This window comes from Marmota monax, unplaced genomic scaffold, assembly GCF_021218885.2.
Source record: "Marmota monax isolate L192 unplaced genomic scaffold, Marmota_monax_Labrador192_F-V1.1 WCK01_AAM20220418_F8-fsc00028, whole genome shotgun sequence".
NCBI lineage: Eukaryota > Metazoa > Chordata > Mammalia > Rodentia > Sciuridae > Marmota > Marmota monax.
In genome coordinates, this window is record NW_026694779.1 from 9,174,543 (window position 1) to 9,305,703 (window position 131,161).

Below are 131,161 nucleotides of genomic sequence, written 5' to 3' on the forward strand. Positions count from 1 at the left end.
TTGAGGTCTATTCAAAATGAAATTACTATTAGAGAAAACAAGATCCTCTCCATGCATCAAAAGCAATGATTTTTCAGGGAAAAAAAAAGTTATAAAAAAGTATCTGTTTCTCAATTTCTATTCTGTTAAAATGGGGCAACTATGTACAAACTGAATAAATAGGGGTGTGTGTGTGTGTGTCTGCTTGCATATTCAACAAAAAAAAATTGTAGAGAAAATGAGAAAGGAATGTAAAACCTTGATTGTCACTAGAACAGGGACAATGGTAAGCCTTGGAATACTTGCAAAAGCACTTGTAGATATTTTTACAGATTGAATCTTTGTTTCGACCATTTCATGCATTATGTTTTCATACGCAGCCTATAATTTTTTTAAATGCTCTCATTTCCAGCCCAGTATTTCAATCTGTCAATCTGTCTTCTGAAGGGCTACAGGGATACAGCCGCGTGTCTGCCAAGATCCACTGGGGTGGTGACTCCGTGTAGCCTTCCCTGTGCTGACAGCTTTTCCAGGGGTGCCTGAGCAAAGGGGAGTCTTCCGAATCTCATCAGTGATCTCTGAGAATAGTCACAGTGTTGCAGCCCACTCTTGTGTCCCTGTGCCCAAAAGACCTGACAAGCACAGTTTTAGAAGAGGAGAAGTTTATTTGGCAACCACGGATTCAGAGGTCTCAGTCTATAGAGGGCTGACTCCATTGCTCTGGGCAGAACATCATGGCAAAAGGGCATGGGGGAGGAGGAAAGCAGCTCAGGACATGGCCACCAGGAAGCCAAGAGAGCTCCCATCACCAGTGACAAAATACGAACCCCAAAGGCACTCCACCAGCGAGTGACCCACCTCCTCCAGCCACACCCCACCTGACTACGGTTACTACCCGGTTAATCCACATCAGTGGCTTAATGCACTGATTAGCTTCATGCTCTCATAATGCAAAATCATTTCACCTCTGAAATTTCTTCCATGGTCTTATGCATGACCCTTTGTGGCGGGGGGCACCTCATATCTAAATCATAACAATACCACTTCTTAAAAATGCCTCAAACAAAGAAATCGAGAACCGGGGACAATAGATACAGGTTGCAAACTGTGAGTTCCATCTGAGATTGGTTGCTTTCAAGATGACAGACATCCGTGGAAGGAGATATCATTTCATCTCAGTCATTGGAGATGAGTATATGCTGCTCAGAAAAAAGAAAAAAAAAAGTCGGATTTGACCCCTCATTGTGGGGGAATTTCCAGAACATAGACACACTTGAAACCACAGGGAAGAATTGAATCTCATTGAAATCATAGAGAGTAGAAGAATCTCATAAAAACGGAAAAGAACACAGGATCGCAGCAGCCAAGAAGTGAAATAGCATTGACCTGATCCAGTTGCTCTTGAGGGACAAATGGAAAGATAGGGACAGATCCCTTAGGCTCGGCAACATGGAGGTGCTGATGCTCTTGGCAAGGGTCATTTCTGTGCAAGAGGTGAGTGGAGAGACCAGGTCAGAGTTGGCTGGGGGAAGAATGGAAGGAGGAAGTGTTGAGAGCCACAGCCAAAGGGGCCCCAGCAAACTTCCAGCTGCCAGCTGATTGGCTCCTCTATGGTGATGCTCATTGGGCTGTTTCCCCCGCCCTTTCAGGCAACGGAGCTGCTCATTGGGGGACTCTTTTGGCTCCGCCCATGTGACCCAGCCAATCGGCCTCAAGAGCAGAAGGAGTGGGGGTTGAGAGGCTTGTGGGAAGCCAGTGGGGGCAGTTGGGCTCTGAGGGAATTCCTGAAGAGCTCCTGTGGTGCAGCGTGTGTTCTAAAAATAAAGTTCCTTTCTGCTTGATAAGTGGCTCCTGAATTGTGCCCAGCCAGACTGCGCAAGGAAGAAGAGCCACTGGGAATAGAGAACTCTTACTAAGTCTGGGCACCAACAGGCATAGGGCAGTAGGAGCTGACAGAAGCCAGGGATCTGGGGAAGGTTTGGAAGATGGAAGACACTGGAGGCTGTTTACATAACGGTAGGAACTGGGAAAGCAGAGCAAGAGTGTTCTCGTGAACAGGGGCCCAACATCATGGGAAAAAAAGTCAAAATCCATGGAAAAATATTCCCCCAATTGGACACTGTGGTGTGGGGTAGGTCTTTTAACTTGCTTTGTCTTTCTTCACATGAGAAAGTGAGGATACCTACCTCACGTCGAGGATTTGTGTCACTCTCAAATAAAAATGGTGAATCCCTGGGCAAATGATCTTGATTTTACATTATAATAATAATAATAATAATAATTATTATTATTATTATTATTATTATTATTATTATTATTATTTGGTACTGGGGCTTGGACTCAAAGGCACTCAATCACTGAGCCCCATACCCAGCCTTATTTTGTATTTTATTTAGAGACAGGGTCTCACTGAGTTGCTTAGCACCTTGCTGTTGCTGAGGCTGGCTTTGAGCTCCTGATCCTCCTGCCTCAGCCTCCACGGCCTCTGGGATGACAGGTGCGCGCCACTGCACTCGGCTGGTTTCATACTCTTTCTGTGCGAAATGGAGATAGCACTTTTTCACCTGCACCACAGAATCATGCCGAAGAGTTTATAAGCTAATGGCAGGTAATGACAGGCTTCTTCCTGGCTTGCAGGAAGTTCTCGTAAAGGTTAGCTGCTTATTTCATTTTCTTGTTCATTTAGTTCATTCTGTTTGGCGTCAATATTTGTTATCCCTGTATTGATTTCTGTCCTGTGTGAGATGAAGCTGCCTGCCCTCAGCCGTAACAGATGTCACTCCAGCCTGGAAATGGAGGTCCTCATTGGCATGCGTGGGCCGTGTTCGCATATTCATACACTTTCCATCACCGGCCATCACAGAATTTCAGAGTGGAAGGGCATATACCAATCATCACATTCAAACTCTGCTCTTAAAAATGAACGAAGAAAGCTGGGCTTGGTTGCATATGGTTCTAATCCCAGTGAATCTGGAGGCTGAGGCAGGAGGATCACAAGATAGAGGCCAGCTTGGGTAACTTAGCAAGACCCTCAGCAACGTAGACCCTGTCTCAAATTACAAAATAAAAATGGCAGTGGATGTAGTTTAGTGGTAAAGTAACTCTGGGCTCAATCCCTACTACCCAATTTTTTTTTAATGAATAGGAAACCCATATCCCATATAAGAAAATCACATACACAGGGAGTAGATTTCTAGTCCAGTGCTCTTTCCACTCTCCCCAGACCCCTAGGACTGGTCACCCAGCCAGTCTGGGAAGCAGTCATTGAAAATGAGACTTGGACCCATGTGGAAGAGTTACGTGCATTTTCTTTGAAAAGAACAAAGCTGTTTAAGGTAAACAGCACAATAGCAAAGCGATATAAATAGCTCAGAAGAATTTGACAGAGGCAGGTGACATTTTAGGAAAGTTTTAATGAGCTCAGATGACTGCTCCCAGGGAACTAACTCGGGAGCTTACGGCGGCCTAGCAGTTAGGCAGCATTACCCACAACCAGCGTCTGAATTGCAGGTGGGTCAAATGCAATCACAGAACTAGGGCCCGGCTCTTGCCTCTTGGGGACTTTTGTGTCCTCCTATGGGTGTGAAACTAGACCATGAAAACCCCTACTGTTTATTGAGCAGTTATTCTGTTCATGTGCTATGAAGTGTTGGAAATATGTCCTCCCCTGGATCCTCAAAAGAACCCTCTGAGAGAGCTCTGTGGGGTCCCCCGTTTAGAGATAAGGACACTCATGCTCAGAGAGGGTTGCATAGGCAGTAAACAGCAGCACCGTGTTTGGGTGCGGGGCTCCCCGGGCATAAGGCACTGGCTATAAGGCATGGTGCTGTTCTACCTCCAATCCCTTAACTTTTTCCTGTTGGTTACTATCCATCTGCACCATGAGGATGTTGGTATCAGGTCTGCTCCCAGCTCTCCTTTCTGGGAGTCATCCAGGCGTCAAACAGGATGATAAATTGACAGACACAGCTTAGGGGCTGTGTGCAGAGAAAGTGTGTTAGCTTTCTTCTTGTCTATAACTCATCCGTCTTCCTTGTGAACTTCCTCTTCAGCGTTTGGTGTCACCACGACCTAATCTACCACAATGACTGAAAGGGTCCTTGAGATAAAGCAGGGTTCTGGGTCCACTCATTCTTTCTTTGCTTTGCCCATAAGCAGCCCCTGGGAGAGTCGCGGACGGGACTTACTTGGCCGGGAGGGTTTGTGGGTGAGAGGTTCTGTGCCCTGGCTGGTCTCTGTGGCCATGACTCCCGGCCATCTGGGTAGTACTTACTGGTGGCTAAAGCTGGCCAATGGTAAAGCAGTGCAGACCTTCAGACTGGACAGTGCCTAGTGGCCCTTCCTGTCTGACACCCCCCTCCCCACTTCCACAATCTGTGCAGGAATCCAATATGGAGGTTTTCATTTTTGCAGGTGATTTTTTTTTCTTTGAGTTCTCCAAAACGACTTTGTGTCTCATTTTTTACAACACTCAGAGGTTTTACATGTTTTACCACAAAAGCAGGAGTAGCATCATCAAGTCCTCAGTTAAACTGAGCTTTTGCAAGACAGAGCAACAGGAAATAGGAAGTTCTAACCACAACCACGCGGAGCTCTTTTGCAGATATCTGTGCTGGTACTCTGCTCACAAGAACAATTATGGTGAGGGTCTCTGGAGAAGCTTCATTGAGATGCATTGGCGGAGGGAGGGCACCACCACAAGACCTCTGTCTACTTCAGGGTCCCCTTGACAGGGACAGGGTGTGGCCAGGGAAAGCCCAACAGCCTGTCCCCTACTCCCAAACACACGACCTAGCAGGCTTCACTCCCACGTGGTCTCTCTCAGGTCAATGTGCCCTTCTAAGCTAGTTTGTTTCCTATGCACTTAAACCATTCTTATGCACCTAACAAATGTATCATATAACTGTGAATTTTCAGTTATCTTAAGTCTTCCAGTGCTGTGGAGCAAATGTATGAAGACTCAACTTGAAATCCCAGCATTTCTGTGTGTTTGTGGCACCAAGGATTAAACCCAGGGGTGCATTGTAGCTGAGCTACCTCCACTGTCCTTTTACTTCATTTTAAATTTTGAGACACAGTCTCACTCACTTATCCAGGCTGGCCTCAAACTTGTGATCCTCCTGCCTCACTCAAGTCTCCCTAAGTGCTGGGATTACAGGCATGGGCCATGGCACCCAGTGAAATCCCAACTCAGTCAATGACTCCATTACACATTTTATAGGGGAATTACGAAACGAACTTAATAAAGGCAAATTCTCTTAAACATCACATGTACATAGAAACACCAAATTCTACAAGAGACCCATTGCACGGGTCCCTTAACTCAAAATGTTCATTACTTGGTTCTAAAAAATAAATGACAGCGGAATGCATTACAATTCTTATTACACACATAGAGCACCATTTTTTCATATCTCTGGTTGTATATAAAGTATGTTGACACCAATTCGTGTCTTCATACATGTACTTTGGATAATGATGTCCATCACATTCCGCCATCTTTGCTAGTGCCCTCCTCCCTCCCTTTCCCTCCCACCCCTCTGCCCTATCTAGAATTCATCTATTCCTCCCATGCTCCCCCTCCCTACCCCACTATGAGTCAGCCTCCTTATATCAGGGAAAACATTCAGCATTTGTTTTTTTAGGATCGGCTAACTTCACTTAGCATCATCTTCTCCAATGCCATCCATTTACCTGCAAATGCCATGATTTGATTCTCTTTTATTGCTGAGTACTATTCCATTGTGCATCTATGCCACATTTTTTTTATCCATTCATCTATTGAAGGGCATCTAGGTTGGTTCCACAGTTTAGCTACTGTGAATTGTGCTGCTCTAAACATTGATGTGGCTGTGTCCCTGTAGTATGCTGTTTTTAAGTCCTTTGGGTATAATCCAAGGAGAGGGATGGCTGGGTCAAATGGTGGTTTCATTCTCAGATTCCCAAGGAATCTCCATACTGCCTTTACTTGGTTCTTATAAACATTTCTACACTTAACTCACGATGGTGCCGGGGTCTGTCATCCCACGACTTTGAGAAATTACTGGAGCTAGCATAATATTCAGAGGTTCCAGCTCCGTGTACTGACTGGGTTCTGTGGACCATCTTGGTGATTTTAAAAATAAGGAGGTGTCACATGAGCTCAAAAGTGGGTGGACAAGGCAAACCTTCACTTCTACCACAAGCAAGTGCCCTGTTTATATACCTAATGCAGTGCTGCCCTCTTCCCTGACTGGAGGACTCTGGGGTACAACCTATGTGATTGGCTAATTTTAAAATCAGGGCGGGCAAAGGGGAAGGGCTACAATTAAAAAGACTGAAGCTGGATCCAATGAAGGCTGAATACCACGTTTTGAAAATGGGCCACCAGATGTTCTATTTCTCACCATGCATGCACCTAACATTATCAATAATTTCCTTGTCAATGACTCTGTAAACCTGGAGCCCATCTGTGATGCTGGCCTCTAATGTGGATTTCCCTTACATTACTTGGTTAGTATTTCCAGGTAACTCAGTAGACTGCAGCAGAGAGAATAGTGCATGTTCTATTCTTAAGTCAATTCAACTATTTTGGAGATCATAATGCTGCCTAGATGATTTTGGCCATCATGCACGGCTACCCTGGACCATTTGGTTCTGACAACAAAGAGATCAAGGCTGGGGCTCTCTGCCCAGGGCCACGTATTCTGGCACTTGTCCCAAGTGCCGTTACACGTTCTTAAATTTATACCCTCCTCACTCCATTCCTACTTACCTTGGAAACCCCTGCCACTCTCTGATCGATAGTTAACAGAGAGATTTCAAGAGAAGCACTTGGGAAAAAATATAGATATTTAAAAATACAGATACTGATCTAGCATGTCTAGAATAACACACAAATTTGGTAAAAATTTTAGAGATCCATTATTGTTCTTTGCTGAATAAAGGTCTAAAAGGGCTGAATTCATACCCAATTTTCATGAGTAACAGAAAGTGTGGCACTAGCCAGTTGTGGTGGTGCCCACATGAAATTCCAGTGTCCTGGGAGGCTGAGGCAGGAGGATGGCAAGTTCAGAGCCAGCCTTAACAACTCAGTGAGGCCCTAAGCAACTCAGCAAACTCCTGTCTCAAAATAATAAGTAAAAAAAAGAACTAGGGATGTGGCTCAGTTGTTAAGCACCCCTGGGTTCAATCCCTGGTACCCAAAGAAAAGAGCCCTTGTCTAGGAATTCTGAGAGCTGATTTTTACTAGAAATTCTCTTAAATGATCAGCTGTGTGACCACAGATGGGTCACTTCACATTGATAGGTGTATCTTTCTGCATGAAGTTTTAATTGCATGTATGAACATATCTGCTGTGTGCTGAGTATGACATTAAGACACTGTCCCTATAGTCACTGCAGAAGCACTGCCAACACTCCCCCTTTTAATTCTGTGTTACGGATGAGAAAACTGCGGCTCAGACGATTTAAATAAATTTCTTTAAGTTAAGCTCCACAGATGATAAATCATCCAGTTTCAATTCAAACCTAGGTCTGCTGAAATTTTAGCCATCAATCTGCATGAGTGACCAACTGCTCCCTAGGAGTCTATGAAATATATTTACTGAACATTTTAGGAGAAACAACTATTCATAATGCACGTTGAGCCAGGAGGGGGGCCCATTGCAATGGGTCACTTCCTTTTAGAAACGGTCCACAGGTGGAAGACTGTGGGCATATTCTGTATTCTTGAAAGCGAATTGGATCATCTATCCTCTGAGGTCCCGCAGCTGATCATTTAGGAGAATTTCTACTTAAAAATGTATTCTTCTATTCGGCTCCAAAAGGCTCCCAAGATAAAGAAAATCGTCATTCCAGGCTTTTGAGCTCAGGAATGCAGAGGAAGCCCTCTGCCTTCACAGAGGGAGTCACACTACTGCATGTTAATCACATTTCTCTGTTTACTTGCTGTTCACTTTGCAGTGAAACGAGGTGTCCCTCTTCCCATCGAAAGGGAGGAGCTGTCTTGGTGAGGACAGAGATGTGCTTCAGTTTGCAGGAAATGGTGGCAGGCTTGGGAAATGGTTCAGCCTCATTTACGGACAAGGGTGAGAAATTCCACACGGTTTAGATTGGGGCTTCGGGGACTGTGTTTGCAGAGATAAAACACAAGACCATGTATTGCACCACAGCTCGGTAATTACCGCAGCGGTGCTCCTGGGATTTCTGGGTGTGAGATGAGGGCAGTCCACTGGGAACTACTGCAGTTTGACTCTTGATTTTCCACTTAGGATATAACTAAATTCATCAGCAGCCAGATGCTACTGTGCAAAAAGTCCTGGTTCAGAACGGTATAAGATTAACCCCGTGTTGTCTCTTGCAACAAGACCCCCTGCATGCTTGCTACCCTCCTGCTCATCACAGGAAATCTAAACTCCGGCTGTGTCTTGTTGCTAATTCCTAGGCAGGCAGAGGAGACCGTGCTTAGATCTAAAAAAGAAAGAGAGGATGCGAGCAAAACCATCCCCATAGAAACTTCCAGGGAGACTGTTATGGTTTGGATGTGAAGTGTCACCACAAAGCGCCTGTGAATGCAGGGATATTCCGAGGTGAAATGATTGGATGATGGAAGCGGTAACCTAGTCAGCCCATCCTGGTTTGAAAGGACCCGTTGGGTGGTAACTGTAGGCAGCTGGGAGATGCTTTGAGGAGGTGGGTCACTGGGGAAGGGTGCCTCCTCTCTGTGGCCCCATCTCCCCTTCCTCCATCTCTCTCTCTGCCTCCTGGCCCCACCAGGAATGAACAGCATTCATCCCCTGGGTGAAGACCTCCCTCACCTTGGGCTTGGAGCAATGGAGTCAGCCCCGTGTAGACAGAGACCCCTGAAACCGTGAGCCTCAGATCAACTTTCTGTCCTTAAGTTGCTCTTGTGGAGTGTTGTGGTCACAAGTGATGGAAAAGCTATCTGAAACATTGGCTCTGGAGTACGAAGCACACCATGAAAATATCTCAGAGGACCTGATCTTCCGGATCAGAATCATATTTCATGCAGGGGAATCTCTGAGGCATCCACTATTCTTTTCCATGTTTGTGTTGCCATATCAGGTTCTGAGCACCCACAAGCCCCTGTCTCATATGCAGAGGAAACAGGTTGTGAGAAGCAGCTGACCTTGGGAGGCAGGACCTCACTGCAGAGGCTCGATCAGCTCACACACACAGCTGTCCCAAGACTCCCATTTGCTCTTCCCTTCCTTTACCATCATTACACGATTGTCCGTCGGGTTTTACTCTTCAGATTTGCAAGACAAGGATCCAGAAGGAAATTGGCAAAGCATGGAATCGAGTCTCCTCTCAAAACTCTGGTTTCGTCATGGTTACTGTCCTTATTTCCTCTGTGATTTCATTTCCTTTCTCCATAGCCTGGGGTAGCTCTTCTTTCAAGCCTTCTCAGCACAACGTCTCCCCAGCCACATCCTCCCTTTGGATAAGGGCATCACCCACTTTTCTGAGTCTATTTGCCAGAGGGAGAGGGTCCTTGTCTTTATCTTGCTCTTTACCTTCCCAAAGGATACTGTTGCCGGTCACTCTGAGATGAACTTGATATCAGTGTCTTCCACAACTACTTCTGCTTCCTCCTTTTCTGACATAGAAAGGCAGGGGGAGGAAAAACCAAATACAATCAGTAGCAGGACCCCTCCATTAAACCAGGCTCTGTCCAGACTCCAGGTAACACATGGCAAAGGGACATGTAATGAGCCCTGATGTGCAAGATCTGAGCTCAGTTATGGCTCTCCATCTAATGTTCTGGGGAAGCTTGGACAAGCCACCTCATTTCTCTGGGTCCAGGTTTCCTCATCTATGAAACAAGATAAATATAATACTCCCCATCTGCTTAAAGCAATAATAGAAAACTAGAATATAATTAATTATCATATGGGTTCCTCTTCTCCCCACGTTCTCAAGATTCAGAATATAGTTTCCAGGGGAAAGAGGCAAATAAATTGGATTCAATTAAAGAAGGTCTTGGGTATCTGGACAGAATTTAGGGGGAAGACTGTCCTCACATGGGTGACCATTATTGAATCCCCAAATAACAATCTCCAAGTTAGTCTCTCAAAAGGAAGCATCGTCTGATAATAGTAACCGTACTACAGTATGGCTAGAGCCTTTGGTAAATTGATAGGAGTAATAATAATATTGGCAATATAATCATAGCAATAACTAGGCACTTAAGCTCTCATAATGGAAGAAGCTTGAAGATTGTTCTTAGACTTTAGCGACTTTATCACTGAATGCTTATATCTCAGGGAATAGGATAATATATTTTGTGCACTATTTTATTCACTTAGAAAGTTGTTATTATAGCCAACCTCCAAGTTATCCACCAGTAATTTCCACCTCGTAGTTTTTATGCCCATGAATAGCTTTCTCCCGTAGTATATCTGGATTGGCCTCTGTAATCAATAGACCTTGAGAAAATGATGGTGTGTGGCTCTACAGGCTAGGTTACAAGGGAAATTTCTTCCTTGCTGTTTCTTGCTCTGGCAGAAGCCAGCTACCCTGTCGTGAGACTTGTCAAGCAGCACTCTGGAAAGGTCCACATGATGATGAGCTGAGGCCTCTAGCCAACAGCCATGTGATCCATGCATCGGATTTTCCAGTCTGTCAGAGCAGGATTACGCTTCAATCAGCATTTCCCTTGTGGCCTCATTAGAAATGTTGAGCTAGAACCACCCAGCTAAGCTGTTCCAGAATTCCTGACTCCCGAAAAGCATGAAATAAGAGATGGTGGTTGTTTGAAGCCACGTTTGGGATGTTTTATTATTTGGCATTAAATAACTATTATAAAATATTGCACATGGAAATAGAAACTCAAGTAAAAAGTTGTTTAAAACCACAATTATAAGAAATGACAACTCAAAACACAGTCTCCGGGCTGTCTGCCTCTTGATCATACTCAAAATACACATCTGGAGCTTAAAAAAAAGTCACGAACAATATTGATAAATTGTTGCTGACTTTTTTATTGGTTTTGGTACCAGGTGTTGAACCTAGGTTCACTCAACCACTGGGTCACATCCCCAGCCTGTTTTTTTAATGCTTTATTTAGAGACAAGGTCTCACTGAGTTGCTTAGGTCCTCACCAAGTTGCTGAGGCTGGCTTTGAACTCCCCATCTGCAGCTCCTGAACCTGTCAGATTACGGGTATGTGCCACCATGCCCAGCTGTTGCTGACTTTTAGCAATTACCCAAACTGTTCTTACTGTCGATATATATATATTTCATTTATTGTGGTATTCTAAACTGTAACTGTTTTCAAAACGTAAAGGGACCATCCAAAGAGATCCTCTCTCACGTATTTCTCATCTTAAGGATGCACCATCTGTCCAAATACGTTGACAGCTGCTCTTCCAGGTTCCTCTACAATCCTTTCCCCTAAGGGATCACTCTGGTCTTAATATCTGATACAAACCTCTGGGTCTCGTAGAAATTCAGAAATAATGAATTCTCTCCATTTTTTTTTGTTTGTTTGTTTTCTCTAGGCTGCTTCTCCCTTCTCCTGTTTAGGGTCATTTCTTATCCTTTTATATGAATAATTTACACAGAAATGTCTCGGCTCTAGAGAACGGATGTATGCTAGCCAAAGGAATCAAATTAGTCTGTGAACTAAAGGACTAGTGTTTTGATTTACAGGGAAGAGCCAAGAAGCAGAATATGCTACGCTGTATCACCCACCTTTCCTTTTATGGACTTAGCTAGTAAACAAAGTTCATTTTCAGAAGGATTCATGGGACAAAGAAAAGAGTTTCTTTTTGTTTTGTTTTGTTTTGTTTCGTTTTAAGGATCTATAGTAATGTTTCTCTGGACCATATAAAACATTTCCAGTTATGTTAATCCTCTCATCTCTTACCCTTTGGCAGAGCTTGTTAAAATCTTACACATTTGAACTCTGTCTTTTAAGTTGCAGAGCATTTGCGCCTGACAGGGCATTCTGTGCACCATTCAGAAACCAGCCGGTACCACCCAGTGATTTGATTAGAGGGGGGGTGGGGTACCATGTCCTGTATTTGCAAGTGCCTGCCTGTTTCTATAGGTGGCTGATCTCATTCGTTGTATGTTTGATTTTTACTAGTTTCCATTGAACATAGTCTTTTCCCCAAACTCGGGAGTTAGGAGGGGAATCTTTGTGGCATCTCATTTTTCAACTGAGGGCAGGAAGGCCCATACCATCTGCTACCAGCTCATAGCAATATCAATTCAGAGAGAATCAATGGCATATTGACTTTGGTGGGAAACTCACAAGCTTGATGCAGAAGTTCAGATTTCACGTGGATGAGAAAGCCGCTACCTGAAGGACTCTTAGATCCGACTGTTCAAACCTACCTGTTTCCTGAAGTCCATATCATCCCACAGGGTGAGCATGCTCCAAAAGCTTAATATGTCTTTTATATCTGAAAAGATTTAAGGGTTTTGGATTTTTGAATTAGGTATGCTCCACTGATAAACATCTATGAAAATATTACCAAAAAAACTCCAAATTTGAACATTCCTGGATCCATGTGCTGCAGATAAGGAGTATTTAACCTACAACCACAATTTTTATTGAATGTCTTTGTACCAGGCACCATAATAGTTATTTTTACATACATAATTACATTTTATCTGCATAACCATTTTAGAATGAGAGTAGGAAAGCCCACATTTTTTATTTGAGAAAAGTGAGGCTCAGAAAGACATGTTTCCAAAGTAACCATGATAGAAAATAATTGACGGAGAAGGGTCTTTGTTGGTTTGATTTTAGGAACTTGGTTCTTTCTAGCACATCAACCATTCACCTACCTAAGTCTGTTGGGTGTTTCTGTAACAGAGTACCACAGGCTGGGCCAATTACAAACAACTGAAGTTTATTTAGCTCATGGTTCTGGAGGCTGGGGTGTCTAAGATCAAGGGGCTGTATTTGATGAGGACCTTATTGCTGTGTCATAATATGACAGAAGGCACCATATGGCAAGACAGCAAGGAAAGAGGAGGAGGAAGGGGGGAGGTAGAGGGGAAGAGTGAGCCAAACTCCCTTTTTTAAAATTAACCTGCCCCTGTGATTCAGAACCTAGTGCCTCACCCAAGTTTATGGACATTTAAGGACAAAACCAGGCTTTGAACCCAAGTTTCACTGATTCTAGAATGTGCATTCCCTCCACCACTCCCTTGGGGTGAGAGAAAAGCCTGAAACCTCACCAACTTCTCAGTCCCTCCACCGACGTCTCAGGGTAGAAATAGTTTTTCTCTCTGGTCAAAGTGAAAGTTTTTCCTTTTACCCTGTGAACATTCTCTCAGGAAGTTTTTTGAAAAGAAAGAAAGAAAAGTGACAAAAGTTTGTGGCAACAGCAGAGTTGCCACAGAGGTACCATTTCTTATTCTTTCAAAGGAAAACCAAGTATTTTGTCCGACACATTTGAAGCTACTTTTGTACATCAAGAGCGCCTTCAATTCTGTCTCCAACAGAGGAGAGACGATGTCTTTTTTTTTTTTTTTTCCTTTAGTAGAAACAGGTCTTATTCACAGTTCTTTGGCTGTTATTCACAGTTCTTTGGCTCCCACTTGCAAAATCATACACAAGCCGATTCTGCAATTCTGAAAGCGGTCCAAATAGAAAAGGTCACCGTTGTACCTACAAGATGTGTTCTCGTTCGCTTTTTGGTGGCTGTGACCAAAAGACCTGACAAGAACAATACAGAGGAGGAAAAGTGTCTTTGCAGCTCACAGATTCTGAGGGCTCAGTCTACAGATAGCCATTGGCCCAGGTCCATCATGGTGGAAGGACAGGCTGGTGAGAGACAGTGCAGCCACCAGGAAGCAGAGATAGTGCCACTCACCAGGGACAAAAGTAAAGCCCCAAAGGCACATTTCCAAAGACCCACCTCCTTCAGCCCCATCCTACCAGCCTGTAGTTACTGCCTGGTTGACCCATCAGTGAATTAATCCACTGATGAGGTTAAAGCTCTCATAACCCAATAATTTTACCTCTGAACATTCTTGCATTGTCTCACACATATGCGCCTTTGGGGGACACCTCATGTGTAAACCAAAAGAGGGTAGGAGAAGCAAATTTGAATTTTTTAAAATTTATATATGACATAGAATGCATCACAATTCTTATTACACATATAGAGCACAATTTTTCATATCTCTGGTTGTATTCATAGTATATTGACACCAATTCGTGTCATCATACCTGTACTTTGGATAATAATGTCCATCACATTCCACCATCATTAATAACTGCCTGCCCCCTCCCTTCCCCTCCCACCCCTCTGCCCTATCTAGAGTCCGTCTATTCCTCCCCTGCTCCCCCTCCCTACCCCAATATGAGTCAGCCTCCTTATATCAGAGAAAACATTCAGCATTTGTTTTTTGGGATTGGCTAACTTCACTTAGCATTATCTTCTCCAACACCATCCATTTACCTGCAAATGCCATGATTTTATTCTCTTTTAAATTTGAATTTTTATTCGATTACCCTATCAAAGTTAGGTAAGAATGGCCTCTTAAGTCTGTCTTATGCCTTGGTGACTGGCTATTCTCTCATCTACCAAATCTTGTCACAGCGGTCACATGACAGTAGGACTTAGCATTCACTATGATATACTCAAGATTTCATGATTCGTGCTGATACAGTGTATCGTGCTGCATTAATATAATGTGCCATTGAGTCCAACGTAAGCCGGTTTCTCCTCTTGACAACTATGGAAGTGGAAATATCTAGCCAACTTACTGTTGGAAGTTGCTGAAAAGAATTTTTTGAGTGAGTTTCATGTCTATTGTCACATTTTAGCCCTGAATGTATGACAGACCCATAGAAGATAGACGATGTCTTGAGCACATTCCATGTCTCAAACACCCCCCTTAGCAGTCCAGATTTTTTTGATTCAATGGGTGTGTTTATTGTGAGGCAGAGCCCTAGGGTGGAGCCCACGAGGAAGGCTCTATTTAAGAGAGACATTCCAGGTCATCTTTCCACTCAGGCTGTGAAATAAGGCATTTTTGTGTCATATCATTACTGCAATTTTCACAAATGTTACTGTCATTCCTAAAAGGTGTTTTTGAAGTGGCACTTTCAAAGGTATCATGACTCATCTTTTCATGATGCTTTTGGAAATAAAAAAAGGTAGATTCTAGCCTCTGTGAGGACTCCTATTGCATTTAAGGAGGAGGAAGCCTATTCACACTAAGTGTGCTGCTGTGTGTGGTTTGTGGAAAACTAGGCTGTCTGGTTCTTAATACAAGTGGGTAAAAATGATCATTTTCTTCAGCTCTTTTGTAGTAAGCTGATGGTTTCAAAATCATTTTGTCAAAAGTTAAGAAGCTCTTGTCAAGGATTCCGGTAGTATGGAGACAAGGGTCTGCCTATCATTATCATGAGTACTGGTATTAATTTAAACATAAAAACTACAAAAATAGATGTTCATTGATTGGAAACCCAATGTACACTAACAGCATGCTCTTTTTTTTAAATTTTTAAATTTGTTTTAATTAGTTATCCAGGATAGTAGAATGCATTTATGCACTTTGATGTATCATACAAAAATGGGTTATAATTTCTCATTTTTCTGAGTGTACGTGTTGCAGAATCATATTAGTCATGCAGTCACATAGATACATACAGTAATAATAATGTCTGTTTCATTCTACTATCTTTCCTATCCCCACATCCACTCCCCTTCCCTCCCATCAATTCCCTCTACCTAATCTAAGGTAACACTATTCTTCCCTAGTGCCCCCTACTTTATTGTGAATTAGCATCCACATATTGGAGGAAAACATTCAGCCTTAGGTTTTGGGGGGATCAGCTTATTTCACTTAGCATGATATTCTCCAACTCCATCCATTTTGTGGCGAATGCCATAATTTCACTCTCCTTTAAAGCTGAGTAATATTCCATTTTCCTTATGCATTCATCTATTGAGGGACACCTAGGTTGGTTCCATGGTCTAGCTATTGTGATTTGAGCTGCTATAAACATTGATGTGGCTGTATCACTGTAGAAGGCTGATTTTAAATCCTTTGGGTATAAGCCAAGGAGTGGGATAGCTAGGTCAAATGGGGGGTCCATTCCCTGTTTTCTAATGCTTTATCAGAGATTCATGTGGTTCCTGCAGGGGTTACCTCACTTATTCTTTTCAAAGGTTATTTAAAAGCTTCCAGAATGCACACCTGGAAAGCATTTTTAAAACATATAAAGGGACTCCTTCCCACAACTCTCTAAAGCCTCCAGACCCATGATTAGGAAAGATGACTGAAATAGAAGTAATTAACACCAAGGAAGACACCAAAGGTTCTCATCACCATGGGTCTTTTGTCAGGTCCTGGAGTGTTGAATGGTCAAGATTCAAGACACGTTCAAATTGAAACCAGTGGCAAGAGCAGGATTTGTTTCAAGGGTCAGATTCATCGCATGGTGATTAGAAGGTAATGTAAAAATGTTAAGCACAAATTAATCCAATCGGGCACCCTTTGTTTCTCCATGCATCTCCTCTCCCTGATCTGGCTCGCTCCTGAGACAGCTGCTCCGGAGTCTTTACGCCTGGTGAAGAGTCACTGGCAGCTAAGCCAATGGCAGAATAATGGCTTCATGGAAAAAACAGCTGAGCGCTGTAATTTACAGATGATGTGACCACATCAGAACCCCGGAAATCAGCTCCCTCCTTTTAACAGCATCCAGACGGCCATCTCTGGCAGTCCATCCTTCCGACTTTGCAATCAGCTCTGCTGCATCCATCTCTAGTCAGAAAGAAAGGAAGAGGGGACCGACTCTGGCACCCCACATGCCTCAGAGATGAGACATCTTCTTTTTTTTTTTTGAGAGAATTTTTAATATTTATTTTTTAGTTTTCAGCGGACACAACATCTCTGTTTGTATGTGGTGCTGAGGATCGAACCCGGGCCGCACGCATGCCAGGTGAGCGCGCTACCGCTTGAGCCACATCCCCAGCCCCGAGACATCTTCTTTTAGAAGGTCCACACATCACGGTGAGGGTTGAGTTGAAAGCTCGGCTTTGTCCCTGTGTCTCCATCCCCTGCAGGGACACTATGGCCACAACGTAATTTTTGTGTTTAAAACAAAGGAATTTCTTGTTACCTAGTGCTACTAGAAATAACAGAGCTGCCTCCCGTTAACCGTTTTCTTTCTGCTTAGCTTGAGAATACAAGGCTTTACCTCTGTCCCTGTGAGCAACTTCCAGTCCTGGGCAAGTCTTAATATTTCATGGCTGTGTCATTGTGACACTGGAAAGTACAGCTGACACCTCTGGGTGAGAGAACTAGTTATTGTGCATATGCTCGGGTTCTATTTTAAGCTTTGTCATAAAAAAGACACTGTTACTTTTCCCTCCCATGTTTTTGGAAACATTGTTAAGACAAAATTGTAAACTAGCAATGTGTAACCTCATTTAGTTGGATCTTCACAGAAGACTGAGGAAGGAAGGAAGCACAATTTTTATCTCCATCCTGAGTGGGACTCGTGTATTCCAGGGATATTCATATTTTAACACGGCTTGGACTTCTAAGCCATTGATTTCCCAAACAGCTTTGCATCTAAATGAACTTAGAGAGAGATGGCTAAGTTTGTTTGTGGTAGAAATGCCCCAGCCTCAACTCTTGGGAGTTTGCTGACTCAGGAAGCTAGAGAGGATTCTGGTTTTTTTTAGAGCCAGAAGTGATTCTGATGACCAGTCAGGGGAAGAAAAAAAAAAATCATTCATTTTAAAAGGATCAAGTTTTAGCGGTGGCCTAAGAGATAGCAAGCCTATAAGCAAAGGAGATTTGGAGAGGCTATCGATCCAGATCATCTCAATTCAATGTGAAGTACCAAAGTTATTGATTTTTTTTTTTACATCCGTTTGGAGGTACTTCATCTAAACAAAAGAATATTATTCAAGGATTCTCAATAATTGCAAAGCATCATGCCCTTAACAGATGTGCCAGATTTTGACGTGTTATTGCCTATATGCTAGCTGCTGTAATAAAATACCCTAGGCTGGGCAGCTTTAGGACAGAAAGAAATTGATCCCTCACAGTCCCCGTGGCTGGGAAGTCCAAAGTAGAGGCATCAGCAGATTTGATACCTGGGGAAGGTTCTGTCTCCCAGGTCATGGTGTCTCACTGCTGGGACTTTACATGGTAGAAGGGGTCAACAAACTTCCTCAAGGCTCTTTTATAAAGGCACTAATCCCATCCCTAAAGACTTTACTTCTTAATATTAGTATTAATACTAACACTGGACCTGCCTGGAGGGGGTCCCAGCTAATCTCTCCAATTTAAGTTTGGATAATTAGCAACCTTAATTTCATCTACAAACTTAATTTCCTCTTGCCATACAAGGGAACCCATTCTCGGGTTCCTGGGAACAGGATGTAGACATCTCAGGGACTGCATTCTTATTCTGCCTCCCATAGTAATATGTAGACTGAGGACGCAGAATACAACCCCCTAGGACATGGATATTGATAAGGAAGGAGAGCTGTCCAGGTCCTGAGGTTGGGGAGTTAAGGGGCCATGAGCAGAGCAGACTGAGAAACAGAAGATGGAGGAGAAGTAGGGAACAGAGGAAAGTGGTGTCCCGAGAGACAGATGAAGGTCTCTTGAGGAAGAAGGATGACCCTCCATAGCACTTCTGCTCAGAGGTAGAGTGAATGTGGGCTGAGATTGAACCATCAGGTTTAGCCATGTACTGGTTAATCCGAATTGTCAACTTGACAGGGTTAAGAGATGTGGAAGGGTAAGGGGCTTCTGGGTGGGTCCGTGAGGGTGTGTCTAGGAATGACTGGCAGGTGGGATGGCCAGCTGGAATGGAGACCCTCCCTAAAGCATGAGCAGACCATCCAATAGATTAGAGGCTTCCATGGAATAAAATTTGGAGGAACAAGGAAGCAGCCGCAGATGCAAGTTTGATTCTTCTTGAATGAGTTCTTCTTGATGGCTGCTGAGATCACCTGAGCATATAAGACTCTTGCTCCTTCACTTTTCCAAAGTGGACTCTGCCAGTGATCCTCCAGAAGCCTTTGCTCTTAGACTAGGGTAGCACCACTGACCCCTCTTGTTCTGGGGCTTCAGCCTCTTGGACTGCGCAGCTGCTGGTTCCTCCAGCTCTGCAGCCTGCAGATGGCCACTGGGGACTCTCCAGCTTCTGGTCACCTAAGCCAACCTAATAAGTCCCCTTTTATAATCATACCTCCTGTTGATTCTGTTCTTCTAGAGAACCCTGATTAATACAAGCAGTATGCAAGTCAAAGGTGACCTTGACAAAGGCTGTTTGGATGGAGAATTTTGTGCATATCTGTCTCATGTATATCACTCGTGTGTTTAGTTTCTTACGCACCTGAATGCAATAAGTCATCCACCTCTTATGCCCAGTGTGAAAATTCCTCATTTCTACCATTGAATTTTTCTCTTCCTCTTCCAGGGAAACCTTGGTTACCAGAATTGGCTTCCTGACTTCTTCGTCTCCCTTGCACCCATCTTAGTCAAGCCTTTTGTCCATCTCTGGCCAAAAACAGTGATCAAGAGTGGAAGATGGCTCAGTGTCAAGAGGGTGTGGTGAAGAAACACAAATCAAGGTAAGGCTGTGTCCAAAGTGGAAAAGCCAAGCTATAGAGAAAAGAAAGTGCTTTGTCTTGTGGGAAAGCAAAGCAGAAATGCTCTAGCCAAGTAGAAAGTTTTATCCTCATAGAGAAAGAAAATAAAACATCTTCATCTGGAGGCTTTTGCTTTTCTGAATGACATCTCCTTGCTTTGCCGCCTCTCTCCCTTGCTAGTCACAGCTGTGCAGAAGAAACAAAGCAGGTATTCTGGGGGCAGAGAAGTTAGAAAGACACAGCAACGACTTCTCTAAGATTAAGTCGGAATGAGTGAGGAAATTCTTACTGGAGTAGCTTGGGGTATTGACTGGTGAGAAATAAACAAGGGGGTGGGGGAAAGTCCTTGATGCCAAGAACCATGTACCAAACTCCAGGGAGTCTGAATTGCAGTGTGTATTGTGGTCTGTTTGGCTGAGTTCTGTGATATTTAAAATGTTCAGAAGAAAAAAAAAAATCACGGTGCAGTTCTTTCGGTAACATTGCCTCCTCAAATGATATTTACATTAAAGGCTTCACGTTGTACCCCCAAAATTTTGCAAAACCAAAGAGTAGAAAATTCACTTATTTATTAACCTCTCTGTAACTCATCTTTCTGTTACCATGACCAATGCCTGGGCTAATCAACTTATAATGATAAAAGAGTTATTTTAGCTCCCAGTTTTGGAACATCTAGTCCATGATCAATTGATCCCATTCCTTGGGGTCTATGACTGCACATCATGGCAAGAGTTCATGGTAGAGCAAATCGACTCATCTCATGGACAGAGGCACCAGGGTTCCAGCATGCCCTTTTATTTTTATTTATTTCTTTATTTGGGGGGGAGGGTGTACTGGGGATTGAACTTGGGACACTTAATATCTGAGCCACATCCCCAGCCCAATTTTTTATTTTATTTAGAGACAGGATCTCACTGAGTTACTCAGAGCCTCACTATTGCTGAGGCTGGCTTTCAGTTTGCCATCCTCCTTCCTCAGCCTCCTGAATCCCTGGAATTATAGGTGTGCACCAGAGTGCTGACTCCAGCCTACCCTTCAAGGTACACCCCAAATGGACCTAAGTGCTTTCTACTAGCTTCTACTTCTCCAAATTTCTACCACTTTAAGACCCCGGACCATGCCTTTAATACATACACCTTGGGGCTCATTTAAGTTTCAAACTGTAGCAACCCCCATTTAGAGAAAAGGCAAAGAGCATTTTGCTCAGGATTCTGTAGCTGTTCAATAACCATGTGGGACAGGTCTGCAGTGCTGCCCCACAGCTTGAAAGTAAAATTGATAATTGTCCAGTTTTCTAAATCAGCAGCATAATATTGAAGAATCAAGAGAAGATGATGCTCAACATGCCATTAGAGAAAATGACCACAAGTAATTTGTAGGGAAGAATAGGGCAGCTGTAGATGGCTATGGCACCAAAGAGCAGCTTCCTCTGACTGGCCAGGGTCTTCACCCAGGGTACTCTTACGTCTGCCTGCCATGCTTACATCGTGGGCATTTCAATATCTCCAAAGTCAGTAGACGTTGACCTTGACCTCAAACTGTATTTTTCAAAAGCTCAATTTGGATTATAAATGTAATAGAGAAGCTTTTCCGAGAACAAAATAGGAGGAGAAAGAGATCTTTGTAACTTTACCTAGGAAAACTATATTTTGGAGAAGACTTAAAGACTTGATAAAGAAGAATATATAAAACATGTCCTCTTAAAACATTGCCCTATTCTTCCAAATGAAAAGACATGGCACGGACTGGAAGAAATGTTTGTGAAACACATTATGTTATGGTTTATATGTGGTGTCCCCCAAAAGCTCACGTGTGAGACAACGTGTGAGAAGGTTTGGAGGAGGAATGACTGCATTATAGCCTTAACCCAATCAGTGAATTGATCCCTAATGGGATTAACTGAGTGGTAACTGGGGGTGGGATGTGGCTGGAGGAGGTGGTTCGTTGGGGGTGTGGCTTAGGGGAGAGTGAAGTCTCTGGAGAGTGGAGTCTCTCTCTGCTTTCTGATCATCATGTGAGCTGCTTCCGTCTGCCACACTCTTCGGCCATGATGTCCTTCCTCACCTGGAGCCCCAAGGAATGGAGCCAGACTTCTGTGGATGGAGACCTCTGAAACCATGAGCCCCCAAATAATCCTTTTGTCCTCTTAAATTGTTCTGGTTGAATCTTTTAGTCACAGCGGTGAAAAAGCTGACTAAAACAGCATACTTGATCAAGGACTTGTATCCAGAATATATAGAGAACTCTTGAGCTCCAGAAGAAGACAGAGAACTCAGTGTAGGAAAATATTTGATTGAATACTGTCCAAAATATAAGCACATGGACTGTAGATGAATCCATGAAAAGATCTCGATATCATTTGTCCTTAGGGAAATTCAAATTAAAACTTCAGTGGGACACCAATACATGATGAGTGGCTGGTGGGAGAGCAGAATGGCACAATCACTTTGGAAGAAAGGTTGACAGGTTCTGAAAAAGTGAGACATACACTTGACTGTGACCAACAATTTCCCTGCTGGGTATTTGCCCAGGAGAAATGAAAATATATGTTGAGAAGATAACAAGTACATGGATGTTTATAGCAACTTTATTGATAATAGCCAACATTTGTGAAAAATAATAAATGTCCATCACGAGTAAATAGCTTAATAGATTATTGTATACCTGTGCAATGAGATATTAGTCAACAAGGAAAACAAGGAAGCTATTAACACACGGAGCAACGTTTTGGAAAAGGCAAAACTCTGGTGATTAACATAATAGTCACATTTGCCAAAGACTGAGCAAATCTCTACAAAGAGGCACCATGGAATATTTTGGGGTGAGGAAAAAGCTTATTATTTTAATCATAGTGGTGGTTACACAACTATACACTTTTGCTAAAACTCTTCAAACTATATACTTTAAAAGGGCGAGTTTTGCTTCATGCATATTACACTTCGATAAACCTGACTTGAGTCAGAAGGAAAACTGAATTTCAAGTAGAGAAAGGTTAGGCCAGGAATATTAAAACAGGTAGAGTTCTAGCTAAGAGAAATGAAGAGTAGAAAGTCATTTTTAAAAGGAGTTTTCTAATTGGCTAGCCATGGACAGCAATGTAGCAATTTGTCTTTCTTTGTTTTTTTGTTTTTTTTTTTTTTTGGTCAGAGCAATGATGTTGCACACTCTACATGAGTAAATATTTTTAAATGATTTGCCAGGATTCAAAAAACACAGGAGAGTTCACATGAAAAAAAAAAAATTGACATTCTAGCTTTGTGTAAAAATGATCTGAGAATCTGTCCCATTGGAAGAGTTTTCCAATATGGTGGCACATGGCTGGGTTGAGCGGCTGTGCTCAACCTTGGCCTAGCTTGTTCCTGGAGACATTTTTGTTTACTGTGTTTTTATATCTTTTAAAAAGCCCAACCAATGCCAATCTCTGAAGTCACAATGTTGAATAACTGGAGATAGTAGAGGAAATCTATGGAAGCTAAAAAATCTTGAATGTAGGTTTTATTTTATTTTATTTTATTTACATTGGTTAGAAGCTATTCAGTTGTTCTTTGATAGTCATTATCTGAAACAATGGTTCAAATGTTCTTTCAATGGTAATGAGGCCTAATCGATGTTAATGCTGGTATTTTAAGAATTATTATGGGGAATTGTTAAAAAAAAAAAAAAAAAGATCCAGGAAGATCACTTATTAATGCCTGCAATAATTCTACCTTCAAGAAATAAGGAGCCATTGGCAAATCTGCTCTCTATAGGGTTCCTAGACCCATGGTTAAAGGTACTGATGCAGAGTTCTAACTGTACACCTTACATAAGCAATGGATTTCAACAATATTGAAGTCAGCTAGCATCACAATTCGAAGGGAACATATAATTAAAAACCAGAACTAAATAATAGCAGTTATAAGACTTGTGAGAAAGGTACAAAATTTTTGCTCAAGTTTTGCTTTTTTTCTTTTCTATGTCCTATAATAAAAAAAAATGATCATCTTGAGTGGCTAAAACTTTTGTTAGAATTCAGATGCTTGCATGAGGATTCATGATTATGAGATTAGTAACAATGGCACCTGGTAGTGAGATCAAATCATAAGAAATTTCTAACATAAACATATTATTGGCATTTTCAGAACAACTCCTTTCCTCTCTCTCATGTCACGATTTAGGATATTTTCCTGCAGGGATCAAATATTCAACTGTGAGCAAAGAGGAAATATATTATTAAAAACCAGAACTAAATAATAGCAAATTACTCAGTTACTCCTACTTTTCTTTACCTTGAACTTAAGCATGCCTGTAGCCACTGTCCCTTAGGCATCTGTGATAATCAGGTGCCCATATATTTAAAAAGAAAAGTGTTTGTGGAAAGGCATAGCAGCGTTGGACAAATTTGATTTTGAAATCCAAAGTTAAATGTTATGACTGTTTTGATAGGGAAAATGAATAAGAGGTGTATAAGCTCAACTTCATATCTTCTACTTGTAACCAAATTATCAAATATACACCATAGGTTTCATGTCAGGAAAAAGCCACCTAGTAATGCAAAAAAACTGTTTTGCAGTTGAAATCCTGCCTTTGGTCCACAGAGCCAGCATACCCTGCTGGTACCACAAGAAGTGTTATTTTCAATAACTGAGTTATTTTCAATAGATAAGCTTAGATGCTCATAATTCAGGCTCTCTGTGCTTTTTTTATTATCTTTCTGACATAGTACAGAGTCACTAGGCTTCATACAAAGATAAATGCATACATGAGGCTTGCAATTATTTCTCCATCTGCAACAGTTTATTTATGCCTGTGTACCAGGGCACGGTATAATTCTTATCTGTCAAACGTTGCCGGGAGTCGTTTTAAACCCACGAGGTAGATGAAAACGGGAGGAGACCAAGATTTGTTACTGAGACCCCGTCTGGTTCAAGAAGTCGTTGCCCTTCTTGGCCGAGATAGAGCCCGGAACGTGGAGAAAAATGACAAATAAGAAAGGTCAGATTCCAAAAGCTGCTCCCTTTGGAATCTGTTGAAGCAGTTTAATAAACTGCTCAAAATGAAAGTGTACACAGGACTTTCTTTCCGGGTATGAAAGATTTAGAGAATGGGAAATGCCATTTCAAAGACAGAAGATTCTAGCAAATGAGCACTATGTCCTCAGGGAATGTGTGTGTGTGTGTGTGGGGGGGGGTTCTGTGGAGGTGTCTTTCTGCACCACATCTGGATTCTCCCATCCCAATGAATGCAGCCTGAGTTGGCCCCTTCTCTTGACTGGTAGGTAGGAACGGGTTAAATTTACCAGTGTTTCCAAATAGCCAGATTTGCCAGTGTAGACCATCAAGAAGGAATAAATACAACAGGAGCCATTCCGGGAAGACAGCGCATAGGTTTTAAGTTTGTTTGTTGTTTTAATCCTTTGATCAAAGATCTGTCAAGTGGCAGAAAGTGGCAGCGCTTTTAGCAAAGTAATTATGCCTGTGTCATATGAGCATTCACGACTGTGCAGGTGTTCGCGGTGACATCCACATAGTCTGCCTACCTTCATGTTCCCCTTGGCAAAAAAAAATTACATTAAGACACAAATGGAAACAGTTGCAACCTGTTTGTTTTGATGTTTGAAAAGACATAGCATGTAACAGTTCCAAAGCCGTCCTTTTCTACCACGTTGAAAACATAATTATATTCCTGAATAGCAGATCAATAGTGCTAGGATAAAAGAAAAGGAGATGAAAAATGTTCTTTTGTCTTCATATTCTCGCCAACCAGTCCAACAACCCAAAGTACTACTGAGACTTGGAGAAGAAGGGAATTTGTGAGGCTTTGAAGCTTACTGCTGCCCAATTATTGAGGAGAGGGGTCCGCAGGAAGGTGGTTTTCTAATAATCTGCTGTAAGTCTCAACTCCTGGGACGAAAGAGCAACGCACCGTGGCGTGAAACTTTGTAGAAATTAAATGTGACCCTCAGTGAACCGCTCTCACAAATACCTTGTAGACAGTTTTATAGTATTCCACCAGCACCCACAAGCCCAATGACAGATGAGCAGGCAGAGGGAGATGAAGCAGGTGGGGTTGGTGGGGTGAATGACCCTGGGGGGAATCTGAATTAATGATTTGAGCAGATTCTGTGGCTCTCAGATAAAGACGTCAAAGAAGATCACCTTTAAAAGGTGGTAGCTCAGTGGAAGTGTGTTTGCCTAGCATAGGTGAGGCACTGGGTTTGATTCTCAGGACCACATAGGAATAAATAAAATAAAGGTCCATCAACAACTAAAAAATATTTTTTTTTTAAAAAAAAGGTCTTTCAGTTATAAAATTATAGAATGTTCTGGTTCTAAGTCAGCCATGCTAGTCAACAGGAAATGAGAATCGTGCATAACATTTCGATAATGTCTTACAAAGGGTTTTCAGATCCTTTTCCCAATGCAGTCGACTCTTAAGTTTGACTTCATAAAAGACCAAGAGATGCTGGTACTGTCCAGATGAGGGTCAGTGCCGCGTTGGCTCAGGCTAGATAGAAGAGGGCAGGAATGAAGTCATCAGACAAAGGCACATAGAAAACCGTGGCATCTGTGCTTTGTCAGAAATTTGACGAATCATCCAGGTGCTGTGGCGCACACCTGCAATCCTAGTGGCTCAGGAGGCTGAGGCAGGAGGATCACAAGTTCAAAGCCAGCCTCATCAACTTAGTGAAGCCCTAAGCATCTCGGAGAGACCCTGTCTCTAAATAAAATATAATAAAACGGGGCTGGGGATGTGGCTCAGTGGTTGAGCATCCCTGGGTTCAATCCCTGTTACCACCACCTCCCCAAAAAAAGAAAGAAATTCAATAAATCAAGTTCCTAAGCCCTCATGCTAAAGTATGTTTAACTTAAAATTTACCATCTTAACCTCTTTCTGCAGGAATTACTGAGAAAATCCTTTTTTTTTTTTTTTCTGGTACCAGGGATTTAATTCAGAGGCACCCGACCACTGAGCCACATCCCCAGCCCTATATTGCATTTATTTGTCTATTGTTGGCAGAGATCACATTTTCCTCCTCCATTCAGGCATGAATGGACATTTGACTTGTTTCCACATTTAAAAAAAAAAAATTGTGTGTTTACCCAGGGTGCTTAACTGCTGAGCCACATCCCTCAATTCTTTTTATTATTTTTTTAAGACAGGCTCTCACCAAGTTACTTAGGGCCTTCCTAAGTTGCTGAGGCTGGCCTCAAACTTGTGATCCTCCTGCCTCAGCCTCCTGAGATGCTGGTTTACAGGTGAGCACTACCACACCAGACTGTTTGCACATTTTTATTATTGTTAATAAAAATTCAACCAGCCTTGTTTTTAGCTTCTTGAATTGCACACAACTGTCAGGCTGCCAATAGATATTTGTTAAATACCTACGATGTGAAGCATTTTGATGTGTCTATTCAGATATATTATTCTACAGCAAATCAGAATTTCTGAATTTGGTACTGTCTCACCTGGTTTTGTTTACTTGTCTTCATCACGATCTTGGCAATGTTCTCGGAATTGATTTAGATAACGCTACTCGCCGAGTCGTTTTTCTGCATGACACTTAAATTCTGATTTCTTTGATATGCTTTTACAAAACAGCTAAAGTAATGCCAACATAATTTCTTAAAGTACAAACATATATGGTTGCGTATCCCATTTAAGGTGATTCATTCCCATATATCCACCCTCTTTTATAGAAAGTAAAGGTGGAAAGAATACGCATAACAAGCAAATTTTCTCTGAGCGAAATCATTCCATTACCCACAAATAAAATTTACTGCAAAATTATACATGAGAAATTGTCAGGCAAGTGTTCACAATTGAAACTTTTCTGTAGGTGTCGATTAGGGAGAAATGTTAGCTAGAAACCTAATTTCCTTATACAGTAACCACAAAGGCAACTCGCATTTCTAATAAGCAGTGTCACACAACTGCCACCAGCCCTATTTTGGTTCATGAATGCAAATCCAGGGTGTGTTTTCAAATGCAAGGAATGTTTTCAGGGCAGAAGGATCACTGTTTTTAGCAACTTAGTGCATGAGAGATTTTTATTTGTGAAAGGAGTATATAAACCCTGATAAAAGGCACAGAAAGATATTAAATAGCTGCAAAAACTCAAGAGAATTTTATTTGTCAGACATCCTTTGCTTTTTCTTCAAAATTGATATTCAACATATCTTCTGCTGAGGCACAACTTTATAGTAGAAAATCCATACTCCATTTCTTGTTAGAATGAGTGAGCAATTTATGATGGTATTTGTAGAAAAAAAAAAAGAACTATTTTCTATGTCAGCAAGTTGTTCCTCAGAATCCTGTGTTTAGTCCCAAGTCATGGGGTCCTGGATGCCAAACTCAGATGCAGGCAATGAACATCAACTCTGTGGCTTCATTTATTGGTGAAATCATCTAAGTGTTTTCTCTCTGCAAGGTCATAGATGCATTTGCTTGACCCTCTTAAATATTTATTCATGGTCTAATTGAAATAGCGTAATGTTCTGCTCTTCTGTCCTTGGGATTTCAACGTACTTCCCATCAAAGCATCGGCCGGTGAGGTCAGCTCTGTCAGATTGACCTTTGGTTTTTAACCTGCCCCTCAGAGAGGCAGCGAGATGCAGTCTCACCCTACAAAGCAATGAAAGCAAAAATCACTTCAGAGGGAGCACCCCAAGTAGAGAAAGACATACCTTAAAAAGTAAAATATAATGTAATAAAATAAAAATATTATTGCCAAGTGTGGTGGCGCACGCCTGTAATCCCAGCAGCTCGGGAGGCTGAGGCAGGAGGATCGCAAGTTCAAAACCAGTCTCAGCAACTTAGCGAGACCCTAAGGAACTCAGTGAGACCCTGTCTTTAAATGAAATATAAAAAGGGCTGGGGATGTGGCTCAGTGCTTAAGCACCCCTGGGTTCAATCCCTGTTAATAATAATAATAATAATAATAATAATAACATTGTTGGTTTTTCTCCACATCCTCTCCAGCATTTATTATTATATTGTTGATACCAGCATTAACCATTTGAATGATAAAAATTAATTCTGTAATGCTGAAAAGGCTATCAATATATAATATGGATTTAAGCTTACAGCTATCAGAACCCATCATCATGGAGAGGCTTGGAGGACAGGGAATTGTCCTCAGGGCATCTCAATTTCATCAGCCCATCATTGTTTTCTACCAAGAAGCTGTAAGTTGGGGCACACGCCTGCAGTGAGGTGTTGAATAGGTCCCTTGTTGCCCAGAGACAGGATCCCTAAGGACCACCACCATAATAGGGTAGCCCCTTGCCTTCTTTTTTATCCTCACTGAGTTGACCTGATTCTAAACAATAAAAATCATACCTCCTGGCAATCATAGAATAGGTCAGCAGCTTCCTGGGCTGGTGCAAATCAGGGTTTTGGCAATCTTCTTCCACTCCCTTCTCCCAGCTCTCCTACAAATCTCCCAGCATTCCTCCAAGTTCTGATCATTGATAAAAATGCTCCATCAACAGGCGAAGCTTCACACTTCTAGAGCATGGTGTGGGGGGAGTCCACTCCTGGGCAACAGGTGCACACCCAAAATACAAAGGAAGGGCAGGTTTCTAGGGTTACTTCTGATGCCTCATTTGCAGCTGAATAAAATCCTGCCTCCTTTCTCTGCTCACCCATTTATCTTTTTAAGTCACTCTGTTTACATTGGAACTTCTACTTTTTTTCCTTCCTCCTGTCTTCCTCTCCAGAGTCACCTGGCAAGATGGGCAGGATTGAATAACAAACAGCAGTCTTTTTGTATTTCACAGAATGTCACCAAAGTCACCTGACAGTTGATCCTCCTCGAGAGGTGGTAATGGGCAGGTATTCTGTGGAGAATGAGGGACCCAGGGCATCTTAATGAAGCACAGAGTGCCCATGGTCATCAGTGAATTAAAGGGCATTAATGTCTCCCATCAGATGGTCAGAAGTCACGCCATTCAATTTGTTCATATCTATTAAATAATTTGTGTCCATGTGATTGCCAGAATTGTAGACAAGGGACCACCTGGGGATTAGGAAGAAAATACCCTAAAAATATACATAGAGCATTAGCAAAAGACAACCGTAAGAGATTAAGAAGGACAAGCATAGGTGCAGAAGGTATTTGAAAAGCAAGTAGTGGGGTAGAGAGAGTGACTCACTGGCAATGAGTTCCAAGCCAGAATAAAGATTTCCTACAAATCCATAAGAAAGTCAGGCCGCACAACTAAAAGTGTAAAAAAGAGGCAATTGGACACTTAAAATAGAGGTTGCCAAATGGCAGTAAATGTATGACAAGGTGTTTAACTTCATTAGAGATCAAGGAAATGCAAATTCAAACCAGAGTGAGACACCACTATAGACAGACCAGCATGGTTTAAAAGAAAAGACCTCTGCCAGGTACTACGTACTGCTTTCAGAAGTGATACATTGTTGGAAAATAGCCTGTGAGCATCTGAAAGGCTGAACCTAAGTGTGTTCTATGATCCAGCAGTTCTAATATACACCTAACAGGATTGCTTGTAATAGTCGCCGACATACTTGCACAAGAATAATTAAAACAATGTTGTTACTTACAGCCCCAAACTAAGAATTGCCCAACTCTCTTTCAAAAATTGAATGGATAAATAAATTAGGATATACATTGGAATACTATAGAACAATTTAAAAGAAATCAGCTCCTGAGTCTTTTAGGAATAAATTCCATCACCATAATATTGAGTTCAAGGAGCCAGACACAATTAAGGCCAACTTGCATGACCCTGGTGACGTTAAGTGTTACTGGGAAAGAATGAAAGCCCAGAGCTCGGCATTCACTACTTATCTTCTTCCTCTGGGATCCATTGGTACCCAGAGCTTCACAATTTGCTTTTCTCCTTGCAGGACTCATCGGCCATGGGAAAGGGTGAAAGTCCAGGGCCCAGCGCTCAGTATCCACCTCCCATGGTGGATAATCAGGACTGGGAAGGAATGAATGTTTGCCTTCTTCCCCCGCTCTCTCCTCCTGGGGCACACTCTCCTCCTTTCTTCCTGGGGGCTGTCTGGGGTGATGTTATTTTTCATATCCTTCCATAAGCCGTAGAGACCATCCAGCCCAATGCACATCCTTGTCTGATTTTTATAATAGCATGATTGCATAGACTTGTGCCAATTTAAAAATCATTGTAGGACAATTCTTTCACTTCACAGCTTTCCGAGTTGAGACTCCCAGCTATCTGATCTCCTATGAAGTCGGTATTTGAATTGGGATTGGGGTTGGGATTCATTTTGGGTTAGCATAAACACTCTTTTGAATATAGGTAGTTGTGTGCCTGGAGGATCATGGCACAGAAGGAGACAATCTAGCTGAGGCTGTGCAGTTTCTCAGACCTCTGCCTGTCTACACCTTCCTCACCCAGAGCCCTCCTGTCTTCCATCTCTAGCCTGCCTCTTGCTGGCAGGACACAGGTGCAGCCTTGGTGGCCAAGTGCCTGTCCTTCACTTCAGCCCTAGACAGACTCCTGGCACAGTCCAGGGCCCATCTTCCTCCCTCTTCTCCTCTCCAAGGACCAAACCCTCTGGATGCTCAGGGAGGAAGCCACTTCCCTTCCAAGGTCATTAGGCATTTTCCAAACCTCTCAAACCTCTTCCTTCCTAATGGCTTCTAATTTGGGAACCAATCCCGTCGTTCCTTTGTCTCTGGCGCCTGGAAACTAACATATCCTTTAAGCCCATCTGTGAAGTAAGTGATTCAATTCAATTTTGAGCTAAGTGCACAGGCGGCATGATTGAGAAAAAGCAAAAAGAACTTGCCCTGAAGAAATGATCAGGAATTGCTGGGGACTCTAGGACCCCATGCATCGTGATTCTGAGCATTCCAGATGTGCCTGCTATTCATGAGTCCCTGGGTCTTATGCCAGTTTGTGCAAACGGTCCTCAGTGCTGCCAGACGGATTCCCCTGTATCTATGCAGGAACAACTAACTGTTCAGGGGAGTGAATGGGGGTCCCATGTGTTTGCTGGTTGCAGAAATGCTGAGGAGGACTTAAAGGGATTATCCTAAATGCAGCTATTAAAAATATTTAAATGGAGTCAGGAGTCTTGCACGATTCCAACAGGAGCCAACATTTGTTGTTCTTCCTGCAGCTTGCTAAAAATTTATTATGAAATGTTTTGCTAGAAATTTATTATGAAATGTTTCACTGATATTTAACTATTCCCTAAATCCAGATGCAGAATGTCAACATCTTGGGCTACCATGACAAGCTGTTAGGTCTTAAGAGTGGTTCTGCCCCAATGGGGCTTCCTAAATGAGTTGTGGTGTGTCTGCTTGAAGGAATTTTGAAGGTCCCACACCCCAGCTCTTGGCTAATGCATGAATTCCCTGTATAATAGAATCTCCCCCGGTAAATATCCAGGCATTCTTGGAAATGTGGAATGGCCAATTCTATTTGAGGTCTTATTGAAGACTAAGCACCTCTGGTCCGGGATGATTTGTGTTGATTAAAACGCAGTGGCTTTCTTCATTGAACAGTGGGGCCTGGCCCCAACACACCTGTTTCCAACATCACACACCCACTAGCAAAACTCCAGCCCCGACTTCTATACAAGCCTTAGACGCCTCTGAGCAGTAAGCCTTGGATGCTTTGTGTTCCTGCTCTTATGCCCCTGCATTCTGTCCTCTACCCCCATTTATGTGGAGGAATGAACAGAGTGGATGACATTGTGCCTGCCCTGTGTCCATCTTAGGGATATCGGCCGTATCACACCCAGCAGGTCAGCTGTCCAATCTCTGCCCACATGGATTCCACCACCTTGGGGCATCTGATTACATCTTCCAGACCCCTGGTGGTGAGATATTCTTTCCAACACTGAGCGGACAGCAGTACCTCTGCAATCCCAAAGAGCATGGCGATGAAGTACCAGGGTTCAGATACCAGGGTTCAGATGAGTTCAGACTTCTAAGTAACAGCCTTTTTTCTGTTTGAAGACAACTTACAAATCCCACCACAGAATTGTTGTGTTTCTGTCTTTTGGTTTTGGGTTTGTTTTTTATTTTTTGTTTTTCCAAGATGGTGAGTTCTACTCCTTTAACCATTTCTTTGGTGAAATGGATTTAATCCCTTCCCTGGGAACGAGAGGTTCAGGGCGTGTGGTGTCATTCCAGACAAGGGAGATTCCAAAGCAGCCTCTACTGACTAACTGCAGGAATTTAGGGAAATTGTTTACTCTCTCCTCCAAGGAAGAGAGTGATGAGGAGTTGAGGTTTCGGAGGTGATTAGCTCAGGCCAGGTCTCACCTTTGACTTATTGAAAACCCAGGTATTTTTTCACATATGCAATGTGTTTATTCAGTTAGTGCTTAATTTAGGGAAATGGGAAGGTGAAATGGGGGTGAGAGAAAGAAGGGGTAATCTTAGCCAGGGATCTCATAAGGGGTGCAGGAATCGGGAAAGGCAAGAGAATCAGGAGGAAAATTAACCCAAAAGATGGCCCCATGTCTGTCCCTGCATCAACTCCCCCACCCAAGGCTTGTCCCCAGGGCCAGTCTCTCACCTATACTTCCAAGATGGACATGCATGGGCACCAAGCAGATGCCCAGACGTCTCACCCTCAGGGAAAGGAAGAGACATTTTATTCTGGCTCATGGTTTCACAGATTCGGTCAGCAGGGTGCATGTTCTGGGCCCAAGGTAAAGCATCATGGTGGAAGGAAAGCATCTTAAGACATGGAAACCGGCAAGGAGAGCGAGCGAGAGATAACTCCACTTACCAGGGACAAAATATAAACCCCAAGGCACACCCCCGGTGACCCATTTCCTCCAGCCATCCCATACCCGCCTACACAAGCCAGTTTATCCATCCAAGTGGATTAATCCACTGACTGGGTCCCAGCTCTCAGAATCTACTCATCTGTCCTCCGAACATTCTTGCGTCGTCTTACATCTGAGCTTTTGGGGGGACCCCGCATGTCCAATCTACAACATAAGCTATCAGAATACTTACACCTTCTCCCAAAGTAGGTTCACGCATTGTCCAAGTCATAATCGACCCTTTGCCATCTGGTGACAAAGTTTAAGTGCCTGGGGAAGTTTCAACCAAAAAAAAAAAAAAAAAAAAAACAATACTGAACCAAGTCATCAGTGATTCTGCCTTTATGTGACACACAGCCTCTGTGTAATCTAATTCTTTTCTTAACGCTCTAGTTGGAGAAATAAAGATCCCCAGGTACCTATCAGACTGATAAGTACATTGAGAGATATTAATGTCTATTAAAAATCCCAGGACATTTCTATTACTTCTAGTTAACATGTAGAATCCATTTTGATATAATTTTACAAGCAGGGACTATATCGTATTCTACTTAGGACCCCATTCCTGTGGATGGACCCGATAGTGAGATTCACTGTGGTGTATGCGTGTATGTACATGGGAAAATTATATCCGATACATTCCAGTGTCATTCCTTTTCCTATTCCCCCTCCCTTCCCTTCATTCCTCTTAGTCTAATGTACTGAACTTCTATTCATTCATCCCCCCTGTTATTGAGAGTTATATTTGTCAACATGATTGTCTGAGTTCCACTGATGTATTCATGTAAGTAATTCTATTTCTTATCCTCTGGTGTGCTTTTTTAATACAAAAAAAATTAAAGGACTGATATATTATTTGGAGATCCAATTTATTGGAATTGGTCAAGCAACTCTGTACCAGGAAAAAAAAACAAAACACAGAAAGAATCTTATTCCGTATGCGTCGTAAACAACATGACTATTTTATAGGACTCTGTTTTCTTCCCTTAGCTCAAGTCAGCTCGAGTTAAAATATGGAGGAGAAGCATCTCCTTCCACAAACATTGTTTAAAAATGAAAGACCAAAATATCGCACACAAAATGAGATGCCATCTTTCTAGGTGATGGAAGGATTCATCGCCAGAAATGAGGAGGTGTCCGAGGTGGGGAGAGGAATGAAGTGAAGCAATACAAATGCGTTTTCCTACGTTTCTCTTGCCAATGGCAAATGTAAATCGACGCGGAACCCTTCCAGATTAATTTCCATATTCTACTGTCATTTCGTGAAGTTCTAGAAGAGCGGGACCGCATCCACTGGACGTGGCTCTGAATGGTGCCTGGCCATCCACAAAAATGTATGAATAAATCTTCTGGTGGCCACAGTCTGTGCAAAGACTGCTTGTCATTTGGTTATAGATCTATCAATATTCATTCCAATTATGCCCTTTTATGTGCGTAGTCTCATTCTTCACAATTATCTGGCCGTGCAGACAGGGAAATATGATCTTCGTTTTATGGGTGAATAATCTGAGGTGAGAAGAGATTGTGTTCAGCCATACATATGGGAATGCTGGGTGGGGATTTGGGAGAAAAAAATGGAAATTTTTACAGACCGTGTGCAAACGAATTCTGACAACTAAAGACTAAAGCAATGTAATGGCGTTTTTTTGTTATTGTTTTAGAAAATAGCATCATCACTGTGTAAGAGCTGTCAACCCACAGTGAGCCCCAGTGGGGTTGTGTATGAAGGAGTCATCTTAGAAACAGCATTGGTTAATAGAGCATGACCAAGATGGATCTCCTTAAGTGAAAGATACTTCTGACAGAGAGAACCTAAGAATCTTTTCATGAGGGGAAAAGAATCAAGAGAGTACAATCTGGTTTGTGAACACGACCTTACCCCTCAACTATCCCTGCTGGGTACAGATAAATGTTGAACAACTAGCACTCTGGGGGAAAAAAAAGTAATAATAATGATAAAGCTGCAACGTGAGCCTTTGCCACTTCTAGTGGTGTAACTATTCCCGCTGGGGCGGATTTCAAGCCACTACGAGTTTAATTACTGGCTCATACAACTCGGGGAAAATGTTGTACGTCTTGTCATTGGGTCTTTACAAGCTGATAAAAGGGGGCCCTCGCACCCCAGCGCTGAGCTGCCTATGAGCCCCCTGACATCTCTACCCCTTTTGCCTATGGTCTTTCTAGTCCTCTGGTGACAACAAGCTCATCCTTCTAATTATCTGGACCAAAATCGTGGACGTCATCTCTGATAGGCATTTTATCCCACCTCTTCTCAAATCTGTCAGGAAATTCGGTATGTGCTACCTTTAAAAGGTGAGCACGATCCGGTCCACTCTCATAATCCGGTAACCTCCAGATCCGGGTGCTCAGAATCTCAAGCCTGACTTGTGGAACTGACCTGTTGTCTTTATCAGAGAAAAGCTGTACGGAGCCATCACCGAAGCTGTAACAAGCATCCCCACCTCTCAGCAGCCCGGTGTAGTAAAGGCTTATTTCTCCTTCCTTGGGGGTGCTCCTGGGTAGCTCCCTTCCGATGATCTAGGGATCCATGTCCCTTGCACCACACGTCTCTACGATTCAACTCTTCTTGGCTTCCAGCTCTACAGGCAGAAGAGAGATTGGGCACAGAAAGATATGGAACCTTTCAGGAGCTAGGCCTGCAAACAGCCCACCTCTACCACTGAGACTCCATTGTCCAGATCTAGACATATGGTGCTCCCCGATTCAGAAGTCCTAGAAACTACAGTCTCACACAACAGAGGGCGGTTGGCAGAGGGGACCAAGCTGGTTTGTTACTATGTAGTACTGCCTGTCTCACCTCTTAACTGGAACCTCAGCGCCCACCCTTACCTCCTCCAATTTATTCTCAACACAATGCAGCTCACGCTCAATGAAACTGTGCATCCGACGGTGCACTCATCTGTGAGAACCACCCAGTGGCTTCCCATTCATGAAAAGTTACAAAACCAAGTTTCCTCAGTGGACTATGAAGACCTGGCTCCTGTTTTTACCTTGGATCTCATCCCTTCTAACCATATTGGACCCCCCGCTAGTCCACCAGTACCCCAGGCATATCGCTGCCTCTGGGACTCTGTGCTCTTCCATTTATTGGATCCCTTTGCCCAGATATCCATCTGGCTACTTCCCTCCCTTCCTCAAATATTCCTTAAAAGTCACCTTCCTTGTATACCTTATTTAAAATAATCCCCAACCCTCTTGGCCAGGCAGGCCCCTTTACCTCCACTATATTTCTAACTCTCTTCTCTGCTTTTGTTATGCGTTTATCACTACCTAATACAGACAGACATGCATATTTATTATTTCCCTACCGTCTTCTAACCCTACGAGAATTTATGGAAATTCAGCATAGTTTGTTACTTATGCCCAGAACCTCGAACAGTAACCTACAACTCAGAGTTATTCAACAAATACTTGGTTCATGAATGAATAAATGATAATTGAAACTAAGATTTTTAACTGATCTGTTTTTAAGATATTGCAGATTTAAGGATTTTGCCTGTGTCAACAGTATCACAAATGAAGATCGATGATGTCATTCAAACCTATAATGATAGAGTGCCAGGTGTTGTCTGATCCTCTGTCATTGGATCATATGATTTAGTCTTTATGAAGTCGAAATAAAATATATACTGTTTTCTCCCATTTAGTAGTTGAGACGGAAGTGCATTTCCCTAGAGTATAAGCCTAGTAACAAGAAGAGTGTCACTTGACCCCAGAATAAGGTAGATGTCAAGGTGGAGCATTGGAGTCTGTGTTTAGAGGACAGCAGAATCCTTCTAAGTTGACAGAGGCCGGTCACTAGTTAGCTGCATGACCTTGACCCTCTTTGGAGCCTGGTGTTATCATCTGCAGAGGGGACATTGATACTATATCACTTAGAAGTAGCTTCTAGCCTAAAAACTAATGAACAAATAAACTGGGGCTCTGCCATCAGTAAATAGCAAAGCCCCCACTCCCAGCCCCATCTTCTAAGCTCCCCGAGGGACTTTTCTTACCGTGTCCAACAGTGACACCCACGGGGCGCAGCTCAGATAGGCAGAGGCCCTGGATGGCTGAGTAGCACCCACAGCCAAGCCAAGGCTCAGAAGGAAACCAGACGGAGGGTGCTGTAGCTGGCTTGCGTCTGAAGTGTGCTTCCTTTGCTATGATTTGCATATTATAAATAGAGCAAATGTTAGAACAGAAGGAACTTTTCAAAACTTTACCATAATCTTCGATAGGAAAGCAGTTCTAGTGTAGGAGTTCTCCAAATACTGACCAGGCAACACAGGTTCAGACAACAGAACCCTTATGGACCAGGGGCACTTAACTACTGAGTCACATCCCCAGCCCTTTTCATTTTTTAAAAAATTTTGAGACAGGTCTCACTAAGTTGCTCAGGACCTCGCTAAATTGCTGAGGCTGGCCTCCAACTTGCGATCCTCATATCCTCAGCCTCCTGAGCCGCTGGGATTACAGATGTGCACCCAAGTTTCCAGCCTTTGACTCACCACCAAGATGGGCCAGCACTTATGTCCCTCAGATGATAGAGACAAGGGAGGGTGTCTTCTTTGGTCACTAAGCTAAACTCTCAGGACATGAGATGAGTGGGAAATCTCAAGTTCACTTAGGATTCACAGCCACATGGAACTTGGAACTTTCATCAAACCCATTTTTACAATTATGGAAATGGAGGCACAAAAACATGAAGGGTCTTGCTTGTTGTCACTGAGTGAAGAAGGTGTTGGTTGCAGTTTTGTGTGCCTCTTAGAGAGCAGTCTCTTGGTCATTTCCCTCTGTAGACATTCAATGTAAGTACTTCTGTGTACAGTTGCAAAGAAATAAAAGGGGACGAAGACATCTGTGCTCCTGAATGTGAACACTTGCCGTCTTGGCCCCCATAACAACACTTCCCTAATGCTTTTTTCATTCCATGATGTGAAACAGATCTAATTCCTGGGCTGGGGCTGTGGCTCAGCGGTAGAGCACTTGCTTAGCATGAGTGAGGCACAAGGTTCAATCCCCAGCACCACATCAAAAAACTAAATAAACAAAATAAAGGCATTGTGTCCATCTACACAATGTGTAAATATTCAAATACATGATAACTTTTTAAATGTGTAAATATTCAAATGCATGATAACTTAGTGAACTAAAAAAAATGAATAAAAATAAATGTTACTACTTCCATGATGACCTCTGACATCTTGCGGTCAGAGCTCATGTTTATTACTTGTTAGGGTTTCTCAACAACTGCCTTGTTCTGAAACGGAGCCGCTGATTTCAGAAAACCAAGAAAAAGGGAAATGTGAGTATTGGAACCTAAATGTAAAGAAAAGTGTTGCAGATTGAACTGTTTGTGACAGCTGACCACACACTCGGATTCAACTCTACTTATAAATATTTAAATACTCTGTTTATGTTTATTTAAATACTTATGTTTATTTAAATACTCTGTTTACTTATATATATTTAAATACTCTGAAATGATGAACCGAGTATTTGGATATTATGATATTGAGCTCTGGAGGGCAGGGATAGTTTCCAAGTTCAGCCATTTTAATAATCCTAATAACTATCCTTGAAAGGAGCTTCATAATTAGTAAATAAATTAGTAGTAGACAGAGGAACACTTGGATGGATGGATGGATGGATGGATGGATGTGTGAATGGGAAAGTAGAAGTTTGGATAAATGATTAGATTCTTGGATGGACAGATGGATAGACGAATGGATGGACAGATGGATAGATGGATGGATGTATGGATGGGAAGGTAGAAGTTTGGAAAAGTGATCATATTCTTGGATGGATGGGTGGATGGATGGATGGATGGGTGAGTGGGGAGGTAATTGAAAGTTTGGATAAATGTTTAAATTCTTGGGTAGATGGATAGATGGATGGATTAACAAGAGAATATATAGATGCACAGAAGGTGGTATGTAACAAACATTAGGCTAACAGAAAACCTGGGTTCTAACTCCAGATCTATACTTTGCTTACCTCTAATATGAGATAAGACCTTCTCATTTCTAGCCCTCGGTCTTCTTGATTGTAAAACACCTCTGTGCATTAGTCAGCTTTGTCTCGCTGTGACCAATATACCTGACAAGAACAAGGTAGAGGAAGAAAAGTTTATTTTAGCTCAGTTTCAGAGGTTCAACCCGTGGTTGGCTGACTCCATAGCTCTGGGTCCAAGGTGAGGTAGGACATCATGGTGGAAGGGTGTGGCAAAGGAAAGTGACTCAGGACATGGCAATCAGGAATCAGAGAGAGCTCAGCTTACCTGGAACAAAATATAAACCACCAAGGCTCACCCCTCCCAGTGACCCTCCTCCTCTAGCCACACCCTACCTGCCTACAGTTACCACCAGTTAATCCATACAAGTGGATTAATCCATTGAATAGATTCCAGTTCTTATAATCTAATAATTTCACCTCTAAATCTTGCTTTATCTCACACATGCACTCTTGGGGGACATCTCATCATGATTATGATTCCATTAGATTCAAGACATTCCAATAGATAACTCAACTCCCTCAAGATGGTTTTTCAACATGCCCTCACCTAGGAGAGAATAATTTTCCATTGTTCTGTCTCTGTCTCTTCCATCAGTAATAAGACCACTCAGTGACAGCGTTTGAGTTTTACATCATAAGATGGCAGAGGTTAGACCTGCTTACCAATGAGACTAATGGTTGACCTTTATACATTGATCATCTCAGGTATGTGTTACAGTCACGGAAAGCTGACTAATAGAACAAGGTAGGACATTTATACTCGGGCTATAACCTTGTTATCTATTTCTCCTACCATGTGTCTGCTCATGTCTCCTGACTCTGGAAAGATGTCCTATCAGTCTAGAAACTTCCAGTACCATTCAGAGTTAAAACTGGAAGCACATGTATCAGCTTACTACTCTGGGTGTCTCAGTTCCTATCTTTTCTACCCATGAGTTTTTTTTTTTGTTTGGTTGGTTTTGGTTTTAGAACAAAATACTTGGAATTAACCCTGAGATACCTTCCCACTGCCCAACTATGAAATAATCTTTTCTTCACTTCAAGTCTCTGGGAGTGTTCAGAGGAACTTGAATTTGAGTATTGTTGATCACATGTGAAAAAGAACAAGACTGCAAATCCTAAATACGCATTTTCAGCATGTTGACAAATGTGTGAAACTCCTACGGCAGGTGCAGGGGAAAGTGCCAATTAAAAATTAGCTGCCGTACACATTTATAGTTTGTGTTGTTGATTCCAGCATTTTTGCTCTTGCTTATTAAGGCAGGAGCTGACAGATAAATTTCCTCTGCAGGTCATAAAATATAATCTTACACAACTATTGGGATCAGTCCAAACTCTTTAATGAGTTCTTCCTTGGCTATCGATGCTATGACTCAACCCCTTGGGTTTGTTTAAAAAAAAAAATGTCATTAAAACTGTAAATATGATGTTTGATGATGGTCAAGAATCAAAAGCTTTCTACTGAAAGAGATATTCAAGGTCACCTGGTCACTCAAGGCACATTTGAAGCTATGTGCCTGCAACATCCCTGTCACGAGATGTGCAACAGAAGCTCATTTCTATAGTGATGGCCCTGACTATCAGAAATGTCTTTCTGTAAATCATTAGACTGCCTGAGATACATGTGATATGGCCGTGTAAATAGCAGGGTCATTTTGGGGGCATTTGAGCACCATTTTAAAGAATTCTGGTCTCACCTGATCCAGGTTCAAGAGAGTCACCAGTAAGTAATACATTACTTCTGAGGATGCAGGGGGGGTTGGTTGTAGAGTGGGATTTTTGCCTCTAGGGGGAGCCTCTTCCTCACACCCTCATAACACACTAACCAACCTGTCAACACAGCACCGAACCCCACACCAGATGGTGACTGCAGACCTTCAGGGAAGTGAGAAGCAACCTCTCCCCAAAAGGCTGCAGAATTTTTACTGCAATGATTCTCAAGTTCAAAAGTGCGCATCAGACACCTGGGATCTTGTTGAACTGCCCATCCCAGTTCCAAAGTTGGGGACAGAGATGCTACATTTCTAACATGCGCTCATGCTGTTAAATAAGTAGGGATGAGGATTAATGGAATAGAGCAGAGTTTTTGAGTTGCCTTCTGAGTAACAACAGAATTGTTACTCCTCTCCTGTGGCTGCTATAGTGGAAGACAACACTCTTACTGGCTTAAAACAATAGAAATGCATTCTGTGACAGGTCTAGTGGCTAAAAGTCTGAAGACAGTTTCAGTGGGTCAAAATCAAGGTGTTCTCAGACCTTGCTCCCTCCAGAGGTTCCAGGGAATAATTCATTCTCACCTCTCAGCCTCTGGTGGCCATCAGCCTTCCTTGGCTTGTGGTCCCCTCACTCCCATCTCTGTCCCATAGATCTATCTCCTTCTCTTCCGTGTGTCTGAAATCTCTTTTCTTCTCTCTGATGAGGATACTTGAGGTTACATTTAGGGCTCTCATGGGTTATCCAAAATAATCTCCCCATCTCAAGATGCTTAACTGAATCTCTCCTGCAAAGACCAATATCTACAAGCCACAGGGATTCGGGTCCTGTGTCTTTGGGGGGCATTATTTAGGCAGCTACAATATTCCTCTCACAAAATGCAAACTTGGTGGGTCCTAAGTACTGGTGGCAGAGCCTCAGGCTTATGCAAGCCCAAGTGAGTCCTAAAAAACCTGTTTCGTTGTAGGTAATTGAGGATATTTTCCTCATTATGATTGTGTGTGTGTGTGTGTGTGTGTGCGCAGAGTACTTTAAAAGCACCTTACTTGTAGATATTTTTTCCTTTCCTTTCTTCTTTTTTGTTTTGTTTTTATAGGGCATGAAGAGAAAAACCTCAAACCTCCCCCAGTCTGTCTTGTCTTGTTTTAATCCACATAATAATGTAAAAAGACAGTGCCAAAAAGATGAATCCTAAAATAGATAAATAAATAAATAAATAAATAAAAGAAAATGAATCCTGCCATGAAGCAAGGATTTAAACCTTCCAATAGTATTTTATGTTCTGATTGGCCTAAGTGATAACATAGGATTTTTAAAAAAAAAAAAAAATTTGTTTAAGTACCATGGATTTTACCCAGGGGCACTTAACCACTGAGCCACATCCTAGTTATTTTTATTTATTTATTTTTTTTTATTTTAAGACAGGTCCTCGCTAAGTTGCTCAGGTCCTTACAAAGTTACTAAGGCTGGTTTTGAGTTTCTGATCCTCCTACCTCAGCCTCCTGAGCCACTGGGATTGCAGGTGTGCGCCACCATGCCCGGCAGCAGAAGATTATTGGACAGAAAATTGGGGGGAGGAGAAAACTCATTTCTAGGGTTGACTCTAGAGACAGAACTCCTAAGAGATTAATATTATAGGATAATATTTCTTTACATTGAGTAATACCATTTAATTTACTTCATCACGTGATGCTCATTTGTTCATTTATTGATGCATATGTGAGTTGTAAATTCAGGTGATTATTTTCAACTAGTGGGAATCCAAAAGATATGACCCACTGATGATACTCCTCCTATTGTATAAAATATCTGTGTGTGATGAACGCCGTAGCTCAGAGCTTGGTCTTAATACTGAAAGGACCACCCAGGAATGGGTGCAAATCGTGAGTCTAGACCAAGGGCCATTATATGGTGGAAACTGAAAACATGAGCAATCTCTCTCTGATGATTGATTTAGCTTATTCTGATTTTTTTAGCAGAATAAAATTATGTTAAAGCACAGTGCAGCCAAAGACAAATGGGTTTAAGATCTTTAGTAGGATGACGAATGTGAATGTGATGTGCATTCATTCATTCCAGAGACGATAATGAGTTCAATGAATGATAATGAAGATAATTGGTAGACAGATAGTGGTAGCTAAGTGACAGATGATAGGTAATAAGATGGATAGGTTGATATATGGACTGATGGACTGACAGATATTGCTTCTCTTTCATGCATGCCAGCCACTGTGGTAAGCACTTTACATGAGCTTCTGTTATCATTTTATGCTTCCAAGGACATCATAAAGTAGATTATTTCCATTTTACAGATCAAAAGAAAAAAACAAAGTTTAGCAATTAGATTTCTCAAGAGGTCAAGAAATGAGATGCTACAACTGAAATATAAGCTACGGGACTCAGGAAGCCAACACCTTGTTCATTAATTCCACCAATATTTATGGAACACCTACTGCATGTCAGGAACTGTTAGCCAAAGAGCAAACACGGAGATAGGCAAGAGAAACAGATCATAATAGTGTCAGAAAGGGGGAAAAACAGTGCTGAGATGCAGAATGGACAGGGAATCTATCTGTGACCTCTGAATGATCAGAAAATGACTCTCTGCCCTGGTGTGGTAGCACATGCCTGCAATGATCCCCGCAGATCAGGAGGCTGAAATAGGAGGATCGCAAGTTGGAGGCCAGCCGTGGCAATTTAACCACGCCCCGTGCAACTCAGCAAGACCTTGTCTCAGAATAAAAAAATAAATTAAAAGGGCTGGGGATGGGGTCAATGGGTTCAATCCCTGATACCAAAAATAAAAAGCAAAAGCCTCTTAGGTGGTGACGTTAAAGTTGAGACTTGAAGAACATCCCAAGCAGAGGCAACAGCTTATACCAAACTCAAGGGCCTGTGTAGCTCCATGAAGGAGAAGAGGAAAGACATTGTCCAAGTGTGGAAAGATTTTTGCACTAAACGGGGAAGGTTTTCCAGGGAACTGAGCTACGACTCCAAGTGGTCGAAGGATGGGAGGACTTAGAGTATTTCCATCTGGGACCTGTGTCTGAGTCCTTCTCCTGAGTGCCCAGCTCAGATTGCAGAATATTTTAAAGGCTGTAAAGTCTCTTTTAATGTTCCCATGTCACAGTGATTTGGTGCTTTCCCCCATCTCTATGGTGGGGGTACAAAGAGAGTTTAACGTCCCTGAAGTCCAACTAAGGCGATGTCTCATTAAACCCCTGGACAGTCCCTTCTCCTGGCCTAGGCCAGGACAGCAGTGGGTAGAGCAGGTGAGGAGTGGTGTAGCCCAACGTGGGTGAAGCTCAACATCACCTCCGTCACATATGCTAGGCACCCCCAAAGTCTAAGATGGGAGGACCTTGAAGGAAGGTCCTATAGCCAGGTCCAACCTGGAGTCCCTTTTGGCAAAGTTTGTAACCAGAAAAATTCTTAAATGGACAGTATATTCAAAAATCAAAAGAAGATTAATATTTCATGATGCCCCCCAATGCTACGAAGTCGAAATTTCAGTGCTTACCCATAAAGATTCATTGGAACACAGCCACGCCCACCGCAGAGTCCAGCAGTGGTGACTGACACTGGAAGGCCAGCACAGCTGGAAATACTTACTCTCTGAGCGTTTGTAAAAGGAAAAAAGTTGACCCTGGTGTGGCCAGGTGGGTGGACCATCAGAGTATCCCAATGGGGCCTGTAGCTGAGATGCAAGGGGTCCTTCTGAAGCCGAAATCAGATCTGGCTCTTCAGTATGGGAAGTCAGCCCCATCAGAAAGAAGGGGAAGAACAGTCCAAGGTCAAGAGAGTCATTTTGATCCCTTGTTCATAAAACCATGATACCAATCTCATAGGCACAAAGACAGGTCATTCTAAGACTACCAGAAGTTATGGAAAAACACACATCTTATTTCTCACACCTGGAATCAGAATATACAGCTTGACCTTCAGAACCTTCCAGAATTATAAATAAATATCCTAAAGGGGGAAAAAATGTATGCAACTGTTTCTATTTTTGCAAGGGACAGACTTTGGAGTTTCATGCAGACCCTGGGTTGAGTTGCATCTCAGCTACAGGTTGTGAATTCTTCTTCTGCAAGATGAAGTCTACCAGAGGGTGAGGCAAGCAGGAGAGAAGTTCCTCTGCTTGTATACAAGGTCATCCGAGATGAAGGTGTGATGGTTTTACAAGACACAATGGAAGGACTTTAACAGGCACTGAATTACATCATGAAAAAGTTATTCCCGCTGGACGCGATGGTGCACGCCTGTATTCCCAGCTGCTTGGGAGGCTGAGGCAGGAGGATCTCAAGTTCAAAGCCAGCCTCAGCAACCGAGAGAGGCCCTAATCAACTCAGGGAGACCCTGTCTTTAAATAAAGTATAAAAAAGGGGCAGGGGATGTGCCCCAGTGGTGAAGTGCCCTGAGTTCAATCCCCAGTACCCCCGACCCCCACCAAAAAAAAAAAAGTTATTCCCTTCTATTCAACTATTTCTACGTAGCTTTGACATTAAGGACAAAGTTTCAGTATAATGCTGGAATATTCCTGACATTTTTAATCTCTTTTAAAAAAAAATAAAGAACAGTACAAAGCGTGCTTAGACGCGAATCTTCCTGCAAAGAGCTGCTACATTTAGGAAATTAAGATACACAAAGCCCCGTCTGATTTTAATTTTGGATAAACAACACATCATCTTTTTACGGCCTGTACCATGTAATATTTGGACATGCTCCTGTTGCAAAGTATTTGTTTCCTATCTGAAATTCAAATTCAAGCATTTCATATTTTATGCAGTCAGTGGTAGGTAACTAAAAATTTAAAATATTACTTTGTTTCCACGTGTTGATTGTTTCTTTTCCACGTGTGGTGGAGAACATGATTGTTCAGCAAATATTCCCTGCACTCTCCCCCATCTCCAGGATCAGTGTCTGGCCCTACCCCATTGATGCTGGGATTGCATGTGTTACTCACCTTGGCCAGTGAAATATGGGTGGACCAGAGGGTGTGCCTCTTCCAGGTCACAGAAAGCCTCCGTCCATTGATGCAAGGCCTCAGAATAAGTCATGTGGAGTGGACCTGCATCCTGGGGGATGTCCGGCTAAGCCCAGCTACATCAGCCAGATGTAGTCAACCTGTAGATCCCCGTATGTGCAAGAATACTCAGGTCCATGTAAGCCTCTGACTGTGGGTGTTTCATCAACAGGATTATTGAAAGATAGCTGAATAACAGACACTTCACAGAAGGAGGAATATAATCAATCAACAAATATAGAAAAAAAGATGTTCAACATCTCTAGCAATTAGAGAAATGTCAATCAAAACTGCTCAAAGATTTCATCTCATTCCAGTCAGAATGACAGTTTTCAGGAATACAGACAATAATAAATGTTGGTGAGGATGTGGGGGAAAAGGCACACTCATACATTGCTGGTGGGACTGCAAATAGGTGCAACCATTATGGACAGCAGTCTGGAGATTCCTCAGAAAACTTGGAATGGAACCACCCTTGGACCCAGCTATCCCACACCTTGGTTTATACCCAAAGGACTTAAAATCAGCATATTACAGTGTTGCAGCCACATCGATGTTTATAGCAGCTCAATTCACAATAGCCAAGCTATAGAACCAAAGTAGATGCTCTTTAACTGATGAATGGATAAAGAAAATATGGTCTGTATGCACAATGAAATATTACTCAGTGTTAAAGAAGAATGCAATTATGGCATTTGCCAGTAAATGGTTAGAGCTAGAGAATATTGTGCTAAGTGAAATAAGCCAATCCCCAAAACTCAAAAACCGAATGTTTTCTTTGATATGCGGACACCAATTCACAATAAGGGGGGAACTAGGGAAGAACAGAGGTACTTTAGATTGGCTAGAGGGGAGTCCAGGGAGGGGAGAAGGTGTAGGAGTAGAAAGGATAGAATGAATCAGACACTAATACTCTATGTACATATATAACTGTACGACCAGTGGGATTCTACATCATGTACAACCCAAAGAATGGGAAATTACACTCCATCTGTAGATGACGTGTCAAAGTGCATTCTACTGTCATGTAGAGCTAATTAGAACAAATAAAAAATAAATTTTAAAAAATAGCTGAAAAATGTAGTTCTTATTTATGTCACTTAGGGTAGCAATGAATTTTTTTTTTCAAAATCAGCATTTTACGCAAAAATTAAAATGGAATCCGTTTAAGTAAAAGTCAGACCAGTTTGTGTGTCACATGGAGGTATCAGAACTTCGGAAGGTAGAGCTGGGTGTGTTGGCAGTGCCTCCTTGTAATCCCAGTGACTCGGGAGGCTGAGGCAGGAGGATCTCAAGTTCAAGCCAGCCTCAGCAACTCAGTGATACTCTCTCTCTCAAAGAAACGGGGGGAGCTGTGGGATGTGGCTCCGTGGCAAAGCACCCAGGGATCAATCCCCAGTACCCAAACAAAACACAACAAGGCTTTTGGAGGTGGGATGTGAGTGACTCGTCCACGTTGGGGGCAGGCTTCACTTGTTGAACAACAAAGGCAGCCTCACATTTGAGGGTTTGTGGCCATGAGACTCGCAGTTCCATGGGGTGTCAGCTTTGACTCTGGCTCTGACACCCTCTGGGTGACCCCAGGGAGTCATCAAGTGATAATGGGCCCAGGAAAGTCACCTAACCTCGCCAGTTGCCTTCTTCCTAAAATTGGAAGCACAGTGTTGACTTCCCAGAGCCGGGTGTTAGGAGAAACTGTGGGGTTCTCTCGAAAACCTAAGACTACCATAGGGTCCAGCAATCCACCGCTGGGTAGACACCCAAAGGCGATGGAATTGGTAGGTTGAAGGACTTTCTGTGCCTCTGTGCATAGTTAAACAAAACTTTAGTGAAGTGCCTGGTGAACTTTTAGTGCCCAATAGGAGCTCCCGCCCCCTTTCCAGTGATTGGCGGGATAGGGATCCACACAGAGCAGCTGAATCCCTACCAGGTCCACTCAGGGTCGGCATATGAAGGAGAAAGAGGACAGCTGTGAACCATGTTTGCAGAGGACAGGATTCGAGAGAGAGAGAGGTCTTTACCATTCCTTGTAGTCCCCCAAAGGTCCTCTGGCGTGTATTTCAGGGACAGTGTTGGGAACCTTCTGCTTCCTTAGTATCCAGAAACTGGTTTGGCCAGGAGGGCTCTCCAGGCCAGGAGCATTGACCAGCCCCCCCGTATTTCTCTCTCCCCCTTTTTGCTCCTAAGCACACAGTGACTCACAATGGCTTAAATCTAGGATCCTAGACAAGTTTGGGGCTTGATGTCTAGGTTAGAAAACTCGGGGTCCTTCTGGCCTTCCCGGAAGGTGCATCTCTGACATCTGGGGGAGACTGGACTGGGGGCAAAAGTGGGTTGGTATCTGCCTGGCACTCGGCATGAGAAATGGGAGAGAGCTCACGCCCCCTGCCCCACCCCGGCAAGTTGGGAGCTCTGGGGGATGATGGAAATGTTCTGCCATTGGACTCTGATGGGGGTTGCCCGGCTCTGTAAATATCTAGAAATCACCGAATTTATGCTCCAAACAAGTGAATTTTATGGCACACAAACAACATCTCAATAAAACGACTAAGAAATCCAGAGCGCTTCAGAAAGAAGCCATCAGAAAGAATCATTCACTCTCCTCTCACAAGAGCCAGCGCCCAGCAAGAAGGTGAATGGTACCATGTCCTGGAGGACCCGCCATCGACTGCCCAAGCCCGTGAACTCGCCCTGGACACAACTCGATCGTGCAGCAAGATCCCAAGAAGTATGTCCTCCGTCTTTGGATCAGAAATCCCTCCTTGAGGGCCTCGTTCTTAGGAGCTCACTACTTCTCATCTTCGGGCTTTTTCTCTTTGACATAGGAAGCATTTCTGGGGAAGAACACGTGAAGAATTTAAAATCTTGTTTTAAAAAAAGTAAAACCTGTGACCCAGCGGTAGAGAACCAAGCGCTGAGCACTCAGGGGGGAGGAGTGCTGGCAAAGAGCCATCGTGGAGCAAGGGTCTCTGCCCTCCAGCCAACACTTGTCCCAGGGAGGATGACTGCATCCGGGGACAGTGACATCTTCACCTTAAGGAGAGCACCTCTGTTTTGAGAGTGACCGCCACACTGACCTCTCCATCTCGACTCCTCAAGCGAGTCTTGTTTTCTTTCTCAGCCTGGGCTGTCAGCAACCCAGCCATGAGAGGGGCCCATGGCACAGCCACCCCGTCTCAGCCGTGACTTCCTGACAGTGCAGAGGATCACTTGTCACGCAGGCGAGCAAGGTGGCAATTAAGAAGATCCGAGCCCAGCTTTGCGTACCCCGGGGAAGTTCTTCACTCTTGACAGTTTGTGAAATTGCTGTGTTAAGTCATCAACAGAATGTTCCTCACTTATTTGAAAACTCGTTAACTAGAAAATAATGAAGTAAATATATACACCTAAATGGTGTTTATAATTACGTGATGGGTCTGGAGGTTTTTCTCTGACTTCTTTTTTCCTTTCTTTCTGTCATCCTGTCTTAGTTTTGTTTTGTGGATGCCCTCTGACTTCCTCCAGGAGAAAAAAAAATTTTTTTTCACTGTGTTTTCTTTCTATCTCCGATTTTAAACAACACACGAGGTTTGGTGCCGCGTAAAATGAGGTTTACCTTCTAAAGAGCATGGAGTTCAAGTTTACGTGCAGTCTAAACCCTAGGGCTAGGATTTTCTGGGGAACTGCACCCTTAATATTCTCACAAGGAGCCTAAACATGGATGCTGAGGAACTTCCGGACTCAGGGGCTTAAACATGGACGTGCGCCTGAGGAACTTCCAGATGATGCACTAAACATGGAGGACTGAGGCACTTTGGGATCCAAGGGCCCAAAGATGGACGTGCACCTGAGTAACTTCCGGATCCGGGGGCCTAAACATGCACCTGAGGAACTTCCGGATGCTACGGCCTAAACATGGAAGATTGAGGAACTTCCGGATCCTAGAGACTAAACATGGACGTGCACCTGAGGCACTTCTGGATGCTACGGCCTAAACATGGATGTTTGCTGGAGGAACTTCCCGATCCGGGCACCTAAACATGGACGTGCACCTTTGGAACTTCCGGATCCGAGGGCCTAAACATGGACTTGTCCCTGGAACTTCTGGGTCCTGTGCCTATAAAGGGCAGGGCGTGGCTCTCAGAAGGGACGTGGTCCATGAAGAGGAGCGGGGCATGGGGCCTGTTGGGGGCCGACTGAGCTGTCACACCCTGAACTTGAATGTGACTGTGGCCTCACTTCCTGGCCTTCCCCTGGGTGTCACTTCCTCCCCTTCCAGTAGGTGCCATGGAGGAAGTGAGACCAGGTGCAGGGGCCAGGCCCTGAGGAGGGACGCTGTCTTTCTCCTCACTTAGCCAGGCGCCCGGCCTGGCTGGGGACAGGGACATCTTGTGACACTGGCTGCCTCCTGCATCCCTGCCCCAGGACCTCAGGGACCACAGGTGGGGACAGTCGTTGATTCTCCCCTGGCCGCTGACCCTCAGCCCCGGGGTCTGCCCAGAGTCTGTCTCCCAGAGGGTCAGGGGGCCCCTGTGACCTGCTGCTCCTTCCCCACCGTCATCCTGGGCGAGCACAGGTCAGGACACCAGACGCTACTGAGAGTGACATCTCCTAGATGGGCGGCTGGGGACTTTGCCTCTGTCCCCAGGCCTCGGACACCGAATGATCCCCCCCAGAGACAGAAAATAACCCCCACTGCCCGAGACTTATTTTTAATCTTTGGATCCTGAAATTTTCCTGCTGCCACCTTCTTTGTGAAGCCAGTTTTTCAACAGGGACAATTTTTCGGGGGGGCGGGGGACGACATCATGGAGTTAATCAAACCAAGTTGACACATCTGGTCCTCCAAGAGAAATCTGGATTGGGGGGAGAAGAACCATTCCCAACTGGCAAAATAGTGAAATTCCCTTGTCCTTATTTTGTGTAAGCAAAAAAAATAATCTGATGTTAACTCATCAAAAGAAAAAAAAATATTCTCACAAATGCCACTGATTTTGATGTGGGTAATGCCCTAGTCCTTCTAGTTTTTTTTTTTTTAATGTAAGATAATTAAAAATCTTTTTAAAAAACAAAAACAAGTGGTCTCTCTGCTCAAAAGTTGGAAGTTAATCTTTTCATAATTCCTGTGGCTGAAATACATATTTTTCAGTCTGATACATTAGTGGAAAAAAGGTGGTCTAGGAATCAGGAATGGAGCTTAACACAGCTCTCATATGAACTTGGTGGGTGGACTTTAGTCAGTACAGGCTAAGTGATGGTACAGTAACAAATGATCCCGGGCAAACAAGAATATAGGTAGCTTACCTCAACAAGGGCTTATTTCTTATTTACTAGCTAAGAGTTGGCCCTGGCCTGCTTCTGTTCATCTTTGATCTAGAACCCAGGCTGAAGGAACCGTGTCTCCTTGGGACACTTCTTGTGATAAAAAAAATAAATAAAAATAAGGAAACAGAACATAGCAGGACCACTTGATGGCCCTCAAAAGTCCCTGCTTAAAAGGGACACCCAGTATTTCTTTCTATGTCATTGGCCAAAAGGGAATAAAATGGCCCAATCTGGTGGGAGAAGAGTAAAGAAAAAAAGATCCTTTGACAAAGAGAGGCACACAAATGCCTCAAGGAGTACTGGTCTACCAAAGTCATTGTGGGAGAGGCAGCAGACCCAGGTTTCTCCTGTGTGAAAAGGGGAGACGAGGGCGGAGCATCTCCAAGCATCCTATGCTTCTGATAAAGTGACTGTGTCAGGTTTGAGAAGCTGGACAAGATACACTTTGGGGAATTCAGGCTGAGAGTGATTGTCCTCTGCTAGGTGACTCTACTACAGTGCCTGGATCCTAGAGCAAAGAAATAGCCAGAGTTGCTTGGCTTTGAAAGAAAATGTGACTTGGGGCCTGGGTATCCAGCCAAATGGCATGGTTCTAGGAACACCGAGGTCTTCTCTGACAGACCTGCCACAGGACCAGAGAGACCCTCAATTTAAGACATGCCTTTCTGTGCCTTTTACCCCATTATGACAGATATGGGGCGTATCTATGGGTGGCAGCGCTAATGTCACCACTACAATTACATTAAATCCATATTGCTATGGGTGAGAACCGAGGGGGAAAGGTCTTGGAGGCTGCAGGGGTGACCCAGCCCACAGACACAGTGGGACATTCTCTGGGCATTCAGCTCAGACACCTCAGGAACAGGGGCAATCGGGGGGCCCATGAGAGATGTTATCTGCATGGCAAATTGAAGTGTCTTTGTGACTTTTTCCTAAACCAGCTGATTTGGACAGTTGTGTTTTTTTTTTTTTAACCCCAATTTGACCTTTTCCTCTCATGATAAAAACGGAGGGTTCTGGCACTGTGAAATGTGACCATACGCTTAACAGAGATCCATCAGAGGTGGCCAGGATGAGCTATACAGGACCTAAAGCTGAGGGGAAGTTGGCTATTTTACTTTGGGTGTCCCGCAAAGTAGTCACCTTGCGCAAAAAAAAGACCAATTGTCCATAGGGCTACTTGAGGCATATAAATTTGCAATATTTGGTTATCGGAAGCAGGTGTTTGGGCACATTATTACAGTGATCTTGTGTTTCCGTCGACACGGTACATTTTTGCCACCTGGAAGTTGGCTCAGTAAATGTTTTCGATTTTAACAGCCAAGGTACTTCCAAACAGCCAAGGGTGTTTAGGTGGGAGAAAAGAGCCAGGTTCGATTTCCCAGCTGAGCATCCTCCTCTGGACCAGCTGTATCCGCCATGGTCCCTTCTCTGAGGCATTAAGCTGTCTGCTCCGGAGGTGGTGTCTTACAGCCAGTGGACAGGTGGCTGTGATATATGCCCCTGCACCAGAGAGTAGAGGGAGCCGGAGGAAAAATGAAGGGATTTGCCAAGCCCTTTGTGCAGAATAGAGACCTCAACCAAAGGCAGCGAGAGATGAGCCATTCATCTTGGAGCTATCACTGCTGTTCCTTCCCCCGGGCAGTCTCACGACCTGTTTTTTGAGCTCTGGGTCAGAGCAGTTCAAGCGTCAGAGGCAGCACTTAGAGCCAGGATTCCTCAACCTTGGTACTGTGAACGTAAGGCTGGGTGATCCCTTGCCATGGGACGGGGGTTGGCCGAGGGGCTCCTCCATGCGTGGTAAAATGCAGAGTTGCATCTCTGGCTGCTAACAGCACCTCCCACCCCCAGTTCAGACAACTCCCAATGTCTTCACTGATTTCCAGGGTTCCCCTGGGGATGCGTCACCCTCTGCTGAGAAACACTGATCTAGGAAATGTGATGTTTGAGACACCTGAGCCCATCCATGGTTGGCTGCAGGAAACAGGTGCAGGTGCGTGGCTTGCAGAGAACAGTGAGTTCCTGCACGCTTTGTGTTCAAAAAGCACACAAGAATGATCCAGAGGCTGGCTCTCCCAGGTTAGTAATTACCTCGGGTGTTATTAATTCTTCCAAAGCAACCCCGTCGAATGAGCCAGGGCTGTGTCAATCCCTCTGCCATGGCTGATTGATTTCGCTCCCCCATTGTTTGTAATTCCGTGTAATGTCTGATTACACGGAGAAGGACTCAATGCAGCGCTCGAGTAAGAGTCATTACAAATAGGTTTATTCCTGTAAGTAGGAATGGACGAAGGGTTTTATATTACTTTATTGAAATAAATGTTTCACCCAGGAGGAAAATGCTTGAACACTGCACACATAGATACCGTAAAGCAAAAAAAAAAAAAAACAAAATAAGTCAATTCAGGGACCTAATGATTTTTAAATATCCTAACGATGCTCATCGATGATACGCTTTATTTCCATCATGTAAATTACAGCATCAATTCAGTAAAGAATTTTTAAAAAATACCCTTAAGTGATAGGTATAATTCTTCTCACCAGGATTCTTGGGATGGGTCCGTTGGATGTATATGGTATTTGCTCCTCTCAAAAATCTATATCACAAGCTCCCTGCCCATATTGGGGACAAACCCTGACAGATATAAAATGGTATAAAACCAAGAGGCTTTCAGCCCAGTGAGTGTCTGAGTCCCTGGCAATAAATCAGGAACGTGGGTGGCCTATTCCTCTCTATGGGTTGCAACATTGTCTGAAAAGCACCTGGCCACGCTAATGTTGTCTGTTTTCTGTAATGCCACATTGTCATCAAGCACTACCACCATAAAATGTTGAGTATGAGCCCATCAGAGAGGGACGAGGAGACAATTTGGAGGAGATGAATGAGAGGCCCAGGAAGATAAGGAGCCAGCCAACTGCAGCCAGCTACCAGACAGCATCGTGACCCCAGGAGGGATATCTGGGGCTCACTTCAAGATGGGAGATGCTCTATCCAGGGATGGTGCTTTTGGTTTTAGGGATCGAGTCAGCAGTTTACACATCAGGATGCACTATTCTAAAGGGGCCCCGAGGAGATGACTTTTCTCAGTAGCTATGTGAAAACAGAACTTAGCTCTTGTGATGACGTAAGAGTCAGAAGCAGAGACTCTACAGCTCAGCATCCTGGGTTCAAATCCTGCCTATGCCTCAGGTCTGTTATTGAACCTCTCTGTGCCTCACAGTTACTTCCTTGGGGAAAAAGAAGATAAACTAATAATGTTTCTACATCATAAGTTTTCGTAATCGAGTCAAAGGATTAATCGAGTCAAAATACATAAAAGGCCCAGAACAGAACCTGGCATATAATAACTTTTATATGATATTGATAGGATCTTTTTAATGCTGGATAACTTCTTTTTTTTAAAGCAGGTTTAGACTTAGATCCTTTTGTGCAGAGTTTCCTAGCTTAGTAAGTGAAAGTAAGGAAAGTTCTGTTCAGTTAAATTTTAATTTCAGGTCAACCAAAAAATAATGTTGTTTTAGCATAAATATGCCCCATGCAGTGTTGAGGAGTATATTTACAGAGAGAGAGAGAGAGAGAGAGAGAGAGAGAGAGAAAGAGAGACTGACATATGCTACACAGTTTTTGTTGGACCTTGTTCCTTAAAAGAGATCATTTCACATGGTTGATATTTCAAATAGTGTCTAATGATGTGTCCTTCAGAAAGGCCATAAGATATTTTTCTGGCCTTTATAAACCAACCCCCTCCAACACCCATGAAAAAAAATGCAACTCTTCAAATATTCCCAAATGCATAACTTTCCCTACCTTCTCAAAAAATCTCACAGGAATGCTCATTTCTTCCAATAGTAAGCTTTGTTTTTTCATTAATCCTTTCTCTCACCTCGCAATTTTTATTCCATTTGTTGTGCTAATTAGCAGATACTTACACGTTTTGTTTTTTGAAAATGTGTTCTCTGTATGTCTCCCTTAGACTTCCAAATGAGTTATTTTATAACTTGATACAAAAAACTGGCTATTTTTCCTATTGCAGTTTCCATACCATCACCACAAAAGCTCATGGATGAGACACTTCAAGAAGGTTTAGAGGTGAAATGGTTGGGTTTTGAGAGCCTCAACCTGATCCGTGAATGAATCCACTGATACCGAGTCACTGGGTGGTAACGGTGGCTGGAGGAGGCAGGTCACTGGGGGTGTGGCTTTGGGGTTTACATGTTGTTCCTGATGTCCACACCCTGACATCATGATGTTCTGCCTCACCTTGGGCCAGAGCTAGGGACTCAGCCATCTGTGGACGGAGACCTCTGAAACTGTGAGCCCCAAATGAACTTTACCTCCTGCACATTGTTCTCGTCCGGTCTGTGGGTCACAGGAACAAAAAAGGGGACTAAAACGTTTTCCATAGAGTCTCCCTCTCTCAACGCCACACACACTGAGTGCTCTGAAGGGACCTATGTCATGTAAAAGATGACCTAAGTTCCCCATGAGTCTGTGGTTGTTGCTCATGGTTCAGTGACATGGGCCAGAATGGCTTTGAAAGGTGGCTGAATGAAGATGGTTCGTTGAATGGTATCCCATCGAGGTGGAAATAATCTAAATTGTTGTGGGTTTTGTTGTTTGTTTGTTTGGGCAGATGTGGGTCCCGTCATGTCATCTTTCTCCGAGTCAGGTTTGCTTTGGGAAAAATATGAAGACCTCTGGAATTCCCAGCTTAATTCTTAGACACATGATACTGGCTGGCTTGTGCCCACAGTTCGTGATAAAATGACAATGTTACTTCCTAGCATATATATTATGTTAGAGGTAAAATAAAGTAAATGGATCTTTAAAAAATATATATTTTAGCACATCATGTAATGCTTTTGAGTAAAAGATCTGTTAGAGATGCACAAGAGTGGCCTTCCTCCTTCCTCTTCTGAGTGACAGGAAGACCTTCTGACGTGACCCGGAATACATGTTCCCAGACCTTTATTGCAGACGGTTGTATTCAATACCAACATTTTGATTTCCCAAAACTCTGGAGTCACGATGCTAATTATTTCACATTCTGTCTCACGGTCTCATTGCATGTCAACTGCAACTCCTACCTCACCTCCTCTGCCTGTGTTCACACTTAAAACCAACACCCCACAGTGTAATCTGATTTCCCAGGATCACCTAGCTGGAGAATATCTGTCTTTGCTAGGTTTATTGGGCCTCCTTAGAAGGAAACGCCAGAGAATTGGAGGCCTTATTATTAATAACATGTGCTGTGCTGTCTTGGCAGGGATGTGTGGGCTCCGAATTCGCAGCCACTTTGGTGCTACATTGTGGGTGGTTCCAACCGCCTTTGAACAAAGTGTTGACAGAAAAATAGCACCAACCCAGCAGGACTCTTCACAGAGGAGTCTCACGAGGACACGTTGCTGTGTTCCTCAGCACCCCTTCCGTGACAAATGACAGAACCGAACTCACATTGGTCTAAGGACAAATGAGAAGTGACGTCTTCACCTGACTAGGGAATACAGGTGTTAGACCCAGGCACGCCCAATCCAGCGGTGGAAAGAAATGGCATTCAGACTCTGGATCAGGATTCAACTTTATTTTCAGATAGACTCTTTCCAACAGAGTGGCAAAGTGGCTCCCAGAGTCCCTCAGCATATGTCATTCTCATGATTCCAGAGAGAGGGAATGTTTCCTGGTAGCACCAGGAGAATAGCTTGGTGGGGGGGGGGACTCTTATTGGCCCGGGGGGATGCCCGTGAAATATACCTTGACCAACCACTAGTGAGAAGAATGCGGTCGTCTGATTGGCCATCCTGAGTCACATGCCCAGGGTGGAGCAGGGGGACAGGAACTCCCCACCAGGGCTGGACAGACAGAGCAGAAACGCCCGAGAATGTCCCACGCCCAGCTGCACGGTCTGTTGTGAATATAACTATCTACACACCCATGTGCAGGCTGCTGCATCTATTCCTGAGAACAGCCTGATTCAACCTGTTTTTTTTTTTTTTCTCAGTGAACAAAACACAGAGGAAAATCGGTTCTGTGGCTGACCTTGCTGGTGTATTAAAGTCCTAGAACTTTGTGTCTGTCTCAGCTTCCGGGGGCACTTGGTCTCACATGGTTGTTTCCTTGATGGCAGAGAAGGTTGTTGAGTACTCGGAACTGACCTCTGTCCCTCGGGGATTGGGAAAACAGAAGGGTCTGGGGTCTCGGTTAGGTTACTGACCTGCAAGAGTCTAGGAGGCTGAAGAAGGCTTTAGGGGACTCCTTCACTCAGGCATCAAATATCTATGGAGTCTGGTTATAGGGCAGACCTGGTTTTGTGCATGGTGCTCGGGAAGCAGGAAATGGCCCTGTTGTCCCAGGGATGGCATTCTGGCCATCTGGAGAGAAAACAGATGAGTAAAACCAACAAGGGAAGTAGGAATGGGGTCATCCCAGAGTCACTGAGAGGGCGACTCGGAAGGAAGTCAGGAAAGGAGTCTCTGGGGGAGACCAGTCTTGAGCTAGAGAAGGAGCCGGGAAAGCCATTCCCTGATGGTTATGGGGAAGGACCATTCCCAGACAGAGGGTGGGAGAGGGGTTCAGTGATGCTCAGTGATGCCCATGTCCCTAGGAGCCAGGAGGACGTGAGGTTAAGAGAGACGGGCAGGAATGTATGTCAGAAGGCACCTCAAAGTTCAGGCTGGGCAGTTGGGATTTTGTCATGAGTCAAAGTGGGAAGATATCAGAAACCTGTTTGCAAGGGAGTTGCTTAATCGGATTTGAGTCTGGGAGCGCTCCCTCAAGTTCCTAGGTGGGAAGGAGATCGGCTGGGCCAGCGGTCTTCAAAGTGTGTGCCCTGCGCCAGCAGCACCCCCTGAGAATCTGTCAAAATGGCGGACTCTCACGCCCTGCCCCAAAGCCACTCAGTCGGAGACTCTGGCCTAGAGCACAGCTGTGTGTTTTTAACAAGCCCTCGCTGGGAATTCTGACGTACACTCAGGTTGACAACCAGGGACCTTGAAGTGTGACAGGAAAAGGCCCCCCTTAGGAAGCCATAGGAGTCATGCAGGGATAAGGGTGGCATCTGTCGGTTGGAGATCAGAGAAGACACGTCCAGTAGGAAAGACTGAGAGGACCTGCTAGGGGAATGGAGGTGGAGATGGAGGACAGAGACGTTACTTCTGGTTTTGTGGCTTTGAGTTGCTGATGTCCTCTAACTTGGGCTTCCCACGTGCTACGAAAATAAAGGGGAAAGAGCCAACAATGAAGCCCAATGGGAAAGAGTAGAAGGAGCCAAATGAGTCGGTTATAGCTTAGTCTGTTCATAGTAGTTCACTTTCTTGGTAAAGTCACCTCTACTCTCTGAACCTCAGTCTTCTCTTCTAATTTTTTTTTTTAGTTGTAGATGGGCACAATACCTTTATTTTACCATTGATATGCGGTGCTGAGGATCGAATGCAGTGCCTCACACGTGCTAGGCAAGTGCTCTACCCCTGAGCTCCAACCCTAGTCCTGAGCCTCGGTTTTCTTGACTGTAAAATGCAGTTGCTGATCACCTACTTCAAAAGATAGACCTTAGGATGGAGCATTAACTGGGCAGGCAATGAACTGCGCTATAAATGGAAATTATCGTCCTTAACATTGCTCAAGTCGAAAGGCGTGGGTAGGGACAGGGGTCATTATGTTATTTTTGTAGAATTCCAGTGAACAATCATCCATGAGTGGTATCTGTTAATTCCTATGCTGCATTCCGGTTCGATAGCTGTAGTTCCAAAACAAAAAACAATTTTTTAAAAAAATCTTGATGAGTATGTCGGGTTTCTACACTGAGAAAAATAGTCTCCCCCAAAGAGGGAGAAAGGATCAATTTGGAAAGATCCTCATGCTAGGCACTGCATTGAGTTCAAAGATAAATAAAATCCACTCCCTACTCTTGAAGCATTTAAAATCCAATAAGAGATAAATTGGACAGGAAATATTAGGAAGGGCCTATTACATTCTAGACGAGTTCCGAAAAGGTAAAGATTTTCAGACTCACTCCCTATTCCTTCAAACCTGCTCGTAAGCTTGTAATGTACTCTAACCCTCTGGAACTCCTAGGGTCTTCCCCGCCCCTCAGGAACATCACAAGTCTCAAAAGAGAATAAGCAATGTAGAACCTTTGCAGAAGCCCAGAGCTGAGCAAGTCTGGTGCTGAATTTTAAAGAGAAGGAGAAAAGTGGATTTGTTGCACCACTGGCCAGCGGTATTAATATTCGTCTCAGTTGCACATGACATCAAAATAAACCCAAAGCTAGTCTCAGTTCGCTGGGCAGAAGGAGGGTTTTCCTAAGAAATGTACCTTGGGTTTGCCTAAATCTGGGTAGTAAACACCTAGGAATGTTCTAGGGTATTGACTACTAACTATTGCACCTGGTGAGCGGATGGCTCGTAGCCAAAATCTGATGGGCAGTTTGAAGACAAGAGGAATAAATATAAAGACCTTTGAGGATAAGGCGGCGAAGGCTTTTTAGCTTATTGAGGATTCAACAGTATATGGAGGGGGAAAACGAGTGGGTCTCCAAGGGAAATTTTGGGAGACCTGAGAGGGCAAGCATACTAATCATCTCCTGCTTCGAGTAGTCACCTCTAGGACAGAAAAAATTCCTTATCATTTCCAATTAAAGAGAGATTGCAGCTTTTCTCCTGGATCTCGCCTAGTGTCTCCATGAATCTCATATATGACTGAGCTGTTTAAAAAGGCAAGAATAATTGCAGGAACCGTGTACTGTGCCAGATCAACCTCGGTTTTCCTTTTTGAAAGGGTTTCCAGAACAAAGGTATTATGGCTTAGATATGAAGTGTCCCCCCCAAAGCTCATGTGTGTGACAATACAAGAAAGTTGAGAGGTGAAATGACTGGGTGATCAGAGCCTTACGCTAATCAGAGCATTAATCCACTTGAATGGATTATCTAGACAGATAGGGTGTGGCCGGAGGAGGTGGGTCCCTGTGGGTATGTCTTGGGGGCTGATATTTTGTCCCTGGTGAACAGAGCTCTCTTGGAGGTCTCTCTCTGTGTCTGATTGCCATGTCCTGAGCTCTTTCCTCCACCATGTCCTTCAGCCATGACCTTCTGCCTCACCCCAGGGCCAGAGATATGGACCTGGCCAATCGTGAACTGAGACCTCTGAAATCATAAGCCCCAAATAAACTTTTCCTCCTCTGAATTGTTCTCTTCAGATCTTTTGGTCACAGCAATATTTAAAAAGTCAGCTAGAATAAAAGGATAAATAGATACAGGAGAAACGGTCCACAGCCAACCTCTGTATCTGAGGGGTTCCGCATCCACAGGTATATCCAACCACGGGAAAAAAAATTTGGAAAAACAATTATACTGAGCATAGATAGACACATTTTATGTTGTTATCCCTTTAACAATATGATCTGAGTCTCCACATAGCATTGTGTTGGGTGTTATAAGGAATCTAGAGAGAAGTTAAAGTCTATGGGAGGAGATGCATAAGTCATATGCAAATACTGCACCATTTTATAGAAGGGACTCGAGTATCTGTGGATTGGGGTGTCTGCAGGAGTCTTGGAACCGATCCTCCATGTTCACCAGGGAATAACTGCATGCAAGGTCTGACAAGGCATGGACTAATTCATTCGTAATATGATTATAAACAGATACTGGATTAGCTTTCCATGACTGTGACAAAATACCTGAGATAATCATCTCATCAGGGAAGAAAGTTTTGTTTTGACTCATGGTTTGGGTCAGACAATATCCCCAGAGTTCTTGGTGCTCCAAAAGTATTTTATCGGACTGTCCCAGTGATAGTTATTCCCCGGCAGGGACATCTAAAGTTATTTTAATAGGGACAAGAATATCCTGAAGTCACAACCCCAACATGAGCAGGTTGAGGATCCATCTCAGTGTGTGCCTCAGACTAATATCCCCGGATCTGAGAGTTTCCCTTATTCAAACGAAGACAACTTCCTCACCTTATTAGTGAGGCCACTCAAAACCATGTCCCATGAGGACCTCGTAGAATTTTTTTCGTTCATCTGAAACGTAGTCATGATATTAAAAGCCATAATGAGCATCGACCCAGCACTTAATCCTTTGGCACATTGTGAAACACTTTGAATTCATGTCCTCATTTAATCTTCACAACCAAACTGTGCGAAGTAGGCACAATTATTTTTCCTCCATCTTTTACAAGTAGCAAATCGAGGCTCACGATGCCTAAATGATTGCCCAGTGGTACATCGGGGAAGTGGTCGAACCTGGGCATTTGGATTCCAAAACCTGCAATCTCGAAGCCCTTCAGATGACTTCAGGGGACCTGGGAGCAGCTTCAATACTCATTTTACAGGGATTGGGAGTATGGGCAGCCAGGGAGAGACAGGATTCTGAGTTGCTGAACTTTCTAGAACAGAATAAATTGTTCCAAAAAAGAGAGAGAGACATTTCCTGAAATTGGTAGAAATACTTCAAGAACTAAAAGCATTGCATAAGTGGCCTAATTTCTAAAATCCTTCCTAACAATAAAAGGCTTTTAGTTTATTACTCCAGCAAGCTAAAAAAAAAAAAATTAGGAAATGACTCCCCCATGCAGACTCACTTTTAAAAAAAAAAACAATAGAAAGGCAACTTAACTTTACAATAAAACGTAGGATTCATCAGACCTCCCCAAGCCTCTTTAATAAATGCCGATATTCCATATGCCCCTTCAGTTCTAGTGTGAGTATAAATCATTAAAAGAAATATATCCATAATCCAAAATGCTCTATGTGTTTTCACGATCACAGGAGGCCGCCTTGCCTTCCATTCATGATTAATTTTTTGTGATGGCTCCCTCTAGATCTTGGAAAATAATTAAAACTAATGAACAATCCGCAATGGCAGTAAAGCAAGGAACATATTGTCTCCTGTCTGGGCTCCGAGCTGGATCAAAGGGAGAACTCACTGAGAGGGCCATGACACTGATGTTTTGTACTTCGCTTCCTGACCACCCACCGAGACCAAATGACAGCTTCGGGGAAAATCATGAATTAAGATTTTTTTTTCTTTTATTTTTTAACAGTCTCTAAAACAGTGAGAGTCTGCAAAACATACAATTAGTCAGTGTAACTGCTGATTCCCCAACAGAGATGGAACCTAAGATGTGTACTTTTTATATTCCTCTTACTGCTTTCCGGTATCATCCATGGAAAAATATTTTCATTGAATCGGTTTTCTCCTCCTCACACAGATCACAGAAGGCAGCGGGACTTCTGTAGGCAGGAAAAGAAAAAAAAGTAAAAAGCATTCGGAAATTACCATTTTAGCATATTTTCCCAAGTTTAATGATATGTTTTCAACAAATCAAATAGAGGAAAAATATATATATATATAATTTTTTTTGTATCGGGGTTTGAACTCAGGGGTGCTTGACCACGGAGCCACCTCCCCAGCCCTGTTTTGTACTTTATTTAGAGACAGGGTCTCACTGAGTTGCTTAGAGCCTCCCACTTTGGCGGAGGCTGCCTTTGAATTCTCCATCCTCCTGCCTCAGCCTCCTGAGCCACTGGGATCACGGGCGTGCACGCCCGCGCCCGGCCAGAATATGTTATTTTCAGGCATCTCCCCGCAAAAGGGAAGAAAAAATTCTAGTAAAGTCCATTGTTTCAGAATAGGAAGGTTGAATTGCCAAGTCTTTCTGGAAAAGATGGTTGGAAGGTGGAAGGGAAGTAGGAACTAGGGAGAGGATTGATTTTTTTTTTTCATCCAATTTCTATTGTTTATCCCACAGAGAAGTGCTTGGGTTTTGTTATTGTTGTTGTTGTTGTTTGTTTTTGTGTTGTGTTTTCTTGTCAACTTGACACTAACTTGATCAGTCCCGCAATTCACAAATTGTAGTGAATAAAATAGAAGTTTTGTGGGGCACAATGGTGCCCACTGTAATCCCAGCGGCTCAGGAGGCTGAGGCAGGAGGATCCCAAGTTCAAAGCCAGCCTCAGCAAAAAGCGAGGCGCTAAGCAACTCAGTGAGACCCTGTCTCTAAATAAAATACAAAAATTAGGTCTGGGGATGTGGCTCAGTGGTCGAGTGCCCCTGAGTTCAATCCTTAGTAGCCTCCCCCCCAAAAAAAAGAAGCTTTGTATTTTTTGTGTATTTTTTTGTTGTAATTGGGCACAATACCTATTTTTTATTAATTTATTTTTATGTGGTGCTGGGGATTGAACCCAGGGCCTCACACATGCTAGGTGAGCGCTCTACCGCTGAGCCACCACCCCAGCCCAGAAGCTTTGTATTTTTAATTGGTTCTTTTTCAAAGGGTTTAAAATAAAGTCCCCACTCATGAAAGATACAGCCAAAGTGAATTAGCTTTTAACACTGGCCACAAAGGGGATTTAGATGATAATAATTTTTTTTTTAAGAATAGTAATTTCTTAATTGCTTTAAAGCTTATTATACGAGGGGCCTTCTTGAAATCTGAGTTTCTACTTTCTTCTTTTTTTAGTTGTAGATGGACACCATACCTTTATTTTATTTGTTTATTTTTATGTGGTCCCAGGGATCGAACCCAGCACCTCATGCATGCTAAGGCAAGCACTCTACCCCTGAGCTACAACCTCAGCCCCTTCTTCCATTTTAACTGTTTATGTTTAGGGTCTCCTTGTGGACAGGAAGAGACCAGAGACGTCCTAGAAGAACTTATAAAAAGACTTAGGTAGAGGATTTGCAGGCAGCTGTTGGACTCCATCACCTAAGCTTGCCCAATGGCTCACCATCACTGCAGAATAAAATTGGCGATTGTGACAAACACAGTCACCTGTCCAAACCCAAAGACTGGACTGAGACACAAAGGTATCCAGAAAGCAAGACTGGACTTTCATGATGGTCTTCCAAGATCAGGGGTCCCAGGGAGCAGATGCACCCTGAATGGTTACAATCAGCCCTTTATCCTCTAGTTCCTCATTGGCTGAGTACCATGGGGCGCACAGTCTTGCTAGGTTTTGCTGTCTCCTGTTGGGGTATTTAAAGAAGCATTCCTTTAGTGGTCCCCACCTGCCTCTGTTATCTTGGGTCAGTAAAGACTTTTTGTATTGAGTGCCTTTCAGCCCTTCCCCCTCACCTCCTACTGACAAGGGGCTGTGAGTTTTAGCAGCACGGTGTTAACTGATTGTAACTTTCCATTCTGCTCTCAACCTCAGCTGCCTTTCTTACATCCCAGTTTTATATTTAATACTGTATTCCAAAAATAAATCACAGGATTTTGTATTTCTCATGCAGTCCCACAACCCCAAGTTAGGAATTTCCTGTAGATTTGCATCCTAAATGGGCCCCAGACAAGGCAAGGAAGTTCTCAGGGTCTCTACCTTCTTCTGTCTCTAGGATGCAGTCATGAAACCTCAAGAATAAAAAAAGCTTAGCCCTTCCTTCCCTAGCCTTTGAGGTCAAAGTTGCTGTCTCAGAAAAGGATCTCACACCTATAGAATTTCAGAGGGGCTTCTAAAAATCTGTCTGTCATTACAGAATAAAAAGATAATGTGAATTACAAAGGTCACCAAATAACTCTCAGTTGGACGGAAAGAAAAGTCTTAGATGTTAGGGACATTCAGAGCTTGAAACCATCTCAAGGGCTGAAGTTATCTTTTGTTTATCACACACCAGCCTAGCCTGTATCTGAGATTGTCCCTTCTCCTTTTAGATCAATAAGGGCAGAGCTCCTTACTGAGATCCCTTGACAGATCTATCTGGGACTCAGCGAGCCACGATCCATAGGCCAAATCCAGTCACGTCCTTGTTTTGATATGACCTGGGAGCTAAGGATGTTTTCACGTTTTAAAATGACTAGAAAAAAAACAATTAAGAATGACATTTGGTGTCATTATGTGCGAATGGTCTGAAATCCAGATTTTAGGGTCCATAAATGGAGTTTGATTGGAACATGGCTCTGCACACTCATTTACCTAGTATCCACGGATGCTTTAGCACTGAGGTGGCAGAATCGAGCAGTTCCACAGCCCCTGGGAGCCTCAGATATCTAAAATATTTACGATTTGGCCCTTTAAGAAGCATTTGGTTGTGACCTCAGTCTTTGTCTTTAATGATGGGACATCTTCCACCAGAACGGTTCCGTCGTCACCTGTTCTGTCCTTTGGAAATCTGAGATGGAATCCGTAAAAGGTTTAAATCACTGTATTTGAAATCTTTTTATTTTTCCAAATTAAAATGCTTATGAGCAGGCCGTGGGCCTCCCAAGAAACAAGAACCTGCCGCCTCTCTTTCCAAGAGAGGAACCTACGGGGCAAGGTGTCAGACCCTGCAGGTGTGCAGCCTGGCTCTTGAACTGGCTCTAGGCTTTGGTTTCCTCTTGAATGATGGGGCCATCATAACTGTACCCGTTTCATGAGGTTGTGATGATGATACGTATCTGCATGTGTGTGTGTGTGTGTGTGTATATATATATATATAATTTATATATATTATATTTTTATATATTATATAATATATCATTATAATTTATATATATATATATATATAAATTATAGAGATAGAACATAATATATACCACTGGATAATATATTATACTATGTATCATTATTTATAATTATAAAAATATAATCATTATGTATAAGTATTATAATATGTAATTATTATAATTATAATTGCATAATTATAAAATGATCATCATCATTACGTATTTATAATATATATCTATGTACATATGTCTAAACATATATATTTTAGAACAATGCCTGGGCAGATGGTAGACATGATATAGGTATTTGTTCTTTTTTCTTTTTTTTTTAGTTGTAACTGGACACAATACCTTTATTTTATTTATCTATGTTTATGTGGTGCTGAGGATCAAACCCAGGACCTCCCACGTGCTAGGCGAGCGCCCTATGGCTGAGCCACCCCCCAGCCCGGTGCATGTTCTTTTTAAAACCTTATTGGTTCATTCAAGTCATGGAGGCCTTCTGGTCAACCTTGGACTTATCTCTTGTTGGCTATGGTCGTTGGTCAGTCGTCCAGCAGAGGGTGAGTGACAGGGTGTGGTGGATGGCATTACAGGCCCCACTTCTCTGCCCCTCCTTGTACCTGCTCACTTTTCAGTGTCATTTTGCGGTACCTTCTGATGTGGGTAGGACACATGGTGGGAGCCTTGGTGTTGGGTGGTGTGTCCGCGCTCTGGCCCGTGGACACATTGACACAGTGCAAACAGAGGCTTACGAAGTCCTGACACCGTTGGGCTCACACTTTTTATCATCTGCCATCCTCCTGAGAAGGTCACACCAAAGTGACCTACTGATTTCCCGAGGAGGATGAAAAATACGTGGAGAGGAGCTGCCCTTGGCCCGGCCACCCTAGACGAGCCACATCCCAGCCAACCCACAGGCCACCGAACAATAACACGATTGCTGTTTTTATGCCTTGATTTGGGAGTAATTTGTTACACAGCATAAATCATTTTAGGAAGAAATACCTGTGGTTGAACCCAGTCACCTAGCAACTTATTGAATAATAAAAAAAAATCATCTTAGTCAAGCACTTATATAAAACAATTTTCACTGAATTCATCGATTTATATCTATTTTTCAAACGGAGTTCCTAATTGCATAATTCCAATGTTTTTCCCCTCCTCCTATTGGCTCTCCTGATTGTAAAGTTTTTAAATGCATTTTTTCTGCAAACTCTATACATCTCTCTAAAAGGCTGAAACAAGACATTTTGCCTCACCTGTCCACATTCTCTTTGGGATTCCCTTGAAACTCATCGGTTGTCAAAGGGCCCTGCAGGTTGTTTGCATAGATGGGAAGGGTGAAATCCATCTCCAGACGTCCACCTCGGTGATATTCTCACGGGGCTTCAGGAGTTTAAGGGGAGGGAATATCAGGCCCATGTCTACAAGCTGGTGGAGAGATGTTTTCCTTCAACAGAAACAGAGCAAGAGAGAAAAACAGGAACATGGGTTCACTGTTCAACTTAATCCTTTGTAGAAATCTGTCTGTTGATGCTAGGATGAGCAAAATAGGGGCAGGTCAGTGTCCATAAATGGAAAATCAAGATTTTTTTTTAGTTTTCAAAACAGATGTGTTCATTCTCCAGGGTGGTCACGCAGTTTGAGTTGGGGATACAATTAAGAGTTAACTGAAGAGCATCAGGAGATGTCTCTCAAGATGAGGTCCTGGTCATCCTGTGTCCTTGTGCCCTGCATTCTGGGGTGGCCTCTGGGTTTTATTGCCTGAGTCACTGAAGAGTCTGTGCTAGGCAGTGGTCAACTGCCCTAATTCTAGAGCTCGATGGGTTTCCCTGCGTATTATCTGGGTGCTTGGTTTCTCCCCCAGATGTTTGTGTGCTAGAAGTGTCTTCCCCAATATGGCATTATTGAGGCAGTGGAACCTTTAAGAGGTGGGGCCTAATGGAAGGTGTTTAGGTCACAAGGATTACTATTGGCCTCTCACGATGGGCGGAGTCTCTCAGGAGTGAACTAGCTCTTGCAAGACTGGGTCTTCATAAGCCATGCCATGTGCATGGGCCCTTTATGTATACAGCCATTTCCTCTTCCCCTTCTCTGCCATGTTGTGATGCACCCTACAGGCCCCTCACCATGGTAGATCATGTTCTTTGGTTCGTCCAATCACTAGAATCATGATCCAGATAAACCTTTTTATCAAGTACCCAGCCTCAGGTATTTTGTCATAGCAACACCAAGGGGACTAAGGCACTGGGAAACTTTTGGCGAGTTACACAACCTCTGTCTTCTCATGAAGTTGAGATGAAGAGTGATTTAGTTAAATCATATCAAATAGTCCAAGGAGTTCTGGAACCTACTAATCACTCCATAAACATCTATTATCCCTGTTGTAACAGGTGTTACTACTATTTTGTTCATTAAACCCTGAGTTTTTCTTCTGGGGAACCACCATTTTGTTTGTTTGTACCTTTAGTGTAGCTCTTAGGCTAAAAATACCAATTCTTCCTTCCCATTCTGGCCAAGGAGAGCCACCATGATCTGGCTATAGTGGCAGGCTGGGGTTTGAACATGGGACACAGTCTAACCAATGAGGTACAACCTTTAAACTTGGTTGTGTGAGAAACACACACCTGTACTTCCAAGGAAAACTTGCCTCTCAGGCTAAGAGTGAACACCAACCCTTCCCAAATGCAAACTCAAGAGATGAAATAATGGGTCCTAATCATGACAGGACTTAAAAGCATATATTAAATCCTTCTTGATACACACAGATTTGTGTGTGTGACGTTAAATTTTCTCTTCAGCTTATGCTAGTTAAAACTGGATTGAGCAGGAAGAGAACTTGCACACCTTCTAGTTGGCTTTACAGGAAATTTTATTCCCTTTTTGAAAATTTTCATGGAGAGTCAGGCTGTTGGAGGTCAAGTGTGCATGAGCAACCATTCATTGATCCAAAAAATGCCATTGTCATTGAGTTTGAACAGCCAGAAGCTGTCCTCATGACAGGTTTTTACTTTTCCTTGGTGGGATCTGGGGACCACGGGAGCTTACACTGGGAAACCACCACCTCGCCGTTCCGTCCTGAGCTACGCGTTACACCAAGGCGAAGATGAGTATTTGTGGAATATAAATACAGCCAATAACAGAAAGCAGCTTTGATTTCTCCCCCATGAGATTTATTCTGACAGTCGGCAACTGGATGAAATAGATAATGCAAGTCCCTTGTCACAGTAACTCAGTTTAAACGCACTGTCAGATTAATAGACTCAGTTATCCACTTCACGAAGGACTGGAGGAGATGACTTTGGAAATCGTCCCTTCTCATAAACATCCGAAAGAATTACAAGGGGTTTCTAAAGCACAGGAAATTGGGAAGTAGTCAAATTTGGCCTCAGGGCCCCCCAACTTTCCCTTCCTGTGCATGGAATATCGGTGTTTATTCTCCTTCCTTCACTGCCCTTTCTGAAATGGCTTCTATCTCCCTCCCACATCCCCTCCTCTTGACTAGCAAGGATCTTCTATTTTTAATATTTTTTTTAAGGTGAAGGGGAAGATTCTTTGCTTCTCGGATCGCAGACCCGTTAGGTTCATAGCTGCCTGCAGCCACAGGACAAAGATAAACAGGTGGACAATCGACAATAGGAGACCATTGCATGGTCACTGGGAGAAGTCACAATGTATACACCAGCAGCCTTGGCAACCTCCCTTAGCTCACGTGGTCCCCACAGCCAGCTCTGCCTCCTCTTCCTGGGATTTCTTATACAGGTAAATACGTCTGCCTTCATTTCTTGATCCAAAGACTTGTTATGGTCTGAGTTTAGTCAACACAAATTACAGATTACAGACTTTGAGACTAGAGATTATAGGTTAATGAAATATTAATTAGTAAGGATAAGAGAATTATATGGTAAGGGTCACAGAATCAGTGATGTGAAGTTAGTCTAGTCTGCCCCAGTTATAAGTTAGAAGTAACAGTCAAGCACATAACAACAGGACATAAGATTTAAGTTGTTAAAGATGGAGAACAATGTAAGGTGATAAGCGTAAGCCCATGAGTTAAAGATAGCTACAGATAAGTTAATAAAACAATAATTAAGTACAAGGTACTCTGGGGTACGGCATTCTCGTCTTATAATAGGAAAAAAAAAGTGGATTACAGCTCAAAAGAGGTTCAAAGTGCATACTCCATCTGAGGAAGAGGACCTGGGGAAGCCCGAGATCCAGAGGGCAGACAAAAACCTGGGGAACTCAGATTTAAAACTTCTATGGATAGGGAGCTTCATGTTTGAGAAGATGATAATGTTCTAGGCGGCTGAACCTCAATGCCATTGCATTCTGAGCTACGCGATGAAAGATTTTGCTATTTTGTTATTGATTCTTATTGATTTACTATGTTATGTCTATTTACCCAGAAAACTCTAGGGCAACAACTAAGAAGTGCTTAAAAAGAAGTTGCATTTGTGTGCTAAAGGAAATCATAAAACGCTCAGATCCAGAGAAGAACCAAGAAGGAGAAAATGTAGCAGAGAACAAATACAATGTATAGATAACAGTGAAAACATGGTGGAAATTATGTCAATAATTACTTTAAGTATAAATGGCCTAAATAGAACCAAATAAAAGACAGAGATTATCAGAGAGGATTAAAAAAAAGAAACCAAACAAGACCCACCTCTGTGTTCTACAAGAAATCCACTTTATAAAGAAGAAATGGAGAAAGACATACCACGTTAATACTGATTACCCAAAAGTTGAATAGCTGTATGAATTTCGAGCAAAGCAGACCTCAAAACAAAGGGGATTATCAGGGACAAAGAATGGCATCACATGAAGGGATTATTTATCCAAGAAGCCATCACGATCCTTATTGGTTAGGTATCTAACAACAATCTGTCAAGAGACCCAAGGGAAGAATAATAGAAATCAGAAATAGACAAATCCATTTTGTCGTTGAAAACTTAAACAGCCCCATGTCAATAATTCATAGATCAAGCAAGCAGAAAATCAGTAAGAATATATATACGACCGGAGTAGCTCTATCAATCAACTTGATCTAACTGAAATCTATAGAATACTCTATTCACCAGCCACAGAGCACGCACCACGTTCTTCCGAAGCTCCTACGGAAATTTAACCAGGGCAGACCACATTACCGACCATGCGATGCACCTCAGCACATTTGTACAGATTATCCACAGGATGTTCTCCGACCACAGTGGAATTAAATGGGAAATCATTAGCAGAGATCAATAACACTGGAAAACCCCCAAATATCGTAAAAGTGAAGCAAGCTTTTTAAAGAACATGGATCAAAGAAGTCTTGGGAGAAATTTTAAAATATCTCAAACTAAATGAAAATGAGAATACAACTCCCAAAATTTATGGAATGCAGCATCGCAATTCTTAAAGGGAAGTTTGCAGAGTCAAAAGTGTATAGATTGTGGGGGAGAAAAAAAGAAAGATCTATGGTCATGAACCTAAGCTTCCATCTTAGGGAACTGGAGAAATGAGGGTAATTTATACCTGAAACAAGAAAAAGTAAGAAATAATAAAAACTAGAAGAGAAACCAATAAAGTTGAAATTTTAAGCAGAGAAAAAAAATTTAAAAGAACAGCACAGATTCTTTGTAAAGATAACTTCTCGAGATGTTCAGAGTGCATGGTTACTTACAATCATAAACTCTGATTAATTTATTCATCCTTCAAAACCAGCTTCCTGATTTTCTCTTTGTCAGCTGCTTCTTCCTGTCCTTGGTAGAGGAAATTTCTCTCATAAATGGGTACATAGGAGTTGGGTGCAGCGGCACACGCCTGTAATCCCAGCAGCTCAGGAGGCTGAGATAGGAGGATCTCTCAACGCCAGCCTCACCAACGGTGAGGTGCTAAGCAACTCAGTGAGACCCTGTCTCTAAATAGAATACAAAATAGGGCTGGGGATGTGGCTCAGTGGTCGAGTGTCCCTGAGTTCAATCTCTGGTACCCCCTTCCAAAAAAATTGGGTTCATACTAAGGCATCAATAAGCCGTCCTCCAAAATCTGATTTCCCAAGCCTACCTTCATGTTTAATATTTAGTGTTTCTCCCCAATTCCAGGCTGGAGATGACTTGTAATATCTACAGTGAGAAAATGGCAATATACTTTCCAATGAAATCTATTCATGTCCAGGGTTGTAAGTATGAGAACAAGAGAGGCATGGTTGGCCTTGACCCACCTAGACCATCACACAAGTAACAAATGGTATAAAAAAAACATGGCCAAGAAGAATGCTACCATTTTGATTATAAGGTCCATTCAAATTCTTGAATTTAGCCCAGAATTCCCTAGAGGCCGACATTCCCTTATTCTGCCCAGTGATATGACCTTATTTATTATAGGTTTCATACGCTTTTTTTGTTGATTATTTACTTTGCTATGCAAATGGTAAATAACGGTTCCCATGTAGAAATAGTTCACAGTAGCTCTTCTTATAGGCAAATCAACTTAGAAAATTGGCTATCAAACTCAGGGCCCATCTGTTTTGCTTAAATGGTAATCATCGAGAATCTAGTGGTGTTAATTAGCAAAGCCAGACTCAATCGCGGAGGGCCAAAAATGATTTCCATTAAAATAGTGCATTTCCTGAGCTTTAGCCTCCCTCTGTAAACCAATAAGTTGAGAGCTTCTCTGGCAAAGTTCTTTGTGGTTAACTGTTAAGTGTATAGAATTAAATTAGATATAAGAAATTGTTTCCCCCTGTGTGGACTGCTAATTGCTAAAATGTGTTAATAAGCAAATGTGCATGGTTTTTCTTTTTCCCCCAAAAAAACATGAAACCCGGTATTGTCACAGTTATTTGAGTGTAAAATAAATTCACACTGCCTTATTATTATGCCATTTAGTAAGCATAGATAATTACAAGAATCTCATTTGCAGTCTGTAGCAAGAGTCATTGGCATTTATTAAGTCCTATGCACAAGGCACTGTGTTAATTCTTTCCTTAGAGTAACTTAATTCTCCAGGTAATGCTATAAAGGTAAATATTGTTGTATCGTTTAGCAGATGTATAAAAAAAATCTGAGGCATTGCATTCCTTGACAAAGGTAATAAACAGAGATCCAATCCCGGTATGTCTTAGTCCAAAAGACATGGTCCCAAATATAACTTCAGGCTTGATGAACGGATGTTTTTTTTCCAAATCTATTATGGGTTAGGCCCCAGTGTAGATGCTAGAGGTACAGTAGGTACTGACCCTGTGGTCAGTAAACCCCTTGGTCAGTAAACCCCAAGAAAACCCGTGTTGAGGAAGAGAAGCTCTCAGACCCAGGTGGAGGAAGAGAGATTCTGCTCACGTTTCTTGGTTCTCATCTCTTCTCTGGACGGATGCTATTTTGTATGTGGCACAAAAAAAAATTTTGCAAAGTTAATATGAGAAAGGGCAAAAGAGTTGAAAAATCCATTTCCATCGGGTAACAGGAAATAGAAAATGCAAACAGCTAAGCTCTAGCCTCTGGGTACCTGTCCTCCGTCAGTCAGTCCAGTGCCGAGGAGATGATAGTTTTTTTCCTTAATATGGTGTTTATTAATAGACGAGCCACGGCCTCGGTGGGTACAGGACAACTCGTATTATGAAATTTTAGAACACAGTTTACGGATTCTTCAACCTCTGCAAAACAAATGTTCCATCACCAAATTGGAATAATTGCTGGGGTTTTGCGATTTCCGGAAAATAGAACTTAATGGGTAAAATTTTCAGAATATCAAGGTTTTCTTTGCCAAAATTTTTTGAGTTTTTTTTTTTCCTGCACCTGCTACTGCTTGTCTGCTGGTAAGAGCAGTGCAGATAAACAAACTAAATGAACAGACAGCCAGCAGAAGTCAATGCACACAGTCTGTCCTTAATTCAACAGCACGTGGGTTTTTTTTTTTTTTTCTTATGGATGTGTGTGTTTGTGGTTATGGTCTTATATGGTGACACAGAATAGAGCCACATTTTTCTGTCTAAAACATTCCTAGGATCAAATGCACTGAGATTTCATGATGTTCTACCAAGGCTAGAATCACCTCCACGTTTCTACGATTACGCACTTGCTTTCTACGATTGCACGCTGCACCCCGGTTTTTACCCAGGACCTAACTTATGATAAAGACAAGAAGGTGCAAGTCAAAGGCTGGGCCAGGTGTTTCGATGCAGGCCCCGATTTGGTTTTATTTTTAAATCCCCCAGTGGAATTGAGTGTTGGCCCACGGACTACCAAGCGCTTCCCACATTTCTCATTCTGAGAATTAATCTTCCTGAGCATAAACTCCTTGTCTGGCAGCCTAGAGGGATAGCAGGACCCAGGCTGGACCCAGCTCCATGGATTCTTAACACTAGCCATTTACCACCTTCTTCCTTACCAGAGAAAAATCATGTAATTATGACCCAAGTCACGGCCTCCAAATCAGTTTAGCTACTGGCCACATGAGGGAGGCCGCCTCTTCTAAGAATATGCTTGTGACTGCTTCCAGTGACCTGCTAACTAATCACTTCAGCTGGTTTGCTAGACTCCTGTGTTTTCTGAACTTTCTAGATCATTTAGTCTTTTATTTTGCAGTGGGCATGGGGCGGGGGGTAGAGGTACTGGGGATTGAACTCAGGGGCACTCTACTGCTGAGCCACCTCCCCAGCCCTATTTTGTATTTTATTTAGAGACAGGGTCTCCCTGAGTTGCTTAGGGCCTCGCTTTTGCCGAGGAAATCATTCCAAAACCCGAGGCCACGTTTATTCACCAATGGAGCCTGCCTACTGCTACTAAAGTGACAAATTCTAATTTAAAAAAATAGGCAAGTGGTCTGGGTGGACATTTCGCCAAAGAAATGGTACAAATGGCCACCAAGGGCCCGTGAAGATGCACCACCTCATTAGCCATCCTTCCATGCAGATCAAAACCACAGTGACCTACCCCTTCAGACCCACTGGGACAGCAATAATCAATGTGGCACATGACAAATACTGAGGAGAACAGGGGAAGATTGGAAGACTCATAAACCTCACGTGGAAGAGCAAACAGGTGCAACCACCTTGGAAAACAATATGGCGACCCCTAGAAAAGATAAAATGGCATTAGCATATATTTTAATCAGCTTTTTTTTTCCCCACTGTGTCTAAAGGAACTGACCAGAACAGTTTTAGGAGGAACGGTTTATTTGGGGGAACATGGTTTCAGAGGTCTCCATCCATGGACAGCAGCAGGCTCCATTCCTCAGGGCTCGAGGTGAGGCAGGACATCATGGCGGAAGAGTGTGGCAGAGGGAAGCAGCTCACGTGGGGATCAGGGAGCAGAGAGAGACTCCACTGTCCAGATAACAAATATATATACCCCCAGACCACCTTCTCCAGCCAAACCCTAATACTTCAGTGACCACTCAGTTAATCCCTATCAGGGGATTAATTCACTGATTGGGTTAAGATTCTTATAACCCAGTCATTTCTCCTCTGAACCTTCTTGCATTGTCTTACACGTGAGCTTCTGGGGGTCACCTCACCTCCAAACCATAACAACGTATGGCCCAGCCTTTGCATTCCTAGGTGTACACCCATGAGTTTTGAAAATATAAGTCCATACCTACATTATACATGGACATTCATCGCAGAGGTGTTCATGAAAAAAAATGGACACAATCCAGATGTCCATCAGCTAATGAATGGGTGACCCATGGACAATGGGGTGGGTTCATCTGATACAATATTATTCTGCCATGAAAACAACTGAGATCCTCATACCTAAGAGGATGAAGCTTGAACAGATGGTGCTGAGGGAGAGATCCTGTACTATATGATTCCACTGATATGAAATTTCAGAATAGGGAGGTCCACAGAGACAGAGAGTGGATTAGCTATTACCGGGGGCCGAGGGCAGACGGTATCAGAAAATGACAACACAGGGTTGTAGTTTCTTTTTCTGAGTGAGGAAAATTCTCTAAAGCTGAAATGATGGTGGCCCAACTCTGGAAATATCTAGACACCCGTGAATTGTAATTGTATTTGAATTATTATAAAGCACCTGAAGAGTATTGCAAGGCACTGCTGTGTTTTGAAAGACAAGAGCGATAGGAAATGGAGACTTGAAATGGAGGACAAAAGATGAGTTTTGAAGGGATGATTTTTCTCTGTGACAACCTTTCACTTTTCAAGACGACTCTTCCTTGGTCCAAGAGGATATTACTATATCCAAGGGGATCTGTAATGGCAGCGATGGATGGTGACATCCTTGCTTTAACATTTAAATATAATTTCCTTACACACACACACACACACACACACGGTCCCTTGGCTGATTTTATCCGAATATGATGTTTTTCTATCATTTTATAAAAGTCCTACAAGTAATCATTTTATAGATATTAGCTGCAGAAATCTAGCATCGGGAGTGCCTAGACGTGGGTCAAGATAGAATGAGCTGTAAACATTTTTTAGTTGATTCCTTCATGGAAAGTCACATTTTTAAAGTCAGTGTGGTCATCAGAACTCTTTATGTCAGGTGACATAAACCCATGTCAAAGCCACTGCATGGAAAAAAATGGAAGAAGGGGATGTATTTGTATAAATACCCAGAGTCCCAGGGTGGATTTTGTTTCTGGCTCCGGAGACTCTGAATATTAATGCCCTGTGACACTCTCTCCAAGTCTGGGCCCTGCTTTTCTTTTCTTCTCACCCAGGGAGGTTCATTCCCCATCAGGAGAAAGATGGGCACGGATAGAGTCCATGTGTGCCTATCCTGTGAGCCAAAACCAAGGGCAAGATGTCTCTGCAAACAAGTTCGGTGAAGTCTACGGGCAGAATCTGATTGTTTGGGAAGTGCTATTACCAAAAAGAAAATGGGAATACATACCAAGAAAACAAAACCGTAGGCCATTGCACAATGGTTCTATGTAGATGCTTTAAAACTCTGTTCTCAGACCTCCCTTGGAGAAGGCTGAGGAGCCTGGATTCCAATATGTCTGCCTGGAGCCGCCATCTTGAATGAGTCTGCCTTGCTCTTTGAGGGTTCCACCGGGCTTCCCCCTCCCTCCTCTCTTTCCCTTCTGCAGTCATTTTTCATCACAAAGAATGGCAGAAATTTGATGAACCGCAAACGCAAGTGGGAAACATCATCCAGGCTGCTGTGGAGAAACAACTAAATTAGGTATCACAATAGACTCCATCAAATATTTAAAACGGTGCAATCAAATGAGGGGTTTATTGTTCCAAAAGCACTAATGATACGTCTTTACTTATTTCAAATTGTTGTTTTATGCAGTTGGTAATACCAGCTGTTGTGTTGTATGAACATCTCCCTCTCTCTCCCTCTCTCTCTCTCTCTCTCTCCCCCCTCCTTCTCTCTTAATTTTTGACCCACGTACTTCAATCAAAGATTCATTCGACTGTAAACTCCTACAATATGCCACCTGCATGCCACCTGCCTAGTTGGCTAGCCAAGCCTCAGAAAGCATGTAAAAGAAAAATTGCTCGAATCACGGTTTCTGTCGACCCCCCAAGATGCTGTCAATCTGATTGAAGAGAGAAGCTCTTTGAATTATCTCCAAGATCCACTTGCCACAAAATGGTAAGTGTCGATGAATCTTAATTGTGAAATGCAGAGGTGGTTCTGTTTTTATTTATTTATTTATTTGTTTCAATGAACTCAGTGTCTTGATGGCAAACCATAAAATAGAGTCCTGAGCCCAGCTGGTATCGAGAATCAAGGAAAACAACCACACTGAGATGGATGGTGTGATACAGCCGAGTGGTAAGTGGGTTTTGAGAGAAGAGTGTCTTACTCTGCTCACAGAGAGACCTTCTCCAAATTCATTGGTCAAATGAAAGGGCATTGTGGATTGTGCACCTACCCACGGACCTTAGTGCTTAGGGGAGAGACAAGGAGACAAGAACCCTTATTTCTGTGTAGAGAACTTCTCACCAAAAAAGCAGATACAACTTAAATAGTGGTGAAAACCACAAATACAGGGTTTCAGGGGCTGTTCTAGAGGGAAGGGTGACCTCCAACCTATCCAGGTACCTGATGTCCCCAGATGCAGTCTAGCAAGGGAACTTGAGTGTTTTAGTGAGCTTCTGAGTAACTGTGATCAAAATGCCTGACAGGAACAACATAAAGGAGGTAAAGTTTATTCGAGGTTCATAGTTTCAGAGGTCTCAGTTAATTAATAGGTGGCCAACTCCATTACTCTGGGTCCAAGGTGAGGCGGAATATCATGGTGGAATATCATGGTGGAAGTGTTCAGAAGAGAAAAGTTGCTCCTCTCAGGGCAGCAAGGAAAGAGAGAGAAAGACAGACAGTCAGACCTGCAGTACAGATGCACCCTTCCAGGGAACACCCCCAGTGACCCACCTCTTCCAACCATGCTCTACCTGTCTACAGTCACCACCCCGTGAGTCCCTTCCCATTAGGATGGACGGTTCAGGTGACACCTTTCATAGTCCAATCATTTTACCTCTGCCTTTCTTGTATTAATTAACAGGATATTTGGTGGGTGGGGGACACTTCACATCCAAACAAGATCCCTGAAGCCCCTACAATTCATTTGGAAGGAAATGGTAGGTTCATGGGCGGGGGAGACAATAACTTGTGAAGTTCGTCTGCCAGAATGGACAGGTTCCTTCCTGGTGGACCCTCTAAAACTCCACTCCACGGAGTCCTAGGGACAGTCTGATGCACAAATTTTGGAGGGTGAAGAACTTGGACAATAGCTGTGTGGACTCCATCTCCAGTGGAGAACGTCCCATTTGCAAAGTGCTGCAGAATTATAGGATCTTTTCACATCAGAGTTTCACTTAATCCTCACACACACACACACACACACACACACACACAAATCCTGCAAACTGGGTTGGTCTCCCCATTTTATGGGTCAAACTAAATCTTGCAGAGATGAAATCCATGAGCCAAACCAAGAGATAAGCCAAGATTGGTGCAGCTGTCATGGACCCCAAGTTCTCTGTCCTCTCTGGTCTCGTACCAGCATTCATCTCTGATTCTAGCTCCATATATCCCTCTCCTCCCTTGTCATCACCGAATCCTGCAGGCTGTCCCTATTCTTATCACCCCTTTCTTAAAGTATGGCCTTGGCATCGGTCACCCTTTCTCCAACCTCGTCCTCTTCATCCTCTGCAGAGCAACCGGAGTTGTCTATCAGAAACTCACATCCTGCCACGTCATTGCCTTCTTACAATCCATTACTCTTGCCAGCAAGGTCAAGTCCAAACTCCTGCAAGATCTAGCCCTTGTGTATTTCTCTGGCATCCAACCCTACTGCCTTCTTGACTCCAGCCAAGTGGGACCTCTGTCGTCCCATCCCCACCCTCTCTCAGCTTCTGCCACTCGTCTTCTGACACTCCTGTGACCCCTTGTCTTTGGTATCCACTCATCACTGAGATATCGCTCACTCCTTATCCCACTCGAGCTGATTCCTGAAGCTTCCTCCACCCTCCTCTTCCGTTCTCCCATTGCGTTAACGCCATCCCAACGCTTAGCATTTGCTTTTGAACTTGCCTTCTGTGTCAACCTTAGCTTCTGCAACATATCAAGCATCTGATGAGCAAGATCCTTCCATCTTGTGGGTCTGCATTTTCAAAACGTGCTTCCGAGGCCATTGAGGGAGACAAGACCTATTTCTCACCTGGGTCAGCTTGCAAGAAACACGCTGCGTAGCCTTCACTTTTCCTTGGCCAAGATGGATCCTGTACCTCTGCTTACCCCTAAGGAGGTTTGGGGAGTGTTCAACCAGCTTCTAAGCATCAGTGCTGCTCTGTGGAAAGGGAGCAAATATCTTTGATTGACTGGCCACCTCTGGCATTCCTGTGTTCCTTGTCTTCCCTGTTACCTTGAAGGTAGGAGTTGGGTCCTCATCTCCCTTATTAACTGTGTTTTGTGGTAAATGAATATATGGAATTTTACTGATAATTTCATATCTCATGTGTCACAAGATAGGCAAACCCATCACTTGTCCTCAGAGAGAATGAAGCAAGACCCATAAGTCAACCAATTAGAGTCTCTGGGGGTATTTTTAAACTCTGTTGAGAATTATGTGTGTCTGAGCAAATTCTGCACCTCAGTTGTCTTGGTTGGTTGATAGGTTATTATATATAATAAAAAATGAAGAAATTTCGAATTCATTTTTTAAAGAGAGAGAGAATTTTTTAATATTTATTTTTTAGTTTTCAATGGACACAACATCTTTATTTTTATTTTTATGTGGTGCTGAGGATCGAACCCAGCGCCCCGTGCATGCCAGGAGAGCGCATTACCGCTTGAGCCACAACCCCAGCCCTTGAACTTATTTGTAACCGATACATAAAACATGAAAATCACATGTCTTCCCGGAGTACCCTGGGATGTTCAGTCCCGTGTACACCGTCTGATGTTGAAGTTAGGTGAAGCATCTCTGTTGCTTCCAACACTTGCCATTTCTTTGTGTGAAAAACCCTCAGAATTGGTTGAGGTTTTTGAAATACGCAGTTCCTAATCCCTGTCAGTGCCCACTGATGAGCCTTGCCCCCTTCTGGTTGCTGGGCTACCCTGTGAGAGGGGTTATGGGGTCCTCTTCTGCAGCGTATCCATCTGCCAGCCGCCAGTGTTTCTAGAAGTTGCTTTTCTGTCTTTGCTGATTAGCTCATCTCTAGCACCTTGAAGTGCCTGCCACACAGTAGTGATACAGGTCAGGATGGGTTCTCCCTAGAGGTCCTAGCAGTCAGTTGATGGGGAGGGCTATCTACCCATTTCCTTTTCTTTAATAAGCAGCTACCTGTCCTTTGCCCCTGTCTCCATAGAATGCAGTAAACGTAGGCTGAATGGAAAGAACTGGACCTTTTGAGCATCCGTACTCTAGACACCTGTGTCCAGGTAGCCCCACATAGTCCAGGAGTGACCACGGGGACAGCTACCTACCACAGTGACTAATTCCAGTCAAGGTGGAAGACACGCTCCATCGGACAGATGGAGCCTACCTGTTACCAATAAGCAAATTAAATCTCACTCCTCACCCAAACAGGAAGTCGACATTAATTTTGTGGGTTTCCTCCCCCCCCAACTCCTTAAAAGAAAATTTAGAAAGCCATTTGTTTACGAGCTAAAACCTCATGACACATTTTTTTGCTGTACATTGTGATTATAACACCTAATTTCCTAATTAAACATGCTAATTGCAAGTAGTTGCCTCACATAACTACCCAGCACAGAAGTATAATTATGTAATAAAAAAGCTTTTATGAATTTTTCTGTAGGAAAGAGAGCTGTCTGAGGAGATGGAAGCTCTGGTAAGAACAGGAGAGGTGCTGCCTTCGGGGCCCACTGCCTTTGGATTGCCACGGGGTATCATTATATCTTGGCTCTGGGCTAGAGTCTCTCAATTTTTAAGTCTCAAAAAAAAAAAAAAAGCTCTTTTCTGTAACCAAAGACATGGCCACAGAGGTTCTGAGCGTTGAAGGAACAGGAAGACCCTCCTTGTAGACCAAAGGGATTCTGCTCCCCTCCTGAATGAGGACTAGAGGCAGCTGAAACCTCCTACATGGGGCTTGATGGCTGGGAAATTAGATTCAGAACCCACCCTATGGCCTCCCCCCATTCTTATCCACCCACCCAAAGAGAGTCTCAGGGACTCCTGTTTTTTCTGATCTTTCGTGGAAGAAAATCACAAGCCAGAAGTAGATCAGAGGAGGAAGATTTGTAGAAGAGACTCACAGAATCAAGACTGGGTAGCCATAGAGGTGCATGCCTGTACTGCCAGGGGCTTTGGAGTCTGAGGCAGGAGGATCGCACGGTCAAGGCCCTAAGCAGCTGAGCAAGACCCCCTGTCTCAAAATTAAAAAAATAAAAATAAAAAAGGGCTGGGGACGTGGTTCGGTGGTAAAGCACCCCTGGGTGCCATCCCTGGTAACAAAATACATCAATTAAAGAATTCAGGGGGAAAGGAAAAGGGATAGTGGGAGCAAAATCCTGAAGGCCAGATTTCAGAGTCTGATGGTTTGATACAGGAAGTGGCTGAGAAATGTAGGAAGGACCCTCAGAGGAGAGTTGGACAGGGGTCCTTCGGTGTTGAAGAGGCTCAGGATGGGGATTTCTTTTAAACAACCTCACCACTGGGCTTCTTCGGGTGCACCCTTGTGCAGCGAGCCCGGGTGTCGCATTACAATCGTAATGTCCCGCGATTGTGTTCCCATGACCCCCTGCAAGGTGGCATGTGACTCTCTGTGCATTGGAAATAGGATCCACAGACACAGAATTCCCCGGATAGGCTCATTTTCTCATTTTTGTGTTATAGGCCTCATTGGAGCTATTATCCCAGCAGACATGAATTGTCATCACGTTCAGGGTCAATAGATTTCCCGGGTGGGGTGTGGGGACAACATTTAGGTACCACCTTGTCACCCTTGGGTTGCTGGTTCCTGTGAGACCCAGAGATCTGCCGAGCCCCTCAAGCAGACTAGTGCGATTGCCTGGTCTCATCTATTCACGGAGGAAACACATGCGCTGTGATTTATGGGGTATTTTTTTTTTCCACCATGAGACGTAGCCAAAACTTCCCCAGACCTCCCATCACCAGCGATACCCAGGATAACAACAAAGAAACCAATAAAACTGCTGATGGCCTACCAGGGCATTGTGAGCTGCCTCACCGGACAGGAAGCAATTTCAGGAGAGAAAATAGATAGATTGATGTCTGGAAAATTCATTTTTGCCTCCTAGGACAGAAAGCAAGATTCTGAAATGAAGAAAAGAGATTCATGAGAGCTCTGTCCCGAGCCCCCAGGAGGAGATCTGTAAAGATGGGTGGGATGAATATATTTGGAGACTGCAAATATCCCCCTGCGTGGCCAAAGGCTGAGGTTTTTTCCTCTTAACTTTGTGTTATAGAAACTATATAATTCCACACGTTTCATGAGATGAGGAAAACGCTTTCTTTAGAGGTCACAAGGTAGCACACTCCTGGATTTTGATTCTTCTTCTTTTCTTTTTTGAGTAGAGGGACTGGGGATCAAACCCAGGGGCACGTAGCCACTAAGCCACATCCAAGTCCTTTTTTATTTTATTTTTATTTTGGGACAGGATCTTGCTAAGTTGCTTAGGGCCTCACTCCGTTGCTGAGGCCGGCCTTGAACTTGAGATCCTCCAGCCTCAACCTCCCAAGTTGTTGGGATTACACGTGTGTGTGTGCGACCGACCGTGCCTGGCCTGGGTTTTTTTTTCTTTTTATTCTTAAATTCACTTTGAAAGACCTTTTATTTTGAGGGGCTGCGGGTGTCCGTGGTAGAGCACTTGCCAAGTAAACATGAGGTCCTTCATTCCATCCCTAACACTTCACAAGAAGCGACCAACGCAAAGTCTTTTTTTTTAATTTATTATGAGACCATTTTAGACATAGAGAAAACTTGCAAAAATAAGAAAACAAAACCGTCCAGAGGGTTCCCATGGGTCCTTAACTCAGCTTGTAACACCTTGCATTACCTGAGAACAATGCTCAAAAAATGAGAAATCCACCTTCGACTCTACTGTGACCAGAAGAATTTATTCCTATTTTACTATAGCTTTCCGGTTACGTTTCTTTTCTGTCCCAGGATGTAATATAGGATTCCCAACTTGTGTTCCATCGCCCCATAACCGGAGTCTCCTCCAATCTGTGGCAATATCTTCTTCCCTTCTCTTCATGATCATGAGACACTGGAAGAGTATGGTATTCCTCCCGCCGCCCCATCTGAGGGTGGAATAAGTTCAAAGATGTTCCACGGATACCTGAAATTGGGGGTGGTACCAAAACCCATAGGAACTATTTTTTTTCCCTATATACATAAATATGCTCAAATCTCATGGACACATGAAACGTAGTAAGAGATTAACAGCCACAATAATCAAATACTACAACAAAATGCAAGTTACTCACAACCTATGGGTTGTTTATTTCTAGAATTTTCCATGGAATGCTTGATTAATTTTTCATTTAATCCAGAGCCCCGTGAAGCATAGATCACTGAGACCTCAGATAAGGGGTGACCTCAGGGGTGATCGGTGGCTATAGAGAAAGTCCCTCAATTTGTGTGGTCTGGTGTTAGTTCTGATTCCTAACTTGCAGAGAGATGCGTTATCGGTAAGGAATTGATGGAGGACATGTCCCTGTGTCTAGTGGAGGGTGTCCCAAGGACGTCACCCTTGATCTCTTATCTGAAGCGGTTTGGTCTCTTATCAGGATTCTCCATCATGAGTCACATTTTCCCTTGGGCATTGCCAGGTATTTGCAGGAGACCCTTTGAAACAACCCAAATCCCGTCTGTGCTTAGACTCCACCTCTTCCTCTGTCCCTCTGAGGTCCTGGCCGGGGCCATCTGTGCTGTGTGTGTTCTAATGACAATTTTGTTTCTCTCGTCCCTTTTGCGTTCCTTAGTTGGAATTCTTTCACAACAAGAGCGTCCACACTTTCTCCATTTCTTTTCTCAGAGAAGCTCTTTATTTATGCCAGTGTGGGCTGAGGGGTGCTTTTTTTGTTCTTTGGGTTACAATCCGGTAGGACCTACGATCCACTCTGGTGACCTATGAATTCCTGGAGAGGGTCTCCCTGTAGCCTTCCGGCGGTGGCCTCTTGTGACCTTTCCGCCCCCCCCACACACCCCCCTTTGCTTGCGTTGTGTTCCAGGTCTTGAATTCGTCCCTCCTCCTGGGCACTCCACAATGCCCCCAGACCCATCCTGTCTTTTCCCTGCCTGGAATCAAATTTCCAAAATGCCCTTCGTCGCTTTTGCTGGGGATCACCCTTTGCAAGGACACTGATGTCACCCGTTCACTGTCCCCGCCAAGTCTGTGCTTTCAGGATGGCTCCCAGCCCCTGTAAACCTGTCGACTAAAGACCCAGACCCTCAGCCCCAAACACCAACAACATAATGGACGCACAGTCCTGTAATCCAGAAAGTAATGCCTTTCTTTTTTGCCAATTCACGACCATTATGCCCTTCACAGAACCAGCGTACGTACATCTAGAGAGTTCCATGTACCCCCTTGAAAGAGGGGACGGACTCTGGCCTTTCATCAAAATCTTGACACCCCAGTGAGATGGAAAGTCCCTCTCCTGGTGACGAATTAACCGGCCTGTTTCACACAACTAATCAACTTTGGGTGGAGGGATAAGACGATGAAATTCTGCTCGGCTTCTTCTGCCCGAAGCCAGGAATAGCAATTGTGTAGGAGAAATTCCATCTCTGCTGCAATGATTAGGCGGGTTATTAATTTACTTTTAACGCTGTAGATACATCGGGCCCGATTGTGAGGTGTGCACCCCCCTGTGTTTGTCCTCGTAGGTGGATAACTGGGGACAAATGGGTACCTTCATGGTAATGCAACTGGATAAACTTGCATTGCCCACAAGACAATCCAACTCGGAAAAGGGAGGTGACTTTGCTAGGGTCACATGGTCCTGCAGAAGAAGAGATCTTTGAAGAGTCAGGAGAATTGTACCCATTGGACCAGCACCAAAAGTTTAGACCTTCCAGGTCACAGCCACAGCATGAGCACAGACAAGAGGTGGGTTGGGTCATTTATTCAACCAGATCCCTCGATTTGATGCACTGAACCCAGCATAGCAGGTACCCAATGATGGTCGTGAAATTTCAAAGGCTCATCCCACAGTGAATGAGCAAGGATTGTATGCACTTTAACTAACAGGCAGAAGGGGAATTTGAATTTTATCTTCCAGTGACCATAAAGTAGCATCGTGGTCCTGGAATGATTAACATAATCATTAAAAAAAAAACAGTTTAGTTAAAATTTAAGAAAACCTAGACACATGAAGACAGAGCATCTTCATCAAAGGACCTCGGCTCCAGATACCAGGGGCCTCCCAAATTGACGTTGATGCTTTGAAATAAAATCCTTGGAGCACCAATTACAGCGGTGTCTGAAAAGCAATTATTATCAACCTCCTTCTGCTTTGCCACCGTGAATTCTAATTTAATTACGTCTCCTCTGTTGAAAACGTAGCACTGTGCGGTGAGATAGGGAGGTGGAAGAAGGAGTCTGTGTTCATCAAAAAAAATAATAATAATGATGATACATAATAAGTGATTTTTTTTAAATATGGAAGGTAATTAGTCTCGGTCCTACTGTTTCCAAGAGAGAGACATGGGACTGTGAACCCATGAATTTCAAGTGGTCATTTGCTGCAAAGGAATTTCAATCTTCAGAGCTGGGGGGAGCCGGGACCCCGGGGTGGCGTGGGTCTGGGAGGGAAAGAGGCAGAGTGTCATCTTCTCCATCCACCCTCCTTGGGCTGCTGGGGACAGATGGGGATCTCGTTGGGTCCAGCTGCCTGATTCCAAGCTCAATCGACTCGACAGGTGGGCTTCATAGATTGGGAATATTTAACTGTCCCATTGGAACTCCGTCCCCTGTGGATGAGATGGCCACGTGAGTCCCTGAGTCGCTTGTGACATTTTCAACGAAGGGCAAGCCAGGTTCATGTTTACCCTGAGCACAGAATCCCTGGTGGTAAAAACAAACAAACAAACAAACAAAAAACATGTTCTTCTGGGTGGAGAGAGAGCTTGGATCCGAGGCCACTGACTTGACAGATGAGAAGTCCCACAGGAACAGCTGTAAGGCCACCAGGTGAGGGACAGGGAGTTCTCAGTAGCTCTGGACCCTAAGGGATTCTGAAATCAGCATTTCTTGTTGGTTTAGAGAATCCACTTCGTCTTCTCCCCCTCGTGATGGTTTGGGGGGTTCTGTGTTGGGTACTTGGGTCAATCACAGCTTCTCGGCGTCTGAGAAATGGTGCTTTCAATCCCCCGCGTGAATATTCCTGTAAGAACGATTTTCACAGCACGTTTCTGGACTCCTTGCCAGAGTGGATTTGAGAAGGTGTCACCTACACTGATGTCTGGAAGTGTCACTCTTCCCCCGCTGCTCCGTCTGGTTGAAGTGTCATCAAGAAATGGTTTCTTTGGAGCCACACAAACCTCCTAGCACTTCCCCCCAAGAGGGCAGAAGAGTGGTAACAAGGATACCCTTAGAAACAGAATCCCTGAATATGAAAACTCTTGCTGTGAACAGTGTGAGGAACTTAGATATATCAGGTTTAAATATCACACAAGTCCAATAAACTCTTTTTATTAGCTGCTTATCCTACAGAATACAGATACAATACAATGCTTCAAAAAAAGGAATGAATTCCTGTAATAGAGATGGATGAGATCAGAAAAACTGAGGTTAAAGAAACTTGCTAAGACAGAGCACATAGCACTCTGAGCTCCCTGGCAACCAGTGCAAAAAGGGAAATGCAATATGCCCCAGTGCCCTGATAATCTAACCATTGTATGAAAAAGGTTGTTAATATTTCACCCCAGCACAAAGGTCTTAGATATTTTAATAAGAATTTGTACATTGAACCACACTGGAGCTATGCCGGTCCCTCAAAGCGTTTGGAAAGATGTAGATTTGTTCATATTGTCATTTTGGTTATTTTGAGTGCACAGGCCAAGGGCAGTTGAATTTTCTGGCTTCTCCATACCCTTGATCTCATTGCAATGTGCATCATGGGGTAACAAGAGAAGAAGGGGCAGAGAAGGACATTCTGGAGGGGTGACACAGCATGCCTAGATTTGCCTGTGTCCTGTAGATAAGAGTTCTCCACAGGAAGCAGGTGCCGGGGACAAGGGATATGGCTCCTGGCACATCAGCCCCGGAGGTTATGATTCCTGTAGGGATCTAGTCTGGGCAGAGCTGCATCTGGTGCAAGGAAGTTCATCAGCACCCTGACCCGAGAACACATTCCCAAAGATGCAGGCCTCCAACCAAAAAATAAAAATAAATTGACCTCTGCCTTGGAGAACCCAGGGGCGTGAGCTGTGCCTCCCTGCAGGAACTCACCACAGCACTCCCCCAGGGCCCCGAGTCCCAGGGGTCCCCATAAAACCTGAGCCACAGACCCTGTGACTGGGATGGCGTCCTGTCAAAACATTCGAATATCTCTAGAAGCTATAAAACAAAACCAAATCACTTATGTCCAGGTCAGTAACTCTCCAAAGAACTCTAAAGGTAAAGGTTTGTTAACCTGAAGGAGAAAAAGTCATAAAAACAAAACCGTCTATCCTGATCCACGGGATTTAGCTGACACCTTTTGAATAATGGAGAACTCAAAAAAAAAAAAATATGGGAACATGGCCTTTTAAAAGAGGAAGTTCTCAAATGTGATACAGACTCTTTTAGTGATGTTCCATTGAACGAGTAGATTACGATTTACACAATTCCATCTTCACAGCCAAGTGCAGTGGCTCACGCCTGAAATCCCAGCAGTTTGGGAGGCTGAGGCAGGAGGATCGTGAGTTCCAAGCCAGCCTCAGCAAAAGCAAGGCCCCAAGAAACTCAGTGAGACCCTGTCTCTAAATAAAATACAAAATAGGGCTGAGGATGTGGCTCAGAGGTTGAGTGCCCCTGAGTTCAGTCCCCTGTACCTCTCCCCCAAAAAGAGTATATTTCATTCACATGTGATTTCACAAAAGTGTGGCCTCCCATGTTTTATTCTTCATTTAACTTAAATTCTCCAAAAGTCACTCAGATAACCAGTTCTGACCGATGGCCTGCAGCTTCTAGTCGACATCAGTAAGTCTGGTGTGAACTGGTTTGGACCATGTGATTGACAGGGGGTGATTGACAGTTCAGCCTAGGATGGGGGTGTGGTTGCATTGACCGTCACCAGTGGTGTTTCTGAGCAAAAGCACGTCAGCCAGACAAATGAAACACTCCCCTAAACAAAAAGAGATTGTTTGCAGGTGCAAACAACTGTGAAATAATTCTGCTAATGAGTCTCCATTACTAGATAAAGATGTAATCAAATTATTTGGGCCATCCAATGGCAGTAAGAGATCAATTATTCATCAAAGATCCAAAGATGTGTATGGACCATCCCGGTCCATGTCAAACCTCATCCGTAATGAAGGGATGTTTCAATTTTATCAAGAGCATGTTATTGTTAGCATAGAGGTCAAGAAATATATTTTAAAAAATGGGTGAAAAGTTCTGAGGTAATAAAGATATAAAACATCTGGGCAGTTCTCCTTCAAGAATCTTCATAAACGAAAGACATACGTGAAGGCAAAAAAAATTAAATTGTTTTCAACATGATGCTGGAATAATGAGATATCCGTGTTCAAAAAAAAAAAAAACAGACCAAACTATGCTGTGTTACCTGTGAAATTTTGACAAAGATATCTAAGGGCACAAAAATCAGAAGACGAAAGAGTTAGAAAGTATCCAGCTGGACACATTTTGTTTAAAGACGTTGTTAAGAAAACGAAGAAAAACCCCATCGAGTTGGGGAAAATATTTACGAAACACATATTTGACAATGCGCTTTTTATACAGTAGCAAAATAACTCTCAATTTGTATAATAAGGAAAAACAACCCAGTTTTTAAAAAAAAATGGGTAATAGATTTGAACAAAAACTTCAAACACCAAAGAAGGTAAAAGCTGGGGAAGAAATATGCAAAGAATATGCCCAGTATCATCAGTCACTGGGGATGTGCCAATTTAACCATAATGAGCTACCAATCACTTTAATGACAATATGTCTGTGAGTTTGCAGACCGTGGTAGGCAGAATAATAACCCACCAAAGCTGTCCAAGCCATCACCCCAGGACCTTTGAATAGGTTATGCTACATGGCATAGGAGAATCACAGAAACCATGAAAATGGAAATAAACTTGAAGATCATCTGATTTTAAAAGGAGCCAGCCGGGCACAGTGGAGCACACCTGTAATCCCAGAGACTCAGGAGGCTGAGGCAGGAGGATCGCATGTGCTCAGAGCTGTACACCGTTAGCTTAGTGATTCCTATCTAATGTTCCCAGGTTGCACGCTCCGTTATTCTGACTTCTCCTTTTAAGATTTTACTCTGATTTTGCTATTTGCATCTGAACGATGCTCAAGAGATTGAGCCACCGAAGCTCACCCATCCGTGTTAAAATCGAGGGGAATTCTGGCCCAGTGTGGTGGCACCTACTATAATCCCAGGGAATGCAGAGGCTGAGGCAAGAGGCCAGCCTCAGCCACTTAGCAAGGACTGAGTTGGAGGCCGTTTTGAAGTCGGATATATCAGGAAGCCACCAAACCATATGATGACACACAATATTTGGTGTAATACGCAGCAGAAGCAATTGGGTTGGACCAAATCCATTTCCTGGACTCTCGTGCAGTAAATGTGGAAGGTTTTATTAAATGCAAAATTAAATTTAGATTTATGGCCCCTGTTGATGCTCCAAGATATAAACTGCCATTATCATATCATCATTTTTTTTTTAAATTTCTGGCTTTGGATACTTTATTAAATCAGAAAAAAAAAACTAGACTGGAAGGAAAAAAGTTCAATGCCAGTTTCCAGATAATTCTTTTGTGCATTTTCTCATAATTATCTCCATCTATACTCATTTATCTGTGTGTCGGTACCCCAGGAAGCACCCTGCAAGTATAGAGCATTATGTGAAGGTGTAGATGAGACACTGAGGGGTGGGACATTGTCTAATGTCAACCTTTTTATAAATAAATGAACCAAGTTATTAAAAATTTTGTAAATTTTTTCCATGACCAATGATTTGAGAAGCAATGGAATTTGTCCAGAGAAAGTAGTAAAATGGAACAAGGGGCCGAGTGAGACTGCTCTTTCTGACTTTAGCTGATTTCTTTCTGACTTTAGCTGATTTCTTCCCCCCCCCCCCGAAAAAAAGCACCTAACTTCACAGAAACATCCAGAATAATATTTGAGCAAATATCTGGCCACTGTCACCCAGCCAAACGGACATCAAAATTTCATCACCGCCCAGGGACAAGATGTGGATCTATTGGGGGGGAGCCGTTATCAACCTGCCCGAGTAAGTCACAAATTCCAGGCACTAGTCTAACTCTTATATACTACCTCATTTAATACTCACAACATCTCAGGGGAGTAGATTATTATCACCCTCATTTTACAAAAGAGGAAGTTGAAACAGAAGGTGAGGAGCATGCGGATTAGAATCACATGGTTGACAAGTGAAGAGAGGCAGGGCTTAGACCAGGTCATCTGGCTTAAGTCAAATAAGTTTGGAATAAAGATGGAGGTCTCTGGTACATGTCCATTGTGGTTTCTCGTCGACCTTTAAAGTGCACTTCACCGCGACATCACTGCCTGGGTATTTTTTCTTGCTAATTCACCGTCGGAGAGTGGTGAGGACCCTACGGATGAGGCCGTGTCTGTAGTGATTGCTCCTTTCTCCTCCCTCTTCCCAAACTTGCAGGGATTCGCTGGCACTTAGTTTCGACTTTGTACACCTCCCCCTGGATCGCAGCCTCTGTCTTCCTTGGGCACTTGGCAATCATTCCTCTGGTGTCTGACTCGTGCCGGGCCCTGTTCCAAGTTTGGGGGTAACTGCAGGCCCTATTGCAATGCCCCTCAACTTCCTCCAGAACCGGCATGTTCCACCATTTTCCTCCCTTGACCAAGATGCTGGGAATTGGCTCAGAGTGACCGGGAGGAAGCGTGTCCTCGGACTCCACTCCAGGGCATTAGCAGAAGGGAGGTCTGAGACACTTTTAATCCGTAATGATCTTGGGAGGAGACAGCAAGCGTGTTAAAGCAGACGTGATCATCTAGACTTTTCCTTAGCTCAGAACCTAGCTGTGAGCAGGAAATCCAGCACAGCACAAGGATGACCCAGATAGAAATAAACCAGAGCTCAGGGGGGCTTCATGGGCTCCTCCCTCCCAGGCTCTCAGCAGAGCAAAGAGGGTCCCTATCTTCTTAAACCAAAATGTCAGAAAAAAACAGAGTTTTTATGTCTCTTTCCCTTTTCCTAAACACTTCGCTATTTCAAAGGCTTTTGATTTCAGGGGCTAAGATATTCTTGCATTTTCCTATCGTGGTTAAAGTTTAACAAGGTTCCTTTTTTTTTTTTTTTTTAATTTCAATCGGACCTGAGTTCTCGAAGTACGTGTGCTCGTGGGATCTGGTTCAGTCTCCAACATTGCTGTGCAGACGGGGCAGAAATGTTGCCTCCTGTATGGATGAAGAGAATCAGACACACATTTAGGTCCCCAGGGACACACAAGTGATAAGCTGGGACGTTCCCCTTTGGTTTTTAGATACCCCTGTGTGACATGATCAGAGCAGGTGACACTGGGAGATAGATACAGTGTTGCACCTTCTCAGGGACAGAAAGAGCAGGCTTCTCTACTTGAGAGACATTTCTGGGGTGCCTTGTAACCACCCAGCAGTTTACATCGTGTTCAAGCTGGGTAAGTCTTAACAGTACCGAAAAATGACCTAATTAGGGGTATGCAAAAAAGTCAGGACTCTCTCTGATTCTCCTCCTCTACAACCCATTTATAATACAAGGAGGGCAACTCGTCCTGAGCGGCTTGGTTTTGTGATGGCGCTTATTTTACATAAAGCTGCCCTGGTGTCAGACACTAAGCTCCTTGAATGAAACTGCTCCCACTCAACCTGATTCCTGGCTCCATTTTTGAGTCATCGCTACCCCGGAATACAAACATGGACCCTTTTGCCTGAGAAAATTGGGAAGACTTCTTAAAAATGCTTGTGTTCAAAGGTGGGGTTTTACGATTTTCCTGTTGATGCTGAAAGTCTTCCCCATCAGATTTTCAGCCAGGCGCACACCTGGAATCCCAGCGACCAAGGAGGCTGTGGTAGGAGGATCTCAAATTCGAGGCCAGCCTAGGCGATTTATGAGAGAGACTCTCAAAATTAAAATAAATAAATAAATAAATTTAAAGAACGGGGGAGTTAGCTCAGGACAGTGGTAAAGTACTGGTAAAGTTGGGTTCAACTCCCAGAACCAAAAGCAGTCATTCAATCAAGCTTTACCATATTTTTAGAGAATAATTCACATGTGATACCCCCAGCCCACACACACAAGGAGATACCCACATACGTTGGTTGTATGCACTTGGAAGCATGCCTGGGGCGTGACTTGTGTAGATCCATCATGGTCTGTATGATCCTGGACAAGTTACTTCAATTCCCTGAGACTTATCCTTATTATCCAGGGTCAGTAAATATAAGATTTATCTCATAGGCTTTTTTTTTTGAAGAATAAATGATAAAATCACTAGACAAAAATAGGCATCATAGCTCATCCATAGGTAGCACATACCAGCTATTGCTGTTATTGTCCGTAGGATGACCTCATCTACGAAGTGGCTTAGCAATATAAAGGAGAACAGAAGAGAGGGCCGTGAAAAATTCAGAAGGCTTATATGTTACTTTGGTGCTTCTGCTATAACAAATTTGGCACAAATTTGGTGGCTTAGAGCGAGGTAATATATATGAATATATGTATTCATATATCATAAAGAATATTCAGCCTTTGGTTTGGGGGAATTAGCTTATTTCACTTAGCACGATAGTTTCATCCATATACCAGCAAATTTCATCATTTCATTCTTCTTCATGGCTGAGTAATATTCCATGGTGTCTATGAACCACATTTTCTTTATCCATCCATCTGTTGAAGGGCACCCATGTTGGTTCCATATTTTCACTATTGTGAATTGTGCTACTATAAACATTGATGTGGTTATGTCACAGTAGTATGCTGATTTTAAGTCCTTTGGGTATGACCTGAGGAGTGGGGCGGTTGGGTCTACTGGTGGTTCCGTTCCACATTTTCTGAGGAATCTCCATACTGCTTTCCAGAGTGTTTGCACCAATTTGCACTCCCACCAGCAATGTGTGAGTGAGCCTTTTTCCCCACATCCTTGCCAGCCTTTACGGTTGGTTGTGTTCTTGACCATTGCCATTCTGACTGGAGTGAGATGGAGTCCTGTGTAGTTTTAAATTGCATTATACAGTTCTGGAGGTAAGAAGTCAGTTTCACTGGGCGAGTATGAAAGTTCTGCAGGCTCTAGGGGAGAATCTGTGTCCTTTCCTTTTGCAACTTCCTGAGGGACCCTTCTTCCATGTACAAACCCAGCAATGAATGGCTGCTCAGGTCGTGGACTGCATCCCCCTGAGAGTCCTCCCATGCAGTCAAATGTCCCTCTGCCTTCCCATAACGACTCTGGTGATTACGTTAAGCCCATCCAGATATCCAGGGTAATCTCAGGATTCTTAATTCAATCTCCCTGGTAAAGTCCTTTTTGAAACATTCACAGGTCCTGGGGCTTGGAATGTGGGCATCTTTGGCGGTGCAGGGCATTATTCAAAATTTAGTCTATGCCAAATATATGCCATAATAATTGTATGTTAAAGTTCATTGGACAGTTCCCACTCAGATCTTCATTGATTTTGATGCTATTATGTCAAACGTGGTTCTGTTTCTCAGTGCCCTACCACCCACTAGAAATAGCCAGTCGTTGGGTGCCTGAGAATTATGGACCTCCTTTCTGCACACAGGAAGCTGATCAGAACTTGGTCCCATGCCTGCCCTCTCCCCACCTGGAGAGAGATTGAGAAATACGCAGAGACGCCCAAGAGAAGAAAACAAACAAAAAAAACAACCTCAGAACTCACCCCAGTGTCTGGTACGTGCTCTGAGAAGCAGAACCCAAGGATTTGCAGAGCCTACCGTACTAAAAATTGGAAGCAGAAAGAAATGAAAAGACTGAAATGTGCCACAAAGCACAGGCTGAGTCCGGAGAACCCATACGGAGGTCTATACAACCGAGATGAGTTTTCCAGCACATCTCTTGGCTGATCAAAAACCTCTCTCCTCCTCATAGAGGCAATGATTTTCCTTCCATTCCTTTGCAATTTGTTACAGATAGGATGTGGCGTATCGCGTCGCCCTTTCTCGGGGTTTGGGGGATAGAAAAACTAAACTCGAATGCAGAATTGCCTCTAAGTGACTCCGGAGTGTCCTAAAGGAAAACAAAATTGGTGAGGAAAGGAACAAGCAGGCATTTCGGAAGAAAAATCAAAACTCCAAACCGGATTGTGGATGTCCAGCTTCGTGGGACCCTTGTGGCATGTCGAAATTTGAGAGTCCACCATTTTTCCATCGTTTGAAAACAGCCGTGAAGATAGGTGCTCGCCTACAAGCCTGGTGGTGGGAGAAATTCAGTTATTTGATTGAAGTCACTGAACTGGTTGCATGAGATTTGTGCACCTAGGAGGTAGGTGCTTCTGTGTTCTAGAACTTGGTTTTCAGGGGACTTGGAGACTTTAAGAGTCAGGACCTGCTATTAGTCCTAAATGAAAGATTTTGTCCTACAAATAGAAATTTCTTCCCGCCCCAGACTTGCAGTTCGAAGGGACTGGTGGATATGCATGGGAATTTGTGTGAATGCCTACCAACTGCCAAGGAAAATTAGCTAATTGGATGGGATCACTTGCTGTGAAACTCTGAGCTACGTCCTGGAATCAAAAACTCGCTTTTCTATATATAGCACAGTTGTCCTTCAGTATCTACCAGGGATTGGTTCCAGGACACCCTGCCCCCACCACCTAGGACACCAAAATTCACAGATGCTCAAGTTTCTTATATTAAATGGCATCGTATTTTCACCTCACCTCTCCATACCCTCCACATAATGTTCTCCACCGAGAATAAAATCAAACTAGTTGAGAACAAAAAAAAAAAATTCATTTATTTAGGGCTAATTAGGAACGATGGTCCAAGAAAACAGAGATTCAAGCAGTTTTGAAAATGGGCTCTGGAGTTGTATAAATTGGTGGTTGCTTAGTGCCACCCCTAAGTGTCGGGGGGGGGGTGTTAGTAATGACTTGTTAGGATTCATCCTGGCAAAAGTTCACCTGTTTTATAAGAAAGGGGGGTGGTGCCATCTCTGCCTCTGGGTCATTTAGGGAGAGGGGTCTGTGGCATAGAAGGTCAGCAGAGGTCAACAGGGTTTTAGGGACTTTGGTCCAGTACATAATTCAGCTCCTCACATAGGAGAGGGAAGAGGTGTTTCTGCAGCCCAGTTCAAAGGTCGGTAGCGGATGCCGTGGGACACTGGTCCAAGGTCTTCCAATTCCACGGTGAGTGCTCCAAACCAATGCTTCTTCCTCGATATTTGAAACCATCTCCGTGCTCCTTATAATACCTAAGACAACCTGTGCTGTATTGTTGAGCAAATGATGACATGGAAGAAGAAATCGGTCTCATTCAGTACGAACAGAAGTTTGGGGGTTTTTTGTCGTTGTTTTGTTTTGTTTTTGCAACTGGGTTCAACCCATGGTTGGTTGGATCCACAGACATGGAACCCGTGGAGATGGAGAACCATCAGACTAAAAGTCTTGCACCAATGCAGATTGTAGACTTTCGCAGCTGATGTTTTTTCCATAGAGCACCACGATATCTTTATTACCCTTTTGTTATAAAATGGACTTTGGAATCCGATCTGGGTTCAAATCCACCACTTTCCCGATCTGCCACTTGGGGAGGTTATATAGCTCTGGGGAGTCTGAACTGTTTCATTTTTACTGGGAATAGAAGGAAGTTCACAGAATGTCTAAGAAGACGAGACAAGAAGGGTCTGGCCCACACTTGGTGCACCTTAGCAGACTCCCCCAGGTAAACCAAATGTTCCATCATTTAGGTGGACGCTTGCCAGCCTGGACGGGAGATGGTGAATCTTACCCAACGGAGTGTTTCTGTGCCCAGATGGTAGAAAGTGCTTAATTTCCCAAACCTCTCAAGTCTAGAATTCCAAATTAGAAGTGTCAAGGGAAGAGGCTGCCCATGGATTCTCTACACACCAAGGATCCAGAATCACGTACTAATTTATAAAGCAACCCCTCTGGAAAGCAGTATGGAGATTCCTCAGAAAACTTAGAATTGACCCAGCTATCCCACTCCTCAGTTTATACCCAAAGGACTTAAAATCAACATACTACAGGGACACAGCCACATCCATGTTTATAGCAGCTCAATTCACATTAGTTCAGCTGTGGAAGCAACCTAGGTGCCCTTCAATAGATGAATGGATAAAGAAACTGTGGTACATATACACAATGGAATATTACTCAGCATTAAAAGAGAATAAAATCATGGCATTTGCAGTTAAATGGATAGAGTTGGAGAATATCATGCTAAGTGAAGTAAGCCAATCCCAAAAAACCAAAGGCCAAAAGTTCTCTATGATAAGTGGATGCTGATCCATAGTGGGGGGGGGGTGGGACAAATGGAGGAACTTTGATTGGGCAAAGTGGGGGGAGGAGGGGAGGGGGCATGGGGGCAGGAAAGATGGCGGAATGAGATGGATATCATTACCCTAGGTACAAGTGTGACTGCACAAACGGTGTGACTCTACATCATGTACAACCTGAGAAATGAAAAGTTGTGCTGCAATTGTGCACGATGGATCAAAATCCATTCTGCTGTCATGTATAATGAATTTGAACAGATAAAAAATATAAGAGTGAAATACTTCACTTAGGTGGCAAATGGCTAAGTGACCCTGAGATTCAGCCCCAAAGAAAGCCAGGCTTGACTCTTGAGAACTGTCAATCAAAAACTTTTCTCCATGGTGCTGTGCACGGTCCCTATTCTAGGCATCCTGACTTCTGTAGGTCAGTTAGCCCATGGCAGCCCTACGAGGTCACTTTATGAGAAGGCATAGCTCTTATTCCAAGGACCCGGTCATCACGTTCTGAAGTCCAGGGGGCCACCAGCCAGTACCTCTGCAGCAGAACCTGCTCAATGCTGAGAGGTGGACAAACACTCTTTCTGCTCAGACCACTGCAAGACAATCCCAATGACATCCCGACCTCAAAAGAGAATAACCTGTCCCCAGCACCTGACTCTTCCCACGTAGACCACATAAATCCTCAACTGAGTTAGAAGAGCGTCCCCCAGAATGGGTGATGGAACCCCTGATAGATGAACGATGATTTTTAGCGGTAGTGACATTAGGCGATATTGACTCACATAGTGAAAAAAAATAATCACTTTTCTTATCCTGTCTTTTGAATAACACCTGAGAAACCCTGGATCTGGCATCAGCATGTTCTTAACCCTCCTAACACTCTTTAATCTCTCCAGTGTTTATCAACAGAGAGCACACCTCAGACTTTCATGAGTGAGGTTCCTGCAATGCTACCGAGCTAGAATTTTTCAAAACTGTTTTTAATGCCACGAGGTATGTGTTCTAATGACCTTCCAGGTAATGCTGAGATTTCACATCCATAAATGAGAATGGCATAAAGGTTTTCTTTTAAAAATAAGTGCATTCCCATTACAAAATCAGACATCGCTTTCCTACGTTCACGTGTGAACACACAACCGGTGTACCACCACAAGAATGGGAAGTCATACTTCCTACGTGTATAGATAATATATATATTTCCCAATCCCATGTATGTATAATGTGCCGAAATACACTCTAGTGTGATATGTATGTAAAATGAACAAATAAAAATTTTTTAAAAAAATAAATAAAATATCTGACACTGGAAATATAGGGAAAAACATCAGAGTTTCACCCTGATGGGTGATCTTGGGCACGGTAGTTCCTCGTACGGAGACTGGGAAGTCCTGAGATCCCACCGTCTGCCGTCTGCTGATATCACCCATTCCTATGAAGAAGAATCGGATAAGGCTGTGAATTCAATAGACAAGAATTGAAAATAACTGATTGTTTCTTATCCTCGAATTTCTGGAGTAGAAGAAAATAAAGGCTTGGAAGCAGAACCCTATCTATTAATATAAAATAGCCTTACAGGCGCAGGGACCCTTGGCTGTGTTGGGTGGCCCACCTCACTGATGGACGATGTGTAAGTTCAGGGCCTCCGCAAGGTGAGATCCTGTAAATCTCGTCCCCCATGCAGGATATTGTAAAGCATAGGAAATAATAGATATAACAGCTTCTAATTGGACACAAAGCCATGGACAGGGGAATCAAATAGAGTCGAATGCTCAACAATTAAGAGAAAAATAGGTGAGGAAAAGTCGTCAAATAAACGCTTCCCAGGAAAAAGATTTAAATAACCAAAGATGGGGAGAGAGTCCAGGGGAGGTGGATGAAGCTTTTTCACATGTTTTTTGCAGAAGGGCCCCTCCTGATGATCACACCGTGAAACTCAAACACAAAATAAAGGATATTGAATCCTCTACCCTTCAGAGAGGAAAAAAGTCAAGCTCGCCCAGAATCCATCACCACTTGATTTCCGGCTGTGCTCATCCTGACGTTTCATGCACAGCTGCATTTATAAGTCCCAGGTTAACTCTGGCCTAAGATTCTGTAATGCGGGCCTCATTTTTTTTTTTAAGAATAAAACTCCAATCGAACATTCCCCAGCTTTTATGCGTGTTTTGCTCCCCATTTTAATTGCATTCATTTGAAATGGTCTTTTCTCAGGACGAACTTATTATCCTTCTAGAATAGGACGACTATCTTTTCCAGTAACGGAATCTCGTGAAATAGAGGAGTTGCCTTTCCAAATTCACCAGCCTTCTAGGAATAGAGGCCCTAAGACGGAATGGGATCGTGGTGATCTGTCCCCTGGGGTTGCAAACAGACAGTTAATAATAATAATAACAACAAAAACTCCGTTTAATGGAGTACAAGACCACTATGTGGCTTAGGATGGAGAAGACAGGGGGCGAATTTGAAAACGGTTTGACGGTGGCTCTGAATCTGTAACCATTTCCTTTTATAAAAGCAGCAAGAGTAACTAGTTTTGCTCTGATTTTTTGCAGAATACTCACCTCCCCGTGTTCAGGGAAAGAGGGAGAGAGTGGGAATTATGAATGCCTCACCCGCCACCTCTCTGGATTCGTTATTCTCCGCTCATCCCACAAATCTGTTCCAGCGCGTTGTTTATTTGTATTTCCTTCTTCACTTCCTGTAATCTGCGGTGGATCACTCTGTAATTAATTCAAATTACCAACATATCATTAGAATCATCTTTGTAACTACGCTTGAAGTAGTTCTGATTTGACCGGCTTTCACCGTCGGGTATAAGAAGCCACATAAAGGCTCCTGCTTTCCTCCTGTTCTGTGGATGATGAAAATTCCACTTGTTACAGGGATTTTTTCTTTCTTCTACTTCAACCCACTCCCTACCTCCCCACTCCCTAGAATTTTCAAGCAGGTGATGTGTGAGTCCAAAATGGACTTCAACATATTTTCTTGTCTAAATGCATGTGATTTAAAAAAAAAAAAAAATTAAGCCTGCCCTTAGGATAGCCGATCTATTCCCCTGAGAACTAATGGCCTCTCCCAAGAAACACACCAGTGTCTCCTGAAGACCCCTCTCCTAACCCCATGACCATTGGCAACCCAATTTCATCTTGAGCTTCCGTGGGGACCAACCACCTGTAGTCTGCAGCTCAGGGTTGATCTTATAGACTCAGGAGAGAGCTGCTTCCGATAGGTGACGTAAGGGACTTAGAAAGGCACCTTGCTCATGGGAGTACGACGACTAAGAAGTCCCGAGATCCACCATCGGCCAACAAGGGGTATGTTTCCAATCTGAGTCCAAAGGCCTGAGATCTGGAGAGCCAAGTTCAAATCCAGGTCTGAAGTTCTGAGAAGCAGGAATAACAGGAGATTGATGTCCCAACACTAGCAGTCAGCCAGGCAGGAAGGACGGATCCTCCTTTTTTGTAAAGTTGTGTGCTTCTAAGACCTCTGATGGATTAAATGCGGCCCACTCGGTCGGCCCATTGGAATACGGACCTCTTCTGGAAACACCCTCACAGACTCATCCAGAAAGAATGTCTATCCAGCTATCTGGGCACCTTGTAGCCCAGTCAAACTGACACACAAGTAACCATCCCGGTGTTTCATGGGGAGAATGAGGAAAATGAGTTAGTATATGAATCAGTGCATAAGAAAACTGCATATATGCTTCACAGACCAAGGTAATTCCCAGACGCTGTGGTTCTGCCTCTCAGGGAGAAGAGAGGGCTTTCCAAGAAGGTCTTCAAAGGCTGCATTCCCCGGGTGCCCTGCTGGGGGATTGCGATTTACCTGTTAATTTAGGAGATAGTCACTTCCCAGATCTCTAATGCCATTCCCCCAAGTCTGAATGACTTGGTGCTGGTGGTGCATGAGGGCTCAAATACAGAGAAGTAGGTCTTGGATGGGTAAAAGGTCATCCTGTTCCCTGCTCCCAGGTTAGGGAGAGGGAGGAGAGGGAAAGAAAACGTCCATTTTAAAGTAAGCTTCAGAGCTGCTATTATAGGTCAGCAGACATACTGCACCAACATTTGGAAGTGCCCTCCATTTAAAGTATTAAAGCCATGAGGTCATCTTACTGGATGCCTGTGTGTATAAAATGATCATCAGGGGCTGGGGCTGTAACTCAGGGGTAGAGCGCCTGCCTAGCACGCATGAGGCACTGGGTTCGATCCTCAGCACCACATAAAAATAAATAAAATAAAGGCATTTTATCCATCTACAACTACAAAAAAATTAAATAAATGATCATCAGATTATGTCTTCACAGTCTCAAGCCCTTTAACCCAGGGAAGTTTTGGAATCTGTCAGAAATTTACGTGATGAGCAGACAGCACAGATATCTTTTACTTAGTGCTTAAGAATTCTCCCCCGGGGCTGGGTTTTCAGCTCAGAGATGGAGCACTTGGTTAGCATGTGCCAGGGCCTGGACTCAGTCACCAGGAGTCGGGTGGCGGGATCCTGGATGCTCCTGTATCCATTTATTTATTTCCCACTTGCTTCTCTCCTCTTCTTATATCCTCAGCTTTCTTCGCCCTCTTAAACTGATTAAAGCTTAAATAGATCCTGTTTTATCCTGATAAGACGAATCTAACGCTTTTTTCTCTACCCCAGCAAAGAAATCTCTAGAAGGTGTGAAACTCCCTACAGAATGTTTATTTAACGTTCTACCTGGTGGGGGGGCTACTCTGAGGATCTCAAAGGTCAAGTTCCCAATTCAGGTTCCAGTGGAATGTGTTTAAATACGACCAGCAACCACCCAAGACATCGGGCCTAGCAAGAGACTTAAAAAGCTCTTTGGCATGTTTATGGCTGACTTTTATCTATTAACCTCAAGGAAAAGTAATGAAACCGGTTCTCGGGAGAGATGATATGATCGACTTCAGGATAAATCTATTTAATGAATAAGTAATAAGCCCATTTTTAAAGAGAATGAAATTCCTGGGGAGTCGTAGGAGGGGGAAAAAAAATGAATATAGCAATTCAGGAATGTGTTTACCATGTAACTATGCAAATGATAATTAGCCCACAATTTCTGAGCCAGGAAGTTTCTTCATTACTAAATAATGCACGAGAAAGAGAAGCAAACCTCTCTCGCATAGCAACCTGCAGTGGCCAACATGTTAGAGATGGATTTCTAGAACTTTCTGTTGCTCCAGTATCGAGCAGTAATTGAAGACCCAAGGAAGGAGGAGGGAAATAGAAAGATGTAGATCAGCGATGATGGAAATGTCTTTATCTTGAGTCACCTGTGCCATCATGAAAGGAATGGGGGGCTAATTAATTCCTAATTCTCCCACGAGGTAGTTGAAGGTTAGTCTCAATTTCTCTACCAGTCAAGAGGGCGATTCAACATAGGTTAAACAAAAAGGAAATAGGGTCATCTATGTCATGCACTTAGCTGCAGGCCAAGCAGAGAGTAGGCATATCAGAAATGTCAGCTGTGGGCCAGGTGCATGGGGCATGCGTGTAATCCCAGTGGCTCAGGAGGCCGAGGCAGGAGGATCACGAGTCCAAAGCCAGCCTCCGCAAAAGCGAGGCCCTAAGCAACTCAGTTTGACCCTGTCTCTAAATAAAATACAAAATAAGGCTGGGGATGGGGCTCAGGGGTCCAGTGCCCCTGAGTTCAATCTCTATACCCTCCCAATAAAAGAAATGTCAGCTGTTGGAAAGTCCAATGAAGCCGCACTCTCTTTCCTGGTACTATTGTTCACCCTCTTCCCACTCTCTCTCTTCACATCCAGATGCACCCCTCAGGGGCTTCCCAAGTCCCCCCCTCCTCTCCAGTGCCCTGAGACATGTCCCCAGCAGCTCACCATAGCACCCTAGGGACAGGAAGCAGGTCACCTGCCATCCAGGTGACCATGGCTGCAGGGATTGGTTAGGAGCTAGCATCAGGGGATCCCCAGCAGGTCCTGGATATGGTAATAGAAGCAGAGGGGAGCAGAGAGAAAAGGGAGTTGGGCAAGAGGAGGCAGGTGGAAGGAGGGACGCAGGTGCATAGCACAGAGGCTGCCCTGGAGAGCTGAGGCAGGAAGGGCCAGGTGGGAGAGCATGGGGAGCAGAAGGGGGTGCAGGGCTGCCATTTCCCCCTCTGCAGTTGCGGCTGCCAGCCAGTAGGTGGCTCCAGTGGGATCTCCACTGCAATCCAGCTGGTCAGTGTCCATGCGTTGGTCATCAGTGGTCCCTCTATGCAGGAATACATGATGGGACCTCTGAAGAGCTTGCTACTTCACCCCCTTGCTGTTCCTGGGCACCGTACTGATGAAATGGTGGAATACATCAAGACTAAGAGCACTGGAGTTTCAGTGTTAGCAGAGACAGAGGAGGGAGAGGTCATTCTTTCTGAGGCTCCTGGACTCCAAAATGGGGACCCACCTTCACCACCATCGCTGGGCTGCAGCCAGCCTCAGCACCCGTGGAAAGAATTCTCACTGTGATAATCCCAGCGGCTCGGGAGGCTGAGGCAGGAGGATCGCAAGTTGGAGGCCAGCCTTAGCCACTTAGCGAGGCTCTAAGCAACTTAGCAAGACCCTGTCTCAAAATAAAATCTATAAATGATGGGGATGTGACTCAGTGTTTAAACTTCTCTAGGTTCAATCAAAAAAATTAATAAATTCTCACTGTGAGGCTTGCTTCTATTGAGGATTCCTGCCTGGTTTTAGCTTTCAATGATTCTCTTCCATGGGGTGTCTCAGCTTGAGATTTTCATTACCTGGTGTCAAAACCAGTCACCTAGAGAGGACCTGATCAGAATGCCTGGGCATTGCTGGGGAGAACAGGTTGTCACACCTAGAATCTCCCCGGAGCACGGCTGTCAGGTTGTCACAACTGGATTCCCCTCCCCAGGGCACAGAATACCCGAGACTGGGAATTGAGGAAGAAAAGAGGTTTATCTCACTCACAGTTCTGGAAACAGAAAAGTGCAAGTTGAGGCGGCTGCCTCTGTCGAAGGTGTCATGCTAAGTCCTGGACAGATGGCATCACGTGGCAAGAGTTTGTGCAAGAGTAGATGCAGGAGAGAGGCTGATCTGCTGCATAGCAATCAAGTCTTTCTTTTTTTATTGTGGTGATGGAGCTCAGTCCAGGGCTGCTAGACCACAGGACCCCAACCCCAGCTCATAATTATTCTTAGGACAGCTAATCCAGTCCCTTGAGGACTTATGTGGTCTCCCAAGAAAGACCCTGACCCTCCTGCAGGACTTACCTCCTAACACCACTATACTGGAAATCCAAGTTCAACCTGAGAGTCAGTGGGGTGGACCGTGTCCAAGCCCCTGTCGCCTGGAGCTCAGGACCAGTCTTCTAGACTTGGGAGACAGCTAGTTTAGATATGTGACTTAGGAAGATGGCTTGCTCCCAATGCGCCCAAATCAGCCTGTGTTTTCTTAAGGATCCCGGACCAAGGTCAAGGTCATCGTTGGAGAAACTGGTCACCAGGGCGTGAACTTGGCTCCTTAAAAGCACTTAAGGTTTTGTGCTCTGTCTCTTGTACCGTCACTGGGACAAGTGTGTGAAGATGCTTGTGTGTGTGTGTTATTTGGGGGTTTATGGGTGTGTTTGAAATTCTCCCAGGTGCGCTCAACCCCTGGAAAATAGTCACGAGGATTTTAGGAGCTTCCTGGCCTATAAGTTTATGCCTTTCAGGTTCAAAATTTTGGAAAAAGTTTGTTAACGGGCCCTTTTCAATTCCCACCCTTTATGATTCAACTGGATGGATCCGAGAGAAAAATAAAATAAAATAAGATAAAATGTGGAGGTATTTGTGGTGGAGACAAGGCGTAACCTATGAGCTCTGAGCTCGGCAAAGCTGCCCTGCCCTGGGCCATCAGCCTCTGCTTTGGATCAGCAATAAAATTCACCCAGGGACGTTTTTATCATGTCTTGTTGGAACAGATCAAAAATACATAGATCAGGTGGATTTATTTTCATCCATTTTCAATGAGTTGACAATCTCTTCTCCTTCCCTAAAATACGGCTCTGGTGATTTTCTTCGCCTTTGCAAGACGGCTCCCTGGGCACATCTGGATGATAGATGGTGGATCCACAGGTTGGTAAATAAGGACACAGCCATCAGCCGCACCGCGTCCTCTGTAGGTAACACGAATCGGTTTCACCTGAGGCACCGTTTATCTTGGAGCCGAGAGGACTGCACGGCTGGCAGGCGGGGGCTGCCAGCCATCCTGGTGAGACCACCACTCAGGGGCACTCGACCCCTGAGCCACCTCCCCAGCCCTATTTTGTATTTTATTTAGAGACAGGGTCTCACTGAGTTGCTAAGTGCCTCACCATTGCTGAGGCTGGCTTTGAACTCGCGATCCTCCTGCATCAGCAAGACATGTCCAGGGGCAGCGGTATTTTTGAAGTTCCCCAAAGAGTCCAGGCCGTGAAGGGGACCAAGGTGACCTGCTCCAAAAGCCCAGATCTGCCAGTTTTTCCAGAGGTTGGTGTGGGTTGTCTCCTCTTTGGCTGATGGACCCCAGGAGCCAGCTTGCTTCCGGGTTTCCTATTTGCCCAGGAACAGGAAAGCCATGGAATAAGGTGGCCCTCAGGGCTGTCTCTGCCATGGGCACTATGTGTGGTCCAACCTGTGCCCAGACCTGTGTCAAGTTCACCGTGAGAGCATTTCAGCCAACAGTGTGACTGGAGTTTAAGGTACACTTATATGACATGACATAGACATGATTTATATTACCTATTATAGTATAAATGTATTCATATAACATGTTGTCATGTAAATATGTCACATGTTGTAATATATATTTAAAAACAAATATAGATATATAAATTTTTCATGGGGCAATACAAATATATCTCACATATTTAAATGTATTTGAATACTTATTGAATATGAAAATGTGTAGTGTTTAAATATATGATATTTAATATATTTGCATGTTATATTTAAATACATTACGTATTTATTTAAATATGTAACCGAAATTACAATATTTGCATACATTAAATATAACATGTGTTAAGCTATTAATTAAAAAATTGACATTTTAACATATTTAACACAACATGTTTAAATGTATAACATATTTAAATATATTAAGTATATCTACATAACAACATGTCCTTAAAACAGATCCATAGGGACTCATATCAGTTAAGAATCTAGCAGATGGGCCGGGGTTGGGGCTCACCGGTAGAGTGCTTGCCTAGCATGTGCAAGGTGCTGGGTTCGATCCTCAGCACCACAGTAAAATAAATAAATAAAACAAAGGTATTGTGTCCAACTACCACTAAAAATATTATTCAAAAAAAGAAGAATTTAGCAGATTATTCTTTTCTTCATCCTGGGCTCATTTCAGAACATATAGCCATCACGTAGAACGACACTCACAGTAGGCTGTCTGCATTTAACATCAGTTATTGATATTTCTTTTTTGATAATTTGCTAGGTTCATTTTTAAATGTCAATGTGATTCTTCTTTTGATTTTACTCTATGCAGGTAAACGTATTTGGAGCCAGATTGTGAAAACTCACATACGAGGACGGTCATTTGCTACTGGTCATTTCGGACGAGGGAGTGATTACTTCCAGCTTAGAGAATGGGAGATGGACTCACTGGAGACTATGGACTGGGAATGGGCCCTAAAGGATGCGAAGTTTAAGTGTCCAGAGACTGGGCAGAGGGCACTCCGTGCAGAGGAAAGGACCCAACGAGGTTTGCAGGGGGTCCCGAGCCACCCACACCCAGTAGCACCACGAGTAACGGTAGGAAGTATTTGCAGTAGATGATGTAAAACCCGTACTTGGGGTTTTCGACTATTTTGCCAAAAATGTAGGACACGGGATCAGCTTTTCAAGTGAGAGTCCCGTGATTAGATGAACGATGCTAGGGAGAGAAAGAAGAGTCAGGGACAGCTTAGCTCCCTGTGTGTTTCTGTCCCTACTAGACAGCGTTATGTCATTGAAGCCAGGGACTCTCTTCATCTCTGTATCACGTGGTTCCTTGGATCAAAGTAGGAGCAGCAGAGATGCTTCCAGATCCCCATGCTGCCCCCTACCGAAATGTGTCTGTCTCCAGAGGAGAAGGGCATCAGTCCTTGAGATAATGGTGTCCAGGTCTTTCTTCTGTCTTTTTTTGGTTGTTGCTTTTTAATTGATGTCAAGGTGTGGGAAAATTGGAGACAATCTTGCTAGAAACAGCCCAGAGTTCTTTGCATTATAAGACTCCTCAATGATATAGCTAGAGTTTAGTGTCTTTCCTTACAGATTTCTGGGGTCAGGGAATCACTGTTCTGACATGATTGGACTATTCGAATTGCTTCAGAGTCCCATAACTTGTAGCTTTCTCCTGTGTGTTTTTTATGTTACAGTTATGGGCATCTCCCTGCACAGCCTGCCCGCCATCTTGTTTTGATTATGGTCCATGGAAGACCAAAGGTTACTTAGCAATGACACAGAAACTATTTGGAATTACCTTATAACCCTTTATCAACACATTTCATTCCCAGGCGACAGGAATCATGCCAAGTTCAAATCAAGGCCCAACCAGAGAGGGAAAACTTCCACACACAAAACTTTTAAGCTGAAATTTTCTACTTGCAGTACCTTTGCTCTGTCACCATAGCAATCTGCACAGGGGACATGGAGGGAGTTTGATAAGAGACTCACCTTGTCCTCTGGGGTGTCTCGATTTACAATGGCACTGGTTAATTCCATCGGGTGTGAGTTGGCCATCCACACGTTGCTAATCGTCGGAATTGTTTGGTCATTTTAAGAGAGAAAGAACGTAGACAATAAGACATATTCTAAGTGTTTAGTTGGCGCATGGGAAGGGGGTAAACATAAAAGCCATCTTGGAAATGTGTATGAATTCATGAGAATCCATTGTCCTTGGCCTTGGGGACTTTGATTAACAATAGGGTAGAGGAGAACGTGGAAAATGTGAGTTCACTTCCAACATTGGCCATTACGATGGAAACAGAATCATATTCAATAGTATTGCAGAGTAATAATCTATAACACACAGCCCTATTTTTTTTTCCTCTCAAGTGAGGAAGTTATCTTCTACATCACAGTCACCTGTCACTTCTCCTGTAAGCCTTTTGTCTTGAGGGTCGATACATTTTTTTTTTATTCTTCCAAAAGACCTGCTGCTTTGGGTGCAAAGGTACCCTCCGCCTTAGAGCTCACAGTCTGCAAACTGTCAAGGTCTCCAGACCTTGATGGGGACATCCGTCTTTCCTACATACTCTCTGATCTATCGCCGTCGCTGTGAAAATGTGGCGCTTGGTATTAAGCTAGTTTGGGGTAACTAGACTACCCAGGGCAGACACTAGTGGGACAGAAACTTCCCAAGTGGGAAAGCCCTTTACTGTTACTAACAAAACCCAAGAGCTCTGCTGGCTTGCAATGAGCACACGATTATCTCAAATTCCTCTGTCCTGACGTCCTCTGTGCATTGAGCAATTTAATTCTTTGAACTTGAGCGAAAGTCTACAGCGGCAACCCCACCCAAGTCTCTCTTAAGGGTCTGGACTCTTACTAGTAGCAAGATCCTTTTTAAAGTGCTAGGGATGTGGCTCAGTGACAGAGCACATGGCACAAGGCCCTGGCTTTGATCCCCAGCCCCGCCACCACCACATGCACACAATCAACCCTTTTTTTGCTCCTTGTCAGAGGCTGGGCTCAAGTCTCCTTGGAGATAGGCAGTCCTTCTCTGGTCTATCTCAGGTGACCTCATCCCCTGTAAGAAGTCAGTAGCTGTTACTCAGGTGCTTTAAGAAAGGCTACAGGGAGCATCGAGGTTCAGCAATAAAAGACATCCTACATCAGACTCTGTCTTTGTTGGGGGGGAAAAAAAGAAAGTAGAGCTTTGTAGGAACGATTTGTTTCCATGCACACTTTTTTGAAGACATAGATCTAAATTCTTCCTCGTAACACATATGGGATGGTTGGTGAAATGCCTCGTCCAGTGAGCACATGGGCCGACTCCTCTGTGCCTGCAATTTTGCTTCATCCACCTGATCAGGAAAGAAATAGCATGGCCATGATCTCTTGCAAGGAATTTAGTGTTCCAGAAGGAGCTGTATGTTTGAATCTTCCCAAACTCCCCCCTAAGGTACCATAAAAGATGAAGCTTGCCTCATTCTCGGGAAGACGAGTCTTAGAAATCCTGATTTATTTGCAATTTGTATAATAAAGCAGTCTCATTGGACCCAGGGGTCTACGAGAAACCAAAAAGCATAAAAATCAAGACACAGAAATTGTTTTTTCCAAAAAACCATTTCTTCTCCCCAACGAGAGGCCCGTTCAACGCTATGCAAATTAGGTGGTGGTACCCTTGTACGGTAATTATGTTCTCTTAATGTTTCCACGATGGCTCTGCTCTTGCCCGACTTCAATATTTTAGGGGCATAATGGTCACCACGGAAGGAATGAGCACACGTGATTTCTAGAGACGGAAGACCCCTGAAAATCAGATTCAGAAAATGCAAAGGGAATATTTTTTTTCCATTGCTAATTTGTTTCAGAGCTATCTTAACAAGAGAGAAAAAAATAGAGTGCTATCTCCAGGAGAAAAAAAAATGAATGAAATGCAAATGAATTAATTAGAAACATCCTAAATTGCAAATCCTTCACATTCTATACCTATGCTCAAAACCCCGCGGAGGACCTGCAGACCCTCACAGGCTGGCTGTGAATCATCAGAGTGCGTGTCACAGGAAGAAAGGGAATAGATGCTGTCTTTCATAAAAATGTCCTTTTTTTAATCAAGTACATTTGCAAAACACAGTAGATTAAACAAAGTTCCAAGGATCATTGCTATCCATCCAACCCCCCTCCACCATGATGGGCTGCCTCATCACAGGCCCAAAGCTAACCTGCATGAAATGGAATCTCTAGAACTGTGAGTCAATATAAACCTTTTCACTATTTAAGCTAATTATCTCAGGTAGTTTGTTATAGTCATGGAAAGCTGACTTACTATGAAGGGAATAAGAAAATGTAGTCAGTGGAGTGGTCATGCAACTGGGGGAGTCCTGCTCATCTTGTTAGGACAGTTAGGCAGCCATCTCTGAGGCAGTCTTCCAAAGGTATTTTAGGAGGCACTCTTTGGGGAGACCTTGGCCCTACCAGTCCCTAATGTTAGAACAATAAAACTGCAGACCAGGAAATCAATGAAGCTCAGCTGAAGTCACGAGAATGGCTCAAGGTTGAACTAGAAATGAAATTTCAGCTCTCTGCTCTGTTTGGAATATGCACTGCCCGCCTATTTAATAACCACTCCTGGGATATTGACGATTTTATAAAGTTCGGCTCTTTAGAAAGTTCTGGAATTTTCCTATAGGGCGCAATAGATTTGGAATGTCCTGTAGGAATTTTTCATACATAGCCGACATGAATTTAATGAATAAAAAAATGCTCATACATCTGCAGATTTGGGTAGCAGCAAGAGATCCTGGAACCCATCCCCCATGGAGACCAAAGGGTGATCGCGAACTTCCTGAAAGAGGGGAGAGAGGGAACGAGAGAGAGAAGAAACTGGTGTCCCCACCCAAGGAAGACACTGAAGGTCAGAAATACTTAGAGCTGTTTTATGAGGTTTTTCTTTTTCTATATGGCGTGTGAGGTCACCTGCCATCTGTATCTGCTCCGTATTTTTCTAATGCCCTGAGAATAACCACAATTTCAAGAGCTCATCTGTGTGGACTCTGAAATGACCTCCCATGGCTTCAGGAGCACAGGCACCGTGGGGGACTGCCTCGGGTGATCTCCTCAACTTCTAGACGCTGATTCGGAAATTCATACTGAAGCAACCTCTCCCCTGAGCTCAGCCACCCCCTGAGGTCACCAAGGCAATGTCTAATACCATCCAATGACCCTCATTCTAGTCCAGACATACTGGCCTCCTTTGATATTTCCCCTATTTTATTTCCTCCCAGGTTCTGCCTGCCTGGATTCTAATGGTCAGATCTCAGCTCAGCTGTCACCACCTCAGAGATGGCTGCCTAACTGTCCTGACAAGGTGAGCAGGCCTCCCCCAATTGTGTGAACACCCCACTAACTACATTTTCTTATTCCCTTCATTGTATGTGTCGGTCAGCTTTCCATGACTGTAACAAACTGCCTGAGATAATTAGCCTATAAAGTAAAAAGGTTTATTTGGACTCACAGTTCTAGAAATTCCATTCCATGCCAGGTTAGCTTTGGGCCTATAATGAGGCAACCCATCATGGTTGTGGTGGTGGTGGGGGGGGGGAAGTTGGATGGAGCAAAAGTGTTCAACTCTTGGCCAGGAAGCAAAAGAGAGAGAAAGGAAGGGGCTCGGATCCCAAGGGCATGCCCCCTATGACATAAGGACCTCCAACCAGGCTCTGTCACTCAAAGTTCCATTACTTCTCAATAGTACCCTGCTGGGGAAACCCTTTAACAAATGAGCATTTGGGGACATTATAGCATCATGCATGTTATAATCTACACATTTTTGTTTATTTTATCATCTACTTGTTCCTCTTGTTTCTATTTGCATAGGGATTCTTGTTGTCCTTTTTCCTAAAGAGGACTTTTGGCACAGTAGGTCCTCAGTAAATTTACAAGTTTGGGAATGTAGCTCAGGTATAGAGCACAGCTGAGCACACACAAGGTCCTGGGTTTAGACTCCAGAATCAATCAATCTCAATCTCTCTCTCTCTCTCTCTCTCTCTCTCTCTCTCTCTCTCTCACACACACACACGCACACACACACACACATACACGCACACAGAGTCACACACACACAGAGTCACACAAAGCTCGTGTCTGCTTTCAAGCACAGATGGTCCCCGACTTAGGAGGGTTCATCTTAACAATTCTGGTCTTTCACAATGGAGCAAAACTTGTGTGCATTTGGTAGAAGCCACTGCTTGAACCTGACGTGTAGATCTCTCCTCAGGCCAGCGACACAGTAGATGTTCTATCAAGAGGCCAGGCCAGGGGGACTCAGCAGTGGCTTCAGTCAGTCCCACGACCTGCGGGGCGTCCTGTGGCTGAGCTGGCAGGTGGGCTAGGTTAGGTGTACGAAATGGATTCTTCCCTCACAGGATTTTGAGCTTCCAGTGGATTTCCCAAGAAGTATGCCCCCTGGCACACGGGGGAGCATCTGGAGGTGGGTGGATAGACATCACCCATTGCCTCAGGGGCTGGGAAGGTCATGAAAAGGAAACAGATCATCGTTAGCCAAGGTTTGGTCTTTTGTCTGGGGACTTCAGGGACCTTTGTTGCTAGTTTTGGTTTGTTTGTTTGTTTCATTCAAACTTCTCAATTTTAAAATTAGTCAAAATAGAACTTGAAATACTTGGGGCCTCGGAGGAGGTTCTAAATCGTGGGCTGAAACTCCAAACCTGTGAGCCAAAACAAACCTTTCTTCTTTTTCAGTTGACTACCTCAGTTATTTTGTTACAGCAATGGAAAGCTTTCTAACACATTGTCTTTCCCTTGCTAATATGCCCTTAAGTTTGCCCCCATCTTTTCATGGCTCTCAAGCTGATTTCTTTTTAGTACCATTGGCTGGAGGTACCACAGCTTATCTATTCACAGACTGGAGGAAGTTTTCATTGCTTCCAAGTTAGGATGATCACGAATATAATCACTGCCTTACGCACCCATGTGCGGGTGATTGTGTAGACTCAAGTTTGTTTCCTTTAGGTAAAGGAGTGCAGTTCCTGAATCATGGGATGGATTGTCCCATGATTCGTGTCAAATTGCCTTTCAAAGTGTCTGCCTATTTCGCCTTTCCACAGAGGAGGTTCCAGTTGCTCCACAGCTTTTCACCTTTTTCTAGCATCTAAAGTAACTCACCCGCCCTCTCCCAGTGACTTGGAGCAGGAACTCCCGGCTTGCAGGGCCTGCTCTCAGAATACCCGAGTCCTCCTCCCACTGTTCAGTGTCTGGCTAGTTTTCGGGGTTGGACCTGTCAAGGGGAAGTGGCTTCTCTCAGGGATCTGTCTGTGTAGACACCAGCCCCCCCACCCCCCCCACCCCGGGAGCCCTCTCTCCACATTTCAATTAGCAGAAGCCTGGTGTGAGCCACGGGTCTGAGGATCAGAAGTCCGTTCTCCTGCGGGGCCTGGATCTTTCCGGTTTCTACAAGATGGGTAAAATTCTGCTTCCGAATAAGGGAGCAAGTCGGGAAGAAGAGCACTCAAGGAGTCTGCCTAGATCTGAAACTGGTTTTCCCATGTAGGGTCTGTGTGACTTTGGACCACTTCCTTAACCTCTCTGAACGTCTTGTTTCTCTCGGGTCAGGTACCTAACTCACAGGGCGGCTGTAAGGATGGAAATAGCTAATGCACAGAAAGCAGTTAGAGCAGCCCCAGGACTCGAGGCGCGCTAGCTAGTGTGCTGCACTTCAGATCTCCGGGTCCAGACCCAAAAAATATAAGAAATAAAAAGTGCACATTGTGGGACATTACAGATTCTGTGACCACCATTATCAGTTCAAGGTGATAAAACCAGTTGAGAGGGGAGAATCGTGGTTGGATGGGTTTGCAGAAATGGCTGAATCTGTAGATGGAGAGGTTTTGCCCCATTTCAGGTTTTCAATGGGAAGAAGATACAGAAGGTCAGGGAAGTCCACTGTCCCCTCACAGCCTCTTCTGGTTTCTGGCTGCCTCCTGTGTTCCTCGGCTGGAGGCCAGCCTCTTTTCCATTCTCTACACTTTTTCCCTTGCTCATGCTGATCCTCTGACTTCCCCTTATAAAGATCCTTGGGACCAGCCAGGTCATTGTGAGTCATCGCCCATCTCAAGATACTTAATTTAAGGTCCTTTTGACACATAATGTACACATCCTCGGGACCCCACAGGGGTCCACACACCAGCTACATGAAGGGTGAGCAGTGTCTGGCCGGCCCCCTGGGCCATGCAGGCTTAACACCAACTGATAACTTGCTAAAAATGTAAATTCTTCAGCTCACCTTGGCCCCTGCAGGATGGGAAACCTCGGGGCAGGGGGTGGCTTGGCAATTGTTTGAGTCAGCTTTTTCGCTGCTGTGACTAAAAGACCCGACCAGAACAAGTGTAGAGGAGGAAAGGTTGATTTGGGGGCTCACCGTGTCAGAGGTCTCAGTCCATTGACAGCAGCCTCCATTCCTCAGGGCTCGAGGTGAGGCAGGACATCATGGCGGAAGAGTGTGGTGGACGGAAGCAGCTCACATGGTGATCAGGGAGCAGAGAGAGACTCCACTCTCCAGATACAAAATGCATACCCCAAAGCCACGTCCCCAGTGCCCACCTCCTCCAGCCCCACACCCATGACTTCAGGTACCACCCAGTGAATCCCATCAGGGGATTCATTCACGGACTGGGTTCAGGCTCTCATAACCCCATCATCTCTCCTCTGAACCTTCTTGCATTGTCTCACACGTGAGCTTCTGGGGGGACACCTCACCTCCAGACCATCAATGCAACCCTGTGTTCACAGGTGCTCTGTCTGGACAGCTGGGACGAAGGCCCATGTTGGAGAACCAGCAGCCTCGGGAAGATGTGAGGCGATCATTCTGTACTTCATTTGTTTATTCTTGTCCTTGTTCCAAGGGGGATGTAAGAGATGCACTTCCACAGCCAGTGTGTCACCAGATCTGTGACAGGATCCAGCTGGGAGCATACGGGAGGGCTGAGCCACAACCCTCCCCAGCTGTTCCTACCGTCCCCCGTGCCCCTGGCCCTCCTCCAGGGTCCTAGCAGCTCTGCCCAAAGCTGTGGAGAGTCAGCAGAAACCATATCAAAGCGATTGGGTCAAGGGTGTTAAGCAGCGATTTCCAAACCTATAAAATGCTAGGAGCCAAAGGGGGACCCCGAGAGCAGGTTTCCAAGAGCCTCATTTTACACAGGGCTCAGAGGCCCACGGAGGTCAGGCCCAAGGTCACCCGTGCACATGTGGAAGTCGGGATCAGCTGCCCAGATTGCGGATTTCACGCTTCTCAGGCAGACGGCACCAGGCCAAATAAATGTAGGAGCCCTTTCCAACCCCCTCATTAAGGGACCTCACCGAAAAAAGCAGGTGAGTGCACCCTGCTCTCCCTTGAATCCAGGTTCCACGAGGCAGGGAGAATCAGTTCACCAAAGGCGAGGGCTGAGCTATTAGCTTTCCTGCCAGGGCAGACTGAAATTGGGATTTATCTCAGGCGTGTCCAGAGCAAGAGTGGCCAGGAGAAATCTCTGCTGAGTTCTGAAAAGCAAGAATCTGCTGAAGGTCAAGAGGAGACTTTCAGAAACTGAGCTCTACGAGGGTGGGTAAGGTTTCTGAAGCCAGGTGGGCGGGTGGGTGGGGGGCCTGGGAAAGGGACTGCCGAGTTATAAAGTGAACCCAAGTCCATTCCAGAAATGTACAGACAGGAAAGGAAATCAACAAGAGAGCAGTCCACAGGGGCCAAGAGAATCAGTCCAAGGCTGGGCGGGGACTTCCTTTCCTCGACCTTGACCTTCCTTTCCTTTCCTGGAGAGGATGCCAATGGGGAAAGTTGATAGACTTTGAGAAATTCAAGGGAGCAGCCTCATCCCAAGTCAGACCACCTAAAGAGTTCTGCAAACTCAACTAATATGAATTTTGGTAGAGAAGGTTAGGGAATTTTTTATTATTTTTAAAAACAAAGTTGAGTGCTTTTAGAAATGCCTTTCTTTTCTTTTTTTTTTTTTCTGCTTTCCATTTCTCCTTCACTAACTAAGTGGAAAGAGACAGACAGACAGACAGACAGAGAGACCAAGAGATTCTAGGAGACAGATCACCCGCCTCCAGGCACTTTTTGTAAATATCAACAGCGCCACCTCGTGGCCAATGGATATTTGTGCACCTGGCCTCCCTCTCGCTGAAATAGACCGATATCATGATAATTCATTAGCCTGGAAGGTTCAATAACATATGAATTCTAATGCTCTGAATATTGACTATTCTGCCACGTGTTAATGAACAGGACAGTGGTTGTAAAATATTTATTATGAAATAAAGGGTGATTAAAAATATAGTAGATTTTTTTAAAAACCCTCTCCAGAATCATATGCATAAACATGAGTTTGCAAATTTGGAAGCTTCTGTGTGATTACAATTACGAAGGCTCTTGTTTTGCATTCAAACGGAAGTTGTTTCTCATCCTTCTCTACATCAGCTCCGGCTCCTTGCCTTCGGATTATTTATTGCAACCTCGTGGTACTTTGTCCCAGCTCCGACCCTATGCTTTCTTTTAGGATGTTGTAAATTCCATGAAATTGGGGATTGCCTTCGTGTTTCTCATTATCAGCATCGTTCCTGGCCTGAAGTAGACACTCCATAAATGTTTGGCAAAGGAATTTAACTGATGAAAATACTTAATGAGTTCCTAAGTTAAAAAGAAGCATTTATAGGAACATGTCAATTAGAACAATCTCTCGGCAGCGATCTGACATTTATTCAAGGAATTCAGTACAATTGTTTAAAATATAGATCCCGGGGTACTTTTAGAAGCTGTGCAGTTTCAGGTCATGCTTCTAAAAAGCAAGAGCGCTAGGGGAGGGCCCACAATGTCATCAGTCAAGGAGAAGCCTCTTATAAAGGCTGGGGTCTTCTGTAGGAATCGGGTACCTCTCAGAATCAATAGGCAACTCAGAGAACAGCTGGGCAGAGCATATTTTGATGTTTGCTAGATTTCGCACGTCAGTTTGATTTTGACATCGTGTAGATTTCGAGTTCAGTTGACTTCGTTCAATTTAGAGGGCACATGCTTATCAAGGGTAACGATATGTAAGTCTCTGCAACATAAAGTGCGAATTATTTCAGTAAAGCTCTCCTCATATTTAGGGAGAGGGATGTGCTCCAGCAGGATTTTCGTCCCACCCCAGGACTGACCCTTGCTGGAGATTTCAGTGAACCATGGAGAGAGCATGAAAGGGGGGATCCACCTGCTGAATTGCTTTTATTTGTGACTATAGGATCTAAAGGTTAATGGTATTTAAATCACCTAGAAGCAGAGCCCCTACTTCTACCTCCATAGATGCACAGGAGCCAAGAATCTGGTAACTGTGATATAAATGAACCACAGATCGTGCTTTGTAAAAGCTTGATGTAATACTTTCAGCCCTATAAGAACGAGGACTTTGTTTGATCAGCAGTGTGTCCCAAGTGCTACTGACACATGATATGTATGTATTGAGTAACTTGTAGGTGCACATGGTGGATGGATGAGTGGGTGGGTGGATGGGTGGATAGACGGAAGGGTGGGTGGATGGATGAGTAGGTGGATGGATGATGGATGGGTGGATGGATGGATAGATGGGTAGGTGGATGTATGGGTAGATAGATGGAAAGATTGTGGATGGATGGAAGGATGGGTGGATGGATGAGTAGTTGGATGGATAGAAGGATGGGTGGGTAGATAAATGAATAATGGATGGGTAGATGGATGGATGGGTGAATGGATGGGTGGGTGGATGAATGGTGGATGGATGGGTAGATGGATTAATGGTGGATGGATGAATGGGTTGGTGGATGGATGGGTGGGTAGATGGATGGATGAGTGAATGGATGGGTGTATGGAAGAATGGATGAGTGCATGAATGGGTAGATGGATGAATGGTGGTAGATGGATGGGTGGATGGATGAATGGCAGATGGATGGGTGGATGGGTAGATAGATGGGTTGGTGGATGGATAGATATGTAGATTCACAGACTTAAAAAGGGAGTAAACAGGAATAGATGGTAGAACTGCAGAGTAGCTAAGATCCAAAGATTCTTGGAAATTACTCTTGAATTTCTTATCCACCTGCCCACCCCCCCGCCCACACACACACACACACACACACACACACACACACCTGATTTTGTGTGACCTTTATTTAAATACCATCTCTCTTTGGCAACAGAATAAATTTGTCACTTGGGATTCAACATGATCCTTTTGCAAAATGGCAAACCATCTTGACATTTCATCTACAAACCTTTGAACAAATTCCTGTTCTCATCTGAAAAGATTCTTCCAAGTAGAATAGAGACTTGTATCCGTGATTTTTACAAAACAAAGAGCTGCTCCACAGAGAGACCAATGAGAGACGCCACAGGGAACCGAGAGGATCTTTTCTAGCTGTGGTCAGGGAGATGCCACATTGGTATCTTTGAAGATGGTGAAGACAGCCACGGAGCCAGGAGTGTGAGCCAGCCTGTAGAAGCGAGACCAGGAAATCTAACAGGCTCTACCGCAGAGTTTCCAGAAAAGAACACAGCCGACACTTTGTTTATAGCCCCGTGAGACCCACATTGGACTTGTGACTTCCAGAGCTATCAGATAATACATATCTATCATTCAAACTTACAGGCGTGTAGTAATTTGTCACGATAGAAGTAGAAAAACCCATGAACATGTCCTAAGAATATGGGAAATACTCGGGAGTCTGACACTTTTCACAGATAACTGCCTGGGAAAACCAGGACCATCGGAAAGAGGGTCCACAAGGGCCATTAGACTAGACCTCATGGTCATCAGGGTCCTCAAATTTCGACTTTTGACACCAGCCTTCAGGTAATGTGCATCCATTGTGTGCATGCGTATATACGTATGGGTGCCTATTTACAGTGTGTATATGCCTACGTACGGACACGTACATCGTCATATATATCCAGTGAGATTTTCTCAGCCTCCCTAGAGAAGCCATTGAGTGTCCTAAAAACGCAGTTGACAACCCATCACAAATGCCACTCATGCTAAGCTAGTTGTGGTGGTTAAGCCCAGGATAAATAGCACAAGGACCCTCTGTAGCTCTGGATCAGAAAGGTAATTGGTCTGGACTTAAGAAACTTGGGTGGATGAGTGGATGTATGGGTAGATAGATGGAAAGATTGTGGATGGATGGAAGGATGGGTGGATGGATGAGTAGGTGAATGGATGAATGAATGGTGGATGGATGGATGGAAGGATGGGTGGATGGATGAGTAGGTGAATGGATGGAAGGATGGGTGGGTAGATGAATGAATGGTGGATGGATGGATGGATGGAAGGATGGGTGGATGGATGAGTAGGTGAATGGATGAAGGATGGGTGGGTAGATGAATGAATGGTGGATGGATGGATGGATGGATGGGTGGATGGATGCATATGAATTACAGAGGACAAGGGGACCTTAACATCTCCCAGGCCTCCTCCATCATACTACAGATCCAGGCTCGGAGGGTCAATTACTGCTTCACAGCCACCCTTGAAGTATTCTTTTGAGCTACGGAAGTCCTTATCATCAAAAGGAAATCACAAATTTCCACTTGGTGAACATATGTCACCACGTCCCAGAATTTCTATTGCAGGAGCTTATTTCAAAAGTCAACTGATACATTACTTTTTCTGGCTCAGGACCAAACCAGGATGCTGATCATGATGTCAGACAGCATCAGGTGGAAGAGAAGGCCCAGGTGTATAAGGACAGACATATCCATCCACTAACCCATTCATCCATCCACCATTCATCCATCTACCCATCCATCCATCCTCCATGCATCCATCCACCCATCCATCCATCCATTGTTTGTCTACCCACCCATCCTTCCATTCATCCACCTACTCATCCATTCACTCATCCTTCTGTCCATCCACAATCTTTACAGAGCACTTAAGTCATGGTGGCTTGGTGGTACCCACGTCTCAAAATGGTAAACACAACCTCTGCTTTAGAGTGATCTAGAATCCATGTGGGCCTAAAGGATGTGGATAATTATGATATTACCTCTGCTTCATTGGATCAACTTTATTGGGCACCACCGAGTGTATTTGAGCTGAAAGATATATTAGGAACATCCAGGTTATCCCCAGAGTTATACGAATGGAAACAACCCAAGAGGTTAAGGGATCATACTAGTTGCAAAACCAATGTTTCAGTCCCTTTTATTGATTCATAGGTACTGGCTCTCTCTCCTCTGCTCTGTGGAACTTGGATGATGTCTTTTCAAGGAGATCTCCGAGGCCCTAGGAGACGTTTTTCAAATCTCAATCCCATGAACCACCGTGGCCCAACCTTCAATGTGAAAGGATGCTTCCTAGGCTCTGAGTTCATGTCCCCTGATGGAGGACTTGTCATCCCAACTCTTGGGTGAATGAGTAAAAGAAATTCCACCTCTAGGTCAAGAGTGCAACTTCTTCCAGGAGATTGGACCAGAAGGCTCTTTATTTAACAGAAACCTGATCTTCTTGTCATCCACAGCATTCATGAGTCACCATATTCAGCCTCAGATTTCTCATTTTTCCTCCTTCTGCCAAGTAATCCCATGCTAACAGGCTGTCAGCAATTATATAAATGAGTTGACATCAGATACAAACAATACCTGAAGGTATTCTTCAAATACTTCCAACTTCAGGACTTCACTGGGAAAATTGCTTAGGTCTTTGCTCCTGATTTCTCTACATTTGCCCCACGACGAAGAGACATGGTGAATGTCTATCTGTCAAGGGCTAGGGTTTTAGGAAAATTCACTTCACTGTGGATATGTAAGAGACAGAGGGACTTTGGATCTGGGACATCTGCATTCTATGAGGATACTTGATTTTTGTGCCTGTGCTCAGGTAAAACCTCACTCTAGCAAGGGACACCTAAGCAGAGTGGGGTTAAATGAGCACCGTACGTGAACTATCCAGTGGCCAAGATTGATAATGCCATAAAGTGTTCTGAAATTATGAGTCATAGAATGTAATGTTTCTTTGATGGTCCTGAGTGTACTTTGAGATGGTGTTAGTGCCTTGGAGTCATCCAAGAGAATATGATTTTCTGGTGGGTCAACAGGCAAAAGAAGTTCAGAATTAGAGAGACATCTTGGATCTTCCTGTTAAGGGTGGGGAACTGGGTTTTGCCTGATTGCCAACCACAATCCAGTGGTGTGGTTCTGGTGTGCTAGACTGAGAATTCTGAGACTCCATTTGGACTCGGTGGAAAAATATGGTGTAATTGATTAGTGATGTCTGTCATGGCCGGAGAAATAACCAATGGCTGGCAGGACAGTTATATGCCAGTTATTTATTCATTTATTCATTTAGGTACTGGAGATTGAACGCAGAGGCACTCAACCACTGAGCCACATCCCCAGGCCTATTTTGTATTTTATTTAGAGACAGGGTCTCACCGAGTTGCTTAGGGCCTCACTTTGGCTGAGGCTGGCTTTGAACTTGGGATCCTCCTGCCTCAGCCTCCCAGGCCACTGGGATGACAGGCGTGAGCCACCGCACCTGGCAAACTTTTTCCTTTTTCGTAACAAATACAACCTCTTCTGTTTTAAGGATGAGTAACCTCAGGTCAAGCAGAGTTAAAAAGGTCTTGCCCGAGTCAGTCTGTGATTCATCAATAATCAATAACTACAACGATCAATAACTTACAGAAAATAGGGAACCACATAGCCATTTCCTGAGTATCCAAAAACTATAGCAGGATAAAAAAAAACAGCTAGGCAAAAAATATATTTGGGATGGCAATAGGCTTTACCTAGGAAATGGGTGACAATTCACTGAATCGTTGAGAAGAATTTGAAGTCAATTTTCCTGTGAGGCGCCTCGGAGTTTAAACTATAATTATGGCTTTGGATTCATTTTTACACACGCAATAAATATGCTCGAATGTCTTCTCTCTACAAGGTGCCATTTTACAGTTATAAGAGTAGTAATAAGATCCTTTAGGGAAATATCGGGTAGAATGCACCCAGTGGTCATTTATCGAGGACTTGCTAGTTAGGCGGTGTACTCAGCCCTGAAGATTCAGACCCAAGTAAAGACCTGTCTTAAAGGTACCATTAACCTGGTTGGCAGCGGAACCAACTCAGGTAAAGCAAGGTGGTTTTGATGTATGGGAGATCTAAGGGAAGAAATAAATAAATAAATCCCACGTCCTAAAGAAAGGCAAAGGTTGGTAAGGAAGAAATGGGCGAGTTTTTTCAAAATAAATGCTGGATGCAGATTGGAAACTTCAGACTTTAGGTGTTTAGAAACCTTTTGCTGAAGTATAGCACCTAATCATCAATGAGATCATCCTGCTCAGTGAATGATCACACAAGGACTGCAGACATCAATGAAACCATCACCCAGGTCCAGAAACAGAACCTTACTAAGGTATCATCTCCCACCCAAGACCCTCCACCCTAGTCCAAGGTCAACTACAATCCTGGATTTTTGATACCAGATCAGTTTATCCAAGTGTTGACCTTTATGTTGTTGGAATTGCTTCCGTGCCTATATCTGGCTGCTTTTCCTGCATAGTGGGAGGTCCAGAGTACTCCATGTTCCGAGTAGCTACGATTTATCCATTATCACTAACCTATGTTCTCACACTGTAATAAAAGTACTTCAATGTCTTTCTCCATTTTTTTAGTCATCCAAAAGACTTGACAAGAACAATTTTAGAGGAGGAGAAGTGTATTTGGTGCCCATAGTTTCAGAGGTCTCAGTGTATAGATGGCAGACTCCATTTCTTGGGGTCCAAGGGGTAGCCCCCAAATCATGGTGGAAGAGGAAAGTCATAGCCTACCTGCTTACAGTCACCACCCAATTAATCCCTATCAGAGGATCAATGCACTGATTAGGTTAAGATCCTCATAACCCAATCATTTCACCTCCAAACTTTCTTGCATTGCATCACACACCAGCTTTTGGGGGACACCTCACTTCTTGAAGCATAACCTCATTCTACTGGATATCTGTGTTCCTTCTAGATTGGAATCATACAGATGACACCTCTGTGAACTTTCTTGCTCATGTCTTTAAATGCATGCATTTCAACTGGGCGATACTAGGACCATGACTGGTGGCTGTGGGGTACCCATGTGATTGACACATAAGTACTTTCCAACGGTTTTCCAAGGTGGCTGTAACCAATGTATTACTCCTAGCAGAGAAGAGAACCAATGGTTCTACTCTTCATCATCATTTGGCATTTCCAGTATTTTTTTTTTAATATGAATCCGTCTAGTCAGTATCTCAGAGTTTTAAATAGCGTTTCCTTAATTACTAAGGAAGTTGAACACCTTCTCTTCTGCTGGGCATTTGGATGTCCTTTTTATGAAGTGCACCTTCAAGTCTCTTTCTCAATTTTCTTTTTGATTGTCTTTTTTTTTTTTTCTGTGTAGCCTCCCCAGTTAAACGGGACTGTATGCAAAGTAAGAACTTGTGTTCATGAAAAAAGATACCAAAAAAAAAGAGTGTATCCTTCAGGGTCGAGTTGAGATCCAGGACCTGCCCTGGTTATGGGGAAAAGAGTTTAACATAAGAACTGTCAGCTCGACATAGAATTCTTCGGGAGGTGTCATGGTTAGTTTGAACTGTCAGCTTGGTTGGATTGAGAGATGCCAAGGATTTAAAGGCTTCTGGGTGGGTCCATGAGGGTGTGTCCAGGGATGATTGGCATGTGGGATAGCCAACTGAATTGGAGACCCTCCCTAAGTGTGGGCAGCACCATCCAATAGGATGATGGCTTGGATGGAAGCAGCAGCAGTTGCAAGCTCCATTCTTCTTGAACAGGATCTTGATCCTGCTGGGATCCTCTGAGGATATGGGACTCTGGCTTATCCACTTCCTCCCGGAGCCTTGCCCTTTCCCTCTAGCGCCTCCTACTGAGCGCCAGCATCAACACCTAGAGGGGAACCAAGAGGTGCGACCTTAATTACTGTCAGGAGATCTGCAGGGCTCAGGGCCCACCCTGTCATTCCAGCAGCTCAGGAGGCTGAGGCAGGAGGATCTCGAGTTCAGAGCCAGCCTCAGCAAAAGCGAGGCCTAAGCAACTCAGCGAGACCCTGTCTCTCAATAAAATATAAAATAGGGCTGGGGAGGTGGCTCAGTGGTCCAGAGCCCCTGAGCTCAACCCCTGGTACCAACAAATAAAATAAAGAGAGAGAGAGATCCAAAAAGTGAACCAAAGAATTAGAGATGCCGAACCAACCGTGGGCTCAGATCTAGACTTCAATCATGCCTAGCAGTTAATATTAAGTGTTAAGAACATGCTACAAGTTTTCACCTTATGATCCCATTTCCTTTTAAGATATCAACTGTCTGGGGCTAGGGGTGTGGCTCAGTGGTCAAGTGCTTATTGGGTGTGAGGTCCCCTGTTCCACCCCAGCACCCAAACTGAAAAAGGTGTTCAGTAGTGAGACTCCTCCCGGAAAGATTTGCAAGTTGAAGAAACAGGCAAGAAGATTAAGTAACCCATGAGGGTCCTACAGCCAAGGATAGAGCAGAAAACCTTTCAGATAAATCTTATTCATTTTTATCTTCATACTCAAATTCAAAAATAAAGAGGATTTATGCTAAAAAAAGAAAGCCATAAAATATTATAGTAGATGAGGAATAAAATTTAATACCAGGTCCTCTGACTTAAGGGAACTTTTACAGTAATCGATATTTTCTGGTCATAAGAGCTCATAAAGATATGGAGGAGGATCTCTGCCTCCCTCTTCCTGTGCTTTCTAATCTCATCTGTTTTTAATGGGTTTTTCAGGAATGCTTATCACTGTGGTGCAAAACCTCAGATGGTATTGATGTGAGTTGTTAGAGGTGGCATTTCCTGACTTTGTTGTATGCTCCTTGTTCTTGAAGGTGACCGGCTTTGTGGGGTTGCATTAGTCAGCTCTTTTTTTTTGCAGCTGTGACCAAAGGATCTGACCAGAACAACTGTAGAGGAGGAAAGGTTTATTTGAGGGCTCACGGTTTCAGAGGTCTTAGTCCATAGAAGGCGGATTCCATGCCTTGGGGCTCCAGGTGAGGCTGAGCATCTTGGCGGGAGAGGGTGACTAAGGTAGCAACAGCTCACATAGTATCATGAGGGTCACTGCATGAGTCTTTGTATTGGAAAGTTCTAGATGGGACCCAGAGAGCTATCTGCATTGAACTCCTGGCACCCAAGAGTCAGCCCTGCCTGTTCCCAATGCTCCATCCTCCACCCAGCCACCATTTGTCCCTAGGACTCTTTTGTCCATTTTAAGACCTCTGTAGTCACACGGCCCTGTATCGGTTGGCTTCTGCAGCTGGAACAAAGAGCCCTTTCCATGCTTGTTCCAGCTCCTGGTGGCTGCTAGGTCTCTTGGCTTCTCACAGCTTCTGTCTTCTTACCTCCTTCTCTGACTCTGACCACCCCTCACCCTGCACCCTTATTATAAGGATGCTTCAGATTAGATGGAACCCCATCCAGACACTGCAGGATAATCTCTCCATCTCAAGATTCTTAATTTAACACATGTGCAAAGCCCCTTTGGCCATGTGTTTGGGCTTGGGAGATGTGATATCCCCCCAAATTTCATGAGACAATGCAAGAATATTTAGAGGTCAACGATTAGGTCATGAGAGATGTAACCTGATTGGTGGATTAATCCACTGATATGGATTAACTGGGTGGGAACTGTAGACAGGTAGTATGTGGGGTGGGGGAGGTCAGTGGGGGTGTGCCTTTGGGGTTGACATTTTATCCCACGTGAGCAGGGTTCTCTGCTTCCTGATTGCCATGTGCTGAGTTGCTTTCCTCCACCACACCCTTCTGCCATGATGTCCTCCCCACTTGGGTCCAGAGATGTGGAGTTGGATGACTGTGGATGGACCTTCTGAAACCATGAGCCTAGATAAAACTTTTCCTTCAGTAATCATTCTTGTAGGGTGTTTTGGTCCCAGTAATAAAACACCATGGAAGATAACATTCACAAGTTCCAATGGTCTCTGGAGGACCATTGTTCACACTATGGCATGCCACAAACCCCACTCCATTATTTCTTCCCCCTCTTTCTAGGGAACACACACCCCTTGAATTTGCCAAGGTTTACCTCAAACCTCCTTCCTCTGCCTCTTTCTCAGCCGTCACACTACCAGTGGGTATCACGACCTCACAGACAGAGGCCAGACTTTGAATTGAAATCAGTTCATCCATTTTTTCCAAACACCCCACGCGGTGCTATTCCCTGAGCATACAGAGGTGACCGACACAGGTCCCGTCCTTGGTAGTCCTTCGGCAGAGGTGGGGAAGTTCAATGAAAAACACCTTTCAAAATCAAGTGGCAAATACCTTAATTTCTTAGAAAAAAAAAAAAGGAAAGATTTCTGGCCAAAAGGAACAATTGGAGTGGATTGAGGCAGGAAATGGTTTGGCAGGAAAGGGGTTAAATTGTAAGCACTTGACGCTCTTTGTATTCATGATGACATCACTGCTGAGGCATCCGGACAATCTCTGTCATCAGCAAGATTTATGCTTGAGTGTTTCCGAATAATAAGGGCTTCACCATGGTTTTTTTTTTCCACCCCAAGCCTGGCAAAGAGCAAGCTAGTGGCCCCCGGGGATCCTGGTGAATCCCAGGAGGCTCTGCTCTCCCCAAGTGACAGGCATGACACAAATTTAAAGCAATAGTCTATTTGCTGGATTATAAAATGGAGAGTTTCCAAACATCTCCCCGCTACCACAGAGAGATGCCTGTTCACCAGAAAATAGCCATGAGATAAAGCTCAGGATATAATCAGGCTGGACTATGAATGGTGGCTCTCTCACATTCTAGAACCGGAATCAGTGCAATGAAGCAAAAGTACCAACTCTATCCAAACTATGCACTCGTGTTTCTAGAGCAGAAATTCTGTGAAGAGCAAGAAGACTTGTGAGAATGTATCTCCTAGGGTTTAGAGGTGAGGTGTCCCCCAAAAGCTCATGTGTGAGACAATGCAAGAAGGTTCAGAGGTGACAAGATTGCATTATGACAGGTGTAAGCTCATCCTCCACTGGTATGGCTTAAGTGGGTGGTGACGGCAGGCAGGATGGTGTAGCTGGACATAGGTCACCGGGGGCGTGCCTCAGAGGTTTGTACTTTGTCCCTGATAAGCAGAGCTCTCTCTGTGCTTCCTGATGACCAGGTCCTGAGCTGGTCATCATTAAATATAAAAGCCTACACCCAACTCTAACCCAGCCTTGATTTTATTTCATGAAAACCATGATTTGGTTGGTACCTACCAAGTATAGGCTACAAAGGCAGGCACAGTAGTGGGTGCCTGCCATCCCCAGCAACTTGGGAGGCTGAGAAAGGAGGATCATGAATTCAACATCAGCCTCCCCAACTTAGTCAGGCCTTAAGGAATTGAGCAAGACCCTGTCTCTGAATCAAAATATAAAAAAAGGGGGCTGGGGATGTAGCCCTGGTACAAAAAAAAAGAGAAGAAAAAGAAAAAGAAAGAAAAGAATAGGCCACAGATCTATAATAGCAAGAGAGATCTGGAAGTTGACCAAGACGGTGGTAGAACAGGGGCCAAGTGGATTCAACAAGAATTAAGAAACTCGGTGATCAGGATGTAAATGAAGGAGCCTCGAATTCCCAAAGTTGTGGGAAAAGCTGATTGAGACCTAGACAGTCATGGAGGCTGGACCTCTCCCTTCGTAAGGGGAAAGTGACCTGAAGTCCATCATAGACAGCAGAGATAAAGAGGCTGACCTCTCAAGATCGCCACACCACTCGTCCTTCCTGTGGCTGAACATGGTGCGGTCACACCACTAGTGTAATCATCCAGGTAGAGAGGGTCATGATCATGATGTCTGTCCCGTTCCACTGTCCTTCCCACCCCATAGTCCCACCCTCCCCTCTGCACAATCCAAAGTTCCTTCACTCTTCCCTGCCCTCCCCCACCCCCGCCCACGGATCAGCATCTGCTTACCAGAAAATAACATTCCACCTTTGGTTTTCTGGGATTAACTTATTTCACTTAGCGTGATATTCTCATACAATACTTTTTAAAAATTTTGTTCTAATTTAATTTGTTCTAATGAATCGAATGCATTTCGATTCCTCGTACACAAATGGAGCACAACTTTTCATTTCTCTGGTTGTACACAATGTAGAGTCACACCCCATGTGCGGTCACACATGTACCTAGGGTAATGGTGTCCATCTCTTGCCATTGTACCTACCCCCTACCCCTTCCCCTCCCGATCCCTCACTTTGCCCAAAGTTCCTCCATTCTCCCCACACCCCCCGCCCCATTATGGATCATCATCCATTTATCAGCGAGAACCTTCAGCCTTTGGTTTTGGGGGATTGGCTAACTTCACTTAGCACGATATTCTCCAGCTCCACCCATTTACCTGCAAATTCCATAATTGTATTCTCTTTTAATGCTGAGTAATATTCCATTGTGTATATACACCGCAGTTTCTTGATCCTTTCCTCTACTGAAGGGCATCTAGGTTGCTTCCACACCTTAGTGAATTGTGTGGCTATAAACATTGAAGTGGCTCCGTCATTTTAGTATGCTGGTTTTAAGTCCTTAGGTTATATACTTTTAGAAAAAAAATATATATATATATACATATTCTAGTATCTTTTATATATATAAAATGAATGACTGCATGGATATATATATATATATATCCATGTATATATGGAGAGAGACAGACAGACAGACAAACTCACTGTGACACAGCCCCAGGAATGTCTTTCCGGAGGAATTCTAGAAGAAGACCTTGTTATCATAGATGATGAGGTCTCCTCATACATGCATTCCCCTGAGAGCTTCCGGTGAGACAGGATATGGAGGTAGAAGGTAATGATGGTGAGATCCTGACCCAGGTAAGCCAGGGCTAAGCTGTGTATTTATGTGTTTCTATTTAGTAAAGAAGAAAGATGTTTAAAAAGTCTTTTTAAAAATAGTAGAAAGTTAACAGAATAAAAATTCGAATATACTCTGTATGTGATGTGTTTGCGTCTTAAACAGAGTGTCCATATAAAAGAGTTTAAGAAATTAAATAGCTCCTAAGGAAAAAAGTTGCAGTAAGCGTGTTACAAGGAGCCGCTTCAGAAAATAATCTAAGTCCAAATTCAAACAAAAGAGAGCTTTATTTACCTGCCAGGGACTGTCCCCCACCCATGGAGACTGATGCTCTGTGGGAGAACAGCCACTTCCTGGCCTGTATCTTGGGAATTTAAGGACGAAAACCACAACTCGGGGGTTTTTCTCAGCATCATGCAAGCAAGCAAGTTACAGAAGCTAAAAAAGCAATCAGCTTAACCACATCTCAGGTCTGAGCAAGTGTTAGACAACTGTGTCCTGAGTTTCTGCTGAGTGTGTGGGGGGGATAATCTATTTTAAAGTCATGTAGACACATAAATGTACTCAAACCCAGGATATAGCTCACCACAACCACCACCATATCCTGAGATGGGTTCATCCTGTGGGGTACAAAGTACAGAAAAGCAATTCCTTTATAAGAAGACAACTTTCATTTCTGTTTCTCAGAAATGGGTCATGTAACAGTTTTTTTTCTAGCTGGGTGTGGTGGCTCACACCTGTCATCCCAGCAGCTCAGGAGGCTGAGGCAGGAGGATTGCAAGTTCAAAGCCACCCTCAGCAATTTAGCAAGGTGCTAAGTAACTCAGTGAGACCCTGTCTCTAAATAAAATACAAAATAGGGCTGGGGAGGTGGCTCAGTGGTCGAGGAGTGCCCCCGACTTCAATCCCTGGTACCCCAAAACAAAAATTAAAACAAAACGGATTTTTTTATAGAAGGCATCAAAACGGAATGTTAATGCTTTATAATTGTCTTATCTCACTGATCAAAATCTTCTACCGATAATCTATATTTTTTGACGAATCTATAACCTATAAGTTACACGCTGACTGATTTTATTGATTAGTTTACACCACAACAAGCGAAGGCTCATTTAGAATTCAAGAAAGAATACATTGGTGTCACTGCAGTGTGTAGGGTCCGTGAAGTTGGCAGCGACATCAGGCCTTCACCCGTATGCATTGCTTGCTCAGTGACACCCAGAGAAATCTCCCGTCTGAGAGCTCCACTCGTGCTGAGTGCCCTATGCTGTTCTATTCTGGTTTTCGTTCTCTCTTGCATCTTCGTAGTGTGTTTAGATGTGCTCAGACCCCAGAGGGCTCCTTGTGTTTCCGTTTCCTGCAGGATTCAGTGCAGGCACAGGGTCTGCACGCTGGTTAGTCTATTAAGGAGCCATAGCCTAGACCATGCCATCTAGAGGGATGTGTCCTAGACAAAGACCAAGAATCCAAGACCAAAGAAGAAATTGTTGAAATGATGGAGTTGACATCATGGTTACAAATAAGAAAATGACCCAAACCTAGGATTTTTATTTTTTTGGCAGCGGGTACCAGGGACTGAACTCAGGGGCCCTCGACCACTGAGCCATCTCCCCAGCCCTATTTTGTATTTTATTTAGAGACAGGGTCTCACTGAGTTGCTGAGCACCTCGCTTTTGCTGAGGCTGGCTTTGAACCCGCGATCCTCCTGCCTCAGCCTCCAGGCCCACTGGGAAGACAGGCATGCGTCCTAGAATTCTTTGCTGCCCATTGGGTGCCTCTCCTCTGCATTATCCTTCGCTCCCTTAACTGCGGTAGAAACAGCACGTGACATTGGGAAAAGTCACTTAGTGAGTCCCGGAGATGGTTTTGTGCACGCGGTTAAAGACCAGGAATTGGCCAACATTTAACTACGTTGCAAACCTCTTCCTCACTTTACCTGTCAAATCAGAGACAGAGGTAGTGGTGGGCAGTCACCCTAAATTGCAACGTCAGACATCATCGCCAATGATCACTTTTCACCAGAGTCTAACCTGCTTGGGACTCGTAGAGGCTCTGGGGGATCATTGCAGAGAAAGTTGCAAATAAAGATTTTTTTTCCAAATCCCAGATTTCCCCCCATATTACTGAAACATGAATGAGTCATTAATGAAACTGTCAACATTTTGAAGGGGCTATGAAAACCCCTGGTTTATGTCTGCTCACAGAACAGTTTCTCTCTCTCTCTCTCTCTCTCTCTCTCTCTCTCTCTCTCTCTCTCTCTCCCCCCCCCCTTTAGGTCTTTCAGAAGCAGACAAGAGTCATCTTCCTCCCCTTAGAGCTGGGATTTCAAAGAGGAGATGCTGAAGTACATATCTCTTAGCAACGGTGCCCAAACCCAGCGCTCTATGGCAACAGGTAGGCTCAGAAAAGATACGTTACTGGGCGAGCTGCTCTTTTTCTTGATATATAGGTTGCCATAAAAAATTTTAAAAAGATTTCTCTACTGGGACTAGTTTGGGAGACGGGCTTCTGGAGGCAGGAACATTAGAATAACCATGAATTAATTGTAAAGATCTTTTTTATGTTAGTCGCCGCACAACGGGATCACCCATAAGAAACTTCATAAAACATGGCTAGGAAGGAGTCACAGAGCTACAGAGGACTTAAAGATCTCCAGCTCTGACTCTTCACTGCCAAGGGAGGCTGAAAGTCCATGTGAATCCTCCAGCCAGTGTCTAGGGCCCACATGGCCAGACACTGACTTCCA

The 131,161-nt window shown here is 43.8% G+C and overlaps 1 long non-coding RNA gene across 1 annotated transcript; it reads left to right on the plus strand.

Moving 5' to 3' along the window:
- Positions 1-19,406: 19,406 nt before the first annotated feature.
- LOC131423448 (uncharacterized) lies at positions 19,407-110,921 on the plus strand. Its single transcript, XR_009225049.1, has 4 exons — positions 19,407-19,552; positions 77,194-77,385; positions 110,330-110,465; positions 110,836-110,921. It is a non-coding gene; the product is annotated as an uncharacterized LOC131423448 (long non-coding RNA).
- The last annotated feature ends 20,240 nt before the right edge of the window (positions 110,922-131,161 follow it).